Below are 136,391 nucleotides of genomic sequence, written 5' to 3' on the forward strand. Positions count from 1 at the left end.
TCCGTCAGTCAGTCACACGTCACACGTCACACGTCACACTTTTGCCCTGCTCATATCTCCACAACTGTTGCCCCCATCCATGCCAAATTTGGCACACACACTCCTTACCTGCCAAACTACAACCTCCAAGGACCCCCGAGCTCCAGGGACCCCCAGGTCCCTGGGGGACCCCCAGGTGTAAAAAAATCACACCCGTGTGAAGTGGAGCTGTGTGTGTGTGTGTGTGTGTGTGTGTGTGTGTGTGTGTGTGTGTGTGTGTGTGTGTGTGGATCATGTGTACCGCTTTTTGTGACATTTGAAGAAAATATGTAGGAAAAGGAGCAAAAAGTGTGTTTTGGAGAAAATTCAAGATGGCGGAAAATCTATCATGGCGCAAATGGGCGTGGCCTATATGGGGAGATGCGTCATGACCCAAGGAATCCAGGGAAAAAATATTTTTAATTTTCCGACCTACGGTTCAAGAGTTACAGGCCAAAACGTAAAGTGGGGTGTTATAGCGCCACCATGAGGCCAAATGACACAATTATTTTTTATTTAATCCTTGAAATCATTATGAACCTCCTCTCCAAGTCTTGAAACTGTAGCCCCTGTGGTTTGCGAGAGACAAATAATTGAATGTGAGTTTTTGCGATTCCCATTCTAAGTCAATGGGGAAAATTAATTCACTAATAAATTAATATCAATTAAACTATAGAACCTTTCTCTTAGAAAAGTAATAGCCCACGATTCCCGAGTAAGCCGGTCGATTTGACATATGGCGCGAGTGTTTGGTGGCAAAACTGTGGGACTAGTGGCGTGCCGAAGTTTAGGAAGTTCAGGCTACATACACACAGACACACACACAGACAGACAGACAGACACACACACACACACACACACACACAGACCCACACAGCCACGTATAGGGAGCCTGTGTTTCACACAGCTCCAAAAATGACCACATGTGCAAGAATGACCAAATGACCACCCCAACGGGGCTGCTCACGGGGAATTCCCGGGGACCACCCACTCCTGGTGCTCCACAACGGATGCAAAAGTGGTGACGCCCCCAGTGGAGGACCCCCTCCACTGCAGCTCACATAAAATGCCGTAACTCGGGCTAGGAGCGTCCGGGAGAGCCGGGGCCGGTACCTATTCGTCCGCCAAGGCAACGCGGAGACCCCACCCCTCATTTCTCACATGGCCCTCTTGTAGCGCCACCATGAGGCCCATTCTTGCAAAACACATTTTTGGACACTGCTCCTAAAACTTTTGCCCTAAAATCACGCAAATCGGTACACAGTATGTCTACACTCATCCCATCAACATGAATCTGTCCCATATAGCGCCACCTTCAGGCCGATTTTTAAAAACACATTTTTGGACACTGCTCCTACAGATTTTGCCCTAAAATCACGAAAATCACTACACAGTATGTCTACACTCATGTCATCAACATGGATCAGGAAGATTTTGGAAATAAGCCCTATTTGTGGAGATAAGCGACCAACGGTCGTTTATCTCCCGATTAGGGAGTCTTACTGGTATAGGCTACTCATCGTGCGGCTGAGTTTCATATTGAAAATATTCGATCTACAAGCTCACAACAGGTCACTTTGTATTGTGTAGCCTACTAGTATTATTACTTGCACAAGTACTGCAATCGGCTGGGTATGCAGATGTCCCACTTTTCTGAAGACCGTAGCCCTGAAACGGCTGGGATTCTGGGAATGAATGTATGAATGTATGTATGTATGTATGTATGTATGTATGTATGTACTGTATGTATGTATGTATGTATGTATGTATGTATGTATGTATGTATATGTATGTAGGTATGTATGAAGGTACAGTATGTAGGTACAATATGTATGTATGTCAATCCAGACTAAAAAAAAATCAAACCTCGGTTCGAAGTGAGCGGGGAATTTGTATTCTGTGTTCTAGATCTATACATTCTGTGATCTATACTTTCTATGTGCTTAAGTTCTAGTTCTGAATGAATGAATGATTTTGTCTGGAGAGCCAAATTGTCATGTGAAGCTTGGCCAATCCTCAATTCTTCATTCTGGACATGCACGGGACATGTACGGGACATGTACGGGACAGACATGCATTCCCGTGCATTCAGGTGCACGGGACAGGTACGGGACAGACAAAGCCACACCTTGGAAGCGGCTTTCACCGCTTCAAAAAGTCCTGCATAGAGTTCAATTGGGGAGTGGGAATGTACAGTATGTATGTACAGTACTGTAAGAGCGTTCTTGGTAATGTCTTCATTAACATCCAATGAGGCCAGCAGCGCACACCTCGTGGCGTGCTCTGCTTGCGCACAAGTAGGCCATGCGTGGCCTGCTTGTACGTGAGGCGTACCTCGACAGAGTGCAGTTCTAGTTCTTCCTCTTTTCAGTAGCTACACCGGTAGCTCTGGTCCAGAGCGTTAGCGAGGTCAGCAGGCTCAGATACAGGACCAGGAATTCTACTGCCCAACGAGGGCTCGACTTCAGTAAAAATAAACTAAACTACTTCGCTACTTAACAAAGGTAGTCTTGCGTTGTTGAAAGTCTATTCTCCGTGGTGGGAAACCTCTCAGCACCCCACCCATGGGTGGGGTGCTGAGAGGTTTCCCACCACGGAGAATAGACTTTCAACAACGCAAAACTGCCTTTGTTTAAGTGAGTAGCGAAGTAGTTTCGTTTATTTTTACTGAAGTCGAGTGCTCGTAGGACAGTGGAATTCCTGGTCCTGTATCTGTGCCTGCTTGCTGGCAGAGCGTTAGAGAGACCTCGCTAACGCTCTGGAACAGAGCTACACCAGCGGTTAACAACCTTTTGTATTATGTGTATATATATATCGTTATCACAATAAAAACAATTTCTTCAAGGTTTTTTACCATGACAAATTACATCATTTATTTTATGTTAATGTTATATTATCAATAAAATATTTGTATTTTGTCAATTGTTTGGGGTACCGCTAGCAATATCCTCACAGCCCACCAGGGAGTGGGCCTTGGGAATAGCTGATGTGCACTGCTGTAACAGTTCTCCCTTGTTCATGATCCCTCTGGTTCTCTCCAGACCGCGTGTGAAGGCAGAGGTTGCATTGCCACGCTCTCCCTGAGATGAGACGATATTCAAGCCCCATTTGGTCAGAATGGCTTCGTAGGGTAATTCAATAAGGCTTTGCTCTTTTCTGTCATCTGTTACCATGACGATAGCTCTGCTGGGGCCAATGAGAGGCCACGGAAGCCTCATTATTGAAATATTAGCTATAATAATAATGATAATGGTAATGGCACGCCTGAAAATGCCATGCTTGAGAAGATGGTGGTCCTGTAATGATGATGGTGATGATTATCATTGCTTTTTTGTTATGGTGACCCTCACCCCTGTACATAATGTACACACGCACACGCGCAGCGCGCACACACACACACACACACACACACACACACACACACACACACACACACACACACACACACACAATTTCCACTTATGTCGCACCTGTCCCCAATGTTGACTCATTGATGTCATTTAGTGTGCTCTTCCACTCCTACTCCTCCACTATACTAAGATTAACCTTCATCATAGCACTATGTCAGTATGTCCTCAGCGCTTGCGTGCGCGCAAGTATGTGTGTGTGTGTGTGTGTGTGTGTGTGTGTGTGTGTGTGTGTGTGTGTGTGTGTGTGTGTGTGTGTGTGTGTGTGTGTGTGTGTGTGTGTTTGTTGCCAGATCCAACTTATGAAGTCCAATGGCCCAATCAAATTAACAGCTCTTTAAATTATTGATAAAGGCTGCTACATTTACTGTCTTATGTTACCTTTATTATCCTCATACTGAGTCTTCATCATTTTGCCAGGTCAGATATTTGCTTTGTAGTTTGGAAAAATACCTGACACTGTGGTTCCCCTGACACATCACTGTGACATCACAGGTGACATCACAGTGATGTCAGATACTCAGAGCAGGGATCTCCATATGTGGGCATAAAAGGGATTCTGTTAGGGATCTCCATATATGGGCATAAAAGGGATTGTATCCCAGATGATGCCCTGTTAGGAGAACCACACTAACAGAATCCATATATGGCCAAGACAGATGGTCGCTTTTCGCCCTAGGGGGTCTTACTGGTAACTAGAACTGCACTGTTGAGGTGCCAACTTGTGACATGTATGGCCTCCTTGTGTGCCATGAGGTGCGCTCACCACTGGTCTCACTGGCGATGCCAGTGACATCAGTTTACAGTTATACAGTTTAGGCATTTAGCAGACGCTTTTAATCCAAAGCGACTTACAATAAGCAGGTAATACATCACTATAATAAGCAAGATAATATGTCAGTAGATCAACAACAATATAACAAATGCATAGGAATATCAATCTAGAAAAGCAATAACACCATGCACCTAATCAGTAAAAAACGTGTATGGTCAATGAGTGTTACAGTAGTGCTATGGGTTTAGGTGGAGTCTGAAGAGGTGAGTCTTCAGTCCACGACATCACCACTGGCAGCACCAGAAATGCTGGTCCCTGAATGGGCTACGACGACATTCATATAGTAAATAGTAAATACACAGCCGAACGCAGTACTTGCGCGCTCTGCTTGCGCAAGTAATATAATAATAATAACTAGAAGCAGTGCTCTTCCGATCACAGGTCTCCACCAGGTCAGTTATGTTATTGTTATGTTAATGTCAGATGTGAAAAATGCATGCCTTTCGGCCTGGCGGAGACAATAATAACTAGAAAGGTGCAATTCTGGGAAATTGCAAGTGTGGTTGTACTGACGCGAGACGTGACGAATCCACTGGGGAAATGAAAATACCATTTACTGTATTATATATTGTGATGTCAAGTGAAGCATTATATAGTCCAGGACAGGCCTAGAATTTCATCGTTTTAGGGGCAAGACCAATTGGCCTTTGAAGATTTTTTGAGGGCACAAATGCCAAATGCTATAGGTCCATTGAAAGAATTAATTGAATTTAAGGGTGAAGGATGATTTTGCATGATCTGCAGTGAGAAAAAATCTCAGCCCTGCACAAATCAAACTTACTGCATTGGTCAGGGGACATCAACCCCTGGGCTTGTGATGGACATTTTCCTCAAAATATATTTTTGCCACGGACATAAAAAAGGAGTAATATTACCATGTATAAAATCCTAAATGTACTGTATAGTCCAGACATGATGGAGAACACATGCTGTGTTTTTTTAAAGAGGGAGAGTGGTTAGTCCTCATCCCTTTGAACTGAAGGAAAGCTGAGAGGGAAGGCGTAGATGGAGCAATTTATAACCCATTTTCAAAAATTGCTGTAAAAGCCAAGTGTATTATTGTTATTATTTCCATGGCCATCTCTGAACTTTTGTCTACTTTCTTACCTTCTTCACTTTCTACTTCTTCCTATAGGTGATGGCTTTGAACTTTTCATTCCATTATTCATTTGCTTAAAAAACCTGGGCTCTTTATTAGAGTGTTAATGTCAAAGGGCATTTGAGAAACGCAGGTCTTACTGTTAAGTTAAAATCAGATCATTCATTGGCATTTTTTTGGTATGGTTCTCTGCAATGGCGTTTCTGGTTGTACTGGCACCATTGGTAGTGGTTCTCAAAGTGGCAGTGGTTCTCAAATTCCAGGGGTCCTTGAGCGGGTATTAAGAGGATATTAAAGGAGTAGTTCACCCCCAAAATTACTTTTTTTCAATTGATTACTCATGCCATGGAGAGTAGAGTTCAATAATATTTTTTGGTTTTTGTCACGTGAGGCTGATTCCGTCCGTCCCCACGCACGCACGCACGCACGGACGGACGGACGGACGGACGGACGGACGGACGGACGCACGGACGGACGGAGGGGAAAACATACTCTCCCCCATGACTTCGGCTGGTGGAGACAATTAAAGCAGTTAATAGTGTAATAAGTGTTATAGTGTTATAGTGTAATGGGGTAAAAGTGTAATAGTGTAATAGTGTAATAGTGCAATAAGTGTAATAGTGTAAAAGCGCACTAAGTGTAATCGTGTATGTGTAATAGTGTAATAGTCTAAGAGGTGTACAAGTGTAATAGTGTAATAGCGCAATAAGTGTAATAGTGTAATAGAGCAATAAGTGTAATGGTGTAATAGTGAAATAAGTGCCTCATTCTACTATTCAGAGATATTTATGGAAAACATGAAGGTGCCTAATGCGTTGAAAACCGTATGGGAAAGGGATCTGAACCTAGATTTTGAAGAGGAGTGGGATGAAATCTGCAAAAAATCAACAAAAATGTCTAAAGATATCAGAATCAGATTGATTCAATTTAAAATGCATAACTGCTTCTATTGGACACCTTCACTATTTCACAGGCTTGGTCTTAAAGAGACAGCTGAATGCTGGAAGTGTAAAGATCCTTCATCGGTGCATGGGCACCCTAATTCACGCTCTATGTAATTGAGAGCTTTTGGAAGCGAATCCAGAACTGCATCTTAGAAATACAAGAGTTGATTTCCCATTCTGCCCTAGGCTTTACATAGGCTACTGGGTGACCTGTATTGTATTGTATTGTATTGTATTGTATTGTATTGTATTGTATTTTTTTTGTTTTATGGTTGCTGTGTACTTTGTTACGTTGTCAAAACTAGAAGCAGTGCTCTTCCGAGCACAGGTCTCCACCAGGTAGCCATTTTGTTCTAAAAATGTGTTTAGCAAAAGTTGACCTACTGGTGGTGCTATAACAGGCCAATGTGAAAAGGGTGGCATTTGTTATTTGACCTAGTGGGAATGTGTGTGCAAAGTTTCACACAAATTCCACACTGCATTTTGTTCAAAACAGACCAATCCTTCAAACCTTGGAAGGCTAGCCAATCAGGATGGAATATGAAAAAGAAAAGATATCCGTCTTGATCACATTACTATAGAGATCATGTGTAGCAAGTTGTGTGAAATTTGGATAAAATCTGAAGGAGTCATATAAAAAATGGTTTTATGTAAGTCAGCCTCCTGGTGGCGCTATTTAACTCATTCCCTGCCAGGCCCGATAGTCCCGAGATTATTCCAATGTCTTTCCCCGCCAGGCCCGATAGTCCCGAGAATTAAAAAAAAAAAAAAAAAAAAAACTTTTTTTTTTTCAAAAAAATTTTTTTTCAAAAAATTTTTTTGACCCCCAAAAATGGAGTAGGCATGATAGCAATCGCGAAATTGCATGTTTAACCCCCATAGCAACCCCATCTTTCAAGCATGGCAGCCATTTTGGCAGCCATCTTTGTTAAACATAGTGGCTGTTATCTCATGAATGCCTGAACGGATTTCCATTCGGATTTTTTTGTTTGAAAGCTGTGAGCAATGTGGACACACGTGGTGCATTATCTAGGCATGGGTGTGCATGATCCGTGCACACCCAATTACATGGAAGTCTATGGAGACGAATGGCAGGTGGGAGTACGGAGGTATGTTAAAATGGCGGTCAATGTGTTAATGAAAATTTGAGAAATGCAGGGCAAAGGTTTATCTTTAGCCTGTAGGGAGTGTGCATACAATGTTTTACAGTGATCGGTGGAGTGATAGAAAAAAACACAAATCAGGCTGGTGTAGCGCCACTATGAGGCCAATTTTACAAATTTTTAAGTGACATGTCTTCTTCGGCCTAGTGGGAATATCTTATGTGTGCAAAATTTGACGTAAATCGCACTCTGTGTTCATGATTTGAGGCATTTTGTTCAAAACGGAGCAGTTCTGCAAACTTTGGAAGGCAATCTTAGCCAATTAGGATGGAATATGAAAAATCAGAAATACCCATTTTGTTTAATGACTATCAGAGATACTGTGTACCGATTTGCGTGATTTTTGGACAATATGTGTAGCGGACGGTACTATCCAAAAATATGTTTTGCACAAATTAGCCTCCTGGTGGCGCTATAACAGGCCGATGTGAAAAATGTGGGGCAGAGGTTTGGCTCAGGGAGTGTGTGTGGCCAGGTTTGGCCCAGGGAGTGTGCGTGCCCAGTTTCGCTGCCATCATGGCAACGGCGCCGGAGATTAGCTGTACACAGACAGAAGAAGAGGACGGACACATGGACGGACACACGGACGGACACACGGACGGACGGACGGACAGACAGACAGACAGACAGACAGACAGGGTGCAAAACATAGTCTCCCATGCATGCCTTTCAGCTGGTGGAGACAACAAAATAAACACTAAGTCATAAAAAAGAAATAGTGAAATAATGGTTTAACTAGAAGCAGTGCTCTTCCGAGCACAGGTCTCCACCAGGCCACACAAATCGGCCTGTTATAGCGCCACCATGAGGCTGATTTAAAAAATGTGGGGCAGAGGTTCTGAATTAGCATCCAGGGAGTGTGTGTGCTCAGTTTGGCAGCGATCGGGCCAACGGCGCCGGAGAATAGCTGGTAACAACCAGGCCACACAAATCGGCCTGTTATAGCGCCACCATGAGGCTGATTTGAAAAATGTGGGGCAGAGGTTCTAGATTGGCATCCAGGGAGTGTGTGTGCTCAGTTTGGCAGCGATCGGGCCAACGGTGACTGAGATTAGCTGTTCACAAACTGCGAGGACGCACGGACGGACGCACGCACGGACGCACGGACGGACGGACGGACGGACGGACGGAGGGGAAAACATACTCTCCCTCAGCCTTCGGCTGGTGGAGACAATAAGTGTAATTGTAATAGGTCTAAAAGTGTAATAGTGTAATATCACGATGAGTGTAATAAGTGTGATAGTGTAATAGTGCAATAAGTGTAATAGTGTAATAAGTGTAATAGTGTAATAGCCCAATAAGTGTAATAGTGTAACTGCTGCCCCTTGTGACTAGTGGGTAGAGCTGCGAGGGCCTGGTCATTGCTGCTTTGCAGGTCAGGGTACTAAAGTATCGTTAGATTTTCAATAGGAATTCAATTTAAAAAAATCATTTTTCTCTCAATTTTCTAATTTTCTAGCTCCCCATAAAATCAAATATTGGTTCATTTTTCCAATTTTCTAGCTTGCAAAAAAATCAGGAAAATGCTTCAATTTTTTAAATGTGTGATTCATATTTGTCATTATTTGATTTGGAACCGACAAAGGAAAAACATCTTTAAAAAAGGTATTTTTCATTTTTTTACCACATTACGAATATCAAAAAATGGACCAATTTTTCCAATTTTCTAGCTTGCAAAAAAATCAGGAAAATGCTTAAATTTTTTAAATGTGTGATTCGTCTTTGTCATTATTTGATTTGGAACCGACAAAGGAAAAACATCTTGAAAAAGGTATTTCTTAATTTCTTACCCCATTACAACAATCAAAAAATGGGCCCATTTTTCCAATTTTCTAGCCCACAAAAAAATCAGGAAAATGCTTAAAATTTGCTCAATTTTTTGAATGTGTGATTCATATTTTGACATTATTTGATTTGGAACCGACAAACAAAAAATAGGCCCATTATTCAATTTTCAAGTCCAGGAAAGAAATCGTCATCATGAATGTCACGTGACCACGTGTCAAGTCACATGGTACACAACTTCAAAATAAAAGCTGTAGGCTAGTCTAACATCCAAGTAATAGGATCAACATGCAGGCAGGCAGGGGGTCCATGAGGGGTTTACAAGGGGGTCCATGGCTGGTTCCCAAAGTGTGGTTTGCGGACCCCCAGGGTTTCTATGGCTGGTTCACAACAGCCTGGTACACGTACAGCCATGGCTGGTTCCCAAAGTGTGGTTCGGGGACCTCTTGAGGTCCATGACGGATTTCCAAGGGGGTCCATGGCTGGTTAGCAATAAATGTGGTTCGGGGACCTCTGGGGGTCCCTGAGGGGTTTCCAAAGGGGTCCATGGCTGGTTAGCAATAAGTATAATTGCGACCGTAGGTCGCTATACTTACTATCACAGCCTGCACAAACTGTCCGTCTGTCTGTCTGTCTGTCCCTCTGTCTGTCACACCTCACACGTCACACTATTGCCCTGCTCATATCTCCGGGTCCCTGGGGGACCCCCAGATGTAAAAAATGACCAAATATGCAAAAATGACCAAATGACCACCCCAACGGGGCTGCTCACGGGGAATTCCCGGGGACCACCGACTCCTGCTGCTCCAGAACGGATGCCAAAGTGGTGGCGCCCCCAGTGGAGGACCCCCTCCACTGCAGCTCACATAAAATGCCGTAACTCGGGCTAGGAGCGTCCGGGAGAGCCGGGGCCGGTACCTATTCGTCCGCCAAGGCAACGCGGAGACCCCACCCCTCATTTCTCACATGGCCCTCTTCTAGCGCCACCATGAGGCCGATTCTTGTAAAACACATTTTTGGACACTGCTCCTACACATTGCCCACACAACTAGGAACCAATGGCAGTTACAGCCCTCTTTGTGTATACATGTGACCTACGGTCGCTTATCTCCCGATTAGGGAGTCTTACTGGTAGTGTAATAGGTGAAATAGTGTAATAGTGCATTACTTGTAATATTGAAATAGCATAAATGTTATTGCGACCGTTAGGTTGCAGTTACTATCAAAACCTCGACCAGCTGTGAGTCCGTCCGTCCGTCCGTCCGTCCGTCCGTCCGTCCGTCCGTCCGTCCGTCCGTCCGTCCGTCCGTCCGTCCGTCCGTCCGTCCGTCCGTCCGTCCGTCCGTCCGTCCGTCCGTCAGTCAGTCAGTCTGTCTGTCTGTCTGTCACACGTCACACTTTTGCCCTGCTCATATCTCCGCAACCGTTGCCCAGATCCATGCCAAATTTTGCACACATACTCCTTGCCTGCCAGACCACAACCTCCACCCATCAATTCACACATGACCCTCTTCTAGCGCCACCATGAGGCCGATTCTTGCAAAACAAATTTTTGGACACAGCTCCTAAATTTTTTGTCCTAAAATCACGCAAATCGGTACACAGTATGTCTACACTCATGTCATCAACATGGATCTGTCCCATATAGCGCCACCTTCAGGCCGATTTTTGAAAACACATTTTTGGACACTGCCCTTTACTATCAAAACCTCCACCAGCTGTCAGTCTGTCAGTCAGACTTTCAGTCACACTTTTTCCCTTCTCATAGTGATTTTGGCTGCCAAACCACTACCCCCATTTCTCCCTCTTCTAGCGCCACCATGAGGCCGCTTCTTGCAAAACAAATTTTTGGACACTGCTCCTACAAATTTTGCCCTAAAATCACGCAAAGCGGTACACAGTATGTCTACACTGTCCAAGATAGCGCCACCATCAGGGCGATTTTTCAAACACATTTTTGGACTCTGCAAAGCGTGATTTTAGGATGCCCTGATGGTGGCGCTATCTCGGACAGATCCATGCTGATGACATGAGTGTAGACATAATGTGTACCGCTTTACGTGATTTTAGGGCAGAATTTGTAGGAGCAGTGTCCAAAAAATTATGTGTTTTGCAAGAAGCGGCCTCATGGTGGCGCTAGAAGAGGGAGAAATGGGGTAGTGGTTTGGCAGCCAAAACCACTATGAGAAGGGCAAAAGTGTGACTGAAAGTCTGACTGACAGACTGACTGACAGACTGACAGCTGGTGGAGGTTTTGATAAGAATGCACTATTACACTATTTCACCTATTACACTACCAGTAAGACTCCCTAATCGGGAGATAAGCGACCGTTGGTCGCTTATCTCCACAAAAAGGCCAAAAGTTTGTTTTACCAAAATCGTCCTGATGGTGGCGCTGGATTGGACAGATGCGTTTTGATTACATGACTGTGCGATTTGTGTGATTTTAGGGCAAAATCTGTAGGAGCAGTGTCCAAAAATGTGTTTAAAAAAATCGGCCTGAAGGTGGCGCTAAATGGGACAGATCCATGTTGATGAGATGAGTGTAGACATACTGTGTACCGATTTGCGTGATTTTAGGGCAAAATATGTAGGAGCAGTGTCTCTGTGTAGCGATTTGCGTGATTTTAGGGCAGAATTTGTAGGAGCAGTGTCCAAAAAATTATGTGTTTTGCAAGAAGCGGCCTCATGGTGGCGCTAGAAGAGGGAGAAATGGGGTAGTGGTTTGGCAGCCAAAACCACTATGAGAAGGGCAAAAGTGTGACTGAAAGTCTGACTGACAGACTGACTGACAGACTGACAGCTGGTGGAGGTTTTGATAAGAATGCACTATTACACTATTTCACCTATTACACTACCAGTAAGACTCCCTAATCGGGAGATAAGCGACCGTTGGTCGCTTATCTCCACAAAAAGGCCAAAAGTTTGTTTTACCAAAATCGTCCTGATGGTGGCGCTGGATTGGACAGATGCGTTTTGATTACATGACTGTGCGATTTGTGTGATTTTAGGGCAAAATCTGTAGGAGCAGTGTCCAAAAATGTGTTTAAAAAAATCGGCCTGAAGGTGGCGCTAAATGGGACAGATCCATGTTGATGAGATGAGTGTAGACATACTGTGTACCGATTTGCGTGATTTTAGGGCAAAATATGTAGGAGCAGTGTCTCTGTGTAGCGATTTGCGTGATTTTAGGGCAAAATCTGTAGGAGCAGTGTCCAAAAATGTGTTTTAAAAAATAGGCCTGAAGGTGGCGCTATATGGGACAGATCCATGTTGATGAGATGAGTGTAGACATACTGTGTAGCGATTTGCGTGATTTTAGGGCAAAGATTGTAGGAGCAGTGTCCAAAAATGTGTTTTGCAGAATCGGCCTCATGGTGGCGCTAGAAGAGGGCCATATGAGAAATGAGAGGTGGGGTCTCCGCGCCGCCGAGGCGGACGAATAGGTACCGGCCCCGGCTCTCCCGGTCGCTCCTAGCCCGAGTTAAGGCATTTTATGTGAGCTGCAGTGGAGGGGGTCCTCCCCTGGGGGCGCCACCACTTTTGCATCCGTTCTGGAGCACCAGGAGTCGGTGGTCCCCGGGAATTCCCCGTGAGCAGCCCCGTTGGGGTGGCCTTTTTTGCACATTTGGTCATTTTTTACACCTGGGGGTCCCCCAGGGACCTGGGGGTCCCTGGAGCTCCGGGGGTCCTTCGAGGTTGTAGTTTGGCAGGCAAGGAGTTTGTATGGAAATTTTGGCATGGATCGGGGCAACGGTGGCGGAGATATGAGTAGGGGGAAAGTGTGACGTGTGACGAGTGACGTGACGGAGGGAAGGACAGGCTGACGGCTGGTGGAGGTTTGGATAGTAGAGAGTGTAAAAGTAACTGCGACCTACTACGGTCGCAATTAAACACACTTATTGCTAACCAGCCATGGACCCCCTTGGAAACCCCTCAGGGACCCCCAGAGGTCCCCGAACCACACTTTGAGAACCAGCCATGGACCCCCTTGGAAATCCGTCATGGACCTCCAGAGGTCCCCGAACCACACTTTGGGAACCAGCCATGGCTGTACGTGTACCAGGCTGTTGTGAACCAGCCATAGAAACCCTGGGGGTCCCCAAACCACACTTTGGGAACCAGCCATGGACCCCCTTGTAAACCCCTCATGGACCCCCTGCCTGCCTGCATGTTGATCCTATTACTTGTTGGATGTTAGACTAGCCTACAGCTTTTATTTTGAAGTTGTGTACCATGTGACTTGACACGTGGTCACGTGACATTCATGATGACGATTTCTTTCCTGGACTTGAAAATTGAATAATGGGCCTATTTTTTGTTTGTCGGTTCCAAATCAAATAATGTCAAAATATGAATCACACATTCAAAAAATTGAGCAAATTTTAAGCATTTTCCTGATTTTTTTGTGGGCTAGAAAATTGGAAAAATGGGCCCATTTTTTGATTGTTGTAATGGGGTAAGAAATTAAGAAATACCTTTTTCAAGATGTTTTTCCTTTGTCGGTTCCAAATCAAATAATGACAAAGACGAATCACACATTTAAAAAATTTAAGCATTTTCCTGATTTTTTTGCAAGCTAGAAAATTGGAAAAATTGGTCCATTTTTTGATATTCGTAATGTGGTAAAAAAATGAAAAATACCTTTTTTAAAGATGTTTTTCCTTTGTCGGTTCCAAATCAAATAATGACAAATATGAATCACACATTTAAAAAATTGAAGCATTTTCCTGATTTTTTTGCAAGCTAGAAAATTGGAAAAATGAACCAATATTTGATTTTATGGGGAGCTAGAAAATTAGAAAATTGAGAGAAAAATGATTTTTTTAAATTGAATTCCTATTGAAAATCTAACGATACTTTAGTACCCTGACCTACGGTGGACTTTTCATGTGGTTCTATTTGTACACTGTCATGGTTAAGGGGAGACCTTGAAATGTGAAAGTTTTAAACACTGCTCAAGCATAGCGGTAAGAGCAGACGTCATCTCCCCTGTCACGTGACGTCTCAGCTGTGCTTCAGCCTGTACATCCGCCTGTATGGGAGCAGAGTGTTTACAAATCACTAGACACACACCGACACAGACAGGCAGCAGAATGGGGGAGTCCTGCAGCAACGCAAAAGGTACCTACACACCCTCACCGAAGCTCCACGCTATTTCATGGATATGATTGTGAACAGCCCCAATAATGTCCTGCCGTGGCTGTGCCGCTCTCCAGCAGCGATGTGACGGAAGTATAGGCCTTCTATGCGGTGCATGGGTTCAGTCAGTGCACACTACATACAGCTTTGCTAACGCTAGCTTGTCAGCCTCCCAGGGAAGTGATCATGGACATTGTCCTCCTCCTCCTGCCATCTTATGAAACAATTCAGTAGGAAATGCTGTTTCTTTGCTACGGCTCAAACACAGCCTCACAAGTTTCTTTAAATAACTTCTGTTTTCGGGACAGCTATAGGACAGGTTGGAGTGAATGGTTGTTTTTGCGTTGTGTCAGGCTGTCTGTCTGTTCTAAATGGACACCCCTGCGGATTACTCCCGTCTATTTTACATAAAACTGACATTATTCGTGTCCTCTCAACTCATAAATGAGTAACTTAGTGTAAACATATATATGCCCTTTCATATGCTAGGATGTGAAGTGTCAAAAATTTCATTGTCGAACATTGTATCTGGTTTGCCAAAGGCACCGTGCAGGCAGTGTTTTTCTTTTCTTTTTCTTTTTTTTACTGTTGTGGACAGGTCCCATGACGGCTGCCTGTGTGCAGAACTGTGCACTCAAGCCTTTCATCTTCTTGCAACGAGGCATTTTCATGACACAGTTGTGTGTAATGAGAAACTCCGTTTGGTTACACATTTAACCAAATTGAGCTGTTGCATGGGTCCATTTGGTTACATTTGAAACCAAAGGGAGTTTACGCATGGATGAATTAACTGTCAAACACTGAGAATTTCTGTAGGTGTTCATAATGGCAACAGTCCGCCATTCCGAAACACCGCTATTCCGAAGCAGGGTTAGGGTTAGGGGTAGGGGTAGGGTTAGGGTTAGTTAGGGTTAGGGTAAGGGTTAGGGTTAGGGTTAGGGGTAGGGTTAGGGTTAGAAGTCAACGTTCGGAATAGCGGTGTTTCGGAATGGCGGGGTGTAACCGTTCATAATGAGACCCACCAAAATACTGCACACACACACACCTGTAGTGACTGGCCTGTTGAGAAATAGACTCGAGAAGATTACCATGCTCAGACTGTTTGTGATCACCATTTATTGTACTTAGGCGAGCCTTTATGTATTTATATACTGTAGTAGGCCTACTGTATATATAAAGGAACCTGCTACCTTACTTCCTTTTTATGTAGATGTTTCCTTTCGTGATGAGCATACGAAATCTGTTTTTAGTCCAGGTGATGGACAGAAGTTTGTACATGCTAAAATGCAAGGAAATTGATCCCAATACTTTGTTTGCTAGTCTAGCATTAATATGTACTGTATAACCCATTTAAACATCAATGCAGTCAGTGGTAGAGACAGGCTGCTCTTAGGATTCTTGTCAGGTTAAAGTTCTGAGCCTCCTGGGTCATGTGACTGAAGTCAGCTAGGCGGTAATTGCGTGCTGAAGTCGAGGCATGTGAGTTTGTTTAGCAGGGGTGTCTCTCTCTCTGTCTGGCTCTGCTGGTCTCTCACTCTGTCTATCACACTATATCTCTCTAGCTTTCTGCCATCACCTAACTGCCAATACCCACTTATTTCATTGGCACTGGCTGAATATCCCATACAATCTTAAGTGCATGTTGGAACACAATACTCTCAATATTATTGTTTTTATTTTGATGTAGCCTATCTATTTATTTTCAAATTTGCGCCAATCTCTTATCTAGACTAGCAATCTTTGAGATGGAACAACAGTCTGTCATTGCTAATGATGTTCGGTCATTCTCAGTAACTACTGTTGGCAGTTTTGTGATCTGATCACTCGGGGTACTTCAATTAAAATCAATTTTAATTGAAGTCAATTTTAATAATCTGGATTTATTCTCAGTATAGTTTAGCCATTGTGCTTTAAGGTCTGTGTCCTACTGTATGAGGGGATTCATAGCAAGTCGATGTGTTTTTTTATGGCAGTTGACCCCTCTCAAGTCATATGGCTGCTATTTTGTACCATGGTTGATCTATGACGAATGTCTGGCTGCCTCTGTCCGTTGAAATACGTCTATTGTGTGGTTAGCCAGCAGTGCTGTGCTGACTGTTCTGTTTCACATTCACAGTCCTAAAGTTGTTCCTACAGCTGCAGTGATTTGAGAGGGGAACTTAGAGTGCCTCCAGGACTCTCAGCTGATCCACTGCTCTTGAATAATCTCTGCCATCAAAGAATCTCTCCCCACGGCCCAGATGAAGCGGAACATAGCATAAAACTCTGTAAAGTAGTAATCCACTGATCTGTTACCATTTGTGGCCCCTGTCGACGCTGGGTTTCTGTTCCCATTGGAGTCCCAAAACGAAACATTAAGTAGGGATCTGAGTGTGTATCGCACGTTTAACAAGACCCAAGTCAAGTTTCGCTTTGCATGTTTCACTGTAACTTTTTTTTATCCATTTGGTTTAAGCTCTTGTCGATAAAGTTCACAGTAAAGGAAGTTACATCATGTACACTACTGTTGCATATTGAGGTGTCTCCTTAGGAAGAAATCGAGGTGCTAGGCTGTGTGATGTAAATTGACTATACATTTTTGTATGCTTGCATCTAAGTATTAGTATTGGTCCTCCTCAATAAGCCATAACATAATAGCTATTATGAAAAATGTGCTAGACCTAGGCTATTAGTGCCCTGGAGTTGTGCATGTTGACAGGTAAATCTCAGCAACATAACTTGTACCTTGCCTACAGTATGGATGAGAGCTTGATGCAACGTTATTTGTCTATTGATTTATTTATGCATTTCATTATGTATTGATTTGATTATTTCATGAAAGATTCATGCTTTGAATTATTGAGGTGTCTCCAGGTAATATCTAGTAAATTATGCAGTAGTTAATTTGCCCTGATTATTATGTTGCAAAGTTTGGAAGTTGTTGCAGCATTATAGGAGGCTCCATTCCCAGACAGAACTAATGAATGCAGCGGAAGGCTGAGGGAAGATTTGCTTCAGGCGATAAACTGCAAACATGGCCAGCCCTGGTCTTATATACAGCACAGGAAGCATCAGGCCCTTGCACACCATGTGCAAGGGCCTGGGACATTCCTCTTCATAACTGGTAGTGAGTGATTTGGGAGGGTCAAGCCCTCCTTAAGCTGGTCTGAATGACCTTTTCTATTGTGTTTACTGGTACTCAGAGTTCGCAGTCTGCTGGAACTCTTTCACGCCTCAAAAATGCACAGTGATGATGAGTGCTCCTAGTGTGACTGATGATGTAAAATAAAATTTGCATTGTGGTCTAACTTAATTTAAAACAGTTGGAGCACAGTGGCATGTTTTTCACCTACCTTCAACATCAGAAGCCACGGACGCATGTATTGATATTGTGATATAAGAAATTGTCTGTTACCGCCTGCCGTCTCAATCAAATTTTGAGACCTTAAAGCAAAAGTATAAATGAATAAACTAGAAGGGTGTCCAAATGTTTTTTAGTTAATATCCTGCTTAAGTTGTTATATTTACTGTTTGAACAGGGGTGACAGAACTTTAGCATACAGCTGTAGCTTCACAGGAAATGTTTGGTTTTCCATGAGCAACAAGAAAGGAAAGTTATCATCATTGAAACAGTATTGAGCGAGCCTACCTACTTAAAGCCCCCAGGCCCCCCACTCCCATTCATATACAGTAATTAAAGATTATTACTCATAATTATTTAAGGGGATAAGGTTTTTAAAGTAGCCTTGCTCAAAAGCCCATAGACTTAAGGAACGCATATACGTCTTGGAGAAGAACTGATGTTCCCTATGAAAACAGGACCATACATTATGCATTTAAAATTATTTCCGTTTTCATGGCGTGTGTGCATGGCTGATTTATCGAGCGGTGCTACGTTAGTACGGCTAATAGGTTTAAGAGATGCCTTTGTTGTGTTATTTTCATAATTAATAAACTGTGGGGGAGGAGGAGGGTGCATAATGCTGAGTGGAAGCGTGCTGCGCTATTCTGCAAGGCCCTGTGTATTAGTCTAACCGCATTCAGAACCATTTGGAATGATCCCAAGCCTGGATAAAGAATGGGATGGGAGACAAATACTGTATTGGTTAACCTAGATTGCAACACTGCCGAGTGTTTGCTGGAAAAGTGTATTAGCTTTGTCAATCACAATGACTGATTTTCAAGGCATAGAGGAGTTAGCCAACAGTTTACCTGGCAAGACATGTTCTTTTGTATTTCCTAGCTGGCTGACTCTTGTAGCATTATCAGCATTGCCCATTGTCATTTTAGCTGATTCTATATTTGACTAGTGTGACCTGTTACCTACAGCTGTGCCGTATTGATAGGCCAAACATTTTGCTTGTGTATAAGATTAAAATCTGGGAGACAGAAGTATCTGATTCTTCTGATTCTGATGAAACCTGCAGTAGCATGACCTCTAGAGGCTGCTAATGGGGGTTTCTGTATTAATAATCATGCCATGATTTAGGTGTTATAACTTATATGTAACTACAGTGCAGTGTATTAACCCTAAAATGTGTTTTGAGTTTGTAAATTACTAATCTATTCGCACTTCCCACTTTTGAGTTTGTTCTCATTAGTAATGGCTGTCATCCTCCAGCATCAATACACAGACTGGTTTACACAGAACAAGGAACGCAAAGTTCTGATTTGAGTACTATGTTCCTCATTCTGAAGATGTTTCTATTTTTTCTCTCCTACTTGCAGACTAAACCTCGTCTTCCACAGAGTTTTGGCTGAGGAGAAACATTAGGCTGTGACGGTAAGTACTAAGAAGGAGAAGGACTATATGTACTTATATATATGAATTATTTTAATATACACAGGAGACAACCTGGCTTGATATTACAATGGAGAAACCTGACCACTGTTGCATAAAGAACCAGACTAATGTGATCCTCGTGCCAGGCCATGTAGTAGAAGTCCTATTAGCCTATCAGGATGAAATATACTGTATGCCTCCAATGCTTGGTCCGTCTTGATGACATGACTATAGAGATATTGTGTATTGTGTACCGATTTGTGTGATGTTCGGGCAAAATCTGTAGGACTAAATATCAGCAAATGTGTTTTGCAAAAATTGGCCTGCTGGTGAGGTGACGCTATAACAGGCCGATGTGAAAAATGGGCCACTGGTTCTACTCTGGCCTCCAAGGAGTATGTGTGCACAGTTTCACGCCGATCGGTCCAACGTTGCCAGAGATTAACTGTCTCACACACACACACACACACACACACACACACACACACACACACACACACACACACACACACACACGCAAAAGGACGCTCAGATGGACAGGGGCCTGGCAGAGACGGCAATCAATTTCCAAATAAATAGCAATTTACACCAAATGTAAATTAATAAAACTCACAGATTAGTTTGGAAAGTGAAGCAATCATATGGTGGAAAGCTCTGAAGGGAAACGTCCTCCTTCTGCTTGTGCATGGCAGTAGCATCCTCGGATCCTGGTCCCTTTTTCTCAGGTTGACCACGTATAAGCCCTAATTATTGTACAGTGTTGTTGAGTGGCGAAAATAGCTGATCTATAAGCTCACATCCCAACATCATGGCCAAAATAGGGATGCCAGGTTGAAAGTTTGTGTAATTTTTCTCTCGTCCTCTCATGTCCCACCAGGTTTGGCCGGGTCGCGGTCATGCAGCACCCCAACTTCGAGACCCGCCACCCGCTCCTGACAGACGAGCAGCAAGACATGGGTTTCGACCCGCTCAGCAACTTGAACAAGACTCGCAGCCGTACGTACAGCCCCTCTTGACCTCTTACACACAACGGCAGAATTACTTTATTGGACAATATAGATGGAGACTCAATAGATCAGTGTAATGAAATATTGTGCAGAATTACAAAATGGCAGAAGTAGATATTGGTTCACATATAGTACAGAGGTAATGAGGCCAGACATTTAGTACAGAACGATAGTATGATTCTATTAGACAGTAACATTACATACATTCAGCTCTTAGCTTTTTTTACAGTCAGACTGTCACAAATTATATCCAGGGTGTACAGCAGTGATATTCAACTGGCGGCCCTCGGGCCAAATTCCAGCCCCAGCGGAGCCTTCTTGTGGCCCCTGGAACATATTCCATATTCCAATGTAACTTTAAAAGGCATGAATGCATGTATGAAGCAGGTCACAATAAGTTACCATTGTTGTCAGTGGTGTGTTCTAGATTCTTTCGGAGGATATACGATAATGCCGACATGCCTGTGGTCGTGGTTATGCTTGTGCGTTTACAATGGATGAAATGGAGAGGGCTAAGCTTTTTTTTTTTTTTTTTTTTTCAAAACATTCTGCACGTCATACTACAGTTACAGTACGTATATAGCGTAACGCGGTAGAACACACCACTGATTGTTGTGTCCTATATATATAGCACATAAAACAAGCGGTTAACCACAAACACGGTCTTGTGGCCCCCGACTTCAAGTACTTTAGGCAGTAATGCCTTATCTAGTTGAATACCCCTGGTGTACATTACTTGCAGGGAGCCAAAGGGAGATGTTCCTGCTACCTGCACTGTACATCTCCATGCAAATTAGCAAATGGCGCAGCACTATTCCATGTGCCTGGAGTCATCCGACAGCAGTTGTGCGCAGGGCACCAAAATAGGCAGCAGCAGCCTTGGGTGGGTGCTTGTTTCCATTGTGATCCGGGCTGCTGATTTCCTAGAAGAAAATGTTACAGCTGTGCATGTGTTACACAGTAGCTGTGGTATCAGATGAGCCTATGGCTCCAATTTTAGAAAGTGATTGACATTAGGAGAAACCATCAAAACCAACAACAACACGATGCAGGATTTTTCAAAGTCAATTGTTTTTATTACACTATATACAGTATACAAGTAATAAAAGCAGGAGCTGTAGGCCTTCGGTCCTGTCTCTTTTGGGGGGAGGGTCACCTTACAGAAAAATCCAGGGTTAAGATCCATTAACAAACTGCAAGATCAGTCATTATTTCCACAGATACCACCAGCATCAAAAGCAGAGTAAAGTTCACTTCGGTCTCTTGTGCACGAGAGGGTTACTTCCCTTTCTAATGGGGGCCCAGTTGGTTACTGCGTATGAGCACTTATCAGAGGTCTGTGTGCATCTCTGCGTCCAGGAAGAACTGAAGTCTCTCTTTCCTTCTCCCTTAAATGGGGAGAGATAGATCAAGCCCGGCAGCTCCAATAGGAGACTGCATGGGAGTCATACGTTCATATCCTGCTAGTGCTGTTGTTAATGCTGTGCTGCCCTTCTCACTGACTATACACTGGCATTCTATGAACTGCAACTCAAAATAGCAAAGAAAATCATGCACACAGAATCTGTAAAATATCAAAAGGAATATCACAAGGCCAACTGCAAACACAATTAGTCTGTCTGCATGACACATGGAGCTAATACTGGGTGTCTGTTTTTTTCATCCAGACAACTTGAAGGACACCAGGAACGGAAGAACCATTTTTTTTACTTGCCCTTACGATTATATCTCTGTTCTAAGTCAATAATGTATTGCGATCTGCTATGGAAACAGAACTGTTCTTTGAAATGCAATCTCTCTTCCCTCTTTAGAAACACTTCTGAGTCGGTAGTAATTATAGAGTACCAACAAACAGATAGCCAATTACCATTGACAGCCTTTTTAAGGAGGCGCCATATTGGATGGGCCTAATATGAAATGCTGTGTAATGTAATTAAAATGCTTAACATCAAAACCTTCCTTTGAGCAAAACATGCTATTAACATACCATCATTATTTATCTGTTTGTTGACAGTAGGATCAGCTACTTAAATAGTAGGAGGAGTACATCCCAAAAAGGTGATTGCTAAGGTCTGCATACACACTTACACAAAGCTGGGTCAGTTGGCTCTCTCTTAGTATCTTCTCCATACTGACATGTTGTTATACTGTTGTTACTATTTGCACTTCCCGGGCAGGATCATTCCATCCAACTCATCCCATAGAGATTTACAAAAATATTTACATCAAATATTTTAAGCCTAGAATCAAGCCATCCTATATAAATATTTTAGGAAACTAAAGGAAAAATTCATGGACGAATGGACTATTTTAGTAAACCACGCTCACTGCTATGCCCTGGCCTATAGTACACCATTTAAGGTTACACAATTCTACAACGATATTCATTTCTAACGATACGGTACAAATTTAAAGGAGAATTTTGGCCCAGAAGACGTACTTATTTGGTCCCCCAAAAGACGATCCTAGGTGTTATTTTTTCAAAACAAGCCATATATTCCATTTTGGCTCGATGTGTTCTACCCGAGCAGGGCTTCAGACAGGAGCGATCGGATGAATTCTTAATCCACTTATTTTTCTCCCTCTATAGTCCTTATTTTCTGCTACATGCCTGCGGCACATAATGCCATGGGTCAGTATGCATTGTTTATTTCCACCCAGCTCCGCCGTTATTGCCATAAAGCCGCTGAAATCTTGTGTCTCATCGAGTATCTTGCGCTACTTCCGTTCTCAATGCAAGTCAATGGGCCCCCGGAAGTACTGCAAGAGATTCCTCACATTTATAGGTAGATGAAGTGTGTAGTGACCACATATCCTTTTGTTAAAAAACACTTTTCCCCATTTGTGTAAGTCACTCTTGGACAGACTGAAATACGATAGACGCTTGTTGCAGCTTGAAGAATAGATTGTCCACTCCAGGTTTGTTTAGGTTTCAAAATTAAAGTTGTTTTATTCTTCTTTTTACAGGGATTACAGGGATTTAAACTGGCAAAAATGTAAAGAAAAACTTCCTATATAAGAAATATAAATATTTAAATCTCCCGCACAGCATGCGACTAAGGTCTAAAGACTGTTGCCTCTCAGTCTGTCATGCCCACTGTGTGACGCACCTCTCCTTATAAGGAAGGCCTGCAGAGGGGTTGAGCACAGCCATTAATGCACACACCACAATAGAGGGCCAATAAATAAATAAATAATATGAACTTAGAAATTGGCTCCTACAAAGTGTAATGAGTGCGTTTTTGAACCTCTGTGCTCTGCCTTTGGAAAAGTGTCCCTGTGGGCTACAGGAACATAACGGTTTTGAGAATGACAGACAGATAATGGGAGAAATAGTGCTAGATAACTTTAAGCACCACATATCGATCTGAGATAATCAATCACAGTCTGACTCCTTTGGCCATGAACTGTGATTGGTCTACGTTTGAGGGGACAGACAGACAGACTGACTGACAGACAGAAATAAATACAATTTTGTGCACTTTTGCACATTTTATGGATATCAAATGGATTTAAATGTACATACCGTGATCATGAAAGTATCTTGGATGACTGTATTACAGTTATACCACCCCCGGCCCAAACAGCATAAATTGTTCAGGGTCGTACAAAATAAACTAGAAAAACCACTGCAGCTTGAAAAATAATTTAAAATCAGTGTAACCAGCAGTACAAATGTCACAAGTGTTGAGAATTGTTTTAAAGTCTTACATTGCTTTCTTTAACCACTGTAGATTCAAGATTCAAGAGGGTTGTCACTCACTAGTACAAGTACAAGCAATGGAATGTTTGTGTGGCTATGCTAACAATACGTTTTAAGAATGACAAATAAAGACTCAGTGGCTCTCTGCTTGGCGAAATACTATCGTCATGTCCAGGGGGTGTACATCAAGCTGCCTCACGCTACAGAATCGGGAGATAGGTTTCTGCCCTATGGGCCTCATAGCTCAGCAAGGCGTACTTACAGTGTAGTGCAAGTATACAATTTCATGTTTTGTGATAAAGGCCACTTGAATTATTGTCACTGAATGACATGGCACATGCTCTTAGGAAGTGTAATAATGACTGGCAGAACAGAGGTGAGTGAAAACGAGAACAGGGAGAACAGGCTGGATGGCATGAGAGTGAAACGAAGAGAGAAGGCGTCAAATGTAGAAGACCATAAGTGCGAGTCATGAATGCATCTGATGATGGCTGCAGGCCTTGTACGCGTGTGTTTGTGTGCATGTGTGCATTGTTCAGCCGATGAATATTAATGCTGAGAGTCCCAGCAGACTGTTCCACTCCTGTAGCTAATGTTGACAGACAGCTCTACGAGTAGAGTGGATGTTCACCTGCAGGCCAAATTAGACTTATTCACCAGCTACAGCAACGAACATGGAGCTTCTACGTCTATCTTTCTATCTCTATCTGTCTGTACCCCCCCCCCCCCCCCCCCACCCAGACTACAAGTCAGGAATGAGGGACCCCTATAAATATTAATAGATCAATGATTTTGTGTGTGTTCGGGAATGTGGGCTTTAGGGATGGGACAATAAGCGATATTATCGTTTATCGTGATAAAAAACACACACGATAATCGTATTGTGGAGATTTAATTTACCGTGATATCGTCCTCCATCATGCACTAGGATCAATTCACCTTTTATTTGTTGGGCTGCATATCCGGTACCATTTAAACCCTCTATTGGTAAAACGTACTTATAATATACGTACTTGATACAGTCTTTTTTTCATTCTCTATCAAATCTCTTTTCCAAAAAATAGCCGATCTACAATGCATTGTGAGCTTCTAGATCGGCTATTTTTTGGCAAATGTTCCACCCCAGGATAATGGATGTTGGGGATATTTTGAGTATTGCGATAATATCGTAAATCACGATTTCTTTTGTCACAATGATTGTGATATGAAACTTTCATATCGTCCCATCCTAGTGGGACGATACACATTCATGCTTGTGTGTCTTGCAGGAGGAGGCTCTCTTGATAGCAGCACTTACTCCCAGTCTGAGTCCACTTTCCTGTCCTATAGGTAAGAGCTTCATTACAATTCACCGGATAACAATGAGAGGCAGAACTCATTCAAATCAGACTGAGATGATCGCTCTTCTCCCCTCTCTTCCTCTTCTCTCGTCCTCTCCACACTCTCTCCTCCTCTATTATCTACTTTCCACCTCTCTTGATCTCTGGCAGGAAAGAATGGGATGACTTGTTCCTCCACAGTAATTACCTGGCCCATATCCGGCAGGCAGGCCTCAATGGTCGACTAAGGAGCAGCCGCTTCCGCAGTGTGTGCTGGAAGGTACAGTAACTGTCAAGCAGATCAGGCGTCTTTATCAGGTTTGATTAGAAGGGCTTTGGGTTGTTTCTCCTTCTCATGAGAAAGATTGACGAACACACACACACACACACACACACACACACACACACACACACACACACACACACACACTTGTTTTGTCCACCACTGTAGCCAGTGATGTAACAGTCATGAAACTGTTACCTGCTGCTTTATCAAACCGTATAAGCAATAGGACTGGCCCCAAATATACCAGTGTTTTGGTTCACCAGGTTGCTCTTTACACATAATGTAGTCAATATTCAGATGCTTTCATTGCACAGCCACATCATGTGTGCATATAGAGTAGTGTATTCCACTCCCATGTTAATCTTCCACTGGCAGCGGGTGTGGGTGTTATGGTTATTGTTGTTTTTGAAAGATGTGATTGACTGTAGACTGTAGAGACACAACTTACTGTAGTTCATTAAGTGAGTGCTGGCTTCTGCAGGGAGATAATATTCTCACTGCAAATAACCTTGCCTTGATGTACTTTTATTATACTTAGTAACTTAGAATGAAGATTCAGATATTTGTTTGGAAAATGCTCAGAATATCCAACACTTGAAAAAGAAAATCTATATCCAGGATAGCCCTAATAAGTAAGTGGAGTGACCTCTAAAAGGGAAAGTGTCTCTGTGGTTTCTAGCCAGTGCTGTGCTTGTGTTTTTCTACCAGCTGTACTTGGAAGCTCTCCCGGAGGACAAGAGTCAGTGGATCAATAAGACCAAGGAACTGCGGTCTCATTACGAGAAGATTAAAGAGACTGTGAGTGAGCCTGTTGCATCACATTCTAACTCCTCGCGTTCTGGTGCACAATAAAATCCCAGGGATAATTTATCGCAGAAGAAGAGTTAAAAAGGACCAAATGCTCCCTCGGGTCCATTTGGTTCCATTTGTACACTCTTCTGAGCTAAATTGACACTAATGATTTTACTGGGTAACATGAATCTGTGGTAAGGCTAGTTTATATGTGCAGCACATTTCAACAAGAAGGCAGTTCAAAGCGCTTTACATAAAACATTCAGCATTAAGACATCAAGGCTTGACCCATGGTAGAGAGTGATGGCTCCATATCAGGGGACTTCAACGTTTTCAGGCCAAGGGCCCCTTAGTTGAGAGAGAGATGAAGCAGGGACCCCCCACAACCTTTTCAGAGATTCAATAGTTGTTTGACATCACCATAAGTGTATTTTGGATTCATGTCAATTTGTGTTTTCAGATATTTAACCACTTGAACCGTCAATACAAATAAACTTGACCTTTCACTCTGTACTTAGTGTGCTCCTTTTCCCCTCTACACCAAACCTCTTTGCCGAAAATAGCCGCTCATAGATGAGCTTATAGATCTGCTACTTTCGGCTAAAGTGCTCAGAACATGGATGCTAGGGTTTAAGTGGTTAATATTAAGAAGGAGAAAACGTTTCTATCACTCAAAGATATTTAGAACCCCCTGTAGTAACTCTGAGGACCCCCTAGGGGTCCCGGACCCCCTGTTGAAGACCCCTACTCTATATTGTTTAGTGATTGCTCTGTGTGTGATTATTTTCTTTTCTTTCATTTGTCCCCCTCGCAGCACATCACAAACCCTCGCAAAGCTGCAGGTCAGCAGGATCTGGTGGTCAACAACCCACTCTCCCAAGATGAAGGGGTAAGCGTGTGTGCTTAACTCAGCGGGTGCCCACGAGGTGTCTACACGCCAATCTCTTTGATGTCTCTGGAGGCCCACGACACGTTGACGTGTTTACTGTATTTACAGTATTAACTTTAAATCTCACCGTTTGGTTGGGGCTGCGCCTGGATGTAGCCCATTAGCCGCTAGTCGCTTCGAGTCGACGCTGAGAGCATCGCACGGCCGTTTTTCTCCGTATACTCCAATGCATTTCCCCATCTTTAACGCCCTTTATCTCTGATGTTGGTTTTATGGCTAAAACTGTGGCGTGGTGCGGCAAAATGTCCAAATTTTGATCGGCAATGAACAGCTATGATCAACACTGGCCCATACAGTAAGTTACACAATAACATCCTCTCTGCGCTCATGTGACCAAGTGACGTCATGACGCATGCATTGACGCAGCAGGGCCGGATTCAATACAATGGTGGTGGGCCTGGGCAGCAAGAGGGGATAAATGGGGCAATCCAGTGGCACCCGATGTGTTAATAGAGTGATGTCGTCGTTTCAGCTACGTAAAGCTCTCGCCGCTTCCTGCTAGTTTCAAATGTTTTATTAGCCATTTCCTCCAACCGCCCCTTGCCCTTTAAGTCGCACAATAAAAATATACCAAGCAATGCTGTGTGTGTGTGTGTGTGTGTGTGTGTGTGTGTGTGTGTGTGTGTGTGTGTGTGTGTGTGTGTGTGTGTGTGTGTGTGTGTGTGTGTGTGTGTGTGTGTGTGTGTGTGTGTGTGTGTGTGTGTGTGTGTGTGTGTGTGTGTGTGTGTGTGTGTGTGTGTGTGTGCAATCACTTTGAAAACGGATGGGCGGATTTTCACAAAACCTGTTGGGAATGATTAACGAGCTGCCCTAATGAAATTAATAACATTTGGGTCTCTATGTTCAAGATCACAAGCAATGATCATAAATAATTAATAAAATAATAATACATCAAACTTATAGAATGCTTTTCTTGTTACTGCAAGATGCTTTACATGAACAGAACAAATAACACATTTATTATAGCTAAATAAATACCGGACACAAAAGAAGACTAAAAACCTGAAAAAGAATATTATTAATAATTAATAATAATGGAACAGTAAAACAAAGGAAATAGGATTAGTCGGAGAAGGCAAGACTGAAGAGGTGGGTTTTGAGGGCTGTTTTAAAAGAAGAGTGGGTGGGGGGCTACACTGAATCTGACATGGTTTGCCCTCGAGTTCCACAGAGAGGGGGTGGCAACTGAAAAAAGCCCTTCACCCCAGGTTCAGTGCTTAGTCCTGGGGAATTCTATCAAGGTCAAGTCAAGAATGGCAGAGTGGATTGAAAAGCTCACCCCCCTTTTCTCAACCCGTTTGGGTCGAGAAAGGAAAAAAGGTCAAGGTCAAAACTAATGACTAACGTAATCGGTCATAGATCGGGAACAGAGAGACCCAGAACAATAGACGATGGTCCAGGCAGGGTGTGTGTGTGTGTGTGTGTGTGTGTGTGTGTGTGTGTGTGTGTGTGTGTGTGTGTGTGTGTGTGTGTGTGTGTGTGTGTGTGTGTGTGTGTGTGTGTGTGTGTGTGTGTGTGTGTGTGTGTGTGTGTGTGTGTGTGTGTGTGTGTGTGTGTGTGTGTGTGTGTGTGTGTGTGTGTGTGTGCCCTCTATCTGGTTTTGGCTCAGTGTCCCTCTGTCTGGTTTTTGTCATGGCTCCTTACCCCTCTCTCTGTCTCCTTCATCCAGAGTCTGTGGAACAAGTTCTTCCAGGACAAAGAGCTGAGGAGCATGATCAAACAGGATGTGATGCGAACGTGAGTCTCAACATCATCCATTGTTTTAGAGTTGTTTCCCCCCTCTACTATTGATGAATGCAAATGTTATTCCCCTCATCCATCTTTCCCTTTCGTCCTATCATCATATTGTGTGTGTGCGTGTGCGTGTGCATGTGTGTGTAGGTTCCCAGAGATGCGTTACTTCCAGGAGGAGGACGTGAGGACCAAGTTGACAGACATCCTGTTCTGTTACGCCAGAGAGAATGAACAGCTGCTGTATAAACAGGTATCCTCATCATCATCGTCATGATCATCATCATCAGCCACCATACTGGAGCAGCTTCAGGCAACCCTCCTCTCTCTCCGCCCGTATTGCTTTCTCATTGTCTCCCTCTCTCGGCCATTCTGGCATTATCACCCACTCTTATTCTCTCTGTCTATCACTCTGTTTCTCTCTTTTTCTCTGTCTCTGTGTCTATCTCTCTCTCTCTTCCTCATCCTCCTCTCACACAAAGGCCAAAATGTCTTCATTTTTTATGTCCTTACATTATGAAGTAATTATTCGTTGTGACTAATTTTCTTTGGATTTCCTTTGACAGTTTTCCTTTTTTTATATTTTTATTTTTTAATATGTAAATGATTTACTTTCAAAATGTATTTACAAGGTAGTAATTTGTCTTTCAACAACCAGTAAATCAGTAACTCTAGTAAATCAATTTTCTTTAAAGGTGACATGCAAATTAAGAATATAATGCCAATCTGAGGAGAGGAATGATTTGTCAAGCTGATTATTAATGGTTCCACTAACAGGTGCCAGGACAAAATGGAAGGCTATCCAATAGGTCCAGTGACTTTAGTGCAAATGAGAAGTGACACTTGGCTGGCTAGTGGCTGAGGGGGTCTAAATGGAAGCTGTCATGGAGGATTATAGAGCTTGTACATCACTGTTAAATACACACTGACCATGCTGGACCATATGTTTTGTCTTTCTCACCTTCCCTCGCTTTTGTCTTTAACCCCCTCTGTTTCTTCTCTCTCTCTCGCTCTCCCTCTCTTCTTCCTCCTCTCTCACACTTTCTCTATTTTTAATCTCATTCCCCTTCTGTCTCTCACAATCTTCATCTCTCTCTCTCTCTCTCTCTCTCTCTCTCTCTCTCGTTCTCATCCACTTCTCTACCTCTGTTCTCTTGCTTTGTTGTGTTCTCTGTCTCCCATCATCGGCATTTCTATTCCTCATTTTCTCTCTTTCTGTGTTTCTCTCTCTCTCTCTCTCTCTCTCTCCCTAGGGAATGCACGAGTTGCTGGCTCCCATAGTGTTTGTACTTCACTGTGACCACCAGGCCTTTCAGCACGCCAGCGAGACGGCCAACCCCAGGTCAGCCCTCCCACCCCACCACCAACTAACCAACCATCCAAATCCCTCATTTTGTGATAAGTTAAGATAAGCTTCATTCATCCTTGAGGGTAGAGTTGATTCTCTCATTAGCCAACGTAGATACCACAGCGAGAAGAAAGTCAAGAAACTCTTGAATAAATCCTCAATAAATTGAGCTTAAACAAATAAACTCCCTAGAGATGCAGCACAGTGTATATTTATACAAAGCAATCATGATAAAGCACATAGACTACCTGTACATTACGGAAAGATTGCGTGTACTGTGTACATGACTGAGATGTGCAGTTGTATAAATTATAGAAATTATTCATCATAACAAATGTTTTGGAAGTTAACAGAGCACACAATCTTTACATTTTCCGTACATATACTATAACAGTATTTATGATCTCCATGTGCATTCTTCAGCCTCCTGCAAAAGCGTTAAAGAATAAGGCAATTATTAAGGATATACTGTTTATTAGTCTTTTTGACTTTCTTTTGTTCTCTCTGTATTTCTTTTTCTCTCAATCTCTCTCTCCATCTCTGTGTCAACATGATGTGCATTTCTTTCTCTTTCATCCCACAGTGAGGAGATGAGATCTCTGTTGAATCCAGAGTTCCATGAACACGATGCTTAGTGAGTAAACTCTTTGAATGGACACAACTCGTTTAACTGTGTTATCAGTCATTTTATTACTGCAATGATTCTGTCTCTCCATCTTTCTCATGCCACCTCATTCTTTCACTCTCTCTAGCCATCCTTTTTTGTCAGTTTATTTTCTCTCTCTTCTTTCTCCTTTGCTCTCTTATTCTCTTCATTTTCTCTGTCTCATTCTGTGCACTCTCTAATTGGCAGTCTTTATCTCTCTCCAACTCTATCCCTTCTTTAGTGCCATGTTCTCCCAGCTGATGGAGACAGCAGAGCCCTGGTTCTCTTGCTATGAGAGAGAAGTCAGAAAGGTTGGTCCTAATCACATGCACCCTAGCATCTCTATTCCGTGTCCAACATTCTGTGAAAACAACATAATAATAATGATCTACAAGCTCACAATATGTTGCAGCGCGTGTGTACTGTTTTCAAAGTTGTACTGCTGTATAAACATTTCTCTTTGCTGCATGAGATAAAAACAATTGGATTGTAGGAACTTTGTGGCATGACAGAGCATTCTGGGTAATGTGGTCCACAGGGGAAGGAGGAGATGCTGACCACTATCCCGTTCGCCCGGCCTCAGGACTCGGGGCCCTCCGTTGCCATAGTGAGCAAAGTCAACCGTATCCAGGACCAGCTAGTGAAGAAGCACGACATAGAGCTGTACATGCACCTTAACCGACTAGAGATCGCTCCTCAGATCTACGGCATGTCAGTACACACTGTGTGTGTGTGTGTGTGTGTGTGTGTGTGTGTGTGTGTGTGTGTGTGTGTGTGTGTGTGTGTGTGTGTGTGTGTGTGTGTGTGTGTGTGTGTGTGTGTGTGTGTGTGTGTGTGTGTGTGTGTGTGTGTGTGTGTGTGTGTTAGTCTATGCCTCAGGCCTTGACATATTTCAGTGTATGTGCAATTAGCAACACGATAACACTTCCTGTAGTCTGTTGCTGTGTTAAAACAGGATCTTCAGATCATATGTTGGTAACAAGTTACATATAGTGGTACAGTAGATCAGTGGTTCTCAACATTTACAGGCTGCCACCCCCAAAACAAATCATATTTTAACTTAGGACGCCCCCACCCCACCCTTGGAGCACTAAGAGTTGAAGCTTAACATTTTGTATAACACGGTTCTATTGTGAAAATAGCAGATCTACGATACATGCTCACAACGCCTCACAACGCGAGGCCTTGTGAGCATGTAGATCGGCTATTTTCTCAATTTCTGCAATTTGGCCAATGTTTAATTTGTCATTTTAGAGGTATTATAAAGTCCTTAAATTGTCACTTTAGAAATGTGCAGAAACCCTCTATACACTTAAACTTCATGTTGGTTTGTTTACTGTTGAGAATGAAAACAATGTTGCACATTAAGTTAATCATCTGGGGACAGATGGCTCATCTATGTAAAATTTCTGAACGTTGGGTGACCATATATTTGTGTGTGTGTGTGTGTGCGTGTCTGTGTCTGTGTGTCCGTCCAGTCGGTGGGTGCGTCTGCTGTATGGTCGTGAGTTCCTCCTACAGGACCTGTTGGTGGTGTGGGATGCTCTGTTTGCAGACAGCATCACTCTAGACCTGGTGGACTACACCTTCGTGGCCATGCTGCTCTACATCCGTGACGCATGTACGTACAGTACAGTGCAGTATGCCCTTGTTAACGCTTTCTGTCTTCACCTGGGGTCTGATAAATTAATTAGCATATTGTCGTTGTCGGGTGGAAACTGGAAACCTTGTATGTCCAAAACCGTTCATTTTGTATTTATCATTTAAAAAATGAACTAAACTAGTGAAAACAGCCGATCTACCGCGAGGCCGTGTGCTTGTAGATCGGCTGTTTTCACTAGTTGTTTTCACTAGTTGTTTCACTACTTTTTTCACTACGAAAAAAAATATTTGAAACTTGGAGATACAAGGTTTCTGCCCGACAGTGACGATATCAACTCCTCTGAACAGTTTCAGGGTTACAGCGAATTTCATTCTTATTAATCTAATCTTATCTAATATAATCTGGAGCCCCCTCATTGCAGCTGCAGAGTTAATTAATCAATCAAATGTGATCATTTAGCTGTTGCGTACAACGTCAAACTCGTTTCGAACACTGTTTTTCAGAGGTATAGCAAATCTCATTCTTATTAATCTATTAATTCTTATCTAATCTAATCTAATCTGGAGCGGCTGCCGAGTTCATTAATCTAATAACGTAATGTAATAATGTAACTATTTTTATCAGACCGCTGACAATGTTGTCAGATGGGGGAGGGGGTTTTCTTGGTGAACTGTGTAGTTTGAGCCATTCATCAATCAAATAAATGGTTTTATTATTTACATAATTGAAATGCAACGCACATTTCCCTCTAATATGCAGCGCGAGTGCCTGTAGTTGTTTAGACCCTGAGAAGACATTCAGATCAACCTACAGAATGATCAGCCATTTCAGTGAATGTCTACGCAAAGCAGGTGGGCATAGTCCTGAACGAACTGGGGAAAGGAAGGGAAAAATGTTTTTTTTTTCCCTAGTCATATGAAATGGGGTTCTGTGGCCTACTACAGTATATCAAACTGGTAATCTGATTTCAGACTCTGCGCTGAGCTTGAGTCTGACATTGTCCCATTGACAAGAGATTTCAAAGGGGAGGGGATTTGAAATGTGAAATTCCCAATCACATGAGATCTGGTGGGAGGGGTTGTGTTTGACTTGTGTGTACACAAAAACATTCCCCCCCCTCCCCTCTATGACAGGCATCAAACAGGTCGTTGTCTTTGATGCTAACAAGGTGTGCAAAACCCCCTTTGAAGTTCAAAGGGAGCAATTAAGAGCTTTGGCTGATCTCCCACTCCCTCCACTGTTTCTGTTGATTTTCAAAAGTTAGACCCACCCCTCCTCCAAGGCTCCGACTCTCATTGGCTTGATTCTGCCTAAACCAGAGAAACTTTAGCGTCATATGACAACACCAGACCAAGAGAACCAGTCCGCTCAGAGAGTGGGCGGGTCTATGGGCTGGAGCCAGGCAATCAAACTGGGGGTCCTTGAAATTAAAAAGGTTTAGAACCACTGGTCTAAATGAGGACTCACACTGATGAGTATTTACCTTTTGGAGGTAATGTACTGTATCTGTCTGTGTCTTGCAGTGATAGCTAGTAATTTCCAGACGTGCCTGGGCCTGCTAATGCACTACCCTCCTGTGGGGGATATCCACGCTCTGCTACACAAAGCTCTGTTTCTCCGAGATCCTAAGGTAAGCCGCACCACCGCGCTTTGTCTCTCATTTAGCTAACCATGCGTTGGTTCACTCTTTGCTATAGGTTTTGTTTAATCACTCACTTTTTGACTGCAATTATTCCACACTCTCATGATGTCTCATTTAGGGCTGTCACAATTATTACATAATCGTTTAATCGCAATTATTTGAGGGAATCGCAATTATTTTGCATAATCGTCATAATCGTTTCCATGTTAAAATGTTAATATAGTTTCAAACACTTTCAAAAAGTACTGGAAATAGCAGATCTACAAGCTCAACGCGTCGTGATGCAACGTGTTGTGAGCTTGTAGATCAGATATTTCCACTAGCAATGTTCTTTTTTAAGTATAAAATCGTCAAATATGTCAGTAATTTCTTTGTATATTTGTAATGTGTCACGATTGCCATGTGCAACTTCAAAGCCTAAAAGCCAAACAGAAATGTAATTGTCAACGACAAATACATAATTAAATCGTTAATCGCTATTATTTTGGTGACAATTAATCGTCATATAAAATGTCATAATGGTGACAGCCCTAGTCTCATTCTCACTCTCTCATATGAACTGATTCACTCCCTCACTTGCATTCTTTGTCACTCACGTTCTCTCCCATGCTGTATCCCTCCGTCATGTGCCCTAACTCCAAAGTAAGGCCCACACACATACACATCCCCTCTGTGCATGTGTGCGTTTGTGTGTTGGTTGACCCTGACATACTTCTCCACATGCACACACACCATCAGTCATGGAGAGGGCGACAGGAGATGGAATCTCCTGTCGCCCTCGCCATGGCCACTGACGCATGCAGTCACCACCACACAATCTATGACAGGGGTCTTCAATGTTATCAGGCCAAGGACCCCTTAGTTGAGTGAGAGAGATGAAGCAGGGAGGGACCCCCACAACCTTTGTATAGATTCCATATAGTTTCATCGTTTGACAGCACAATCATCAGTGTATTTTGGATTCATGTCAATTTGTCTTTTCAGGTAGTTAACCACTTGAACCGTCAAACTTGACCTTTCACTCTGTACTAAAATAGCCGATCTACAAGCTCACAACGCCTCGCGCTGCGAGGCATTGTGAGCTTGTAGATCTGCTATTTTTGGCTAAAGTTCTCAGGATATGGACACTAGGGTTCAAGTGCATGCATATAAAAAAGGAGAAAAAAAGTTTCTATCACACAAAGATTTGGAGGACCCTCTGTAGTAACTCTGAGGACCCCCTAGGGGTCCCGGACCCCCTGTTGAAGACCCCTGATCTATGGCATGGCACAGAGGGAAGGGTGATGGAATGTGGCAGAAACACACACTCAGGTTGCCACCTCGTAGGCCCCGGCTCATGGATACTGTAGATACCCAGTCGGAAATACAAATGAACGCTTGTTTGTTTACATGGTTGTCAGCTCAGGCATACATAAATGGCCACCCCACCACCCCCTCCTTGTCTGCCGTGCATCAGATGTGACTATCAATTTGGATGATGCTTGTGTTTTCCCACAATAATCCTGTAAAAATGTTTAGCAGTGCAGTTCAAGTGATTTATTATTCTTTCCTGTTCTATCTAGAACAATCCTCGGCCCGTCAACTACCAGTTCCAACAGAATCTGGACTACTACAAGACCAGAGGGGCTGACCTGGTGAACAAGACCCGGTAATAGTCCTACATAGCTCTAACCCACTTTAATTTAAAATCTTTTGAAAACGGCAGACCTACGAACTCACAACGCGCTGAGTTGCGTTGTCAGCTTGCAGATTGGCTATTTTCAAAATAATATACCGGTACTGTAGAAACGTTTTTGTGGTTAACCATCTTATCTCCATCTCACAAAGAGATAAAATCTGGAAAAGTACTGTTGTCGAGAGTGTCTAACTGGGAAGTACAGTGCCACATGTTGTCCAGCCTACCAGAACATCCTGTGGGCCTTTACTTCCTGTGCTTATAGTTAGACACTTTCTGCAGTAGTTCTTGTCCTGTCTACACAGCTCTCAATATCTTCGTTGTCGGGTGAAAACCTCGTATCTCCCCAGTTTCAAATTTGTATGTTCTTTCGCAAAGTAAAGCCCTGCCTCATCATACAAGGCCGTCGCACAAAAGTAGTGAAAACAGCAGATCTGCAAGCACACGACGCCTCGCGGTGCGAGGCGTTGTGTGCTTGTATATTGGCTGTTTTCACTTGTTAAATGATAAATGCAAAACGAATTGTTTTGGACATAACGATATGCGCTCTTTCTCTCAATCTCCCTCTATTTCTCCGTCATGTTGTCTCTTCTTATCTCGATCTTTTTCTTACATTTACCTTCTCTGTCTCTCACCTTCCCTCCAGTGCTAGTGCCAAAACAGCTCCTCTGAACATCAACAAGGTGTCAAGCAGCCTGCTGAACTTCGGCAGGAAGCTCATAGCCCCGGCCATCGCGGGCGGCTCCGGCGGCGTCTCGCCAATCAACAGCGAGGCGCCCCACGGCTCCTCCACCCCGGGGCCCGTCACCGCCGTCCCGCCTCCGCGCCCGCTGTCCGAAGCCCCGTCGACCAACGCCCCTCTGCAGACACAGAGTCACCCCCAGTCACCGCACTACCGCCTGCTCAAATCTGAGAGTATGCCCGTTCACCTCAGTAAAGGTAGGCAGGGTGATGCAGCAACACTGATGCAGCAACACTCAAACAGGTGTTTAATGAGTAGAGTTTGATGAGCCATACCAATTATTTGCCATTTTTGCGCAGTACTACTTTTGAACAGTTAAGTTGTTCAATTAATTTTTTAATAAAATTAAATAAAAAATGTGTATGAATGAAGTATTCTATTTTTCACTTTTTACATTTTTTTGTTTTTGTTTTTTGGGCTTTTTATGCCTTTATTTGATAGGATAGTAGACTGACAGGAAACGGGGAGAGAGATGGGGAATGACATGTGGCAAAGGTCGTCCGGATCAGGAATCGAACCGGCGACGCCAGCAGGCATCATAGCCTAGTATGTGGTATGCGCCTTGACCACTAGGCCAGCGGGCGCCCCTTTAATTTATTTTTTTTACAAAATATCAGTCAATACATCTATCGTTTGGGGCTCTCCGAAATCGGCATCGGACCAAAACCTCTGTCATCAGTCGGGCTCTACTCCTGAGAGCATTGTAAACACTGACTGATAGTCTGATACTGATGCAGTTAGTTTAACCACTTGGACCCTAGCGTCCCTGTTCTGGCCATGTCATAGGCAGCTTTAAGTGGTCCATTTCACTCTCCTTTGTTATAATACACATACATGCATTCTTATTTGATTATACTTTACCTACTAATTGACTGTAGCTACAGTAACTATTGACCAATTCCCTCAGTGCTGGGACTGTACTTAACTAACTGGTGAATTAACTGCACGTAGATATTTAATAACCTTTTTTCTGTCTGGATGTAGGCAAATTTGGCTTTTTTATATGTATGTATGTGTATGTATTGTATGTATGTATGTGTGAGTGCATGTGTGTAGGGTTGGGATCATTTAAGGATTTTAACGATTCCGGTTCCTTAACAAATCTTAGTTCCCTTTAACGATTCCTATATTTTAATCATTTCATTACTTGATTCACCTCATTAGAAATATTGATATGTCATTTTAGAGGTACTAAAAAGTCCTTAAATTGTCACTTTAGAAATGTGCCAATACCCCTCTAATCTATACACTTAAACTTTATGTTGGTTTGTTTGTTTGTGGGAACCACTGGTATAGCAGAATTGAAGTCCACATACCAATGACAGTGTGAGGGGAAAATATCCAAATGTGATGGAACCCATTCCAGTTCTTCAATGTCGGATACAGCTCCTCCGGATCCCAACCCTGTATGTGTGTGTGCGTGCGCGCGCGTGTGTGTGTGTGTGTGTGTCTGTGTGTGTGTGTGTGTGTGTGTGTGTGTGTGTGTGTGCGCGTGTGTGTGTGCGCGTGCATCCGTGTGTGTGTGTGCGTGGCCTCAGCCTGATTCTCCTGTCTGTTAGATGTAGTTTCAGAAGGATTGGCTCAGGTCTCTCTCCCAGTCCAGACTTACACTGACACACAAGGTAACTGCTGCCATGGCAACCACTTGTGTGTGTGTGTGCTGTGTGTGATCGTTGGCATGCCTAACTGATAAGTGTGTGTGTTTTAATTCACTGTTTCTCAACGTACGGTCCGGGGCCGTTTTTTTCTTCAGATTAATCGATTAACAACTTAAACCCTATTTCATACTTTGTACCACAACGGTGTCCTGCAAAGTTTTTACTAATTTGACAGTTTTTGAATGTTTAGCTCATGACATGCCCAAAATAGGGATTGACTATTAATTGATTATTTCATTTTTATTCATTATTAGCACATTTTTTATGATTGATTAAATCAATTCGTTTAACTATTGCACCCTTCAATGCTAGACAATATAAAACATCTTTTTGTCTATAATGAGTTTTTTCACCACTAGGGGGAAGTATTATAGACTCCATATATTGCATGTTATACTGACATTTGGCCAGCAGATGGCAGGCCAAATACATACATAAAACTGCCAAGATGAGATGAGGAAAGACTTCATTAATGCTCAACTTGAACAAAGCCAGGTGTTTTGTTTATTACTGTTTCTTTTCAGTTGGCAAACTGTTATCGGTCCTAAATCTACCAGCTTCTACATTCCTATACTCTGATACACTTTTTAAAAATAATGTTTATTCAGACATTTTTATTCAGAAAGTAACATGACAGTGTTATCTACCCGTCTGTCTTTCTGTATCTACAGTATACACACATATGACTTATGACATATGACTGATAAGTAAAAGGAAAAACCAGAATAATTGAGAAGCAGAATGCATCTTCTTCCATACAAGTGGACTGCATGACACAATTAATAAATGAACACCCTGTCATGCTCTTTGGCTCTGTGTATGAAAATGTTGAGCAGTCCCTGTTGACCTCCATTTTGGATCAAGATGGCAAAAGGAAAAAGTCCTCTGACAAAGGGTTTGTTATAGGCTGGCACAAATGGAAGGAGCCCAAAATAAGTAGCCCTTTCCCACTTGAAAGCCTCGCCATATCCACCCTCACAGACTCAGTGCTCTCATATCTCATCTATCTATAAATTGCGAGAAGTCTCTGTGTGTCTGTAATCCGCGTATCTCGAGAACCGTTCGTCCCACCGGCTTCAGATTTGGCACGCGCGTTCCCCGCCACGGCACGGAGTGCAGTGCCGGGTCTCGACCCGACCCGACGCGTGGTTTTCCCGAACCGGCGCGAAACGTTCGGAATCTCCTTATGCGGGGTTGATTGTTGACATCAGGCTGTTCCGGAGGAAATCGGCGAAAGCTCTGACTCATTGTGACATCACTTCATAAAAGGCTCTGACATCACGTACGCCACATGAGTCAACAAAAAATCTCTGTGAGTGTGTGTGTATGTATGTATGTAATCCGCGTATCTCGAGAACCGTTCGTCCCACGGGCACGCGCGTTCTCCATATATGGGCATAAAATGAATGCCCCCATATATGGGCATAAAATGGATTGCAGACAGACAGATACAGATATCTCCATATATGGACATAAATGGACAGAGGCAAACAGATGGTCAAAGATCTCCATATATGGGCATAAAATGGACGCAGACAGACAGATACAGATATCTCCATATATGGGCATAAATGGACACAGGCAAACAGATGTTCAAAACGGGTCCTATGACAACAGGTATAATGAGGTTTGCATTAAAGGGGGAACCGGCACTGTGTCTGCAACACAGTTGGAGGCACAGACAGATACTCCATATATGGGCAAAAAATGGACGCAGATAGACAGATATCTCCATATCTGGGCATAAAATGGACCCAGAACTATAACTGCAGTGATCTCCATATATGGACATAAAATGGACGCCGACAGACAGACAGACAGACAGATACAGATATCTCCATATATGGGCATAAATGGACACAGGCAGACAGATGGTCAAAACGGGTCCTAAAGGGCGGGGCATTCATTCCCTATTTACATTGTTCCGAGTTGGCCAGGTCGCCGACTAGACGCCAGCTTCTAGTCATTAAAATACAACATTAGGAAATATTGTGTGCTCCAGTACAGTCACAGTTAGAATAGTGTTCCTTGTCTCCACTAGAGTTACTGACTAAATCTATGCCAAGGCCTGTTGAAACTGTTCTGGCGGCCTTAAGACCCTTTATGTTGGTTTTTCCTTTAATTTGTCAACTCATCTAGACAGTGTATTGCTGCATTGTACCTTTCCTAAACGGAGACTGATAGTAATGTTGTATTTGCATAGAGAGAAAAGATCAGTACAGTAGTTATGTTTGCCTGAGACAGTATGTCATCTCACTCCATCTGTACATCGGTCTTCCTCCGTCTCAGTTCATCTCTTTTTTTTTCTTCTTCAATGTCTCTCTCTCTCTCTCTTTCGCTCTCTCTTTCACTCCATCTCCCACTCTCTCTCCTTCCTTGCTCTCTCCTCCAGGCCAAACTTCCAGGACACTAAGCTCCTCCCCCAGCACAGAGAGCATGTGCCACGCCCCGGCCTCCCCGCCCCTCCCTCTGTCCAGGGGAAGTGACGTCAGCAGCACGTCGTCTCCGCCTCTTTCTGCCACCAAGAAGGAGTCCTTCTTCGCCATCAGCCGCTCGCGCTCCCACAGCAAGTCCATGGGCAAGAAAGAGAGCGTGAGTTGGTGTGCTTGTCCTCTGTGGTGGTGTTCTTGTCTGTCTTTGACCTGTCTCGCTACCGTGGTCTCTGTCCCTGTCCTGTGTCACTGTAATTGTATATGACACACTCGCAAGCATGTAGATCGGCTATTTTTAGCCAAGAGATGGTTAAAGTACAGTTGCAACTCAGGTCCATTGTGTGGTTAATTCCTCATCTTTTTTATTTTATTATTATTATTTTTTTAAATATTTGTTTTTGGGCTTTCATGCCTTTATTGATAGGACAGTAGACTGACGGGAAATGGGGGGAGAGATGGGGAGTGACACGCGGCAAAGGTTGTCCGGATCGGGAATCGAACCGGCGACGCCGCTAGGCCTATGTGGCAATGCCTAAGTGGTATGCGCCTGGACCAGTAGGGCAGGGGGCGGCCCCTCATCTATTTCTTCTTGTCTCCCTGTTTGCCCTTTATTTTCCTTCCCTCCTCTCATCGACCACCACCCCTCCCCCATTCCACTCTGACTCTCCGTGTGTGTGTGTGTGTGTGTGTGTGTGTGTGTGTGTGTGTGTGTGTGTGTGTGTGTGTGTGTGTGTGTGTGTGTGTGTGTGTGTGTGTGTGCTCATCAGGATGAGGACCTGGAGGCCCAGGTGTCCTTCCTGCAGGGTCAGATCAACGACCTGGAGGCCATGAGTAAATACTGTGCCAAGATGATGAACACACATATCTGTGAGTCGCCTGCTGACTGTAGACCTCTGCACACGCTCACATGACAGCGCACGCAACTGCAACCCTCAGATTTGAATTGATCAGGGTTCCCACTAGGGGTGCAACGGTTCACGGTATAAAACCGAACCGTACGGTACGCCCTGCATGGTTCAATACGCCTTTATGAACCGCGGACTTTCGGTTTTGCAATTAATTAATTTCTTACAGCTGGACAGCCACTGTGCATCGTGCACAAGACAATCTCCACTAAACCCCGCTCCGCGAGTAAACACGCACTAATGTCCAATCACCGTAGCCCTCCTACTCTGTAACAAGAGCGACATTCACACTCGCAGCAGAGCAGAGCAGTTGAGTCCTCACAGAGATGGAAAAACAAAACAAAGTCAGTCTTGGTAGTCGCTAAACTGTGCAGTGCGGAGCGCACGCACTGTAGGCTAGTTGTTGTAACATGGAGAACAAGTCCAGGAGAAATCTGCTTGTTGTTGTTAGTCCCATACATCATTACAGACTGTTTTTAGACTGGCCATAGCAGGCAGCGTTAGCAAGCAACAAAGCCAAACGTAGCGTAGCCCCCAGCCAGTGTCAGACACAGGCTTGTCTCAGTGGCTGCATAGTGGAGGGACAACGCATGGTGTGCTGCCATGTCTGATTATTATAAGCCACGTTGAGCTTGTTTTTATGTAAAGTTGCTTGTATGCTAAATAATGGTGGATGCGGTGGTGAGCTTGTAGATCGGCTCGGCCACTTTCAAATAGCCGACGTATATAGGTTTAAAGACCTCACGTGGCCTATATTCACTTATTTAAGCCTTGTTTTCATAGACCTGGTTGCTTATTCCTCTCGCAAAATCTGGCAACACAGTGAACACACTCAGTCACACCCGTCTATTTTGGTTATAGTAATGACTGAAAACTTACAGAGGCTATTTGCTCAAGCTTGAAGCCTACTATAGTATCTCTTGTTGTGTGCAAAACAATTTGTTCATAACTAAAGCACCTTGTAACTGAAGACGATGGCCAATAGGCCTATTGATGATAATGATAATAGAAAAGAAAATCTTTTTTCCCCCTTTTTATTTTTATTTTATATTGTTATTTTTTTTAACCCACGTTAAGGCTAAGAGGCACTGTTATAATTCAATTTGCTTAGAAGCAAAATAAAAAGAGATTTTTGGAAAGTCAAACTTCTTGTTTTTTTTTTATGGAAAACACGTACCGAACCGTACCGAAACCGTGACCCCAAAACCGAGGTACGAACCGAACCGTGGACTACACGAACCGTGGCACCCCTAGTTCCCACGGTCATGAAATTCCTGGAAATATTTTGAAATTAGAAAAATATTTTTCCAGTACTGGAAAAGTTTTGGAATTTATCAAGGGTCCTGGAAGGTCCTGGAAAAAATAGCTATGCATTGTCTTTGGTTATTGATTTTGTTAATACCTCTGAAATGACAAATTTAACATGGGCCAAATTGTCAAATATATAGAGGCATAAATTGTGAAAATAGCCGATCTACATGCTCACAACGCCTCGCAACGCAAGGCGTTGTGAGCATGTAGATCTGCTATTTTCACAATAGAACCGTGTTATACAAAATTCCTCAACTCTTGGTGCTCCCTAGTTAAAACATGATTATTTCGAGGGTCACGGCCTGAAAAGGTTGAGAACCACTGGCATTCAATACCTGTCTTTGGGCATTGCGCATAGGAGTAAGCAACCTGTTATTGAGCTGAATTATTGTTATATAGTCCTGGAAATTGGGTTAAATATTCTGGAAATGTTTTGGAAATTAATTGGTAAAAATGTGTGGGAACCCTGATTGATACAGTGGACTATATTAGAAGAAGAAAGAATTAGTATGAATGTCTGTCTGTTTGCATCAGTGCAATCTGGCAAGCCGTCGTCAAAGAAAGGCGGACGCCCACACGGTCTGTCTCTCTTCCTTTGAAGCGTGGCGACTCTGAGGCTGTCTGGAGAGATTAGCATCAGTGTGACCTGTAGCTGTATGTCTGTCTCACATCAGTGTGACCTGTAGCTGTATGTATCTGTCTCACATCAGTGTGACCTGTAGCTGTATGTATCTGTCTCACATCAGTGTGACCTGTAGCTGTATGTATCTGTCTCACAGGTAGATTAGCATCAGTGTGACCTGTAGCTGTATGTCTGTATCTCTCTGTCTCACATAGTGTGACCTGTAGCTGTATCTCTCTGTCTCACATCAGTGTGACCTGTAGCTGTATGTATCTGTCTCACATCAGTGTGACCTGTAGCTGTATGTATCTGTCTCACAGGTAGATTAGCATCAGTGTGACCTGTAGCTGTATGTCTGTATCTCTCTGTCTCACATAGTGTGACCTGTAGCTGTATCTCTCTGTCTCACATCAGTGTGACCTGTAGCTGTATGTATCTGTCTCACAGGTAGATTAGCATCAGTGTGACCTGTAGCTGTATGTCTGTATCTCTCTGTCTCACATAGTGTGACCTGTAGCTGTATGTCTCTGTCTCACATAGTGTGACCTGTAGCTGTATCTCTCTGTCTCACATAGTGTGACCTGTAGCTGTATGTCTCTGTCTCACATAGTGTGACCTGTAGCTGTATGTCTCTGTCTCACATAGTGTGACCTGTAGCTGTATGTCTCTGTCTCACATAGTGTGACCTGTAGCTGTATGTCTCTGTCTCACATAGTGTGACCTGTAGCTGTATCTCTCTGTCTCACATAGTGTGACCTGTAGCTGTATGTCTCTGTCTCACATAGTGTGACCTGTAGCTGTATCTCTCTGTCTCACATAGTGTGACCTGTAGCTGTATCTCTCTGTCTCACATAGTGTGACCTGTAGCTGTATGTCTGTATCTCTCTGTCTCACATAGTGTGACCTGTAGCTGTATCTCTCTGTCTCACATCAGTGTGACCTGTAGCTGTATGTCTCTGTCTCACAGGTAAGATCCAGGAAGTTATTCTACAAGAAAACCTGGAGAAAGAGGACGAGGTTCTGGTGTCGCTGGCAGGTCTTAAACAGGTGTGTGTGTGTGTGTGTGTGTGTGTGTGTTACTATACCTTTGAGGACCAATATTGAATATAGGTATTTTTAAAGCAAACATTTGTAACTCAAATTCTGCTTCCTGGGGGTCCCTGGAACTAAACATTTTGAGATGGGGGTCCGTGGCCAAATATATGTATATTTTGGGGGTCCTTGACATGAAAAAGTCTGAGAACCACTGACATAGAAACATAGTGTAGTTTTTTTCTAAAAACCTTGGAAGGATTTAGAAGACACTTACAGAAGTAGTCTACTTGCCAGCCCATAGAGCCCCATTGTGAACCCGGACATATTGGTTACACCAAAGTTTTATGTTAGAAATGTTGAGTACTAAGGGTCCCCAGCATGTAGAAACTGCCGGATGCTAACTTGCATATGTTGGGCAATTTGCATAATTAGCTTTAATTAGCATAATCACCTATATGGATAATATGTCAAAAACTGATTGGCCGATTTGAACAATATTGGAGTGGTTTTGGGGGTCATTGAGGATGCTGAATCCATTTCTGACATTTTCTAAATTCATAATGGCCGTTTTAAACCGGAAATGGCCATATACCAACTTAAATTGGGATGATTTTGATACTTTTTTGAAATTTTGATTATGAATTAAATTATAAATGTGGTTATTTATATGCTTATACATATTCTGCATTTCAAAAGCCAAACATAGACAATCCACACACTAATTATTAGAACAATGACTGCCACAATAGCCTACCAAAAATAGTCACTTCATCATTTGGAAAATCAACAAAAATGTATCAAAATCCTCCCACTTTAAGTTGGTATATGGCCAAATTGGCCATTTCCAGGTTTAAAACGGCCATTTTGACTTCGGCCAATCAGTTTTTGACATATTATCCATTATTATAGGTGATTATGCTAATTAAAGCTAATTATGCAAGTTATGAAAATTGCCCAACATATGCAAGTTAGCATCCGGCAGTTTCTACATGCTGGGGACCCTTACTCAACATTTCTAACATAAAACCTTGGTGTACTCAATATGCCAGGGTTCACATTCTGTCAAGTGGACTAAAGCGGGTCAAAATATTTGTATAGGCCTAATAATTTGTATAGGCCTAAATGGGTTAACCTAAACGACATGGCTCGTCCCGCCCAGATCAAGGACATCCTGAAGGGCTCGCTGCGCTTCAACCAGAGCCAGCTGGAGGCGGAGGAGAACGAGGAGATCACCATCGCAGACGACCACTACACCTCCACGGCCGCCGCCATGCAGCAGCAGCAGCAGCAGCAGCTGCAGCAGCAGCAGCAGCAGCAGCAGCAGCAGCAGCAGGCCAGCAGCCAGCCGCAGCCCGCCACAGCCCACCACAGCCCGCATCAGGGCCGCCACGCGGACCAGGACGGCATCAGCGGAAGCGCCGACGAGAAGGAAGAGGACGAACAGGTGCAGACAACACAACAGTAGCAGGTTAATTAATAAGGCTAGCGGCGCTGGCTAAGAAGCATTGCCGGTGGACAGTGACTGTGTACATTTCACTTTGGTACTGTTACTTAAATGTTTTTTTTTAGGGTTTTCTTTTTTGCAGTCTCATGACCTTCGCTCTGCTACAATTCTAGGAAGGGATCATTGGGAGTGGGACCCAAATGTAAAAAAAAAGAAGAAAAAAAAAGCATCACATTTTCAGCTTCTAGATGGGCTATTCACATTTTTTTAGAGATTCTTCGTCTTACTATGAAATAAGAACAACAAAGTATGAAGAGCAAAATGGCGGCCATATGAATATGGTCAATGGCTCAATCTGGCCACAATATCACGACATCTGGGGTTGTCAGTTGGATTTAAGACCAGTGTTGCAGAAATATATCTTCAAATAACAAAGAAGTGTCTCCCTAAGACCCATTGTTCTGTTCTGTTTTGTCTCTCTAGGTGGCGTCATCCCTGGGTTCAGAGGGCAAGAACTGGGACGACTACATCCTGGTGTCCCAGGACGGAGACCTGCAGGCCGAGGGAGGGGCAGGAGGAAGAGGAGCAGACGGGGGTGGGCCGGGCTCAGAGCGCACCCCTCCCATCCGCCACAGGGGGCGCAGCCTGGTGCGGATGGAGCCGGAGGGCTCCGCGGGGCCCTTCCACGACCCACTGATGGCCGCCGGAACCTCGGGCTCCTCCAGCCCGGACGAGGGCTCCACCCACAGCAAAGACTCTGACTTCACCATCGTCAACCCCAACGACCTGTGAACTGGACCCCAGCTCTCTGATCCCATGGCTAATTACTGTACACCCCCCCGCCTCTCTTTCTCTCTCTCTCTCTCTTTTCTTCCTCCTCAACACCTAATCATACGTTGAGGATGTAAAACGGGGGAACCTGACCTGAGATCAGCGAGGGGCTGAATGTGAATATGAAATGTTGCACATGTGAACTGAGACACTGAGACAGTCAGTTTAGTCACCTATACCTTATAATCTCTTTAATTGGCCATGTCTGACACTTTAAATCCTGTATAACCCCATGCTGTGTATGCTGTCCTCTCCCTATGCCTGTCCTCCTGTCCTTGGACTATGTGGCACCCTCTGCTTTACAGAGGGCGCCATTGGAGACAACGCATTATTGCTCTCCAAGAGTTTGGACTTTCTATTGCATTTATCAATTGATCAGGGGCTTCCTGAGCTCAATGTACTCATGTGTAATAACCATGCTTCTCCTGACGGGGGAGCTCTTGCCATACCTCTCTGTGTTTAATGTGTCTGTGTGTCCTCTCCAGGATGCATGCATTACCTCCATCTTCTGTCTGATATTCAAACTAAAGCCTAATTTATTCTTTTTTTTTTTTGCGATTCTCTGTCTCTTGCCCATAAATATTTTAAGCGGAAAAAACACAGCACATTTTAAAAGTAGGTTCAGAATGTTGTCCATTGCCGCTGTCTTAATACTGTGTTGGTGGTCTAGGGCGAGTTCCTCCTAAATCCTCTGAAAAACCAGTGCCTCAAACCATGCTGTCCTCTCAACCAAGATGAAACCTAAATCTAAACCCTTTGTCTGTCTGTTTAGTTTTTTAAGAGAATATTTTAACCCATAGATTTCCTGCGCAAGAATGATTAAATTATGTATTAAGGTCGTCTTGTTTTTGTTTTTCTTTCTTTTTTATTTGACAAAATTGATTCCATGGTAACGTTTTTATGTGGTGGTAGCTGAGGGTTTACTTCCTTCTGTTTTTGTTTCTCATGTCATTCAGTTCCTGCTTCCTGTGGTAGCTCTGTCTAAAGCAGTGCTCACAAAGAATGTCTCTCTAGTCAACCATCCAATGTAAGTAACAATAGACAAATAAAAAGAACATTGGATCTTCATCCTATGGAATAGTCACTGTCTGTTTGGGGATGATTGTGTGTGTGTGGGGGGGGGGGGGGGGAGGTGTGATAGAATAGGTTAATTAGATTTGGTAGGTTAAAGTTAGGACAGTGACTAATGCCTAAGATTTGTGTTAGCAAAAAAAGCATTCAATGGAAGTATATATGTGTTAGGGAATAAACATAACATGGGGTTTAAGTGGAACACGAAAGAAAGTGGTTTTGAGTTTTGTGTACTGTCAAACTTCTACCCCTACTCGGAGAGCAAAACAGAAGTAGACATTTCCAGTGGCATCAGTGTGGAAAATGACTTAGAAGAATGGTTAGAGTTAGAGACATTTTCTTTATTTCCCATTTGGCTGATAATGAAATATAATTCTTTGATGAACTAAAATCTGACAACCCTAGGTTACAACACAAATACCGGTACACTGAAATGGAATGTGTTCTTTCAGGATAAATAAGTTACGTAAAATACTTTCATATTCTGCAGGGAAAGGATAGAATCACATATTAAAATATACAGATTTAGTTTTTGCACACAATGTAAGCATTGCTCCAAGTATTTTCCTAAGGCAAAGGTAAGGAATTCTGAATTTGATCGTGGTCTTGATTAAAACTGATTTCCAGCCGGGGATTTGTTCAGAAAGACAGAAAAATACGGAACGTATCGGACTCTGCAGTCATCTACGTCTCTCTACGTTTAGCCAACACTGTTACCCAGGAAAAGAATCCGTAGCTTAACCAACATGCTGGATTAAACCATTCATGTGGCAACAGTGTGTGCAAGTACAGTACAATATCGTCACTGTCGGGCAGAAACCTTGTATCTCCCAAGTTTCAAATTTATACATTTTTTCGCAAAGCAAAGTCCTGCTCCTGTACATCATACAAGGCCATTGCACAAAAGTATTGAAAACAGCAGATCTACACAGGCGTTGTGTGCTTGTAGATCGGCTGTTTTCACTAGTTTAAATCATTTTTAAAATGATAAATACAAAACAAACGGTTTTGGATATACAAGGTTTCCACTCGACAACGACGATATGGTTTTCAGTGCTTCGCTTAAAGACACTTCAGTAGGATACAGTACAGTACTGAGTGTGCACAAATGGAGCTGTAAGGGTCCATTTGGTTCCGTTTGTGCACTCTGAACAGTGCTGTCTTCACAGGGCCTACAGTCTCCTGATTATGACGGGAGGGCACAAGCAGAGGAACATGTAGAGGCCAGGATGGAGGCTGAAGAGAAGACCCAAAGTAGCTGTGAGTCAGGACACAGGAGGATGTTATCTTGCACACAAGTGAGGGCGAACTATGTTGAAAGACCCCAAACCCAGTGATGATGGATCACCACAGGAAATTAGGAGTCCCCCTGTGTGATTTTTGTCTCCGCCAGGCCGAATGGCGTAGGCCAAGACTAGCATTGGTCCATAGCGTTCGGAGTTCTCCTTAACAGATTTTGACCAGAACTCATAAATATCAGTAGGCCTACACATTTTCTACGTTTGCGGGCCCTGTGTAAGCAACCCGGCCAGGCGGAGACCTGTGCTCCAAGGAACATACTTTTCTAGTTTTATATAAATGTATTTTTTTTCCTCCCAATTTTTGCCACTTAACTACTGCGCACACATTTCTGTTATGTTGCCACTGCTACGCCTCACCTGCCAGTGAGGAGCCCCCATGAGTAGAGAGGTGCTACAGTAGTAGCACCTCTGGCTAAACCAGCAAGGTGGATTTTAACCCCCAGACTCCATGGCAGGGGACGGGTACTTTACCCCTGTGCCACCCGAGTGCCCATCCAATTGACAACATATCAGACCTGTTTCTTTTATAAAAGTTAAAAAGAACCTATAAAACATGGCATCTTGGACTTCCCCATTCCTCATTTTTCAGCCTCATTTGGCACTTGTTTCAAGTGCACCAGGATGTTATAACACTTTAATTAGATACCATATGGCAATTCCAGATCTCAATGGAGAAGTATGACAGAGAAGCATAAATTCTGTTATAAAAATAAATGAGGAAATCGGTCCTTTTCAAATCCCTCCACTTATCTACATTCTTCAGTTCAGTTGTACCTGGTATAGCCGATATAGTACAATTATTTATGATTTCCAATAAAGAATATATTGCCATGAATTCCAATAGAAATTCCCACAAATATCTTCAGAAAGTGCATTTCGAACCAGCAGGCAAAAGGACTTGAAACGGACTAGGATCAAACTGCATTTTAGCATATCCTCATGCATCACTGAGCTTTCTTTGCTTGGCAGATTTAGCAGCTCCAGTTTGAACACAGTAAACATCATTCAAGTCTCAGCAGACTTTACACATCCTTTGACTATGGTTTGAGTTGCTCCAGGCAGTGCTATGGGTGAAAAATAACGGCAATCCAGTACGGCTAGGCAATTAACCAAACTTTTTTTTTTTTTGGGGGGGGGGGGGGGGGGGATGCATAGCATCGTTGTGAGCTTTCAGATCGACGATTTAAAATGATTTTTTTTCCCCATCATAATCAAGGCAAAAGTTTGAAATAATCCATATTGATTTGAAGTCATATTGCCCAGCCCTACAATCCAGAATGGGAAATAAGAATTGCACATTAAGAAGACAATCAGAACATTTGCTACACACACACACACACACACACACACACACACACACACCTGTCATCGTTGATGTCTTTCTGCACTCATGTCCCCAGTTTTGACACTCTTCTCTGTCACTCACAGCGTAACAGTGACAGTGAGTGTGCAGGTGGATGGAGGCTGGGCTGAGGAGCGCGGGTGGAGGGCGGCTGCGTTTTGAAGCCTTTCCCATTCAACAGCCTCCTTTCCATCGTCATAAAAACAAGACGGCTTCTAATAACTGCCTTGCTCCCATGTGGAACTCCACCAGTCAGTCTATGACATATGACTCAAGGTTTCAGCATGATCTGACCGCTATTCTCTTCCATTATAAAATGAAAGTTAAATATTTAAAAAATAATAATACATATGTGACATATCATGGCAGCCTGCACAAAAACATTGGCTTACAGACTTCCAGCAAGCAATGTGCCCATCACTACTACCATGTATAGCCTCGTAACTCAGGACACAGAACTCTGCCATCCATGGTGAAATCATAATATATTTAGGGTGTGCGTCACAGCAGAGTCTTCCATCAATCCCACAGCGATCTGCTTGTGTATTAGCTGCCACGACAGGGTTATTCACTCGCAACACGAGCCACTGATCTACAGGTAGTTCCCCTGGCGTACGCTGGGGAGGGCGGGATGGTCATGCCAGTCTCTGGGTGGTACAGTAGCTATGCCGAAGGCCGCCCTCCTCCTCCTCCTCCTCCTCCAGTGGTGTCAGGTTTGTCCGGACCGGCTGTGGGTTCCAGACTGCATCGGGAGTGGGAGCGGCTGCTACTCCCTGATCCTCCTGCGGCGGCGTGGCCCTGGCGCTCCTTGGTGAGGTTGCTGGTCAGAGCAGCGTAGTGCACCTGCTTCATGTTCTCCTGCACCTCGGCCTTGGCGTGCTGCAGAAGATCAGCCTGGCCCTGCAAGCATCAAACACATCATTTTCTTTGACGATGGCTGGCCAGATTGCTGACATACTGTAGAAACATAGGTTTTTCAAAAAACCTTAGAAGGATTCAAAAGACACTTATAGAATCGGGTCAAAATTCTAATTTTCACGATTTTTCAAAAATAGCAGATCTACAAGCTCGCAGCGCGGCACCTGTGAGCTTGTATGTCTGCTATTTTTCAATAGTTGAAGCATAAAATAATGATAGACAAAATGTGTGCCCGTTCTAAATGGGTTAACCTGGAGGCTGCAAATCGATTAGTTTGATTAACCACTTAAGCCCTATTTTATATGCTGTCATACAAGTCAAGTAGAGCGTAGTGTTTAGAGAGGTTGTGGAATAGTTATTACCAGTAAGACTCCCTAATCGGAGATAAGCGACCGTCACGTCGCATACACAAACTTTAGAAGGCAATCGTAGCCAATCAGGAGGGAATATGGGAAATGTGACAGATCCATGTTGATTAGAGAAACTGTGTACCGCTTTGAGTGATTTTAGGCCAAAATCTGTAGGAAAAGTGTCCAGAAATATGTTTTGAAAAATCTGCCTGATGGTGGCGCTAGAAGAGGGCCATGTGAGAAATGAGTGGGTGGAGGTTGTGGTTTGCCAGCCAAGGAGTGTGTGTGCAAAGTATGGCATGGATAGGGGCAATGGTGCCGGAGATAAGAGTAGGGCAAAAGTGTGATGTGACGTGACATGACATGACAGACAGACTGACAGACTGACTGACTGACTGACGGACAGCCGGTGGAGCTTTTCATAGAAACTTGTGACCTAACAACATTCCAGCAAAAGATTATATCATAAAGTACTTCTGTTTAATTGAAAAACTACACAGTATGACTTTAAGTGTCTCGCTCAGGGACACTTTGAGACGAGGATCGAACCAGTGACCTCGTTCTGATTACCAGACGGCCTCTCTACCCACTCAGCAATGGCCACCCATGAATACTATCGTATCAAAGAATATAATAGAATGAGAAATGACACTAAATGTTAATTATATGCAGTAGCGCGTTTCTTTTTCTTCTTTTTCACAACAGATAAAAGGCTTTAAAAAATAGGATTGAGGGGGATGGAGCAGGGTAGTGGAGGAATGAAGGAGAGGAGAATATGACTCGTGGAGGGGTAGTGGAGTGAGGAGAAAAGGCTGCATGATGGATGACATGAAGCTAAGGAGAGGAGAGGGGAGAGGAGAGGGAAGAGGCAGACAGGAGAAAGATGAAGAACTAGCTAGTGACGAAATAGCCCGGTTGTGTGGGCACCCTCAGGGACAGGGTGTGTGTGTGTGTGTGTGTGTGTGTGTGTGTGTGTGTGTGTGTGTGTGTGTGTGTGTGTGTGTGTGTGTGTGTGTGTGTGTGTGTGTGTGTGTGTGTGCGTGTGCGTGCGTGTGCGCGCGCGCGTGCGTAGTGCGTACGTGCACGCACTGACCTTGAGGATGGTGATATTCCAGCTGAAGCGTTCCAGCGCTCGGCTGACCTTTCGACCTTTGAGTCCCTCCTTCTCAGCCAGGCTCTGCAGCTTCTCATGGAATTCCATAGCTAGAGTAGGACACACACACACACACACACACACACACACACACACACACACACACACACACACACACACACACACACACACACACAGGGCAAGGGAGGTTGGTGCTTTATGACACAACATAAGACATACACTGTAAGGCTGACATAATTACAAAAATGTTTCCTTCTCAATATAGCCTACTGTACAACAAGCCCAAAACAGAAAACGCATTTCTCCTACTTAAAAGTGTGTTCCATCTAGCAAGCCAACACCTGTTGTTTGTTACACATGAAAAGAATCAGTTAAAACAAGTGAAGTCACAGGTGTACTGCTGCTTTGGTCTGCATAATTCATCATTGTGATTTATGTGGACATTGAAACCTTTTTTCCTGGAAAAACCTTATGTTTCACAGGCTTAGCCACAGCCACCCCCATTTCCCCTGTGCCTTGATCCTCAGAGCTGCTTCACCTGTGAAGCTCACCTGTGCCTGCTCTCTCTAATTGCCTCCTAGAGTCTATATTTACTCCACGCTTTTCAGTGCTCGTTTATCAGTGGTTCAGGAGCGTCGTTGTTTACTGAGAAATGTGTGTATTTGTTGTGTTTTTGCAAGTAAAGTCTGCTTTACGTTTAATTCCTGTTTCCCTGTTTGTGTTCTGCTTGTGGGTCCTGCCTAGGGTTGAGTTCCTTTCATTATAAAGTGAGGGCAAATGCTTTTATGTTCTCCTTTTGTTGGGAATTTAGTTGACCCTCCATGCGAGTCTCCCTCATTACACCAGTCAGTACCACATGACAAGTTCTAAAGTTGATGACACAGAATATATAGTCCTGGACATACTGTATGAGTATCAGTATGTTTTTACACAGATGAAATGCAAATGTTTTTTACTAGTGGGGCAGATAAATGTCAGTCCTAATCATATTCATCATAACACTTTGTAAGCAAGGCAATGTGCATGTCCAGGCACAGAGATTGAAAAAACAATAGGTAACAGTGCTCGGGAACAGGGTTCTAATGGACGCATAGGAGCGTGGTTTGGACGTGGTTTTGGAAAGTTATTTCATTTTCAGAACAGAAGCGCCCGTTAAGTTGCTTGCCATGCATATTTAATCACAAAGTAAATATTGCCACATAGAAATTCAGGTGTCCGAGGAAAGTCGTGATCATTATGGTGCTTCAGCAGAGTGGTACCATGCAGTCTCAGGTTATAGAAGAGATCAAGTTCCAAGATAGTACAAGCCAGAGCAGATCAATCCAATCATTGCCCGACAGAGTCTAATTAGTTTGACTATCGCTGTCACTTATAATGCTGTACAATGCCTGTGTTCATCACAGTATTCTGGACAACAGTTATATGACATCTGGATCAGAGCTATATATTTATTATTGTTACCTGGCATCCCTATTTTGGGCATGTCGTTTCATCCATTCCACTCTCCTTTTCAACTCTCCTTCACCTTTGCCAAGATTTTTTATAAATGGCAATAATGTATATATCCTAGGGCTTAAGTGGTAAACAAAACTTTCAGGAATGCTTTCAGGTTTTGGACTTTACGTAGACAATGTTGACAACAAGAAAAACGGAATATACGCCAGTGTATATCTTTTCAATGTTAATCTAACTCAGTGTTTCTCAAAACTTTTCAGGCCGGACCTCCAAAATAATCCCATTTTAACTGGGGACACCTTGACAAGCACTAAGAGTTGAGGCATTACATTTTGTAGATATCACAGTTCTATTGTGAAAATAGCAGATGTGAGCATGTAGATCGGCTATTTTCACAACTTCTGCCTCTAATATTTGACAATTTGGTCAATGTTTAATTTGTCATTTTAGAGGTAATAAATTGTCACTTTAGAAATGTACAGATACCCTCTATACACCTAAACCTCGTTGGTTTGCTTACTGTTGAGTGAGAAAACAACATTGCACATGAACTTAATCATCTGGGGACCCCCCAAAATAATTTGGGGACCCCTCTGGGGGGAGGTTGAGAACCACTGATCTAACTGGTAATGTAATCTTTGGATGGTTAGGACAGAGCAGGAAGAGAGAGAGAGAGAGAGAGAGAGAGAGAGAGAGAGAGAGAACATGAGTGCACAAATACACACAGAGAGAGGAAAGAAATACCACGCTTGGGGGATGAAACAAACAGAGGTGAATGATAAACAGATGATGGATAAACAGAGGGAAACAGTGTCATGTATGCCAGGCCGAGGGCTAGCGTTGTGCGTTGAGTTGTGAGTGTCGCGTGTCTGGCTTCAGCTGGTCGCCCCAGGCCACTGTCCTACTGTTACCATGGAAACCCTGAAGTGGGTTAACACAGGGATACACATTAATGGGAACCATCAACATTGACCACCACACACGCACGCACGCACGCACGCACGCACGCACGCACGCACGCACGCACGCACGCACGCACACACACACACACACACACACACACACACACACACACACACACACACACACACACACACACACACACACACACACACACACACACACACGGACACACGGATGGACAAATACTGTAGTGTAAACTCATCTTAACACCATTAACCCTGGGCAAGACATGGATATTTCTAAAAGAAAAATATATATTTTTAAATAGCTGATGATAAGTGGTCTTGTTCTTGGAATACGGCCTTGGAAATGAGGGTCAAGATTGGATCATTCATTGAGGAAATTGAGAAAGACACAGTCAGGAAAAAACAATTTCATGGGCAATTATTTGCTTTATTTAGACAGGAGAGTGCAGAGAGAAAGGAAGATGAGGGTAGAGAGAGAAAGACATGCTGCAATACAAGGCTCTGTCTGGAATCGAACCGGAGACCTTGCTGTACTGTACCATATGGTCAGCTCTGCAACCGTGACAACACAATAAATACATAAAAACAAACCCTCTCACCTGCACACACTCACTTAATCACTACTGCTGCATGTACACACACACACACACACACACACACACGTTGGATAATAACCATTACCACTGTTGCTAGGCGACTTCAAACCTCGATGCCTGTGTGTGTGTGTGTGTGTGTGTGTGTGTGTGTATGTGTGTGTGTGTGTGTGTGTGTGTGTGTGCGTGCGTGCGTGCGTGCGTGCGTGCGTGCGTGCGTGCGTGCGTGCGTGCGTGCGTGTGTGTGCGTGCGTGCGTGTGCGCGTGTGTGCACGAGAAGTGATTTGCTATTTCCCTGTCAAACCAAGCGAATCTGATGGGGGGAAAATTATCTTTGAGCCAAGACTGGCACAGAGTGCATGCATACACATGCATGGATGCAAACATGTACGTGTGCACACACACATTGTAACCCAGAGGCCGCAACAACTAACAGTACCTCTGAATCCGTTTTTGATGGACATGCCACTCATAAAATCCCAAAAGTCAAATTAGCCTTTATGATATTAAAGGATAAACAATTACCTCAAGAACAGATATACAATCAATGTAATATCACTTATATGCCTACCGGTATATTTCATTTGTCTGACCAGTCGAAACACTTTTAAACCCATTTTCAGTCCATTTTTTGTTCGTAGCTAATGCACTCTGACTTTGCAGGGCAGTATAGAGGGAGGAATAGGAGTTACACTGTGTCTTTGTGAACGCAGAAAAAGCATATGATAGGGTGCCGAGAGAGGAAGTGTGGTATTGCATATGAGAAAGTCAGGAGTGGCAGAGAAGTAAGTCAGAATGATGCAGGATATGTACGAGGACAGCGTGACCGTGGTGAGGAGTGCGGTGAGGAGTGACAGACACATTCAAGTTGGGGATGGCTTGCATCAAGGATCGGCACTGAGACCTTTGTTTTTTTCATTAGTCATAGACAGGTTGACAGATGGAGTCAGGCAGGAGGCACAATGGACTAGGATGTTCGCGGACGTTGATGCAGACATTGTTATATGTATTGAGACGAGAGAACAGGTTGAAGAGAGCCTGGAAAGGTGGATGGATGCACTCGAGAGAAGAGGAAGGAAAGTCAGCCGGAGAAACCTAAATGAGAGAGAGGACAGTGGAACAGTGCAGGATGCAAGGAAGGAAGAATAGAAGTGGAGAAGGTGAAGGAGTTTAAATACCTGGGGTCAACTATCTAAAGTAATGGGGAGTGCGGAAGAGAGGTGAGAAGGAGAGTGCAGGCAGGGCGGAACAGATGAAGTGACAGGAGATGTTTTGGACGTGTGAAAAGGAGGGATGAAAATGGATCTGCCAGGTAAGAGGAGAGGAAGGCCAAAGAGGAGGTTTATGGATGCGGTGAGAGACTACGTGCAAGTGGCAGGAATCACCACGGAAGACACGGAAAACAGAACCAGATGGGAACTGATGATCTACTGTGGCGACCCCGATGGGATTTAGCCGAAAGAAAAAGAAGAACAAGATGGCAAGTACTTGCCATGTTAATAGGACACAGAATTGTAGATGTTTTTGATGTGCTTTCTTCATGTGACGTGTGTCAAATATAATTGGAGTTCCGTGTCTGGCATGCCCGGTCTAAAATCAGTAGAAATAAATGCGAACGACAGGGGTGGCAGTTGCCCAAATGATGCCCCTGGAGCTGTTGATCTCGAGAAATGCATAATTTCCTAGTTTGATTCTGATCTTTATCCTGGAGCATTTCTAGGAACGCCTGCACAGAGCTTGAGAAGGCCGCTCACGTAACAGTGAGCACGACCACAGACTGTCAATGGCCAGCCGATTGAGACCTTTGACGTACATGTTGTCCCTGAGCCGGCCTTGGATCAGATCCAGTGCCTTCTGGCCTTTCACTTTGCCTTCTCTAGTCTCCCTCTCAGTTTTCTTTTATCCAATCTCCACCGACAGAGAATCTACACAGAGTGGACCTTTTGTTTCTGTTGATCAAACGTCAACAGTGGCAAGTGAGTTCATCATTACTCGTTCATCTATGGGGTACGAGAAAATTGTCAAAAACCCTGTCATTATAAACTAAATCTTTCAAAATGTTTAAAAAAAATTCCAAGAATAAAGATGAATAAAAAAAGCACATCTACAAGCACAAATCACATTACGATGCTTGTTAATGGGTTAATACTGTGCCATCTGCTGTAGGGAGGGTATTGAGAGATCCGTCCAGTCTGGGTGGGTGATGCAGACCCTACATCACTGAAGTGTACGACCACGTGAAACTATTCTCCATCATGCAGTGACACCCCCTTCCCCTTCCTACTGTACTGTATATCCCAGACTTAAGGCCCATTCCCACTGGGCCAGATAACAGATAAATAAATCTCTTTCTCCAGATATTTTTCCATTCAAAGTGCATAATATAGATACAGATAAATAAATAAAAATGCCACAGATAAAAGTATCTGTGGCAAATATCTGTGGTAGATAATTTTTTTTATCTGTATCTATCATCCACTTTGAATGGAAAAATATCTGGAGAAAGCGATTTTTGTATCTGTTATGGGAATGGGCCTTAAGAGTCTGGTGTATCTGACTCGGTTACGACCTGGTTGTGATCAAGATGCTTGTTATCGATATCCTATTAGTACTGCACAGCAGCACCTTTGTTTACAGGGTTGGCTCATTAGGCTCTGACACGCACGCACGCACGCACGCACGCACGCACGCACGCACGCGCGCGCACACACACACACACACACACACACACACACACACACACGAGAAATCTATCTTAAAGGGATATTTCACTTGATCTGATCAGGCTTTTATGAACACCCTGAACAGGTTTTTATTTGCTTGATTCAATATTTAGATATTTGATGTAAATGTTACCAGGCCCTCCAGGCCCAGGGCCTCTCCCCACACACACCCATTGTAACTTCAAACTTCATTTTAACCATGATAGATTCATTAAAAACACCCATTATCTTTTTCTGGTGACTCATTTTACCCTCCTAATACGTGAGCAGGCCGTGTTTTTTCAATAACATTTCATTTATTTTTTATAATTATTTTTTGTATTAAATTGTTTCCATTTTCCCAAATAATTATTACAAAATAAATGAAAAAAGTTATGGAAAAAACACGGCCTGCTCACGTATTAGGAGGGTAGTATGAGTCACCAAAGTGAAAGTGGAATATCCCTTAATTAATTTACACATGTGCATTGACCATTGGTACAGTCCATTATATAAAGGGAATGAGGAAGCCAATTTTTCACGTTTCCCAAATTTAAGCTGCACATAATTTGGGTGTGCACATCCCTAGGAATGGACTAGTAGTATATAAGTGATTAAAAAAAAGTCTTTGGAATGGGTAGAAAGCTGAGAAACTGTTTGGCAACAACTCTATATAATCACTATGAATCAGAATTGATGTGTTTTTGGGGTGACATCCGTCATTTACACAAATAAAGAGCCACATCTGGGCCTCAGAATCCATGGTCTGAGTTGTTAATGTAATAAAAATGTCCTCATGTGATTCACAGACTTCAGGCCTCCATTACAGGGTTAAAGGTGTAACTGCAGCACCACCACTTTCCATTGTATACATTTGTATACCCTACTGTATATAAAGTTTAAACACATACTGTATGCATGCATGCACAGACACAAACACACACACACAGTCAACACAGGATCTCTGTGGAGTGGTGGCCTCGTGACAATGTCATACAAAGTTCAGTGCTTTGGTATGCATGCTAGTTATTAATCACTTGAACCACCAGGACAGCCCAAAGCCACAAAACTGTCACGGTGGCCATAGATAACTACAGAGTTCCACAAATTGTACATTTGCCCACACAATTATGTTATTTTTTCCGATCTAGCCCAGCAGGGGAATCCAGCAGGCCACTGGTGAAACTCCCAAATGTCAGTCACATGAAGTCCCAGTGATTAGACGTCAGCCAGGCTGATGACGACAGCGAGCGGGGCTGAACCTCTAATCAGATGACCCGGTATTAATCAGATGACACAGGATGCCCCCTGAGAGCCAAACTGCAGAGACAGGGATGCCCCCTGACGCTCTTCCCTGCCAAAGACGGAGATTAGTCATTGTACCCAGTAGAACAGGGATCTTCAACAGGGGGTCCGGGACCCCTAGGGGGTCCTCAGAGTTACCACAGGGGGTCCTCCAAATCTTGGTGAGATAGAAACATTTTTCTCCTTTTTTATATTAACCACTAGCGTCCATATTCAGAGAACTTATAGCAGATCTACAAGCTCTGTGAGCTTGTTTCGGCAAAGAGGTTTGGTTTGGAGGAGTAAAAGAGCATACTAAGTACAGAGTGAAAGGTCAAGTTTATTAAGTATTGATGGTTCAAGTGGTTAAATATCTGAAAAAACACAAATTGACATGAATCCAAAATACACTGATGATTGTGCCGTCAAACGAACAAACTATGGTATCTATGGGTTGTGGGGGGTCCCTGCTTCATCTCTCTCTCGACTAAGGGGTCCTTGGCCTGAAAACGTTGAAGACCCCTGCAGTAGAAAACACTGATCTTCGATCAGTTTTATTTGTCTTACTCGCTGTTGCTAGGGCTTGGAGTGTAGAGATCGGTGGCAGGAGGACCTGTGCCAAACTAAACTGCAGATGGCCAAAAGGAAAAACACCCAGTAAATAAAGGGCTCTGATATGGTGGAATGACACGCGTGCGGAGGACTGGGTTATGAAAGAACATCTGATGGTGGAGAGGATAATGAGTACCTCATCCACTACAGCTCTGGTGAAGAGACTGTGTGGGAGTTGACGGCAGTGGACTAGGGATATGGCCATAGCCTGATTCTTCAAATTATATCCACATCACAGCCCACGCAGCAGCACACAATAGTCTCTCACGCACATGGCATTTCACTCCTCATCCCGCCTATCAGGGCAGAGCAAGATCACTGACCAGTTCCCCGCAATCTTATTGAGTGGTTAAATGTTGAGAAAACCAAAGAACTGATCATTGATTGTAGAAAGCCCCCGAGGATGGCCTCCGTTTCCAATCCATGGAGAGGCAGTAGACCGTGCAAATGTTAAACTCTTTGAACCGTCTCCAATAATTCCCACAAATTTCAGAACACAGAGTGTATCTGGTCTTCATTGAATATTGCATAGTGGTTTCAGTTCAGCAGCGGCAACTGCTGGCAGAGACAATGTACGGCTGACGGCTTCACTGCTTCACTGCATATCTTTGTGTGTGTGTGTGTGTGTGTGTGTGTGTGTGTGTGTGTGTGTGTGTGTGTGTGTGTGTGTGTGTGTGTGTGTGTGTGTGTGTGTGTGCTGGGTCGTCTAAACCTATTTTAATCATTTTTGACTAAGCCTATTTTATTTGGTGAGTTTGCTTCACTGTCTGAGGTAAGGCATGTTGTGTTTGAGAGAATTGTCCTATGTCATAACATGCTGCTTCCTTCAACAGACATACATCCATACGAACATACAACAGACATATCGTACATGGGGCACGTGCATTATGAGGCGCAGCTCTCCCTACAAAATATGGTGGCCGCATGACTCATAGCTTCAATGAACAGCAGAGGCCAATGAGGTGTCTACCTTTATATATCTATGGCCCAAAATGCGCCACAAACTGATGGAAAAACACATTTTGTACCGTTTCTCGTCTGTCCTCTCCCCAGGTACCACCTTCCTTCCCCCTCTGTGCATGAGCTGTAGACTGAGTTGATTGAACTCATCAGGGCTTGGCTGTTAAAAGCCTGGGGAAGAGGGCAGACCGTGCACACAGGGCCAGCAAGCCGCTCAGCAGACAGAAGCTGCATGACTTGTGGGTGATTAATCCTCTTTTCAAGGGAAAGTGTTTGTGTTGCATATGTCTTTGGAACAAACAAGGTAGGTTACTCAAATGTGGAGTTGTGCATTTACTCAAATGTGGAGTTGTTCATACACCGGAATTCTGTCTTATTTATAACTTTTGCTATTTGCCGCATAGCAAAGTACAGATCAGGAATGCACTTAAAACTATGTATAAGTATACCCTATATTATATGGTGTAAGTGGTTAAGTGCATTCCTGATTTGCCCAGTAAGAAATTGCCCCAGGGGATGAATATGACTTAAACAGTAACTATATGTGCTGTATGAGCCCATGCTCAAAAGCACACGCACGCACGCACGCACGCACGCACGCACGCACGCACGCACGCACGCACGCACGCACGCACGCACGCACGCACGCACGCACGCACGCACGCACGCACGCACGCACGCACACACACACACACACACACACACACACACACACACACACAGTATACACACACCTGTCATCTGTATGTGTAGGATTCTGTTGTAGACTTCATCAGAAAGTTCCATTATAGCTTTGCTGGCAAGGACCATCTATAGAGAGAGAGAGAGAGAAACTCATTAGCATAATGCAGACTTCTTATTTTATCCATTGGTTTAACCAGGGTAAATTACGCTGAGATTTACATCTCGTTTACAAGTGGGCCCTGAGGGCTGTGAGGAGGCCTTTTCAGCAACACCCTGCTTCACACTCATACAGACACTGAGCAGTGAGCAGCTTCACACTCATACAGTACAGACACTGAGCAGTGAGCAGCTTCACACTCATACAGACACTGAGCAGTGAGCAGCTTCACACTCATACAGTACAGACACTGAGCAGTGAGCAGCTTCACACTCATACAGACACTGAGCAGTGAGCAGCTTCACACTCATACAGTACAGACACTGAGCAGTGAGCAGCTTCACACTCATACAGTACAGACACTGAGCAGTGAGCAGCTTCACACTCACACAGACACTGAGCAGTGAGCAGCTTCACACTCACACAGACACTGAGCAGTGAGCAGCTTCACACTCATACAGTACAGACACTGAGCAGTGAGCAGCTTCACACTCATACAGTACAGACACTGAGCAGTGAGCAGCTTCACACTCATACAGACACTGAGCAGTGAGCAGCTTCACTGAAGCGGTTGTTGGTAGGGATGGGACGATATGATCATTTCATATCACGATTATTGTGACAAAAGAAATCGTGATTTACGATATTATCGTGATAATCAAAATCCATTATCCTGGGGCGGAACATTTGCCAAAATATAGCAGATCTACAACGCGTTGTGAGCTTGTAGATCGGCTATTTTTTGGCAAAGACATTTGATAGGGAGTAAAAAAAAAGACTGTATCAAGTATGTATATTATAAGTACTTTTTACCAATTATAGAGGGTTTAAGTGGTACCGGATATGCAGCTCTGCAAAATAAAAGGTGAATTGATCCCAGTGCAAAATGGAGGACGATATGCTTTGCTCAAGGGCAACTGTTGGTCATTCATTTCCACACCCAGACTTTTCCTGCTGTTTTAGGACATCAAACTGGGAAGGTTTTGGCCACAAACACACTCCTCTAACATTCAGATCACCACTGCATAGTAGTGCTAGTGCTTTATGCAATTTTAATATTGGATATACATAATTACGGCCAATGGGGAGGACAGTTTATGGCCATTTTGCTAAATAACCGTAACATATTACTGCAAACACTGTTGCTGTACAAACATGTTTTCCACAATCTGCTTCCTGTCTCCACTAGAAGAACCAGATATATGCTTTATAAATGAATAGAATGATAAAAAAAAACTGCTGAAAATCAAAGATTAAACAACCATTTAAAGACAAATCAGTTAATACAAATGCCCATACAAACAGAAACGAAAGGGATCTAAAAATAACACAAGCATGCACCCAGAACCACACAGAACTTCAAATATATACGCACACATCGCACACACTCACACCATCAATGACATTAGTTGCTTCTGCCTGATTAAGTCTGCACATCCTCGTGCAAAGCCGGCTGGGACGTGACCTCTCTTTGTGAAAATGCTGTTTGACAAATGAGGATTAACAACTGCACACCACAAACACACATAACATATACAGTGCTCTCTCTCCATCTCTCTCTCTCTCTCTCTCTCTCACACACACACACACACACACACACACACACGCACACACACACACACACACACACACACACACACACACACACACAGACACACACACACACACACACACACACACACACACACACACACACAGTGATTTCTTTGCTTTTCCCTCAGGCATCAGGGTTGGGGTGTGGAATACGTTTAGCCAAATTTCATTCAAATGTATGCTAATAATATTCAGCACGAGGGCGGACTTCCTCTGTCTACTCTGATCCCAGACACATCACACATCTACCATGCACGTGTGAACACACACACACACACACACACACACACACACACACACACACACACACACACACACACACACACACACACACACACACGCACATGCACATTTAACGTAATGTGCTAACAATGAAAAACAACTATGGTTAAATGAAACTGTCTCGTTGTGTTCTCTCTGGGGTCTTAATCATAACTTAATTGGAGAAGACAGAGCTGGGATTCTCTTCACTACCAGCTGGTTCTGCCTGTCCCACAAATAAACCTAAACGTGTCTCATTCACGCCACTGTACGTGCAATAAAAGGTCAGGTACTGTAAGTTAATGTGGGCCAGCAATGTTTGGAATCCAGTCATTAAAGGATTTTGATAGTATGACCTCCAATTCAGGAAGAATTGTAGTTATATTGCTACTACGAGGCTGATTTGAAAAAGGTATGGTGGCATCTTTTCGTCAAGCTAATAGGCGTGTGCGTGCAAACTTTTACAGCAATGAAAGAGTGTCTGCATTATTAGTTGCATTTTGTATGAAACTGGCCACTCCTGCAAACGTTGAATTGTATGAAGTTTGAACGAAATCTCTATGAGTAATGACAGACAGACTGACAGTCGTGGAGCTTTTCATAGTAACTGCGACCTGATGGTCGCAAAAACTGTCCTCTTGGTGGCGCTATACCACAACAATGTGAATACATTTGAATGGAAGTTCTTCCTTGGCCTACTGGGAGTGTGCGTTCAAAGTTTCTCACTGATGGGCCCAGCAATGCTTGTTATTGGCATTATGTGCAAACGTGCCCCTCCGGCCAACTTTGAAAGCCAATCATAGTCAAACAAAACAGAATTCTAAAAATCTGACAGATACATCTTGATCAAAAGACTACAGAGATAATGTGTACCAATTTGGTTGAGGTTTGGACAAATACATAGTCTCGGCCACACTTTCCGCCTGGCGGAGACAATAATAGAATGTTGAATACAAATTGCTTTACACTATGTCAAAAAGTTGTGTGAGGCAGGATTACATATTATTTGATGTCGATGACTACTGTTCCTGTCTCACACTGCGTTATGCACATGCACAGGTACTTTGATGCTGATGTAATTACATGATGTGATGTCTTGTTTTTGTCACACAGTATTATTACAGAGCCTCCCAGTAAAGTCTCCCACAGAAGACTGTGGCGCCTTGGAGATTTTATGGAGTAATTAGGACTCATTAAACACACACACACACACACACACACACACACACACACACACACACACACACACACACACACACACACACACACACACACACACACACACACACACACACACACACACACACACACACACACACACACTCACTCACCCCCTGGATCCATTCCCATTCCCGTGACGATATGAATGAAGTGCCTATTTACATCACCATCCGAGAGTACTGAGCCAAGTAAAGTCTTTGGGGGATGTCTAATATGTGTGACACGAAATGTAGCAAAGTTTCAACAAATATAATTTGGGAAAATATTGCTCTGGCCTGGCCAGACGCGGCCAGCTAGGAGAAACGATGTATTACAACAGGCGAGCTACCACCAGACCACGGAGCTGTTGGCTATCCAGGATATACCACTATAGCCTCTATCGAAATCACTTACCCTGGCCAGCCACAATCAATAAAAACCAACCCCAGAGGAAGTAAGGAAGTGTGTGTGTGTGTGTGTGTGTGTGTGTGTGTGTGTGTGTGTGTGTGTGTGTGTGTGTGTGTGCGTGCGTGCGTGCGTGCGTGCGTGCGTGCGTGCGCGCGTGGTTGAGTGTGTGAGAGAGAGGTAGAGGAAGGGAGATTGGAGGAAGGAAGGAAGGAATGAGTGATAGGTGAAGAGAAAGAAAAACAAATAGAGCCAGTGGGAGAATCTGATGAATGGACAGAATGAAATGGAGAGGAGAAACAGCAAGGATATTAATAAAATGAAATAAAAGAAGAGGAATGGGACATCTTCACCGCCCTCCGATCATTATGACGCGGAGCACGTACTGTAGCAGCCACCCCAACAAACGGCCCGCCGCCGCTGACCTATCGATTGGCTGATTTAATTGACTGCCTGGACCAATCGACCAACGCCGACCGGCCCGTTCCTTCGGCGCTCACCGTTTCGTAGGTTGTGACCACCTTCCGCAGGACGTCGGGCAGAGGCCCCTGGGGCTCCATGGTGGGGTAGTGGTCGCGAAGCTCGAACAGGATCAAGGGGGCCCCGTCTGGGCCCGTCACGCGTGAGCCCAGGGCCAGCACACACTGCATGAGGTTGGCCACCGCAGACACACCGCAGAGCTCCCTGAACACCTCCACCGAGTTCTGCACAGAGGAAGACCAACAGAGAGCAACATTTTATTATTGAGTTACTTTTGTCTTTTTCTCCCCATCTCTCTCTCTCTGTCTCTGTCCCCGTCTCTCTCTTTCTGTCTCCATCTGTCTCTCTCTCTTCTATTTCATTCATCTGAGTTGATTTCAATTCCTGGCTGATATTGGCTTATTGGCATCACAGTGAAATCAATAGACATGTTGCTGAAACAATAACAATGGATTTAATTAGTGTAGCACACAATACAATACTCTACCACGACATAAAGGCAAGGAAACATTATAAAAATGTCTCTCGCTTTCTCTCTCTCTCACACACACACACAAACTAAGGCTGGGCGATATTAGGAAAACCTTCGATATTCGATAACGTTGTTGAATACCTCGATATAGATATTACTCACGATATTAGTAAAAACATTTGCATTATTTAGTTTTGAATGTTTTTGAATACTTTTATTTGGATCTACAATAACATACCAGAGCCAAACATTTTTGAAGAGGGTTTCAAATGATGGCTAAACCAGACACTGTACTGTATGTATGCAGTACTGTATGTTTAACAAACAGAATATTATGAAATGCAATGATTATACTCTTTGGAAGAAAATGTTAGTCCACTCAAGGATAGACAAAGCATCGCCTCTTCCAGATAGAGGCTGCCGATCACTGCAGAGACTGAGCGCAGTACTTGGCAAGTCTTTTTGCAGAAATCTGCTGCAGTCCTCTGAGTTGCAGTCCACAGAGCACAAGCCTGTGGACATGCCCCAGACTTCCAAACACGAGCACAATGAATTGGCAGTTATAACCAAGTGACTTGATACACTCTACCATGGGCTGATACTGTATTTCATAAGTTTGGATATGAAGCAAGTGTCCATATACAAATCAAAAGAACAACCTTTTTCAAAGATGACAACTGAATTTACTTGTTTCATTAATGAAAATAATATCTGGAGCATTTGGAATATTACAGAACATAGTGTCATCTATAGAATTGTATTCAAACCAGTGCAAATACATTCTAGATGTTATGTCCTGTACTTCTCTGATGTCACTAGAGATTAGATCCACCAGCCGATCATGCCTGACAATGTACAGTCCTCTGTAAAAGCTACAGCCGTTGACGATGTGGGCTATTGTCTCTTTATTACTTGGGGTTAGATGTGGATGGAGGATGCAGTGTGGTTCATGTTGAGATTGGTACCAGGTTGCCACACACACACACACACACACACACACACACACACACACACACACACACACACACACACACACACACACACACACACACACACACACACACACACACACACACACACACACACAAAGGTAATCTAAAGCTAGCCATACACCAACACCATTTGTCTTATTCCCTGGACTATTGATTTATGGTCCTGCTGTTCGCTCAGTCTCCCCGGCAGTTGAGACAGCCTGGGCTGAAAAAGAACAAGCCAAGATAGATGGAAGCTTTCCAAGAATCGTTAACCCACAACAACTACTGTACATATAACAGCCCTATATCCAGGCTGTTCCAATTATTGTTATTATTATCCTCAATGATTTATCAAGGATTAGTATTACCCTATTATTTGTAGGGGGTCATTTTAAATGTAAATCTTGTATCTCTTAATTCCTTAATAGCTTATGGATGGATGATTTAATTTTGTCATTGATCACTAGTAGTGGCAGAACAGGTACTTACATAAATAATCAATAAAAGTCAATACATTGTGTGTAACCTTAAGCCATGCGTAACACTATGCCATCCCTACGGTATATCATGTTCACACCAGTTCCAGAACAACTCATGTAACACAGAGTTTTGTCATTCACTGCACACAGAGCTGAAGTGGAGCGTATCTGTTTTCAATACGCTTGCATGTTAATTGACCACAGGGGGGCAGGTCATTATTACAGCTGAAAATCGGCAATCGGCAATGTTCGCTAATCGCTAGTATATAAGTATACACACACACACACACACACACACACACACACACACACACACACACACACACACACACACACACACACACTTTTGGGTCAAAAATGCATAATACATCCCATATGTTTATTTCGGCAAGCGATGCCGTCATGCGACCGCATAGAAAATGTCCTCACCTGCATGTTCTCCCTCAGGTCAGTCGCCTCTCTCAGTGGAGAGGCAGCCATCTTGAAGACGTCATCCACCACTCGGACCCCCAAGTCCCTAAGAGCCGTGTACGCTCTCCCTTTCCTGGCCTTCCGTACGGACAGGCCTCTCTTGTGCGGCTTCCCCCCTCCTCTGCGGTTGGTCAGGGCAACGTGGACAAACAGCCGGGCAAAGGGCAGGTCGTCCCCCGTCAGAGACTGGAGTGGTACGTGCCGGTACCCAGGCTGGAGACACTCCACTGGGATGGTGTACTGACCTGTGGTGCGGTGGTGGAAAAAGTAATCAAATGTTTTACTTAAGTAAAAGTATGAATACGGCAATTCAGAAATACTCCCTTTCAAGTAGAAGTCTGGAATTAAAAATTTACTTGAGTTAAGTGCAAAAGTATTTGTATCAAAACGTACTTAAATTACCAAAAGTAATGTCCCGTTTCAAGTTTTCAAATTTATAACAATCTTTTGAAAATGGATGAAATGTAGTATGTACTGTATATAGGGCTGAAGTGGGTAATGTCTGTTTTGCAATAATAATCAAAAGCTACAAAGTAACTAGAAACTAAAGTTTACAAATAACTGTAGTAGAGTAAAAGTACAATATTTTCCTCTGGAATGTAGTGGAGTAGAAGTAAAAGTACTGAAAACTGGAAAAACTAAAGTAAAGTGCAAATACCTCCAAATTGTACTTAAGTAAACTAGAAGCTCGGCCGCCCAATGATGAACTTAATTACTTTACACTACTGCTGTGGTGGAGGAGGTACAGGTTCAACATTTTAGTGTAGGCACCTGACCACTAAGTATGATATTAGAGATCTGTCAGTTTGAGTTTTGTTTGAAATAATCTGTCATAGTTTTATGCAGACTTTGACTACAATGATTCCCTTCATTCTTCCCACTATCCTACTAGTACTTTTTCCTCTTTCGATGGCTCCTTTTCGAGTTTCAAGAACACATGAACTTAAAAGTACAGGAAACAATCAAGATACGAGGCGATCAAGAAATACATCTAATCTGTGTGGAGTTTGCATGTTCTCCCCATGTCTCCTAGGGTAGATACCCTCACAAAAACATGCAGTAATCCTGGTCTCTATAAAAAGCCTCCCCCTGGCCAGCCGGGGCGCCTGATGGAGGGGAGTGGAACTGGTTGGAATAACGTGTTCCTTCCACGCGCTACGTCCAACCGGGGAAGCTCCCCCTGTCAGGTGATAAGAAGCGGCCTGCTCACTCCTCGTGCATTGAAGGAAGCATGAGCTCAGTTCGGGGCCCTCCCCAGGTTGGCAGAGGGAGAGTAGAGCCCAGGATCACAGCTTAGGCAATTGGCACCGGGTGAAAAAATGGGTTACAAAAATCGTGGGATAAAAATTTAGAGTAAAAAAAAAAAAAAAAAAATACATCTAATCGCCCACGGTGGCAAAAACATGTCGGTCTACTGATACCTGCCAACAAGAGCTGCCCGGGAAAACTAAATTACGCCTTTTAACTCATTTGATGCCCACGATGCGGCAACTTGTCAAACTCTTTGATGTCTTCCTGTGCCCTCGACTTGTTTAATGCGTCGCAGGGGGTCTTACAGTAAACTGTAGCTTACTGTACGAGGCACCCGCCTGTGATGAGAAACACTGCAATTCCCGAAATGCAACGGGGTATCACATGACCGGGAGGTCCGGTTTCCTCATAGACAGCAGTGTTATGCTGCACAAAAGTGCATTTATCTCGTAATCTAACTTTTAAATCACGTTCATGCAGTGTTGTTTTTGGCGGGCATTTTAGATTTAGTCTTAGTCTTAGTCTTTTTGACGAAATGCTTATTAGTTTTAGTCAGATTTTAGTCATTTATATCCTTGATAGTTTTAGTCTAGTTTTAGTCGACTAGAACTCAAAAGGTTTTAGTCAAGTTTTAGTCGACGAACCCACACAAAGGTTTTAGTCCAGTTTTAGTCAATAGTTTTAGTCAAAAAGAAAAATGTGTCTTTAAATAAATACATTAAGTATTTAATAGACATTGGAAATAATCAAAGTTGACAGGTTCAATTGAATTCATGATTCAAGCAATATGTACCGGTATATGGGCTAATAACAAGTGTATATTACACCTGCCCCATCCTATTTATATGCACAGTTCACACAGGAGGCAATATCATAATAATATAATATAAGAATACTATGCATCTTTTTTGGTATGGTATCACTGAACTGGCCACTTGCACTTTCACACTACAGAGTACACACACACACACACACACACACACACACACACACACACGCACACACACACACACACACACACACACACACACACACACACACACACACACACACACACACACACACACACGGTACTGAGAACCGTCCCCGAGTTCCAAGGATTTACAAGTGACGTCACGGTCATACGCATCGTCGGCGGCCGCTAACCGGAAACAAACAACCACTACGTCACTAACGTAGCCTTTGGGAATAATAGCTCCGCATACAGCGACCTCCACATCCATGATCCAGCGAAAACAAAGTTTGCATCAACAGTTTGCAACAAACAATCCAATTAATTTACGTTTGCTTAAAAGCCAACATTAGCCTGAAGCTTAGCACCAGATGTTATAGAAAACGTTGCGATAGTATTAGTAGGAAATCGACCACGGATGGGACAGTTGTCAACTTGTCAATAAGCAAATCGACTCAAGGCAAAGGAGTAAGGACTATCATTTTGTTAAAAGGACCGTCAGTTTACCGGATTGGAATTGCAGCCGCTCCGTCGTAAGTAAGCCTGCATTATTTCCTGGATTGTAAAATAGATCCATATCGTGTCTTCTTTTCCGACGACCAAATCTATTAATTAATGTTGACGGCGCTGCTGCATGACGCAGACCCACAGTAGGTCTTTCCTCAATCAGATGATTAGCTTTCATATCCCAATAGAAATGTAATAGCATTTCCAGCAGTAATGTGTGCAACTAACTTCTGAAAAGTTGACGACAACAAACAACACGTGTGTAATCATGCCGACATCCCAGCCAATCACAGAGCCTGTTGCTATATGCGTCCTAGAACGTTCCATATGATTGGCCACTACTCCTCCATTGAAACAACTACAATAATATTGTCTGGCTTTCATGCATGTTTATTTAACGTCGTCCGAAGACCAGATGTTCGTCTCGTCTTCGTTACGTCAACGAAAACACACATTCGTCTCGTCATATTTTCGTCAGACATATGTTTAGCTCGTTACGTTAACGTCACGTCATCGTCATGAAAAAAAGGGGCGTCAACGAAATCATTTTCGTCATCGTCTCGTCAACAAAAACAACACTGCGTTCATGTTTAAAACGCGGCCATCTCTACCGGCCGTTACAAATTAAGCACTGATGCCAGTGATTGTTATTTTTCTGTTCTGAGTGAAAGAGTCACTGTTAGAAAAGCACTGTATTTGAAAACACAAAATATTAGAAGACGCTCAATAGTGGGCTCGATAAAAGCCCGGATCAATAAGCAGGATCGATAAGGTGCTCATTATCAGTAAAAAGTAACGAGCTCCATCCCTACCTCTGTGACCACTGAACCCCCCAGGTACTGACCTATGAACTCGTCTCCTATGAAGTCGTCGTCTAGCACTACAAATCGGACCATGGCCAGCTCTGGCATCTTGATCTGGAACTCAAAGCTCTCGTCAAAGATGGGGTTGTCTCCGTTCTGGATGACCGTCCGGGTGCGGCGCTCGGCGCAGTCGGCCGGGATGCCGTGGATCTCCACGTAGACGTAGGGGTCCACCACGTCGCCTTTGACCCCCGAACCTCGGGGTCTGGGAAGGTTCTGACCACTGATCACCTGGGAGGAGGTGGATACATTCACACGTGGCCCATTTGGTTATTCCCTCGTACCTTCAATATTCAATATATTATATGGGACAATATGAACATTTCATATCACGATTATTGTGACAAAAGAAATCGCGATTTACGATATTATCACGCTAATCGAAATCCATTATCCTGGGGCAGAACATTTGCCAAAAAATAGCTGATCTACAAGCTCGGACGCGGCGCGTTGTGAGCTTGTAGATCTGCAATTTTTTGGCAAAGACATTTGATAGAGATTAAAAAAAACGGTATCAAGTACGTATATTATAAGAACCTTTTACCAATTCTAGGGCGTTTAAGTGGTACCAGATATGCAGCTTGGCAAATAAAAGGTGAATTGATCCCAGAGCATGACGGAGGACGATATCACGATAAATTAAATCTCCACGATACGATTATCGTGAGTGTTTTTTATCACAATAAAATCGCTTATCGTCCCATCCCTAATTGGTATCTTTCTTTCATACATTTGTTTGTTCGTTCAACATTCATTCAATAATTCGTCTCTTTCCTTCTTACTTTAATTTATCCCTTCATTCGTTCGTATATCGTCTCTGTCGGGTGGAAACCTAATATGTCCAAAACTGTTACTTTACAGCAGTGTTTCTCAAACTTTTACATTTCAAGGTCTCCAGTTAACTCTGACAGCATACAAATGGAACCAAATGGACCCTAACGGGTCCATTTGGTTCCATTTGTATGCTGCTAGAGTTACAGACTTGTATGGGTCAATTTAGATCCACAAGCATGTTTCGTGCTTGTGGATCTGCTACTTTTGATGTTTTGTGTTTTGCAAAAAGTTAGAATATGGAGAATGGAGATAGGATGTTTCTGCTCGACAACGTTAAAGCTCCAAGTTAGCTCCAAGTGCCTTAAAGTTAAAGCTCCAAACAGCCCAAAACAAACTAATTAGGGTTGTGCTTGGTCTCCCTCCTCTGACCCACCTTACCGATCATCACCACGAAAGCGTGGGATGGCTCAAAGTAGCTGACAGAGTACAGCATCTTGCAATGGGCCTGGTGTACAAGATACACTACACCTCCAAGATTCCCATGTACCTGACAAACTATCACAACACCAGAGGCAGCTCCACTAATCATCATCAACATAGATTTAACACTAAACAAGGCTCTAACTCGTTCTCCTGCTACACCATCAACATGTGGAACGCCCTTCCTCAAGCCCTAAAGGAGAGCAAATCCCTAGCCTCCTTCAAAATTGGTATGAAAAGTCACCTTCAGACAGCTGCTACCCGTGACTTGTAAATAGATTAAGCCCCCATGCTCCCCCCCCCCCCTTTTTTTTCTTTTTTCTGCCTTTGTATTTGATGTTATGCTTTTGATATTATCCTAGATAAAGTACTATGTTCTATCCGTCTGTCTTTCAATATTATATGAGATACTTAAAGTGTGGTTCCTGTGGAAAAAAGCCTCGGCTTTCTAGGATCTCCTTTTAGTTGACCTTGTACCAGTGATTTGTACTGTCATGAAACTGTACTTTTTCTATTGCAAACTTCTAATAAATTCTTCAATCAATCAATCAATCAAAACAGCGATATTCATCACTCATTCCCATTCAGGGCTTGACATTAACTTTTTGAGGCAATTGTCCTTTGGACAAGTAAATTTCCCATGCACTTGTCCGGGCACAAAAGTCACTTCAGAAATATCAAGTCAATGTCATGTAATGTAATGAGCTTGTCCGGAAGGATTTATTACTTGTCCCGGACAACAGGACAAGCCTTAATGTCAAGCCCTGCCTTTCATTCACTCCTTCAATCATTCAGTTCCATAATGACATAATGACCTTGACATGGAGGAGCTGTGGTGAGACACCGGGGACGGTGTCTTTGGTGTCGGCACTGAAATAGGACACCTCCTGCCGCATGATGGCCGGCCGCAGGACAAACCCACAGTTGCCGTTCTGCCGGAACCAGGCCTGGTTGAGGTCCATCATCAGCCCGGCGGTCTGGTAGTTCATGGCCACGATCTGGACGCCGCACTTCCACAGGTCCAGGGGGTTCATGTTGCTGGAGTCCACGCGCATGGGGTTGGGGTAGACCCGCGTCAGGAAACGCTTGTTGTGGTTCACAAAGTCGCCAGGGTTGTCGCCGGCCAGGCGCACAGCCAGGGACTCGTGCAAGGAGCAGAGCTCACTGGGCTTCTGGCTCCTGAAAGACGTCTGGAAGTCTACGAAGCGCACGGAGTGGCAGAGGGCCACCAGGTCAGAGAGCTCCTTGAGGAGGACGAAGCGTCCGGGGGGAGGAGGGGGGTTGAGGCACGGAGCCACGGCCACGGGAGGGCCGCTCTTCTGCCCCGACTCCTTCTCGCTTCCTCCGGCGCCGGTTCCAGGCCCCGCCCCACCACTGGTTTTCATCCACTGGCGCGTCTCGGCCCCTTCGTCCTCCTCGCTCACCTCCCCCCCGTCGCCGTCCCACCCCGGCCCCAGCTTCTTCCCTTTCAGCAGGATGCGGCCCCGCAGGGCGTGCGGCGACGGGAGGTACCACTCCCCCTCGGCGGGGACGTCCGTGTACAGCCTGTCCCCCAGTATCCTCACCAGGTGCTGCAGCAGCACGGCCTGCTGGTCCAGCGAGCAGTGGTTCTCCAAGCACAGGACGAGCGGATACTCTGACGCCGCGAAGGCAAACCGCCCGATGGCCTCCAGCACGCAGCGGAGGACCAGGGGCGGGGAGAGGGTCTGTCCCACGCAGACCACGGGCTCCTCGTCGGGCCCGTCCCAGACGTCCAGCTCCACGCAGCGGCAGCCCATCTTGAGGGCTCGGATGTAGCCGCTGACGTCGGAGGGGCCTCGGAACTGGTCCTCGATGAGGTACGTGTTGTGGGAGGAGTTGACGAAGTAGTGCGACAGCGGCTGGTGCATGTCGTGGCACACGGCGGCGTGCTCGCCGTCGAACAGGTGGCACTCGGGCGAGGTGAGGTACCGGGTGAAGCCGTCCAGGGACAGGCAGCCCTGCTGGCGGCCCTCCTCCGACGGCTCGTGGGATTGGATGAGCTCCAGGCTAGTCTCCTCACTCGCCTGAACAGGGAGGGGAGGGGAGCGGAAGGGAGGGGAGGGGAGGGGAGGGGAGGGGAGGGGAGGGGAGGGGAGGGGAGGGGAGTGGAAGGGAGAGGATACAGAAAAAGAAATAAATTGGAAGCAATAGAGTGTTACACCTGATTTACACTTAGGTCCGTGTCTCGCACCGAAAATAGCTGCGATGTGTGTCTGCAGATGTGCTTTTTTCTGGTGCAAGACACAATAAATCAGGTTGTACAAATTGGTTTCCTTCCCTCAAAATATTTCCAAATGCAACATGGTTTGTCTAGGTTGACCTACATAAAGACAGAATCTCTTGTGCAAAAGTCTCAAAGAACAGAAAGATGTCTGTGTTCATACATCTTTGAGTTTTAATCCATGCCCTTTCAGTACACAGCCTGTACTGGTTTGTAGAGAACAGTCTGATTAAATGTTAGACAGTTAAACAGCCAGTTAAGCATTTGTCCATGGTAGGCTATACTGTATTTGTCTGTTGTTGAGACATTTGTTTACTCTTGGTGAGTTATACCATATTGTAATGTGTTCACAATGAAGTCTTCAAAGATGCCACCTGTATCCTGACTAGACCTCCCATACAAGAATGCATTTCCTAACCACCAAGAGTTTCAATATACTGTATCACTCTAGCAGTAGGACACTTTGGTGGAGGTTTGGGTTGTGTGTGTGAGATACCTTGCCATGATGTAACTCCCAAAGTGGGCGAGATATCAGATATAGTAACTCTATTGATTAGAAATTGATCATTCTAAATATGCTCCTCGTGGACAATGACATACAGTACCTGTACATTTGAACTGGAAACAGATCTCAAAGTTTAGCTCATAAACAAATGCCAAAAAAGCTGATTATGCCACTCAGCTTGTTTTTTTTCCTTCTTCTTTTAAATAAAATATCCATCTTCCTGTTGATTTTACTATTTGAAGATCCAGATCGGAATTTCCGACATTAATAAAAACTGCTAAATCAACAGGAAGATTTAATTTCTTTTTATGCAGATCTGAGTTTTGTGATGTTAAACATGGGCAGAATCAGTGTTGTTTGTATTCATTCATGTGCTTAACGAGGGACTTTGAGAGCTGTTTCACTGCACAACGTAAGTCAATGAGGAGCATATCGTCACTGTCGGGCAGAAACCTCGTATCGCCAAGGTTCCAATGTGTATGTTTCTTTCGTAAAGTAAAGCGTTGCTTCACCATACAAGACTGTAGCATAAAACCAGTGAAAATAACAAATCTACAAGCACACAACGCCTCACACCGCGAGGCCGTGTGTGCGGGTAGATCGACATTTTTTAAATATACAAAATTAACGGTTTTGGACATACAAGGTTTCAATTGAGCAACTATTTTTGATCTCTCACCCACCTCTGGAGTTATATAATGGCAAGGTAATTACACTATCCAAACCTCTGCCAAAGCCCTATATATACTGTACTTTGTTGTACAGCAAATAGTGAAAATAACTGATCTACACGCTCAAAACACATTGCACTGGGACATGATGTGAGCATATAGATCTGTTCCCCACATCAAATTGAACCCTTGCTTGTGTGTCATGTTGCGTTCAATACTTTTCCAACCCTCAGTAGTATGAATATTATGTGGCATGTGTTTGTGTGAGATGCATGGGTGGGTACATTAGAGTGACAAATGTCCGAGGAAGTTGGGTGGAGGAAGTGTGTTGGAATAAAAGATAACAAATGACTAAGCATATGGTCCCAGTGAATATGTATGTATGCATGTGTTACTGTATGTGGATGTGGATGTGTGTGTGTGTGTGTGTGTGTGTGTGTGTGTGTGTGTGTGTGTGTGTGTGTGTGTGTGTGTGTGTGTGTGTGTGCATAATGCAGATGCATGTGTGGGTACATTAAACTGACATCGGAGCGAGAGGCCGAGGGAAATGATGTGGATGGGAACATAATGACAGATACTATAAATAAAGGATGACAGTCAATTTGTGTGAATAAGTATCTGTTTCCATGTGCAGTACTGTATGTGCCTGCAATGCAATCTGCGTGTGTGTGTGTGTGTGTGTGTGTGTGTGTGTGTGTGTGTGTGTGTGTGTGTGTGTGTGTGTGTTTGTGTGTGTGTGTGTGTGTGTGTGTGTGTGTGTGTGTGCGTGCATGCGTGTGTGTGTGTGTGTGTGCGTGTCAGATAGAGTTTGTTATAGTTTCACGGGTTCTGTCTTCTGTAAGAGCTGTTATGCTGTCCTGTTAGGAAGGATCCTCTGTTTGTTATTAATAAATACTTTAAGGTGAACTGTTCTGCGTCAGTCCTCCTGCTTTTGGGTCCTACTCGTCACCATTCCTGACTTGTGTGTGTGTGTGCACATTAAAATCCTGTGTCAAAATGGACAGATCCATTTGCGTCCACTTGAACTGTTAACCTCTTAAGCCCAATTCATTGATTCGTATGACGTTGTTGCATCTAGAACAGCTAAACTGTGAAGAAGGCCAAATAACCGGGATGTTTCTTAATCCATGGGCCATACGAGATGTCTGTATCTGAAAGGTGGCAACGGCATTTCTGTATCTGTAGATTATATTTTGGTATGATAAACCTTTCTGAAATTGGTGTTATCAGCCGCTAGAGTCGGTGTCCCATTAACTTTACATTACAGGAAAATAAAACAAAAAATTAATCTGCTTTAAGTAGCATAATGAGGGGTCAAACTATGGGCTTTTCATGATTCTGAATCCATTGCAAGCAAAACGGCCCCCACAAAATGTGTGAAAAGTAATGACTGTGTGAAAAGTGATGACTAATCACTTGTTTTCATCACTAAACCATAGTCTTGTGGGGCAGTTTTTAGCCCAAGGAACGTTTTTCGTGCAAAACAAATGCTTGCAATGGATTCAGAATCATGGAAAACCCCTAGTTTGACACCTCATATGCTACTTAAAGTAGTACTTAAAATGCATAGTAACCTTTGCCACCTTTCGGATACCGACATCTCTTATGGCCCATGGACTATCTGTGTGTGATGCATGGGCGGGTGTTAGTTACCCACTTGAGCCACGCCCTGCTCGGCCTCCAGGAACCTCATCAGGTCTTTGGTGTCCAGGAACTCCTTGTTGCTTGAAAACTGCACCAGCAGGAAATAGATCTCTGGCCGCGTGCAAAAGTCGTGGAAGACCTCCACAAACTCCTGCTTGGTCACTCGCTCCTTCCCCCCGGCTCTCTCTCTCTTGTTTTCGTTATGGTCCTTGGCCCCGTACCCGCCGTCGGGTGCGGCGGCGACCCCCCCGCCCCCTACCCCTACCCCAGACCCACACGTCCTCTCCCGCGTCCGCTGGAGCTCTCGGAACCTGTGCTCCACCTTGGCCGTGCTCACGCCGCGGTTCACGCTCCGTATGAACCCCACGGCCGAGCGCAGGCTGATCCCCTCCTCCACGTCTCCCCCCGTCTCGGCCGTGGTGGAGAACAGCTGCTCCAGCCAGTTGAGGCGAAGGCTGTCCTGACTGCTGGCGATCATGTCCAGGGCGTGTTTCCCATACTGCATCAGGTACCTGGAGCCAGGGGAGAGAGGATTGGACAGGGTCCCTTCAAGTCACACGCTTAGGGGTGCAACAGTTAACTAACTCATAGACTAACTCATGGATCCCGAGTTTCATGAGTTATTCCCATTGTTAGAGGCTGCCACGGACCGAGTTTACAGAGTTGGGGACTAAATTGCATTAAAAAAAATAGTTTTTGAAAAAAAAAAAGTTTGCCTTCCTACTATCTACTAGGCATGATCGCGAAAATGCATGTTTGACCCCCAGACCAACTCCATCTTTCATTTCATTTACATTTGAAGAAAACATGATGGCTGCTATCTCATGAATGCCTGAATGGATTTCCAAGCGGATTTTCTTTTTGAAAGCTGTGAACAGCGTGCACACATGTGGTGCATGATCTGTGCATGGCCGTGCACGTGCAACAAAATCGTGGCAGTTCAGCAGTAAGTCACCATTTTTTAAATGGCATCCATTGTGTTAATCAAACTAATCGATTTAATCGATTATAAAGAAAGAATCAATAATCGATAATGATAGATCCCTATTTTGGGCATGTCATTATAGTTTTAAAACAACTGTGAAAATAGCCGATCTACAGGCTCACAACGCATCGCAACCTAAAAAGTGGGCCCAGTATGCCATACCTGAGTCCAGTCACCCAGATGTTGGCAATCTCAGCGGAGTTGGCGACCAGGTCCAAGCTGTCATAGGTGTCCCCGTAGATGATGGAGAAGGCACAGTCTGCTGAGATCTGATCATACACCCCGCTGGTACGGAAGGTGTCCGTGTTACGGCCTGTCCGCACCTGGAAGGAACAACCACCAGAGTGTCCTTTTAGGGAACATCAAAAATGTTATCTTAACTATCTTGTCTATCAGGAAACTGCACTTTGACCAAACAGGCAAATCAAATGCCTCTCTGGACACACTGACCTCTCGAATGGAGTGGAGAGAGATGCGGGCTTTGTCGGACTCCTTCTTTGATGGTTCCCAGCACAGACTCTGCAGTCCTGCATCCAGAAGGTAGTAACGCTGATATACGCGCGAGTTAGAGCGCACCTTCCGCAGCTCAGTCCCTTCAACCTGAATGAAGATAATAAAGCAGTTCAAGCCCAGCTACTGTTTCATTGCAAGTGTTACAAGTGGGCTTCGGTTTGTAAATGAAAGGACTAATTCAGCCGAAGAGCACCAGAAAGGTAATTTTGAGGTAATCATTTGCGTTATCGCCATTGAGCGCATGCGCAGTTGATCAGGATTTAAAATATTCTTGCAGAGAAGGCAAACACTTTTAAAATATGATTTTGGATAGAAATGTAACAACTGCACACTTCAAAACAACATGGATATATGTATTTATGTAAGATAATCGTTTAAGAATTGGATTTTAGACAGCAGGATTCAGTGGAAATTCCTCAGAAATCTGCTAGTCTTTGTTGACTCAAGGTGAGGTACCTGAATGCTTGTTAAAAAACCTAATAAACAAATGTTTAAAAAAAAAAAAAAATCTGCTAGTGGATAGAATATAGGCTTGCTCCAGGATTAAAATTGGTTAAGTGTCAACCTGTTTCAAATACCATGTGTGTCCCCAGGGTTGCTTTATTGAATGTCTGAGAAAAGCAAGGCCTGTGCTTTATAATAGTACTACTAGAGGGTATTTACCGATCTTAGAGAGGAAATCATTTTTCTGCACAGAGAAGCAGGCAGGGTTTAAGTGTCTCGCTCAGGGACACTGCAAAATAAAGCCGGGAGGAGCTGAGGACCTTCTGACGGCCACACGACTTACTGAGCCACGGCCGCTGACTTCTATTATTACCAGTAAGACTCCCTAATCGGGAGATAAGCGACCGTTGGTCGCTTATCTCCACAAATAGGCCAAAAGTTTGTTTTACCAATTATCAAGACATACGGGCAGTTGACAGTTTGCCATGGTTACTCATTGAAGTTGAATCTCCATATATGGAGATAACCTACGCATCACACTAAGTCTGACCTCACCAGCCCATATTTGGGCATGAGCAACTTATGTCTCCATATATGGAGATATGATGACATCACACAGTCCTCAGCCGATGATGTGGCGTGATGTCATACAATACACAAACGAGCCCTACAGTATAAAGGGGCAATTCTTGCCAGGAAAGAAGCATTTCTTCGACTCAGACCTTATCGCCAGGGTTGGCTTATAGCAGCTGTCGGTAGATAATGCCGGTCTTATATACTCATTGAAGTTGAATCTCCATATATGGAGATAACCTACGCATCACACTAAGTCTGACCTCACCAGCCCATATTTGGGCATGAGCAACTTATGTCTCCATATATGGAGATATGATGACATCACACAGTCCTCAGCCGATGATGTGGCGTGATGTCATACAATACACAACAGTATAAAGGGGCAATTCTTGCCATCAGTGTGATGTCATACTGATGCGGAGATATGAGCAGGGCAAAGGTGTGACGTGTGACGTGTGACGTGTGACCGACCGACCGACCGACCGACCGACCGACCGACGGACGGCCGGTGGAGGTTTTGATACTAAACTGCGACCTACGGTCGCAATTACCACTACTTCTACAACTACTTGGCAGCTGCACAGCCACAGAAAGGAAGGCGCTCCAGCTCCAAGTCCGCCGAGAGGATCATCCCTCCCTGGCCGACCTGTACAGCTCCCGCTGTCTCAGTTAGGCCAACAGAATCCTCAAAGACCTATCCCACCCCGGGCACTGTCCCTTTAATCTGCTGCCCTCGGGCAGACATTTTAGATCAATGAAGGCGCGAACAAAAAGGCTCAAAGACAGTTTCTATCCCAGAGCCATAGCGGCGCTTAATACGCACTAGTATTATATTAGGGTAGAGTGTACAAGAGACATTGGACACTTTACTGGGATATTGGACACTTTATGCTTTGTATTACTTTGTGATCTTTGCTATTTATTTATACATTCATATTAGCTTAACTTATTGTCTTGTCTAACGCACTTTAGGGGTTTGCTCCAATTTTGTTGTTCTTAAACTTGTTTTTATGCAACAATGACAATAAAGTTGTATGTAACTAAGCGGACATAGAAAACGGACAATTATAAAAATGCATTGAGTCCAATAAAGGGGTTACAGTTAGGGATGGGCCGATATGAAAATTTCATATCACGAATAGTGACAAAAGAAATCGTGATTTACGATATTATCGCAATAATTTGCCAAAAAATTGCTGATCTACAAGCTCGCAACGCGACGCGTTGTGAGCTTGTAGATCGGCTACTTTTTGGCAAAGACATTTGATAGAGAGTAAACAAAAAGACTGTATCAAGTACGCATATTATTATTACCTTTTACCAATTATAGAGGGTTTAAATGGTACCAGATATGCAGCTTGGCAAATAAAAGGTGAAATGATCCCAGTGCATGACGGAGGACGATATCACGATAAATTAAATCTCCACGATACGATCGTTTTTTATCACGATAAACGACAATATGGCGTATGGTCCGGTCCCATCCCTATAGTTACAGTATGAGCATGCACACCATGGAGTGGATGCAGTCAGCTGCACTGCTGATCTTCCTCTCGGACAAACTGCTGCTGAAGGACACCGTCTTCTTCCTCTCCCGACCAGCACGGGAACCATCCTGATGGAGGAGAAGCAGGGCGGTCACAATTATTACATAATCGTCTAATCGCAATTATTTGACATACCGTAATCGCAAATATTTTGTCATAATCGTGAATGCTGAAAAATGTTCATACATTTACAAAGATTTTCAGAGATAGTGGAAATAGCAGATCGACAAGCTCACAGTTGTGAGCTTGTCGATCGGCTATTTCTACTATCAATGTTATTTATTAAGTAGAAAGTTGTCAAATATGTCAGTAATTTCTTTGCATATTTAGGTTATGTGTCATATCTGCCATGTGCAACTTCAAAGCCTAAAAGCCGAACAGAAATGTAATTATCAACGACAAAAAAACACAATTAAATCGCTAATCGCAATTATTTGAGAGACAATTAATCGCCATGTAAAATGTATTTCATATCGTGAGAAGAAAGAAGGGAAAGAAAGATAAAGGTCAGGAGAAAAGAAGGGATGTAAAAGAAGAATGGGAGACAGACAGGGACAGGGAGATCAGTCGTTTCACCCTTGAAGATTACTTGTTGTATTATGTGGGATTACTCTTGCTTGGGTGGAACAATCAAACCGGTGTACAGAGTAAGAGAGGTTGTGGGATTAACAAGCACAATGATTTATGTAATATCAAACGCAGATTACATACTTACTCATCATGGCTTACTAACAAACAACCTTTTGCCTGCCCTTGACCCTCTTGCATTATGCCATTAATCAAACCAGGCCAGAGCGAGACGACACTGCCTCGCCCAATCAGGTTATCTGAGCGCCCCATCACTGCTCGTCATGTACTGGCCAATCAGATGTCAAGCAAGGACAGAATGTTATGGAGGCGGTCGGATAAGAACAAAAAACACAGCGGGTGGAGTTATTCAATTACCGGTACAAAGGAGTCGAGATAAAATGGCACCCGAGACTTAATTGAAGGCTATAATCTGATGTGGGAGTGGCCTTAAACTTAATTGTGGTCGATTAAATTCCAAATGGATTGATCCGGGATGTGAACAACAACACACACAACACACTGACTACGTGTTCTGTTTCTCTATTACACTCGAATACATTTCAATGTATGAATTTTTCCCCCTGTAAGAAATGTGTTGTTCACCATTCTGAACAAGTTACTGGGCAGAGCATATAAAGTATTTGAGCAGATAGATATAAGCAAACAATAGGTTTGTGTATAATGTGTTGTGTTTTTCTTTCTTTTTTTTTCTTAACAGTGGCAAATGTAGGCTATATACAATGCCTTGTGAATGTAAGGCAGCTATGTGGCAGTAGCATCAATCATATACAGCACAGTAAAATATATTATTTTGAGTTTGTTTTGTTTTTACTGCCCAAAATTGGACTGGAGCAGGAGTGATGTCATATTATTTGCTCTTTTTTTATTTATTTACCTCCCAGTCTCACAACAAAGATCTGTCAAATCAGCCCTAATCAGTGACTGATTGTTACCCACTGGCAGACCAGCAGTAACTGATTTAGATGAGACACAGACATGAATATCAAACACACATCGGCTGCTTTACAAGAAACCAAACCCAGTTACATGTAAGGTGGAGATACATCTGCTGGGAAACAAAAACTGACATGAAAGAGGGAGAAAGACATGAAGAAATGAAAAGAAAGAAGGCGCACATCAAAACACTGAGAAAGAGAAAGCAAGATAGATGAAGAGAGTAAAATAAGCAAGAGATTGAAGAGAAAGAATGAGGAGAGTGAGAGAGAGTGCTGTGTAAAAGAGAGAGCAAGAGACGTGCACGGGGGAGTGTTTCATCTGGAGAATGTGAATGAATAGCATGAAAGAGAGGAGGCACATCAAGCGAGATGAAAGGAGCCTCTCTGTAAGATGGTTTCGACGTCCAGTCATCACCGAGCCCTCTGCAACCACCTTGTTAGAACGGAATAATCCAGAGCAGGGACGTGCTGGCCATTGGGAAAAGCGGGACAACTCCCGAACGGCTGGTTCATTCCCGGCCGGCCCAGGTCGGCCATTAGGAAGAAAATACAAATAAAATGTCGGCCTTCGTTCCATTTTGGGGGCTGGGCGGCCAACAAAGTAAATCGTCACTGTTGGGCAGAAACCTCGTATCTCCAAGTTTCAAATTTGTAAATTTTTTTCTAGCACACAACGCCTCGCAGTGTGTTTGTAGATCGGCTGTTTTCACTAGTTTAAATAATTTTTTAAATGATAAATACAAAACAAACGGTTTTGGACATACAAGGTTTCCACCCGACAACGACGAAATATAACTCATGTAATTGGCCCACTGGCTTGTCACTTGTCATGATCTGAAATGGCAAATCTTTGAGTAGCAGCAGCGCTATAGAGAGATCTCTCTCTATAGCGCGCAATGAGGGCCTCTCCAACTCTTTTTCCCGGGCTGAATCAGGGGCCCAATATGTCCCTGATCCAGAGTTCATTTAGGAAAGGGAGTATTTTTTGGTCCTCGCAGGGGGTTGGGGGATGATCTTTACTGACCTTTCACCCAGCAGATGGCTTGCTCAAATGGCTTAGATGAGGAGGAACGATGGTAGAATTATACCCTTACGCTATTATGTTCTTCACCTTTTGCATTGTTATGTTCTGACATTTTGAGACATGACATGACATTATAAGAGTCAAGATGCCATGGCACAGGCCTGGTATCTGTTGTTTTGGGTACAGCCTGTTCCTAATGACACAAACAGATTCTCTCTTATCATGAGTAAAACTATAGTCCGATCCCCTCTGTTCGAGGCAGAACAACGTTACAACAGAACTGTGTGTCTAATGTACTCCACGCTGTGGGTGCTGGGGGTGTGTTTCTCCCTCCGCGTCATCAGCGCCCACACCCTAGGTGGGGTCGGCGATAGGGCCTTTCTGTGTGGAGTTTGCATGTTCTCCCCGTGTCTCCTAGGGTTGATACCCCCACAAAAACATGCAGTAATCCTGGTCTCAATAATGCCTCCCCCTGGCCAGCCGGGGCACTTGATGGAGGGGAAAGGAACTGGTTGGAATAACGTGTTCCTTCCACGCGCTACATCCATCCCGGGGAAATCCCCCGGATTTCCCCGGGAAAAGAAACAACTTGGACTCCTCATGCATAGAAGGAAGCATGAGGTCAGTCCGTTGTCTCCCCAGGCGCGGCAGAGGGAGAGCAGAGCCCAGGATTACATAGGCAATTGGCACTGGGTGAAAATGGGTTGCAAAATCGTGGGATAAAAATTATAGAAAAAAATAATAATGTACTCCTCTCCATGACAGGGCTGGTGTGATGGGGGGAGGGAGCGTGAGGGGACGACGGCCCTTCAAACGGACCATCTCGCCCCCTTAGTCAAGACTGGCAGACTGGCAGTTAAAAAAAAACTTCTGGTACTTTTTAATTAATATTTTTGAGCGTTTCGACATCAAGCCTTCCTCAGCGCATTAAGAAAGTGGTCAGCCGCGTTGTGTGTACCGGGAGAGACTGATAGACAGACAGACAATGACAGACATGACAATGGCTTCAGCTGCTGTCGATAGAAATACAGTACATATTTTTGTCGCCCAGCGCCGGCTCTGCTCCATGATATCATGGCATTAAAGCACAATCATCACCACCTTGCAACATGTGTTTCTTACTACTCTTGCCTCATCACTTTACTGATTGATCCAGAATTCTACAACAACACACAGGGGGATTAAGCATCTTGCTCAGGGATACTTTGACACGTACAAAGTGACACGTACAAAGTGACACGTACAAAGTGCGTAAGCTGGATGAGCTGAGGATAAAACAGGCGACCTTACGATACCCAGACAACCTCTCTAGCCCACTCATCTAACAACCTCCCCAAAAACATTAACTAGTTAGTGGACGACTTTGTTTTTTTTACAACAAGGGTTCATATTTTAGATTGCAATTAGAGCAAAGATAAGATGAGTTCTAATGTTTTAGCGATTTTAATTACTTTGATTTCAGTGCATGGGGGCATGCGTGCAAGTGCCGAAATGTGTCGTTTTAAAATAAGCTGTTGATTTCGTTATTACTATTTACAGTAACACTACTTGCCCCCATAAGTCACATCTGCCCATGAAAGATTGTGGTGCATCTTGGGAATGGGCTTATTGTATCTAAAAATACATATTTAGCCACCTGCACGCATGACCCCTAAGCCCCTACCACTGAATTCAATGTCATTAAAATCACTAAAACGATAGAAAGAAGTAAATTAAAACGTTTTAACACTCATCTTGTCTTTTCTCTAATTACAATCTAAAATATGAACCCTTGTTGTAAAAAAACAAAGTTTTCCTTTAATGAACAATCCAGATCCTTTCATTTTTTAGCCTTATTTACCCCGGGGTAGGTATGCTGAGCACGATCTCTTCCTCAGCAACACCCTACTTCACATTCACACAGACACACAACCATTAAAAGCTGGGAGCTGCCCAGTACAACCACAGCCTTATATTCAGTGGTGGGAAAAGTACTCAAATGTTTTACTTAAGTAAAAGTATCACTACTACAATGTAGAAATACCCTGTTACAAGTAAATGTCTGGGGGGAAAACCTGCTCTTTTATTCACTAATATTTTGTGAGAATGCGCAATAAGCCAATCAAATTAATTTACTGTACTTACTGTACATTCTATTCCTAACTTCCTTGCACTAAATGAGGAAGTGACTACACGAAAATGTATATTATATATAAATCTGTTTGTTACGTCAACATTGTTCATGTCATGTGTACCGGTATATGTTTGTTTATGCTTATTTGTTGAAATGGCAAAAACGCAAAGATTAGAGCTGCCCTCTGGCGAGAGGGCAGACTTGACTGTCCCCGTCTAGCAGCCCTCTAGACCGGGGACAGGTGGGAGACATACCATAGCCTCTTCCTGGCCGGGGAGAAATGGTGATAGCGCAGCATTTCTGAAACTATCACGCCTTCGTGCTACACTGTGTGTGTGTGTGTGTGTGTGTGTGTGTGTGTGTGTGTGTGTGTGTGTGCGTGTGTGTGTGTGTGTGTGTGTGTGTGTGTGTGTGTGTGTGTGTGTGTGTGTGTGTGTGTGTGTGTGTGTCTCTGTGGTTTCAGTGGGGCTGGAGGAGGAGACGTACAGACATACAGTACAGGCTACAGCACATACTTTAATGTTGCACGCCGTCTCAAACTGTTTTCAGAGAGACCACTTAACTATTATCATATCGTATCGTATTATCATTTCGGGCCGTGTCGTAGGATCTTTAAGTACAGTACTTAAGTAAATGTACTTACAGTAGTTACTTTACACCACTGCTTATATTGTTGTTGGCCACTGAGCAGTTGGGGGTCCAGTGCCTTGCTCCAGTGCCTTGCACTTCAGCGATGTTGGGGTGTTGATCAAACACACTCCTCTAACCTTTAGGACACCGCTGCCTATAAGGTACTGTATGTGCTTTATATATACATATAATAGATCTATCCTATATTAAATGTGGCAAATGGGAGTGCTGGCCGGCAGACCACGACCACGTCAGTGTGAATGAATAGCATTCCACCATCAACAAACTTGATCGATACACTCATATTGGCAAGCCACTATGACATAACCATAAACAAACCCGATACACCCACATACAGTAAGGCAGGTAGTAGGCAAACTGCATATTGAGATTCAGTTGTCCAGAGCCACAGATCCGACCACTATGCCATATGACCATGTGCATATGGGACCGACGACTTCAAACTCGACTTGCACATAGGTAAGGACTCAAGTGTGGTACCCGCTGTCGAGACTTTCCTATGTCCAGTTGACCAGAAGCACCAATCCAACAGATATGTCCCAGTGATGCTACTAGCCCTGCGTCCCTGACGCATATTTTTAATAAAGGACGCATTAAACTAAGCATCACTGCATCCCCAGGACGCCTACAACTCTATCCTTCCTGCTATCAGTCATTTCACTGCACCAGCTGAGCTGCATGTGGTGGAGTCTCCACAGCTGTGCGCTCTGGCATTATTGATGAGATGATTGAGATTGTCTTGTAAATCCATGCGTCCTTTATTAACTACATACAAGTACCGGTACCTATTTGCCACTATTTGTTTAAATTAAAGTCCTTTTTTGATGTTTTCACCGTTGACACATAATGCGTGTGTCGTTGCGGGACCCATAACTTAATTCTGGGACACATTTGAATGACCACCTGTGGGTCCCCGGACCCATTACACTGAAAACCTAGCAACATCACATTGTCCATATGGGAATACTGATGACACGCATCAGGGATGATCATCATGAGCATAAAAGGGACACAGGTAGACAGACAGATAAATAGTTCTCCATATACCGGTATGGGTACAAAAGGGACAAGTCAGATGGGTACAACAGGTAATCTGACAAAGCTCCCGTCCCGACACGGTGGTGCGACGTACAGTAGGTGTGAGGGCCGCGTAGCAGATGAACCTTTAGTATAGTATATTTGTGTGTGTGTGTGTGTGTGTGTGTGTGTGTGTGTGTGTGTGTGTGTGTGTGCGTGCGTGCGTGCGTGCGTGTGATGAAACATCAATATGGCTATTGATATGGTTATCCTTAGCAGCCATCTGTTGTGGTTCTGCAGCGTACATCCCAAGTGGCAATGAGTCAAGGAATCAGTAATGAAGGCTTTAGGGAGATGTTGTAAAAGCTTAGTCAACTCAACAACCTCTCTCTGTGTTTTCGTTCTCTTTAAGAAGAAAGAGACAGGGAGGAGCAACCGTCTCCTCTATGCCCTCCACCGTGACAGACGCAATGACCGAGAACAAGGCACCGAGCCAGCATCACCTACTAAGCATGCAAATACACACACACACACACACACACACACACACACACACACACACACACACACACACACACACTCACTCACTCACTCACACACGCACGCTCGCTCGCTCGCTCGCACGCACGCACGCACGCACGCACGCACGCACGCACGCACGCTCACACACACACACACACACACACACACACACACACACACACACACACACACACACACACACACACACACACACACACACACAGACTGTCATTGAAAATCAATGTTGCCAGTGCCACCAATCTATATCTGTGTGCGGGCATTTATCAGCAGCCATCTCTCTGTGGACATATCAATGTAATTATGTGGTTGGCCACATCATTACACAGCTAGCAACACCACGTGGATTTGTTTCCATACTCATTCATGATATTCAGGCATGATGTGACTATAGCGGAACAGATATTGTACCATGTCTCTGTGTTATAGGTACCTCCCTTTGCGTCTGACATGTGTTGAGCGGCCAGGCGGTGTGTGCAGGCCACAGGCTGTGGACTGTACCAGGGGATTTCAGCGGGACAAGGACTTCTCAATGTGACCCCTCGAATAAAGGGGATTCAATTATTTCCTCTGTAGAGACACTCCATCCGGCTGCTCCATATGTTCAACTCAATTAGTCGACAACATCAATACCTTATACAAAGGGGGGAGGGGGAGGGGGGGAGGGGGGGCAGAGTTCAAACATTCGACAACGAAGCTCTGACGTCAACTGAGACCCTGAGCGAGTTATCCTGGCAACGCAAGGCCTGAGGGACTGTGTGTGCAGAGTCATCAGTGGACCCAATTCCACATTAAAAATGCAACCACATAATTTTTATGTATAGGTACACATGCATGTACAGAGACAAGACAGACACAGCTAGAAGAGTACATATATATATTATAAGATATAGATATAGATAGATAGATACATGTATAAATATATAGATATAATATACAGTACATTATATATATCTATACATATATATATATATATACACACACACACACACACACACACACACACACACACACACACACACACACACACACACACACTGGACTGGACTGACTAAGTACTCAAATGGTGTGGGGATTCGACAGGTATGGTGAATTTGCTAAACCAAGCTTAGGCTGGGGTTGCCAAATCAATTGACTAATTTGGGCCCGGCCAGACTCAATACCGGGCCCTGCACTCCCTCGGCTTGTCTGCGACATGTGTGCTGAATTTGAAGGTGGTCAGTCGAACGGCTCTCTCGATATGCGGATTACAGAAGTGCATAATACGTATGCGTACGTATATACAGTACGTGTGTACAGAGATTCGCATTTGTTGTAAGATAAGATATATATATTTATATACTGTATATGCATAGTATATACTGTCACATACACACATACTTTCTCTCTCCCATCTCTCACTCTTAAAGGTGATACACCATGAAATTTCACTTTTCCTATTTTAAAACCTTTTTTGGGGGTCCCACTAGCACCTTCTATCCTCACAAAGTCCCATTTCTGACCGTTGTGTCTTTCTCTGCATTTTGGGAAGGCGAAGGTTAAAAGCAGCCCACGGGTTCTCAAAACAGGCTATCCAGATTTGCTGCCGTCGATGACGTCATCGACGGCCGTTTTTGAAAAAAAAAAAAAATCAGGAGTGGTAATTTAGCCTCAAACCTTTTGAAAAACGTTTTTGGGACATAAACAATATGACAAATACTTTTTAAATGCATGGTGTATCACCTTTAAATAGACAAACCACCTTATCCCTTCAATGCCTTCTTCACTCCATCATGAGTCAGAACTTGTTTGTTTCTTATGTACACGTGCGCGTGCCGCACGCACACCAGAAGCCAACCATGCGTTGGGAACCACTAAGGCCTTCAAAACAGGAAGCAGCTTGTCAGTCAGCCAGTCACAGAGTACTTCCTGTTGCTCCTGAGGCAGCAGGAAGAGCTGAGTGAGATGACAACACAGAGGGACAGAGGAAAGGGCAAAATATTTGTATTCTTTTTGTACAAAAATGGCCCAAATGTTTCTTTTTAGACCCTCAAAACAAATCCATTTTGAGACTACAAAATGCATCAAACACAATACTTGACTTATAGGAGGATGTACTAAGGAGCAGAACAGAAGTTCAACATTTCCAAACTGAATTTTCCTTCTGGAAGCCTTTTGTTTGTGTGCCAATTTCTGTATTCTTACAGAAGGTTCAAGACTTCAATGACTCATGAAGACCCATGAAGCCCATCTAAAGCCCATTTCATGATTAATCATTTCCAAAACATTGCACTGGTGGGTCTTCAAGCTACTCCATTACATTTAAATTATATAACTAGTGTATTAACTGTAAAGTTTTGTAATCATCTTTTTTTATGCAAAAATATATCATTAAGAATGGTGATTTCATGGATGGTGAACATGTCATTTGTCTGTTTCTTTTTGTTCCTACAGAGACTGTGCAGAACATTCTTATAGCATTCTTTTTTCTTCTTCTTAGAGAGCTGAGAGAGAGGCAGTGTCGGAGAGAGAGAGAGAGCGAGAGAGAGAGAGAGAGAGAGAGAGAGAGAGAGAGAGAGAGAGAGAGAGAGAGAGAGATTAATGGAATTCCTGTTGGGGTACACATGGTGACCCCAACAACATGACCCCAATAACAGGTATATCAGTTTAAAAAAAATAACAGTTTGAGGAGTTTGACTTTGAACTGTGAGAATTACACAAGAGAAGAATAAACTACAAAAATGTGGTACCAATGTAAATTACTTATTATTACAGTATTCTTTGGTAACCTCTGATGGAGGACAAGATTCTGATTGAATTACACAGATGGGTGGACAGATGCAGGCGGGAAAAAAAGGTGGCAGAGGGAGAGTGAACGAGCACTTAAGAGAGTCTGCGAGAGAGGAGAGTGGATTGAGGGATCAAGAGCGAGATATGAGAGGGAAGAGATGTCCTGTCAAAATAAAGCAGAAATGCGCCCCAGAATATCTTAAAAACCAAAGGGGAAATGACAACGACACAAGCGGATGTCTCACAGTGGCACAGAAAATAGCTAATACAGGGGTATGCAACCTTAGGCACGAGTGCCAACATTGGCACAGTGGAGGATGATCACTGGCACACTGACAGAAGTGAGAGAGAGGATTCTTCTTTTGAATTAAATATTTAAAAAAAAGAAAATTAAGTCCACTCACATCTATATAGAAATTACATCCTGCACATAATTCTACAATCATTCAAACTCCTAACTGTGACTGGGGACAGTGGGGAGGGAGTCTAATGATCCTTATTTCCTGATGTGAAAGCAAATATTTCCAAAGAAAAATAAAGGTTATTTAATGTGGACAATCAAAATCATTTGGAAATATGACAATTTGATGTGGTGTCATAATTACAAGTAATGTTGCTATGGTGCACAGACTATCAAAATGAAAACATGGCACTTCATGTCAAAAAGGTTGCTGACCCCTGAGCTACTGTACTATGTACTGTAGCTACCAGCATAAATAGGTATCATGAGCAAGCAATCTGTGTATGTTTGGCAGTTCCCAAACAGTGTGTTGAGGCACACTGGTGTTCCATCACAAGTCCATGGCTTGGGATTTGGTGACAACCACACATTGCGATACTTTTAATATACAGTACAACTATACAAACAGTTATTAATTGTTGTTTTAACTTACTGTATCAGTTCTTTGTGTGCACTAATTTCCCAATACAGAGGTATTGGGAAGAAATTATGAAAATAGCCAATGTTTGGCTATGAATATTTGACATTTTGACTTGATTTGGTGTGCTTTGGGTACAAAAAGTTAGGTTAGGGCTGTACCCAAATCATAGTCTTCCTAATAGAATGTGATTTGTCAGTGCATTGCGATGGTTTGATTATTTGGTGGAGTCATGTCTTTGTTGAACCAATAAGCAGGGGCATGTTTTTCACCAATGACAGTGACGCAAACGCGGTGGTGACTAATGCTGAAGAAAGAATAGCACTGTAACACAGTGCTATTAACAGGTGTTTGACCATTCAACTGGCAGAATGGTACAGTAGTTGAGTGAAAGCTCTGACTGATGACTCATTGACTTATAGGGGACAGCCCTAGTATGCTTATTATGCATATACCATGCATGCATACTAATTGGAAAACTCCCAAGTCAGCAGAATAAGAGAATGTAGGTCATTTGTAACTTTAACGCACCAATTAAGGACAAAGGAGGGGAAAAAGCAGAGCGGGGCAGAATCGAGTAGGTCGACATGTAGAGAGGTTTAGATGGAGATATATTATAAGAGAGAGTGACTGCGGACTGGAGAATGCGGAGGCATGTTTAAATGGTAGGGAGGAACTGACCTATAGATGTTGTTCAGTATGTTGAGTAGATGCATTGAAAGCATTTGAAAATATGTTTTGGAGAACACAAGTGGCCAAAATACTTAAAGGGATATTCCACTTTCAACAGGGAGCAGTGGTAGGGCCTCTCTCCACCCATTGTAACTTCAAACTCCATTTTAACCATGATTGATTCATTAAAAACACCCATTATTTTTTCTGGTGACTCATACTACCCTCCTAATACGTGAGCAGGCTGTGTTTTTTCGATAACTTTTTTCATTTATTTTTAATAATTATTTGGGAAAATGGAAAAAATGAAATACAAAAAAATAATTATTAAAAATAAATGAAAAAAGTTATCGAAACAACACGGCCTGCTCGTCACCAGAAAAGATAATGGGTATTTTTAATGAATCTATCATGGTTAAAATTAAGTTTGAAGTTATAATGGGTGTGTGTGGGGAGAAGCCCTGGGCCTGGAGGGCCTGGTAACATTTACATCAAATATCTAAATATTCAATCAAGTTAATTAAAAACTGTTCAGGGTATTCATAAGCCCGATTAGATGATAAAATTACCAAAAGTTTTTTTTAAAGTGAAATATCCCTTTAAGTACCGTATTATTCCAAATTTACCACGACTCTGATTATAATATAAGAAAAACGTTTTATTATAAAATTATCATAGAAAAACTCCTACAGAGATAACATTCTTCTGTATTTTATTGTATTAACCACCAAAGTCAAATGCTATTTAATAACAACATTGTGTTTCTGGGTTGCTGCTATAGCACCACCCATAGGATGGAGTGCCGACTGGAGACACCATATTTCTTGGCGCTTTAAAGCAGTGGTTCTCAACCTGTGGGTCGGGACCCCAGTGGGGACCCCAAATAATTTTGGATGGGTCCACAGATGATTAACTTTAATGTACAACATTGTTTTCTTTTTCTTTTTTATGAGTCAATGTTTATTAGGTTTTTTTACATTTGAGACACAGGAGTAGCTAAACACACCCTTGAGTTAAACACAAGAGAAACAAATGAAACTAAACTAAAATAACATAGGATAAAATGCAATATAATAAAATGACAAAAAAACAAAAACAAAGATAAGACAATGCCATATGACTAATGCTCACTATTAGGATGGTACTATTTCTGTGTCTCAGGGAAGATGTCTTTCACAATGTGGATTTCAAGCAACTTTAACCTTTCTCTTCCTGGAATATTAGCGGTGCTAACATTGTAGCCATGACTGTTTCATCAGTGACATTTGTTTGTGTAATCGCAATCTCTATGATGAATGACTGTCATTGGCAGGTAGACTTTCGAGCTTTCCACAGCCTGTCTCTGTTTCTGTGTGTGTGTGTGTGTGCGTGCGTGCGTGTGTGTACGTGTGTGTGTGTGTGTGTGTGTGAGAGAGAGAGAGAGAGAGAGAGAGAGAGAGAGAGAGAGAGAGATAGAGAGAGAGAGAGAGCATGAGTGCGTGTGTGCGTGACTGTGTGTGTTTGCGTTATACAGGACAGGAAATCACCACTAAATGAGAAACAGGAAGTGTTCACCCACTCCTCTCTACTACAGCATGTGTAAACGTGTGATGTGACAATGAAGTGGAGTTTCAGTTTGTGAGCGCTCTCAGCTGTATGAGGAAACCATTTTCAGCAACACACTTGGCAATCATCAACACCAAATGAACCGTCTGATTACAAAACCACTGACCTAGTGATGGAACAGAGATGCAGATGCTCTGCGAACTTTGAAGCTACCGGTATATTGCACACTCGTACGGATGTGATCACACATCTTGCACGTACAGACACACACATGTAACAGAAACAGAAAGAAGGTTGACTTTAAAAGGTCATCATGCTAGAGAAGATGACCAGAATTTTGGCTGATAAACCTCACAGATGCATCCTTTTGCTGAGGCAGACTGAGCTCAAACTGCAGACGGCTGGAACAATGCACCACACTGAGACTGTTGACTATTGTGTTTCACATGCCTCCACAGCAACCTTGGTCAGACACAAAGCTCAAATAATGTTCACCAATAAAGGCACGCTTACTCAGACAAGCATGCATGCACTTCAACACACACACACACACACACACACACACACACACACACACACACCACACACACACGCGCGCGCACACACACACAGCCTACACACAGACACAAACATCCTGTACACACCTGCTTCTTCACCACATATGGCGATCCCATAGCAACAGAAGGGATCAGAAGGCATTGCGTGCACGTGTGTGTGTGTGTGTGTGTGTGTGTGTGTGTGTGTGTGTGAGGGCGTGTGAATTTATGTGTGTGTGCATTTGTGTGTATGTAGTGTACTGTATATAATTATTTATACCATGCCAGGTGTGCTCTCCATCCATCTTTGCCCTGTGTCGCTTTATCAGCAGGCGTAAAATAATGGGATTCTTTTGTCAGAGTGGAGATATTCTGCCTCTGTGTGAGCTGTGAGCCTCTGTCAAAGTGCTTCAACATGATTTAAAGCTGGATAAAGATGTCAGTGTGAGGCGCTACACTGTGTCTGAGGCTCTTAGTTGACCCAATAGATCTTATTTATACTTGGTTGCATGCCGGTGTTGTGTGCCGAAAATATCCAATCTAAAAGCTCACAGCGCATCGTGATGCGTCATGTTGTGAGCTTGTAGATCGCCTATATTAATCTATATAAATCAGACATAACCTCATCCCCTGCTGTGTGTGCCAAGTCCCCCTGACTAACATAGCCAGGCTCAAACACACAACAACACACTGACACACATGCATTCACGTAAACACACGTGGACGTGTGTGTATATACGTAGACCCTCATACACACTCATGTGCCTATTTAGACAGACCACATACTTGTACATCAACATCAGCAGATAAGTAAGCACACACGCCACAACAAGAAGTTTAAGCTAAAGCAGTTATTCATGCATACATAATACAGTATGTGGAAAAACACTCACAAATACTGTACAAAGTGAGATAAACACATGCCCATACATGTGTCATGTCATGACAGAGAAGAATAACTTCAATCTGCACAAAGCTTAACAGGGACCTGAACAGAGAGTTGAAACCTCAGATTAATGGTCTGAGAGTCTGCCGTCTGAGCTATCCTACTGTGTCAACAAAAAATGAATTTAATCTCAGAATTTGCTCTCTCTTGCCCTCCGTCTGGTCAGACTCTTTATTACTCACTCAACCTGGGGGCGTGTGTGCGCACAAGCACAAACACGCATGCACGCACACACACACACACACACACACACACACACACACACACACACACACACACACACACACACACACACACACACACACACGCTCGCGCACACAAAGCACATACTGTACCTGGATGCACAATCAGAGTCATTGTGGAGCGTGTGTGTGTGTGTGTGTGTCTGCGTGCGTAAGTGCGCGGGCGCGCGCGTGTTTGTGTTCGTGTCCTCACAAGTTGTTGATCTCCATCAAGGTGAACTTGAGACAGACACAAGTCAGTGCAAGGGTGGTGGGAGACCATACGCACACACAACAAATAGGAGGGCAAAAGGACATCCACAAGAAATACTATGGAATGCTAAGAAAGGTAGCCTCAGACGAACATCCCATGGGACATGACAAAACATCTCAACACAAGTCCCAAATCCCCTGGCTAACGTTAAACTGGTCTGGAATGTCATGTTTCCTGTTTATCTGCCTACATTATGCTGCCTGGAGGATTCTCCCATTGTCAGGAATCCTGACATTAGCTACAGTTTGTCTAGCTCCAGCACAGCACCGACTTCAGTAAGATAGATACTGTCGGCAGGTGGACCCTTATGGTTTTGCTTCCTAGGAGATAATAAATAAACTCTGTTATTATGTGCTTTGTAAAACAGCAGCTACAAAGTGGCTGAAAAAGAAATAAACACTTGACTGATAATGCAGTAAAAACAGAATCCAATATCCAGTACAAGAAAGGAGCACAAATCTCCACCAGGAGGCATTCCCTAATAATAGCTTCTTGAATATGGCCTACAATACACCAGTAAGACGCCCTCAGACATCACTGATGTCATGGGAACAAATCCCTTTTATTGCCATATATGGAGATCCCTGTGATGCCAGGGGAACCAAATCCCTTTTATGCCCATATATGGAGATATGGAGATCCCTGTGATGCCAGGGGAACCAAATCACTTTTATGCCCAAATATGGAGATCCCTGATATCATCAATATTAAGCCCATGTCTGTGAATGCCAATATATAATCACTATGTCAGGGGAACCATATCCCTTTTATTGCCATACTGTATATGGAGATCCCTGTGATGCCATGCCAAGAACCACATCCCTTTGGCCAGGTGGCCAAGACATGGCGCGACTCCGAGGTCGCTTGTCGCCCTGAGGGGTCTTACTGGTAGTTAACTGCGACCTACGGTCGCAATGAGTTACCTACCCACCAGGTAGTGCCACTTGAACATGTTGAATGATCAAGTAAACAAGTTGTAACTCACAGTACTAGCTCATCTTGGCCATCTAGGTTGAAATTTCTCAGTAGAAGTTGTGGTTTGGTGGTTTGTCAGTTTCAAATAGGACATATTGTAAAACAAGGGCGATGACTATTCGGAGGCTTTAGTTACTGTGCACATCTGCGGTTGTCTAGTGTCCGGCCCATAGCCTGAAGGGATGGTTGTAGGGCTGTCACGATATGACATTTTACATGACGATTAATTGTTACTCAAATAATTGGCGATTAACGATTTAATTGTGTTTTCGTCGTTGATAATTACATTTCTGTTTGGCTTTTAGGCTTTCAAGTTGTACATGGTAGATATGACACATAACCTAAATATACAAAGAAATTACTGACATATTTGACAACTTACTACTTAAAAAATAACTTTGATATTGGAAATAGCTGATCTACAAGCTCACAACGCGTCGCGATGCAACGCGTTGTGAGCTTGTAGATCTGCTATTTCCACTATTTTGGACATTTTTCAACATTCACGAGTATGACGATTATGACAAAATAATTGCGATAAGGTCAAATAATCACGATTAGACGATTATGTAATAATTGTGACAGCCCTACAGATTAGACTATTCAAGAATTACCAAAGGGCAAAAGAAACGGATCAGCCTACTAGTTTGCTGCAGACAAACACATAGACAGACAGTCATGACCAATCACAAGATTTCCAACTGCCGGAGATAGAAATAGGAATGATAGCCTACATACAGTATAGTATCATACAAAATTAACCCAATAATAAACAACATGAAAACTGGAAATTATAGCAAAGCATTCCAACTGGCAACTACCAACCCATCAAGGCGGATTGGAATGTGTGGTTCATTAATCAATCCCCATTTCCATTATTAAATAGCCCCAACATTGTGGGGTGTGCCGCTATATGACCGGCTAGTACATCGACCACATGATTGTAATGTCCCCAGGCCCGCGTCAATACTGGCCGGAGATCTGTGTTGCGCATTGTCCCTCACATCTCTAACTCTCTAACCCAATTGTGGAGAGTCCTAGTCTCGAAAAACAAAAAGTGCTGAATCAATTGTACTTGGAAAACGTGGCTTTAACTATAATGGCATGCCCTTATGCAATAAGGTTGAAAATGGTTAAAATATGGACACATCAGTCGCATAATTTTCGGTTGACCAACCATTGTGGTCCCTTAAGAGTTTCCAGCTAACTAAGGGGCGGTGAGTGATGTTTCAGTTACCGGTAAGTTGCGTGCGCGCAGAACAAGATGACACCAGGCAGTATCATCACACGACAAGTTTCGAAGTTTAATACACAAATAGAGAATATATATACATAACAATATTGGACACATGGTGTGACCAGAAGATATGAGACAAGGACAAGAAAATAATGGATAGAATAGAACATGCATCTCATATCATTGTGCACAAGGCGTCAGTCTATCTGACAAAGTAGTTGATGGTCATCGTATCAAGGTTATTCAATTAATGCTTATGCAGATGAGTGATTCACCGCATGCAGTACTAGGTCAAGCAGATAAAGGTCATAATTCATAACAACAGTGTCGAAAAAGTTAATTAATGCCTGATATCCTTTGTTCTATCTTCCACAGACCAATACGAGTCAAACAGACAGATGAAACGGGTTGATGTTCCTTTATCTTAGTGTAGTCTCCCAGTCATATGAGTTCTTCACAAAATGAGTTCTGGTGATTGCCCCCTAGAGTGTTTTGATACTGTCATTCACTGTTGTATTTTTACTCTATGCTATATTGTCTGTATGTATATTTATACATTTCTCAGGGTGCTCTATATGGTTTTCCATCTATATATTGTCGTTGTTTTTGAGCGGTGCTAACCGCTCCTATAGACCGCTTTTTTACCAAAACTATGATGTCACAAATGATGATGACATGAGTTCACTAGACCAATGAAACACTTCGATTCTGTTGATCTGTCCATGATGTCATAGTCACGGAGGCACCCGATTGGTTAACCCTGATTTAGAACGTGTTTAGGCCGCGTAAAATACGTCATAACGCGTTTAGGCCGCGTAAAATACGTCATAACGCGTTTAGGCCGCGTAAAATACGTCATAAAAAATTATTGAGCGGTGCTAACCTTGAATTTCAAAATTGTATTAGATGAATATCACTTATAAGCGATAAAATAACCACACTTTTAGACAGACTGTGGAAGATCTTACAGGTTATAAATGATAGGCAGCTAATACAAGTTTAAAATACAAATGAACAGACTTTGAAAAACTAAAATATTCATCTTCTGGCCTCTTCTTGCCTCTCTGGAGGCCTCTCTGGAGGTAAATAAGGTCACTTATCATTACACTATGACACTCTTACAAGCTACAATCCATAGCTTGGTCAACTAACTGATGAGAAATGACAATAAAGACGTATATAGTCTGAGCAGACCTCTAGACTGACATCATACAAAACAAAAACAATATTGCCATGCATGCCTATCAACACTAATTCGCGCAGGAATTAGTTTGCACCGCTCACTTCGCACGGGTGCGATTTTTTAATATTTACAAATGAATAATGAAATGAACATGTATAATAAGTCACTTGGGCACACAAGCAGGTTTATAGTCACTTCACTTGCCAGTGATGAGCAAAATTACCCACCCCACCCATGTTGATGGGGAGATTGAGGACACCTCCTTGAGATGACTCCACCTTTGTTCCCAGCCCCTACAAAAGTGATGTTTTTTCCGTCATTCTGTTAAACCCTGATGAAGACTGGCAACAGTCGAAGCGTTGGTTCAATAAATGATTTGCATCATGGCTGAAGAGCTGTGCAGCCTCTTTCTTCTCATTCAGTGTTATCTGCGTGGTCAGCACCTCACTAACTTAGGTGTGCGCTCCTCCTTATGTACTTTCTTGATATATTGGCATGACCACTGATATATCGCTTTGTAATGACACTCAGTACAAGCCATGGTTAACACTAAGACGCTAGACAGACACACAACTTTCTTCAAGAAATAGGAAGACAGACAGAAAGAGGGAAACAAAGCAGTTAAAGAGGCTTCTTAACTATTATTTGTCTAAGTGAGAGGCGGAAATGGGGAGGTTATTCAATGTTGTACATGGGTGGACATAAAAAGGTGTGTGTGACAGACAGTGTGGGGGGTAGGTAAAGGAACCATGGCATAACTGACAAAGAGAGAAATAGAAAGTAGTGTGGTGAAGAGCAAGGCGTCAACTCCAACGGCTCATAAACTCATAAACAGCAATGTTGCGACACAGGCTGCCCCAGGAAATTGACCAACTGGTCAACTTCCTGTCTTACCATGTGGGGGTTGCCAGTCAGACACAGTCACACAGATGATTTCATAAAGTCCTGTTTGGGCAGGAAGACGCCCCAGACACACGCAACAACCAGCAGCCAACTACAGATGGTTCACACTCTCTCTTGCACAGGACTGATATAAAGATTACATCAAGGAAACGTCGTCTAGCCACTCCAACCACAGACTACTGTACTAATGTCTTTGTAGTCTCAGATCCACTGGCATATTTAAACAATCTTTCCAGATAAACTAAAAATAATATGCTTGAGAAATATACTGATAGATACAACTTATAATATCAATACTGGCACAGGTCACTTTACAGGACCTATGTGCTGAGCCTGTGCTCTGAGAAAGAACCTTGAGCACAGAACATGCAAGCACCTTACTAATTACTAGGAGTCTAGGATGGTCAAATTTCTATTCTTTCTTATCTATGTCTGTTTATTATTAATTAATTAATTAATAATAACAATAATAATAATAACTAATTAACATAGGCCGCCTATACCTGTAAAGAAAATCTAACAATAGATAAACCTAAGTAGGCCTATGGAGGTTTCCATTTGCCATGACATGTGTTTGTAAAAACTGCAAGCTAATTACAACGGCATAGGCCTACCTGTTGATAAGGATCTGAAACTATGAATGGAGGTTCTTCACCAGCTCAGCATCCCAAGTAAGCTACTACTCAAATCATATATTCATTATTGTATACCCACCACCACCACATTTGCCCCTCGGCGTAGGACTTGAAACTCAGAAAACTAAATTAATAGACTACAGAATGCACTGTAGGGGGGAAAGCCCATGATAGTACCGTAGGCTGCCGTTATAAGGCCTGTATATACCTTGATCAGACTGCTCCTCCGAGGGATAGGCTTCGAGGCGGCATCCGGACCGGGGCTGTTGGGGGTTGGCGACCCAGGGCTCGCATCACTCTGGATCTTCCTGACGCTCTCTGACATGCTACAGTCTCCGTTCAGCACCGCCGTCTCTTCCTCCCGGTGCGCCTCCAGACCCAGTCCGTTCCCCGGCGATGCCTTCCACTCCCCTGCTACCAGTGGAGCCCCTTTCTCTCCAAATTCAGCCATGAGACGCTGACTTGGATCTCACCTGTTTAAACCCGCTTCCCCTCTGCATGTAAAAGATGCGAACAGACTAAATGTAGACCTATGATACAAGATCGAGACAGCTGCTGCACCCCGATCCAACCGTGGCTGTTGACAGAGAAATCACTAGGCTATGTGATTGTGCGCCAAGAGGAAAAGTAACTTCTCTCTCTCTCTCTCTCTCTCTCTCTCTCTCTCTCTCTCTCTCTCTCTCTCTCTCTCTCTCTCTCTCTCTCTCTCTCTCTCTCTCTCTCTCTCTCTCTCTCTCTCCTTCCGTTTCTTTTCCTCTATTCGACAGCTGCCGTCTAGCTTCTATACTTGCTGCTGCTGCTGGTGATGCTACTGTAGCTGAAAGCGTGCACACTAGACGTCAGGAAACGTAGTAGCCTACACGGACGTGCCTAACCTGACAAGTGCGCACCGTTATGTAGTTGTTGCTGCTGCTGCTGCTTTAATAGCACATGTAACGGTGACGGGGAAGTGCCAGCCTGCCAGCCATGCTGCTTCACAGCTTGACAGCAGTTGCATGTGATGATAGAAACTATAGCGAATGATAGATCATTAAGAATGTTATCCCTGTTCTCTGAATAATACTCACTCACTCAATATTCGCTTATGGGAGAGCGCCCCCTGGGGGCGAATATTGAGTTGGTAATATGATAGAAGAACTATGTTTCCTTCTCGTCGTCGTTCAGTTCAGCGTATTATGCGTATAAAGTGTAAATACTAGAATTGACAGAGTCAATTTTGACAAGTGTGCCTGCAGCTCGCTAAATGCGCGACCTTGTGCAGCGGTTTGGACTGTGAGACCATCCGCCAAGTCGTCTGTGTTTCGTTTTGAGAGGGTCGGTCCCCCTGAAAAACGCGTTCTGGCACGAAACGGTTACGTTTTGCGCGTTTGTGACGCCCCCTATGGGTCGAAGTGGAAATGCTTTTGGGGATCTGTTGAGTATGCCACCCGCGACCTGTGGTTGAAATTCAGTGTTGACTCGACCTTTTGTTTGTGAGTTAGGGCAATTTTTTGCCAAACGGGCCCCTCCCGCTAACTTTGGAAGCGCGTTACGAACGAACGGTATGGACTATCGAAATATCCTTTGACTTAAATTGACTATGTTTATCGCATGGCTTCATAGATCATGTGTACCGGTTTTTAAGACATTTGAAGAAAATATGTAGCAGGAGCAAAAAGTGTGTTTTGGAGAAATTTCAAGATGGCGGAAAATCTATCCCTACGCAAATGGGCGTGGCCTATATCGGGAGATGCGTCTGGACCCAAGGAATCCAGGGAAAAAATAAATTTAATTTTCCGACCTACGGTTCAACAGTTACAGGCCAAAACGTAAACTGGGCTGTTATAGCGCCACCATGAGGCCAAATGACACTATTATTTTTTATTTAATCCTTGAAATCATTATGAACCTCCTCTCCAAGTCTTGAAACTGTAGCCCCTATGGTTGGCGAGAGAAAAATAATTGAATGTGATTTTTTGCGATTCCCATTATAAGTCAATGGGAAAAATTAATTCACTAATAAATTAATATCAATTAAACTATAGAACCTTTCTCTTAGCAAGTTACTAGCACACGATTCCCGAGTAAGCCGGTCGATTTGACATATGGCGCGAGTGTGTGGTGCAAAAACTGTGGGAGGAGTAGCGTGCCAAACTTTTGGGGCGAAACCATGTGTGTCCGGCTTAAATATGAGCGAGAACAATAAGTGTCCCCATGCTATGCATAGGCACACTTAATAAATAGCAGACACATTCCCAAGCAACCGCCTTAATTACATTGTGTCAGACAGTCTCCCCCGTCTGTGACGGTGCTTCTTCAGCCATACGCCTAAATTAGGCTATATTCTGTCGTACGGCCGTGCCCCGTGCCGAAAATAGCTGCAGATCTACATAATCTATACAAGCTCACAAAGCATACTATAGTAAAACTAACTATAAATCATGCTATAGGTCTATATGGAGGACGTTATTGCACTCTTTTTGTGGAGAGTGCAGCGAAAGCGCCATCATCTGTCAAACCACAATTTTACAGCTGAGTGCTTTTGTATTTCCGTTCCCCAAATCCAAGTGCACACACGGGCAACAGTGCATTTTCCATCACCAACTTTACTGGCTGTTTTGAAAAGAAAAATCAGCAAAAAATGTTGACAAATGAGTCTCAGCTGGCTGTAGTTTAATAAATGGGCACACAATTGCGATAATACCAGTACAGCCTAGAACTCCAGATTAATTTTTGCATGCATAACCTACAGTAGCTCCATCCTAGACAAATTAATCTTGAGTGTTAAGATTTGTGTGCCTTTAAAGACATCTTCTTTAAACCTATAATTGCCATCATAAAAGCCACAATGGTCCACTGTTCTGAAATTCAATTGAGATGAAAGTCATGGATTAATATAGTTTATAGGCCTATCACAGTTGGTTAAATTGCTTTTGCAAGGGTTTCAGGGACGCATTTCTGTGAGTTTTATTCAAGGATAAATGCCAAAGATACAGTAGCTGTGCCTCAAGGGTAAATGCCAAACAAAATAAATGGTTCAGTGTTTGTCTTATTGAATGCAATTACTTTTTACAAAAAAAAAGACACTATAGCAATTTTGACTGTGGTTGATTATTTTGATTCAAACCTAATAAGGTGCTTAAGAGGAATCGAAATCGCAAGCGTTTATGATTTGAGACATCTTGTTCAAAGGATGGAATGTGAAATATCGGACAGATCAGTCTTGATCACATGACTATAGAGATACTGTGTACTGATTTGCTGATTTTTGGAACAAATCTGAAGGAGTAATATCACCGGCCTCCTGGTGGCACTATAAAAAGCAGATCTGAAAAATCTTTCCTTGGCCTCTAGGGAGTGTGCATAAAAAGATTTACTCTGATAGGTGGAGTTATTGGTAAAAAACACAAATCGGCCTGTTATAGCGCCACCATGAGGCTGATTAGAACATTTTTAAGTGGGATTTCTTCCTCGGCCTATTGGGAATTTGCGTGCAAAATTTCACGGAAATCGCACTCTGTGTTCATGATTTGAGGCATTTTGTTCAAAAGGGAGCACTCTTGCAAACTTTGGAAGCCAATCTAGCCAATCAGGATAGAATATGAAAAATCTGAAAGACCCGTTTCGTTTAAAGGGACTACACCATGAATTTTCATTTTTCCAATTTTTATGTATTTTCTTGGTGTCCCACCAGCAACTTCTGTCCTCACAAAGTCCTATTTCTGACCATTGTGTCTTTCTCAGTTTATGGGCAGATCTATGTTAGCATGTCTCAGAACGGTCCTGATTGTGAAATGTCAGATTTGTGATGTCACAAGGCCTGAGAAGGAGGCAGGAGGAGCTGGGAGAGGGTTGGGGAGGGGTGGGCAGGCCTGAGAAGGAGGCAGGAGGAGCTGGGAGAGGGTTGGGGAGGGGTGGGCAGGCCTGCTGAGCAGGAGGTGGGGAGGAGTGTGGGGCCAAAACTGGCTCAATAGCGCAGTCCTCCCACTCAGGACAAGGTGGTACTGCAGCTGAAAATGCTCTGAAAGCCAGGCAGAAATGACAGGGGCTCTGTATTCAGGAGTGGTAATTTAGCCTCAAACCTTTTCAAAAACGTTTTTGGGACACAAACAGTGTTATATAAATTATTTTTAAATGCATGGTGTAGGACCTTTAATGACTAGAGATACTTTTGGACAAAATTTGTAGGCGTACTGTCCAAAAATGTGTTTTGTACAAATCTGCCTCCTGGTGGTGCTATAACAGGCCCATGCTCTGGCACCCAGGGAGTGTGCGTGCACAGTTTCGCTGCCATCGTGCCAACGGTGCCAGAGATTAGCTGTTCACAAACAGACGGAAGGACACACACACACACACACACACACACACACACACACACACACACACACACACACACACACACACACACACACACACACACACACACACACACCATAACAGTTCTGTAACTGAGAGTGTTCAAATGGATTTGGTTCCATTTGAACACTCAGAGTTAAAGGGACTACACCATGAATTTTCATTTTTCCAATTTTTATGTATTTTCTTAGTGTCCCACCAGCAACTTCTATCCTCACAAAGTCCTATTTCTGACCATTGTGTCTTTCTCAGTTTATGGGCAGATCTATGTTAGCATGTCTCAGAACGGTCCTGATTGTGAAAGGTCAGATTTGTGATGTCACAAGGCCTGAGAAGGAGGCAGGAGGAGCTGGGAGAGGGTTGGGGAGGGGTGGGCAGGCCTGAGAAGGAGGCAGGAGGAGCTGGGAGAGGGTTGGGGAGGGGTGGGCAGGCCTGCTGAGCAGGAGGTGGGGAGGAGTGTGGGGCCAAAACTGGCTCAATAGCGCAGTCCTCCCACTCAGGACAAGGTGGTACTGCAGCTGAAAATGCTCTGAAAGCCAGGCAGAAATGACAGGGGCTCTTTATTCAGGAGTGTTAATTTAGCCTCAAACCTTTTCAAAAACGTTTTTGGGACACAAACAGTGTTATATAAATTATTTTTAAATGCATGGTGTAGGACCTTTAAGGGGTCCTTGCAAATAAATCATTTGAGAACTACTGTACTAGTGGATTCCTAATTTGTCATAGTAAATCATACATATTCTGAAGAAAACCTGGAGACTTGTTCAGTAACTGGGCGTTATAATCAAAATAAGAACATAATGTGTAAAAAAGAAAGTCTAAAATGTGCCACGGACAAGACCAAGTCTTTGCCACAGACACATTTGTACGGACGTACTGATGACCCCTGGGAACTGTCAGAGGGATGGTGTGCCACTGCTGAAGCTGCCAGGATGCATGACCTGCCTTGGCTTGGATCAAGACTATAGATGTATTTGACCAAGTCTGACTTTTATTCTCATATATGCACATGTCGAAATTGATTAAATACAAATACATATATGATAGTCATGATCCAAGGCTATGTTGATGTCAACTATTATGGCTGAGTCAGTCAGTCAGTTGCAGATTTGGTGATGAAAATCACATTGGCAATTATCATTCGTGGAACTGAATAGCTGCATGCTATCGAGGGACGAAGATGGCATTTGATTTGAGCCATGATGGCTCTGCCCACACAGTAGCATCTGAGTAATCTTCTTCATAAAAGAATTAGTCAGTCTATTTATTTATCACGTTTTAAACACACTTACAAAGTGATTCACATAACAGAAAGAGAAGAGAAGAGAAGAGAAGAGAAGAGAAGAGAAGAGGAGAGGAGAGGAGAGGAGAGGAGAGGAGAGGAGAGAAGAGAAGAGAAGAGAAGAGAAGAGAAGAGAAGAGAAGAGGCACTATCAATTAAGGGTGCCTATGTAACGTTAAAGAGAGAAATTACCATCAAATTCACATCTGATAGATATAATCCATGCTATTATTCAACATGCTGTCCAGTACCATAGAGCAATGATTATCAATTTATTTAAAGGATCCCCAGTTTGATATGCATTTGGCAATGGACCCCCCTTTAATATGAGTTCAAGTGTGGGACCCCAGTCTACACTGTCAAATCCTCAGATTCATTTCCATGCCCTCAGATCCTACAAGTCAACTCCATCAATTATGTGCAACTGGAGAGATACTGGAGTGATATCAAACCTTGCGTGAAGGCCCTGAGCACAGTTTGCTGATTTGTGTACAAAATAGACATTTCTGAAATATGGGCTTGCCCTTCCTACCATCTAGTGGCTATCTTCAGAAACAGCAGAGCAGAACACGGTCTAGGTCTAGAGACACTGTGAGTAAGGCTGCTAGGCCTATATGTCTTATTTTATTTCCCTGAACCGATTATTTGACAAAGGTCGCAATCATTCAGAGAGTTTATTCACCCACCTGGCTCTCACTGTCGACTTCAATGCTTTCCATCAGTCTCTCAGTTCCATTTTGCCTCTCAGTAGAAGAACGTGACGTATCTGACCTTTCTCTAGATATCCTTCCTTGACTTACATCCATACTAAATGCAAGGCAAGGTACTGTATAGCAGTATCTAGAATGGCAGTGAGTAGTTCAGCAAAGTAAGGACTGACTGACTTGAGTCTACAAAGGAAAAAAGAAAAAACATTATTTGAATACTTGACACAGTGACAATGAGAGGCATGCCAGATTGACACCCCCCACCTACACACCTCGATCCTCACTTCAACTATAACTAGTAAGACGCCTCAGGGCGACATGCGACGAGGTCGCGCCAATTCTTGGCCATCTGGCCAGTGATGTTTATCGGACCAGTTACCCATATATGGAGATCCATGTACTGTATATAGTACATCCCTTTTATGCCCATACATGAAGATCCCTGTCTGAACCAGTCACATATATATGGGCTCTCGTCCTCCATATATGGGCATTCCCATATGAAGTCCTGTTAAATATGAGCCTAATATTGATGACATCAGGGATCTCCATATATGGGCATAAAAGGGGTTCTGTTAAGGTGGTTCCCATGACATCACAACATACAATATATTTTATGCCCATACATGGAGATCCCTAACTAGCCACACAGATATGGGCCATGTCTTGGCCATCTGGCCAGTGATATATATATCGATGACATCAGGGATCTTCATATATGGGCATAAAAGGGATTCTGGGGGAATACCCATACATGGACTTTTACATAGGTTATGACATAACCATTATGTCACCTGTGGTCACAGTGATGTGTCAAGGGAACCAACCCATAGAGCATAGACTGTAAAAATGTGTACACACACGGAGACAAGCTGTGACATTTCTCATGGTAAACTGCGACCTTTGATCGCAATTAATAAAAAGAGCACAGGTCTCCACCAGGCCGTGCGTCCTGGTGGTGCTACTGTATAATAGGCCAATGTAAAAAGGGTGGCATATGTTCTTCACCTTAGATCTTTCATGGCAATCGGCCGCTGCATGCATGATTTCAAGCATTGTGTTCCAAAAATGTGTTTTGCTAAAGTCTACCTGCTGGGGGGCGCTATAACAGGACAATGTTAAAAAGGTAGCATTTGTTCCTTGACCTAGTGGGAATATGTATGGCAAATGTCGCGGTAATCGCAAGCTGCGTTGATGATTTGAGGCATTTTGTTCAAAAACGGAGCAATCCTGCAAACTTTGGAAGCTAATATTAGCCAATCAGGATGGAATATGAAATATCAGACGGATCGGACTTGATCACATGACTATAGAGATACTGTGTACCGATTTGCATGATTTTTGGATAAAATCTCAAGAAGTAATATCCAAAAATGTGTTTTACATAAGTCGGCCCAAAGGTGGCGCTATAAAAGGCTGATGTGAAAAATGCAGGGCAAAGGTTTATCCTTAGCCTCTAGGGAGTGCGCTTACAAAGTTTGAAACTGATCGGTGGAGTTATAGGTAAAACCACAAATCGGGCTGTTATAGCGCCACCATGAGGCTGATTAAAAAAAAATAAGTGGCATTTCTTCCTCGGCCTAGTGGGAACGTGTGTGCGCGATTTCATGATAATTGCACTTTGCGTTTGTGATTTGAGGCATTTTGTTCAAAACGGTTCAATCCCACAAACTTTGGAAGCCAATCTTAGCCAATCAGGATGGAATATGCAAAATCGGACAGATCCGTGTCGATCACATGACTGTCGAGATATTGCCTACCGATTTGTAGGATTTTTGGACAAAATCTGTAAGAGTAGTGCACAGAAATGTGTTTAGCAAACATCGGCCACTAGTTTGCGCTAGAAAAGGCCCATTTGAAAAATTTAGGGCAGAGGTTCTAGATTGGCATCCAGGGAATGTGTGTGCTCACTTTGGCAGCGACCGGGCCAACGGCGACTGAGATTTGGCGCTCACAAACTGTGAGGACGCACGGACAGACGGACGGACGGACGGACGGACGGACGGAGAGGAAAACATACTCTCCCCCATGCCTTCGGCTGGTGGAGACAATAAGAATTATATAGGCTATAAGTGATTATGATCAATTATATATAATAACTAGAAGCAGTGCTCTTCCGAGCACAGGTCTCCACCAGGCCGTGCGTACTGGTGGTGTTACTGTATAATAGGCCAATGTAAAAAGGGTGGCATATGTTCCTCACCTTAGATCTTTCATGGCAATCGGACGCTGCATGCATGATTTGAAGCATTGTGTTCCAAAAATGTGTTTTGCTAAAGTCTACCTAATGGTGGCGCTATAACAGGCCAATGTGAAAAAGGTAGCATTTGTTCCTTGACCTAGTGGGAATATGTGTGGCAAATTTCACGGTAATCGCAAGCTGCGTTGATGATTTGAGGCATTTTGTTCAAAAGCGGAGCAATCCTGCAAAATTTGGAAGCTAATATTAGCCAATCAGGATGGAATATGAAATATCAGACTGATCGGACTTGATCACATGACTATAGAGATACTGTGTACCGATTTGCGTGATTTTTGCATAAAATCTCAAGGAGTAATATCCAAAAATGTGTTTTACATATGTCGGCCCAAAGGTGGCGCTATAAAAGGCTGATGTGAAAAATGCAGGGCAAAGGTTTATCCTTAGCCTCTAGGGAGTGCGCTTACAAAGTTTGAAACTGATCGGTGGAGTTATAGGTAAAACCACAAATCGGGCTGTTATAGCGCCACCATGAGGCTGATTAAAAAAAATTAAGTGGCATTTCTTCCTCGGCCTAGTGGGAACGTGTGTGCGCGATTTCATGATAATTGCACTTTGCGTTTGTGATTTGAGGCATTTTGTTCAAAACGGCTCAATCCCACAAACTTTGGAAGCCAATCTTAGCCAATCAGGATGGAATATGCAAAATCGGACAGATCCGTGTCGATCACATGACTGTCGAGATATTGCCTACCGATTTGTAGGATTTTTGGACAAAATCTGTAAGAGTAGTGCACAGAAATGTGTTTAGCGAACATCGGCCACTAGTTGGCGCTAGAAAAGGCCCATTTGAAAAATTTAGGGCAGAGGTTCTAGATTGGCATCCAGGGAATGTGTGTGCTCACTTTGGCAGCGACCGGGCCAATGGCGACTGAGATTTGGCGCTCACAAACTGCGAGGACGCACGGACGCACGGACGGACGCACGGACGGACGCACGGACGGACACACGGACGGAGGGGAAAACATACTCTCCCTCAGCCTTCGGCTGGTGGAGACAATAATAAAAGATGCTCTTGTCTAGTGTTTACTACAGACGCTTATTGTCTCCACCAGCCGAAGGCATGGGGGAGAGTATGTTTTCCCCTCCGTCCGTCCGTCCGTGCGTGCGTCCGTCCGTCCGTCCGTCCGTGCGTCCTCGCAGTTTGTGAGCACCTAATCTCAGTCGCCGTTGGCCCGATCGCTGCCAAAGTGAGCACACACATTCCCTGGATGCCAATCTAGAACCTCTGCCCTAAATTTTTTAAATGGGCCTTTTCTAGCGCCACCTAGTGGCCGATGTTCGCAAAACACATTTCTGTGCACTACTCTTACAGATTTTGTCCAAAAATCATACAAATCGGTAGGCAGTATCTCGACCGTCATGTGATCGACACGGATCTGTCCGATTTTGCATATTCCATCCTGATTGGCTAAGATTGGCTTCCAAAGTTTGTAGGATCGAGCCGTTTTGAACAAAATGCCTCAAATCACAAACGCAAAGTGCGATTATTATGAAATCGCGCACACACGTTCCCACTAGGCCGAGGAAGAAATGCCACTTATTTTTTTTTAAATCAGCCTCATGGTGGCGCTATAACAGGCCGATTTGTGGTTTTACCTATAACTCCACCGATCAGTTTCAAACTTTGCAAGCACACTCCCTAGAAGCTAAGGATAAACCTTTGCCCTGCATTTTTCACATAAGCCTTTTATAGCGCCACCTTTGGGCCGACTTATGTAAAACACATTTTTGGACATTACTCCTTGAGATTTTATCCAAAAATCACGCAAATCGGTACACAGTATCTCTATAGTCATGTGATCAAGTCCGATCTGTCTGATATTTCATATGCCATCCTGATTGGCTAATATTAGCTTCCAAAGTTTGCCTGGTGGAGACCTGTGCTCGGAAGAGCACTGCTTCTAGTTGGTTTATGTGCTGCAGACAGTGGTGGAAAGTAGCCTAATTAAGTACTAAGACTTAAATACAATTTGAGGTATTTGTACTTTAGGCTACTTGAGTATTTCCAATTTCCAATAGGATACTTTTACTTCTACTCCAGTACATTTTGGATCCAAATAGTGTAATTTATTTGAACACTTCTTAAGTTCTTACTACTTACTTTGTAGATTTTGATTATTATTACAAAACATTCATAATAACCCACGTGAGCCATACATTTTGGCCATTTGAAAATAGCTTAATACTTTACGCACATTTTGAATGCTTTTGTACCTTTTCTCGTATTGATACTTTTACTTCAGTAAAAAATGTGAGTAGGCCTACTTTTTCAACCTGCCTAAAAGTTTCCCAGAGTTGCTTGCTGTGCAGGTGCAGAGAGCGTCATCATTATGGGCGTGGCTCTGAGCCATCCATCGCCATCCAGTTCAGTTCAGTTCAGTTCACTGACACTCACTTCACTTCAGGTCAGAGGAGGCCGAGCCGTGTTGCAGACGTCTTCTTTCCAATTTATTGTTTTAATCACGTTCGATTTTAAAATAAGAATGGTGAGTAACATAGTTTTAATACTATTACACTGACCACAGCATGCACGTCACGTTCGGTCGATTTATCGATGATAGATGACGATCGGTCGATTATTTTAAGTCATTTAGACATGCTGGAAAGCATCTGCAGTGTCACTTTAGATTTTAACCACTTTAACCATTATTTTATACTTTGGCTGTTGAAAAATAGCAGATATACAAGCTCGTAGCGCTATGAGCTTGTACATCTGCTATTTTTTTAAAAATCTTTTTTTTGGGGGGGGGGGGGGGGGGGGGGGGTCCCTGGAACAACATATTTTGAGATGGGGGTTCCGCGGTCAAATACATGTAATTCTAGCCTAGGGATCCTTGACATGAAAAGGTTAGGTTAGAGCACCACTGATATTGAAACATATTTTTTAGAAAGCCATTAGGATTTAGAAGACATTTGCAGAATTGGCCTCAGGCCTTGATTATTTGGCACATTTTGCTCGGAGTTCAGAAAATGATTGAGTTAGCTCGAATTTTGAGCTTACTGTAGTTGCATAAGATGCTGTAAAGTTATAAAACATCTGCTGGGCCATGCTTTATACTGTATCAAGGTGAATTTAGAAGATTGTACCCTTTGTTTGTTTGGTCAGATCAGGGCTAGCTTCCAATCTAGTGCTACGGGTCTGATTTATGTTTCGTTCGTACGAAGGTGTCGCTCGCCAAAAGTGTCAGATCTACAAGCGCAGAACGCCTGGCACTCGGAGGCGTCGTTTGCCTGTAGATCTGCATTTCTTTGGCGGGCGACACCGCTGGACGATGGATTATAAATCGGGCCAAAAACGCGGGGGAAATGGGGAAATGAGACGTGCATGTCACTTTTATTGTATTTAGCATTTTAATGTTGTTGGGATAATGGGAAATGCAACTCTAATGCATCTTATTTGACTGATTTGTCATTATATTTTGTGAACACGGCTGGAACAGGTCCCAAAGGCCAGAAATCAGACGATTAACTCGATTTTCCAACCTGATGTTGTGGTCTTATAGTGGTGGGAAAAGTACTCAATGTTCAAGTATCAATCCTGCAATGTAGAAATACTCTTTTACAAGTGAAAGTCCGGAAATCAAAATGGAATTGAGGAAAAGTACAAAAGTATTGGGATAAAAACGTACTTAAAGTACCAAAGTAAAAGTACTCGGTTTGTGTGCTTTGTAATAATAATCAAAATCTACAAAGTACAAGTACTGATAATTAGAAAAATACTCCAGTAAAGTAAAGGTACCTCAAAACTGGGCCCTAATAGTTATAATAGACATCCTTGCCCATAGTTTCTCATCTCAGGGTTTTGTCTCAAAGTTGCATGCATATTTTGCTTCAGATGCATGGTAGGTTCAGTTCAGTTCTACTACATAAGAATGAATGAAGTGCAAGTTATATGGATACATAGATTAATTTTAAGTATTCACCATTAGTTGTAATGCTTGTTAACTTGTTGGCTGACAATATATGCCTTTGAATGTCATTTTTCTAATGGATGTCAGGTAAGCTACTGTCAAATCACACAAAGAATTTAAGTGCCACTCTTCTTTTTGACAACAGTCACTTGACTCACTTCCTTGTTCTTATTTTAACAACTTCCGAATCCAGGGTGGCTATAGAATTAAGAAGAATTCACCTTCACTGAAGATGTCAAATGGCTTCATTCTACCTGAGGGCAAGGTGACCCCCAACACCCTTTTTGTTGGAGGGATTCACATGCAGGTGAGTTGGATCTGATGTGTGTGGATGGTATGTTTACATTTGCGTTATGTAGATTAGAGATTCTCCGATTGTAATTTTGGGGCCGATCACCGATCAACTGGAATCGGTATCTGCCGATACCGATATTCCCGATCAAAGCGTCAAATCCATAAATCCATTAAAAAAAAATGTTACTGTAGCAGCAGTTATATTTTTAATGATTCTTCTTACAAAACATTGACAATTGACATTAATGTACATTAAGTATAAACATTAGGAGATTGCAGGCTGAGGTACAGTATACCAATCAAACTTGTAGGAGTTGATACTTAGACAGGGCAAACTTTTCTCAATTGATTCCTATGTATTTTTTCATGTAGAATCCATTTCTGCAATATAATTTTGTATTATTGCGCATAATTAATTAGATAATTAGCATATTTGTTATTATGCTAATTATCTAATTAATTATGTGCAATACAACAATATACTTTGCAGAAATGGATTCTACAGGAAGAATTACATAAGGACCAACTGAGAAAAGTTTGGTAAACCCCCAATTTTTGATGAATTTTTTTCCTGTTTTTTTCTGCCCATGTGTCAAATTATTTGTAACATGGGTGGAAATGACAGGACGAATCCTATTTAAAAATGATCAATATCAAACCTTTCTCTGTTGATTCCTATGTATTTTTTCCTGTAGAATCCATTTCTGCAATATACATTTTTGTATTGTGCATCATTCATGAGTTAATTAGCATATTTGACATATTAATCTCTAATGTAGATAAGCTTAAGATTTGATCTGGAAGGTAACAGCAGGGGTGGGCTCTTACTCAAGGGCACTTCAACTGGACAAACTGTATAGTTGTAGGGATTAAACATGTGATTTTGCTGTTCTCTAAAAGGCTTGCCATCGGTCCTAATGATGGGCTTTTCTTTTACTCTGTAGCAAATCTATTTGTTGAAAACAGCTGATCTACAAGCTGCACGACACCTCATACGTTTGTAGATCAGCCATTTTCACCAAATGTTCGCCAAAATGTTCGAGTAGGGATGCTTCATGATACTTGTTCATGTGGTTAACAAGAACAGTTTGACAGTTCAAACACAGGTTTTGCTGCCTTCAGTTAACCTGCTTATAATGTATTTTTGTTGTTAATTCATGGTATTTTCAGGCTGATGAACGTGACCTCCATGACGTCTTCAAAAAGTTTGGCCTGATCAGGGAGGTGAAACTTATCACTTTCAAGGGAGGGGTCTGCAAAGGGTGAGCATAAATGTTTACATGCGCCAAAGAATTGGGGCCAAATACTTGGCCATGCATGCAACAGAAAGGGGTGTGTGTGTGTGTGTGTGTGTGTGTGTGTGTGTGTGTGTGTGTGTGTGTGTGTGTGTGTGTGTGTGTGTGTGTGTGTGTGTGTGTGTGTGTGTGTGTGTGTGTGTGTGTGTGCTGTAATTTAATTCATTTGATTTTATCAGCACTGATCATCATGACACATTGTTGGTATTTTGACAACTAAGTGTTGGTCTCTTTTTCAAGATATGGGTTTGTGTATTTCGACGAAGATGTCAACATCCCTTTTATTATTGAGGTAAGCATGACTTAAAGTGTGACTCTGGAGGTACTGTTTGGTTTGTTTATACATATTTACAGTATGTTCTAACACCTCCTCTGTATGCTCTTTGCCACAGCAACCGGCTACTTTTGGAGGGAGGAAACTGAAGCTGGGCCCTGCCATCATGAAGGAGAAGACCTTTCGTATGTACACTACTGAAATCTTGATTTCCCAAAACGATTTGGCATTTTATTTATAAAGTTTGACACCAGAATTTGGCTTGCAAACCATATTATCTTTTTTTCTGGTGGCTTATTTGCGAGATTTGAGATCTAGGGACTCTGTGGGTTCCTTTTAGGGGGGTCTAAATGACCCATACAAGTCTGTTAGGGTTAATTTGGTTCCATTTGTACACTGTCAGAGTTAAGGGGAGACCTTGAAATGTGAAGTTTGAGAAAAACAGATCTAGTCTGTCCTAAGTAGGACTGGGACTTTAACTGATTCATTTTGATTGATTAATTACAGAAAAATAATGCGATTAAAACATTTCACACATTTTAATCACGCTTAGTTTTTGCACCACTGAACCTTAATTTTCAGGCATACTGATCATAGCGGTGCACCAAGAAGAGACAACAAACCCCAGTGCACGCAAATGGAAGAAACTGATCAGACCGCTTTGCTTGGCCCAGTGGATGGGAAATTTAGATTTAAAATTCATTGATTCCCTCTTTTACCTAAATGCGTATTACTTAAAAAATAAATAAATCAAGTCCTAGTTTTAAGACTTTATTATTCATAATTCCCCAACCACCTGGGGAAAAAATCTTTGTGTCAGTACATGACTTATTTCGTCTGGGTGAAAACGGTATCTCACCACAAAGGCCTATGCTTGCTTCCCGGCAGCAGTGCCTCAGGCTGGCTTGCTGGACGCTTCAACAAACACAATCGACTGTGTGTTCACGGGAGGAAAACCAATAGGGAATTGTGTCCTTGTCACACTGCACTAACTCCTACTGGTTGGTCAGGGTAACTATTGAGTGGGGAGGGGGGAACTGGGGAAGATAATGTGAATCTCTGCATGCAATATCCTCACTTTCAGGTGAAAGGAAGCGACTGGGGACTCCCATGTGTATCGGAGGAGACGTGGTTGTCTAGTCACAGTGCACATGGGGAACTGGCGGTGTCTAAAATAGGGAAGAAAATGAAAATAACAAACGGTTCAGAAATATAAAAGAAAGGAAGAGGACAAGGCATTGGTAATCAAGACAGAGTATTGTAGGGGCGCCTACTGGTCCATTGCCACATAGGCTTGGATGCCTTGCGGCGTTGCCGGTTCGATTCCTGATCCGGACGACCTTTGCCGTATGTCAATCCCCATCTCTCTCTCTCCCCCCCCCCCCCCCCCCCATTTCCTGTCAGTCTACTGTCCTATCAATAAAGGCAACAATCTTTAAAAAAAAAAAAAGACAGTATTGTATGCAGTATTTTGCAAATCTATGTATGTGTACCATATTGTATGCCAAACTACTGTATGTAAATCTGCAGTTATGGCCCCTGTTTTGGCCCCAGGTTCCATGCAATCACGTCAGTTTCGTCCATGGATGAGCCCACCCCAGTACGTCTACTGCAGCTGCTGCTGTCCTATGGGAGGGGGTGTGGCTCCAGCTTCACCTACGGGTCAGGTAATACACTCAGCATGCTCTACGTATGTAATTTATATGCTTCTGATTAATAATATTAGGAGAGAACCATAGAGGGGTGACTGGGCATGTCATTGTGGGTGACACACAGGGAATGTACAGTATGATTAATAAGCTAAACCTGCCTGTGTATGACAAACAATCTGTGCTATGGATTTGCACATACATTGATGAAACGGCTGGTCCTGGGCCCAGGAAGAACTGATTAACTTAACACAAGTTTGCCAAAAGGGTACATAACCTGTCACAATAATGCATATAACACTACAGTACTTTTCCAATCAAGATGATCAGGGGCACAGAACAAGCTGATTGACGTTACAGACTATTGGCCAAAAGGGGACGTTGCCAGGAGCACTGCAATAACTTGTAGACAAATTGCCACATTGATTTGTGCTAGGGCTGGAAGATTGTTAGAATTAGGGTTGTAACAGTTGATCAAACTAAATCTCTAAATCTACTAGTGAGACGCCTCAGGGCGACATGCAACCTCGCCCATCTGGCCAGTGATGTATATCGGACCAGTTACCCATATATGGAGACCCCTGGTACCCATATGTGGAGATCCATGTACTGTATATGGTACATCCCTTTTATGCCCATACATGGAGATCTCTGTCTAAACCAGCCACACACTTTTACATAGGTGATGTCACCTGTGATGTCATAGTGATGTGTCAGGGGAACTACAGTGTCAGGCGTGACCTACAGACAGATACGTGGACAAGATGTGCCGGTTTTCATAGTAAACTTGCGACCTATGGTCGCAATAATCGATTTAATTAATTATAAAAAAATAATCCATCTAATTATTAATTTGGCAAATATCTGTCTGACCATCTGCAGGCTGACATCACTGATACTTAACAGTTTTGCCACCATGGTAACCGTCTGCTGCATGCTGACATCACTGATACTAAACAATGTCTGTCCGCCGTCTGTCTGCAGTACTCTGACGTCATAGTACTGACATCACAGACTGGCCTGGACACGGAACACCATGTATGGGCAATTGGGCATACAACGACTCCTACATTCAATCCCTCAGATACTGGGCAGTGTGCAGCCCCCCCCCCCCCCCCCCCCCGGGCACAGGACTATTTAATACAATTATTGAAATTTCAAAATTGGGCTAAAGTGTTCCATAATCATGCTACTAGCCACACCTCTTAAACTTTCCATTGCCTGATTGCCCTTCAATAAATAAGCTCAGTTGCACTTTATGTAATTGACCGGAACATATTAAATTGCCATTATTCCTCTAGTTACAAATTGTCTAATTTTACAAACTGTTCTGGTTTGTTTCAGTGCTCCCAAGTGGAAAGTAGGGGCTAGCCTATCCGCACCAGTCAGTAACAGTGCATCTAAGAGATCCTAGATATTCAGAGTATATTATTGGTGGGTTCCTCAACTATAAAGCAGCCAAGTGATTTTTCTCTTGCCATTATGGCTGTGACCTCTAGTCCTCTGTGAAAGATGATGGATGGGGAGGTGGTCGCTGTGATCTCCCAACATCTGCTCATTTAAAACACTGCTTGATCTGTTGATGTTTCTCCTTTCTACAGTCCTACTCCTACTCCAGCCTTCCTGCGGTCATGATCCCACAGATGCCCATGAGCTATGCGCCGAGCTATGCTCAAAACGCCTACAATCTCCAGGTACACACACACACACAGAACCACACAGTTCTTGCAGAACCAAACTAAAGTATTCTAGGGCTGTCCTTCATATTGGTGTGGGGATATTATTGGTTTTCAAAGCATTGGGTGTAGATTGGACTAGACTGGAGCGGTGGTTCTCAACCTTTTCATGCCGCGACCCCCAAAATAATCATATTTCAACTGCATGTGAGATGAAGACCCTAGACCACTGGTTCTTATTAAATGGTCTTGGATATAAAATAAAAAAAAAGCTCCTTTTACACTGTTTTACAAATCGCGCATTAGGACTTGGCCATGTCATGAGATTTTATGTTCCATGGGAACCAAATTGAACCTTAAGGTTTGTGACTCTTGAGAGTATACAAATTGAACCAAATGGACCTGTGATTGGTTCCATTTATACACTCTCAGACTTATGGTGGTCTGGTCTGTGGTCCTAATGCATGCCAAACATGGGGGTCCTTGAAATGGAGAAGTTTGAGAAGCCCTGCCCTAGACTGGTTTACACACACCTGCTCCTCCACCCAGTGCCCCCCCTCCCTGTGCACATAATTATAAGCATGTCAAATGACTATGTATCAGTATTTATTTTTTAAATGTCTGACCTTTTCCGCCCTCCCTCTGTCCCCCACAGTACGTTTCACCTCAATGGCCAGGAGAACAGAGGACACGGCTCATCAATCAGGTAACTCCTCACTGTATAGGTAACGGTAGTAATCCCAAAAGTGATGCAAGTTTGGCCAGCAGCCAAGTGCAATTTTTGAGTTTTGTCTATGCGGTAGAATTGTGCACATCAGCTCTGATGTCACCCAAATCTGCTTGTATACATAATGATCCACCTGCTCAAATGAATTATTTCTCTGATATATACACTGTAGATCTGCAACCGCCCAGCATCCACATGGGCATAACTTATTCATTATTTCATACAGTGGAGGCTTACAGTACTCTGAAAAGCCCAAATTATTATAGAAATGCTTTCCCCACTGCAGCTGTGAAACTCCCCCCCACTCTCCATTTGTGAATGTTGGTGATTGAATGAAGAATCCAAAAACAAAGAACATAATTGATTAGTTGAAATGAAATAATTATCCAAGATTAATAACAGCAAAACTGTAAAAAAAATCTGTTATCAAAATTCACAGTATAATTCAAGTGTATTCAGTACTTAAAACAGCATTTACGGTCTATTGAAAGTTAACTCACATTTTTAATTTGTACACCAAATCATCAGCTGTCTTTAGCCTGCATTACCCCTGGCATGGCCACTAGATGGCATTGGTTGACCATGTGTACTGTCCTTGTGTTGCCTGGAGCAGAGCATCTCAAATGGGTTCATACTAGGACCTGCATTATTGCATTGACCATAAACTCTCAGCCAGACATCTGAACATGTACATAACATATTTAAATTATTCTTTCTCTATGCCCATGTCAGGTCAAATTTAAGTTCCAACCCTAACAGTTGATAAAATCTGAGCTGGAGACATGTTTGAATTGAAGTTTTTGTTTCATTGTTTAACCTCCCTAGTAAACCCCTAATTAAGCATAGTTATGAGTTACAATCAGTTAATCATGTTGAGTATCTTTTCAAATACATTTCTGTATGTTTAACCCCTCATTTTATGATGTTTTGCAGCAGAACTATGCAGACAGTGGAGTCCAGACTGTGCTGACTCTGCTGTAGTCCATAGACTACTGACCCCTCTCTCAGGTATTGATCCTACTGTTCAACTAGCACTCTTACTATGATGATGTTGGCTATCCCAGTAGTTCTCAAACCTTTTTATACATTTTAGGGACCCCATAACTCGGGAACCAATTGGACCCGTAAGGTTTTTTTTTACAGATCTGTTCCATACCGTAACCCGTGAAATTTGTCCTGAAATTTGGTTATTTCCAAGATTCCGACAGACCCGACCATTTTATGATTATTAAAGTGCGTGCCTTTGCCTTTCATTTGCAGAGGTCCACTCACTCACTGCAGTTAGGCGCTGCGTTGTCTCACTGTCAAGTCAGAGCAGAGGTGCAAACTTTATTGTGTAATGTAGGCTTATTATTGTCCAGTGCTGCTGGTTGCCATGGAATCTATAATATTGACATCGAAACAAAAGCCAGGGAGAAAGGAATGCTTTAGGCTATTTTCTATCAAGTCCAGAGGTAAGTCTTTTTGGTTTGTTTGTCATGATTATACGCTGGTGCTTTCTACTCAGCCTGGCAGCAGTCTGGCTTGCCTTGGAGTATGGTACGCACTAGGCTTTTTGTGTTTATAATCTGTTCCTAAACCAGCATAATCATCACACCAGTTACACAGCCATTCATGTCTCTGGCTCCTGACTCCTAGGTCAACCTAAAACATTACACAAGTTAAACAGCGCTTCAGTTCAGTTCATTCATTGCGTTTCTCTCCGTCTCCTGATCAGTGCATGCAGCTGCAGCAGCAGCACACGCCAGCGCAGACACATTGATTGATTTCTTTATTAACAGTTTGCCAAAAAAAGCACAAAGTACACACACAGTACGGGTCTTCTCGGACCCACTCGGGTAATACATCACATAATGACAGACAGCCGTGTGTTCCGAGGTAATCCGAGGAAATGCGACCAATTCCGACCCAGAGTGATTATGATAAAACACTGACTGAAACCTGTACGGGACTCTCGGGTCATTTTGGAATCGGAGGCCCCGTGAAGAGCTTTAGTACAGACCTTTTGTCTTAGTACAGACCTTTTGTCTGTAAATATTTGGTGTCAAAATTAACACCGCATGCGATAAAGCATAAATTAGGCTTAAACTTTAAAAAATACTTTTGGTAATTGTATCGTCTACTCAAGCTTTTGGGAGCACCCAGAACAATTTAAGTTGCTTGTTTCAGTATTTAAACATTTGATGTTAATTTTATCAGACACTCCCCCCTCACCCATTGTAACTTCAAACTCCATTTTAACCATGATAGATTGGTGCCATGGCATTAGTCCGAAGGTTCATTAGTCCGAAGGTTCATTAGTCCGAATTTGTTAAGAATACTATGCCAAACTCTAACCCTCAGTAACCCTAACTAAATTCGGACTAATGAACCTTCGGACTAATGAACCTTCGGACTTATGGGCAGTCCCCGATAGATTCTGGTGACTCATACTGTCCTCCTAATACGTGAAGATGCTGTGTTTTTTCCATTTACTTTTTTATTTTTAATATTTGATTGCATTATTTTTACACGTTTCTTTTTTTAATCCAAAATAATTATAAAAAAAGAATCCTCAAAGATTAGGAGGACAGTATGGGTCACCAAAACCAAGGACGGGTGTTTTCAATTAATCTAACATGGTTAAAATGGAGTTTGAGGTTTGTATAGGAAGGGGGCGTGTCTGATGAAATTAATATCAAATATCTAAATACTGAATCAACCAACTTAAAAACTGTCCTGGATGCTCCTAAAAGCCTGATTAGACGATAAAATGACCAAACGTCTTTTTTGAAAGTAAATTTTCCCTTAAGTGTACATGTGTGTATATGATGGATGGATGAGTAGGTAGGTAGGTAGAGAGGACAAATATGTTAAAGTGTTAAGCGTTTTGTGCTGTGACGTGGTGTTCTCTCTGTCATCGCTTGCTCTTCAACAGGGATGGCTTCCTTGAGTCGTGGATAGAGGAGTGGGTATCATATAACCGTGGCATTTTTGGATTTCCGGAGACCCCTCTTCTCTCTTCCTCCTCCTCCCTGGCTTTTGAGACCACGTCTCAACACATGCTGGGAGGGTGGTGTGTGCAGTGCACTTAACCAACATCTATCAACTGTCAAGGTTTGAAGCACTTTTAAAACCCATGGCCACAAGGGGGCAGGGTAGAGAGCTACAGGTGTTATGTCTCCCTGAGCATGCAGACTAATGGACAGGTCACTTTTTTTCTTCTTCTTTTCTTTGTGGCAAATTATCCCAAATGGGGAAAAGAGACTTTTAAAGCTCACTTTTGTATTTAAGTTGTAATTGACGTTTTAGTATTTATGTTGGAATTCTTTTAAATGTGGGGTTTTCCTGGGTTTTTCCTGTCCTCTGCGTGAGCTCTCTGTACTGTACATAGAATTATTAATTATATTAACTGTAGTGGTGATGCTGTGATGGCAGCTTAATCCTTTAGCCACCAGTGTCGAACTGATCTTAATGTTGGTCAACTTTATGCAATGCCAAATAGTATTTCACAATGCACTGATAGTGTTTTTTTGCAAATGGTGTTTCTCCTACCGAAAGAAGAATGTATTACCGAAAGAAGAATGTATTAGGTCACACTTGAGGAAAATCACTGTACCTTTTCACAATTAGCTGTTGGTTAATTTTATAGACATAATTTGCCCTAATGGACTAGTGTGGAGCTTTTGCCTCCACTTTCTTTGCCAATGAAGTAACAATATGTACTAGTTCAAATTTGATATTCACTTAAAAAAAACTATTTTTTTGTTTCTCATTTGTTTGTTTCCATATGTTCACTTTAAATAATTGAAATTTTGCACTTGCATTTTAGAATTTTGCACTTGCATTTTGATTTAATATTGTTTACAGTCACCATGGTTTTATAGTAAGCATTTTACTGTTTCTAAAAGGTGACATTGTTATATTTGTATTGAGTAAAAAAAAACTGTATTTTATAGGTCCAACAATGTAAATAGTTCAATTCATTTTTCATCCTAGCCGCAAGCAACTCTAAGATGCTGTTTTTGCTATCTGGCATCTAGCGTTGCAATACCTACCCTTGATAGCCCATTCATCCAAACAGAAAAGTCAGATCTGATTGTATTAAACGATGTTAAACTCACCAACATTGCAGCTGAACGGAAAGCTTGGATTATCCTCTTTGTATCTGCCAAGTGTTTGTTTCATAAAAGTCCAGCGGAGATATTTTATGAAGTACTTTATGTCAATACATTCCGTGCAGGTGATTATTAAGTAAGTGTCAAGAGTTCGTAAGCACTCTTTTTCAATAACGCAATTTATTGACAGAAAGTAGCTCATAACAGAAACATGGCTGGTAAAAAGAGGATAATTCAAGATTTCCACCGTTGGTAAGTTTTAATACAATCAGATCAGACTTTTCTGTTTGGATGAATGGACTGTCAAGGCAAGGGTTGGTATTGAAACTCTAGGTGCGAGATTGCATCTAAGAGTTGCTTGCGGCCAGCTTGGTCTGTTGTATATGGTGTGCAGGGTTCCTTTAAAGAGATATTCCACTTTAAAAAAACAAACACCCTGGACAGTTTTTAATTTGCCTGATTCAATATTTAGATTTGATATTCATTTTATCAGACACTCCCCATCCAGGGTCCATTCCTATACAAACCCATTGTAAGTTTGGGTTACAATGTATAGGCATGGGCCCTGGATGGGGAGTGTCTGATAAAATGAATATCAAATATCTAGATATTGAATCAAGCAACTTAAAATCTGCTCAGGGTGTTCACAAAGATTGATTAGATGAAAAAAAATAGCACGTTTTTATTTTTTAAAGTGGAATACCGGTATCCCTTTACTGGTCTAATGATTCTAATTGATATTTTGAGTAATTTGTAATTCATAGTATGACATGATGTTGTTCAGAGATTGATGTGTCGTCTCTCACTGTTGAAGTTGGGTGCACCTGTTTATTGTTGGAAGTTAAATAAAAAAATGTATGTTGATTTCAACCATGATTATTTGTGAATGAGGCGTTTTACTTTTCTTGTGGCTTATTATGTCTTAGGATATCCAGAGACACTGCTTTCACTGTAGTTTAAATGTAACCATTTTTAAAGGCAGACTGTTTGGGTCTATACAGGTAGGCTACGGGCATGCAGCATCTCCATAGATAGACACTTTGGTAATATCTGAGTAGGTTGTAAATTAATACCTGGCTCTTGTACTTCATTTCCATTTCTGCATCAATAAGAAACAAAAAACGAGGTCTGACCATCTGTGGCAAGGAATATCTGGCACCAATAAGTAGCATAGAAGTAACAAAATAATGTCTAGCCTACTTATGTGTGGGCTGTTGGTCACGAGGAAGGTTGACTAGTCTAGTCTTCCTTGGTAACAAGGCCTGCTGTCTCTTGTTCACCACATTTTGTTATTTTGTCATGGCAGGCCTGGTTGGTGTGATGGAATTCCCCCAGGTGCCCTGTCCCACCCACACCCACCCACCCGTCAGACGTTCTTTAATTATGGATGAGTTTGACATTTTACAATTAGAAATAAATAAGAAAACAGACGCAACCACAAACCTATAGTCAAAATGTGCGTAAGCCATTGGTTCTCAAAGTGAGGTCCTTGAGGGAGTTCCAGGGGGTCCCCAGCTAAATGATAGGAACAAAATGGACCCTTATGGATATGTAACTCGGAGTGTACAAATGACTGTTCCATTTGTACACTGAGTTAAATTGATATTGATTGTACAATATAAATGAGGGTCTCAGAGATAGAAATTCCATTAAATGGAAGTCTGTAGCCTATAAAATTTAAATGCATGTCAAACTGGGGGTCCTTGAAATTAAAATGTTTTAAAATCACTGCTATAGAGCTGTAAAAATGTTCTTTTATGGGGGTCCCTGGCATTATGTTTTAAAATAGGGGTCCGCGGGCTAGTAACTGTCAATTCGGGGGTCCTTGACATGAAAAGGTTTGAGAGCCACTGAAACTAAAAAGGGGAAGGCGTAGGAATACGAATCAGACAACTTGTCACGGTTTGATTGCCAGCAGCCTTGTTTCTCTCCACTCCTGCCTCTTGTTTCCAGGCAGTAGCGAGTGAGAGGAGAAGAGGGAGGAGAAAGAGAGAAGATGAGAGCACACTGGCTGAGAGAGCTAGAGTAGAGTAGAAGAGGGAGTGTTTCATCACGCTGACAGAGCCGCATGTTGCTTGTATAGACACAATATTTAGCAGAAAACATTTCCCTAAAGGGAGATCCCAGTTTCTCTCCCCCAATAGCCCAACGACATGACGCTTCTCCCGTGCGCTAAACCACCACGTCACGCGTGATGTCCAAACTCCAGAGGTTTGACAGGACCAGACATTAAAGAGGGTCGCATCACAGAGCAGAGCAGCTGATTCAAGACAAGTTTCCAGAATCCAGCGCACACTGGTGAGTTAAAGATTATTGTTATTATTTTCTTTCTTATGCGAAATATTGGCCGTTGAGATGGGAGTGACTTCAAGTGTGGTTGGAAATGTCGCCGGAAAACACGCAAAAAAGCCTGTTGAACATGATATCCTAATACATAGCCTACAACAAGCATCATGGTGATAGGCTGCGGCTACATTAATTTTGTGGCACTTTTTGTAATTTGTACACACAGAAACAGAATGTCCAATGTGCACCAGACGTTTGAAAATGTAGCCTAAAATAATTACAAATGAAAATGGACAAAAAGTTACAAGAATTTGACTAAAGTTGAATAGCCTAATCTGTTTACCGAGGAGGTAGAAGAACTATGTGAGAGTTTGGGTGAAAGGATTGACCCTTGGGTCAAGGTTCAGAGACTCAAATGCCCCACACACGCGAGTCTCGCGATGCGATCGACAACCTTCAGGTTTAGGTTTATTAAAGGCATGGATCGTTGATATCGTGTTATTATTTGCATTGGGTAGCCAGGTAGCCTCGGGTTAGGGCTACTGCAGTGGTTCTCAAACTTTTTCATGTCAAGGACCCCCCAATTGACACTTATTAGCCCGCGGACCCCCATTTGAAAAAATATGCCAGGTACCCACACCAGAGAAGATTTTCACAGCTCTAGTAGTGATTCTCAACCATTTTACTTTCAAGGACCCTCAGTGTGACATGCATTATGCTTAATGCTACGGACCCCCATTTCATGTTATTTCTATCTCTGAGCCCCCCCCCCTTTCCTTTTTTTTTTTTTTTTTTTTTTTTACAAATCTGTTTGGCAGAGAATAAAGAAAACATCATAAATTGAGAATAACAAAAAAGTAAAATGAGACCCCAATTTATATTGTAAAATAAATGTCAATTTAACGGGTCCATTTGGTTACATTTGTACACTCGTGAGTTAGCCTACATACCCAATAAGGGTCCCTTTGGTTCCTAACTATCATTTAGCTGGGGACCCCCTGGAACTCCCTCAGGGACCCCTGGGGCTGGGGGTCCCCGGACCCCACTTTGAGAACCAATGGTATACAGCCCGCTGTCAAGAGGTTGAAGTGAACAGAAGATATGCGTGACAGCCTATTAAATGTGCCAGGCGCAGATGGGAAGAGCGATGGAGAGGAGATGTGAGTGCAGGAGAGCGATCTGGTGCGTAAGCGCCCTGTCGCCTGTCGTATGAATCATTTCCCGTCCACTCAGGGGCGTCACAAGGAGGAGGAGGGGGGGGGGGGGGGGGGGGAGTGGGACTGAGTTACTAAAGCCCAAGGTGGAGGGGCCTTAATTATTTTAAACTTCAGCTATTGAAAAATAGCACATATAGGCCTACAAGCTCAAGCTGCGAGCTTATAGATCTGCTATTGTTGAAAAGTCGTGAAAATGTGTGCAAATCTTTGAATATAGGCCTATGTATTTTTCAAGCGAACATTTGTAACTCAAATTTTGCTTCTGGGGGGGTCCCTGGAACGAAATATTTTGAGATGGGGGGGTCTTTCCCTTTGAGCACCACTGACATAGAAACATAGGTTTTTCAAAAATCCTTAGAAGGATTTGAAACATTCAAAGATTTTTACGATTTTTCAAAAATAGCAGATCTACAAGCTCGCAGCGCGGCACTCGGTGCCGCGCTGTGAGCTTGTATATCTGCTATTTTTCAATAGTTAAAGCACATGGGCCCCACAGTGAATCCTTGTACCCAGGGCCCAGAATTTGGAGTGACACCCCTGCGTCCACTACTCATGACCTCCTCAGTAGCACGTGGCCATGTGGAAGAAGTCATGTTGAAATCAGATATAGGCTACATGGTAATTAATCACTAAATGACTACACGGTAAAAATCCTTTTACCTTATCCACCTGTAACTCGTACATTAAGCTAATTTCCCGACCAGACAGACACATGGATCCGTAAAAGCATCCCGCTCCTCTCTCCATAGACAGTAGGCTTTCCTTTGTTCATAGGATAAGTGCGCTGTTTATAGGGAAAGTGGGTTATGCGCGGAGCTGTGCGACAGAGCAATACATCAATGTCATCATTTGTTTTTTTACCCTCTCTCCTTGCAGACCCATTAGAACAGCGTTTGAGGTGAGCTACTTTGTTTCTTGGGGAGTAGGGGATCTCACCTCCCCTCCGAGCAACTTGACGCGCTCCCAGCGCGCTCTCTCCCGTCTCTCCATCCCTCACCCAGAACTCTATTTCCTCCCCTCTCGTCATCATCCACTTCTATATTTAGTGCCTATAATATTCTCATCCCGGTGCCCGTCTCCTTCTCTCCCTCTGCGGCAGATGAATTGCTTTCCCACCCAACAAAGGAAACAACAAACGAAAAGAGAGACGAGAGAGGGTGGAGAGAGAGAAAGGAGGAGTGGAGAGGAGAGGGGCAGAGCAGCGGCAACGCGCCGCAGACGGATTAGCCTCGTGTGTAATCCGCGCTTGGTTGCGCTGTCAGTCCAAAACTGTTCTTTACAAGAGCCTCTAATGAGAAACCTCCTCTTCTCCCAGTCTATCTGCCCTATGCTTCCCGTTGCCTTCCTTTAATCGCCTCCCACCCGCCTTAATGGATTTTGTGCTGTATGCTTCTAGGACCACCCCTATGTCTAGCCACTATCTTCTTCTTTGAGTGTTTGTTGAGAGCATGTCAAATATGCTGTTTGTAGGTTATAAGAAAAGGCATATGCATTTTCCACCAAAGGCCTCAAAAGCCCTTCCCTATTCCCTTCTATTCCCATTGCTCTTTTGAGGCGAGGCCTTGTTGAGAAGTGTATGCATTAAGTGCATAAGAGGGTGTGAGATCAGAGATGCTATCAAACAGTGTTGACGGGGCTTGTAGGCCGGTCACGTCAAGACCGAGGCCAGGGAAAATAGAGACTCTTTGAGGGAGGTCCTAATAATACCTCGCCCGAGGCGAAATTTGAGTTTGAAATCTTTCAAAAGTGTTGATAATGCATTATGCATGGGCAAGAAAAGCTGCGAGGGGATGTGATATTTGCAGAATCTTTGGTATTTAGAGAATTCGCCTTCGGACTGGAATGAACTTTTATAATAATGTTGTACAAATAAATACACACACACAGGCCTAGACTATACAGCTGTGTATACACAGGTACACATATACAATATATATGGACAGGCAGACAGACAGACAGACAGACAGACTCAAAGCATAGCCTTGGCACGGTTACATCCCGCCACTCCGACATGTCTCCATTCCGACACTAACCCTATCTCTAACCCTAACCCTAAACTTAACCCCTAATGGGAGTGTCGCCACTCCGACAATTAGAAGTCAATTTCGGAGTGGCGACATGTCGGAATGGAGAGAGACTCCCCCTTGGCACTGGGGTCAAGTACAACATCCACAGGTGGTGGTGGGAGTTTTGGTGGCAAACGTAGTGAAAAGGGGTCATATCTGGTTGCATGGCAGACTGACTGGGCTGCTGGCTGGCTGTTTGGTTTGCTGCATGTCTGGCTGACAACGTGGTAGCAGTTTATGGGAATAACATGCTCAGCAGGGGGGGCACCAGACAGTCATACCGGATGGAGGGAGAGACAGAGGAGGAATTGTGGGACACGGCAACAGGGTGTGGGGAGAAAAGCATGGAGTGTAGGAGGTAGGGATGGGACGATACGCAATATTATCATTTATCGTGATAAAAAACACTCACGATAATCGTATCGTGGAGATTTAATTTATCGTGATATCGTCCTTCGTCATGCACTGGGATCAATTCAGCTTTTATTTGCCAAGCTGCATATCTGGTACCATTTAAACCCTCTATAATTGGTAAAAGGTATAATTTATGTACTTGATAGTCTTTTTTTCACTCTTTATCAAATGTCTTTGCCTACAAGCTCACAACGCGTCGCAAACGCGACGCGTTGTGAGCTTGTAGATCTGCTTTTTTTCGGCAAATGTTCCGCCCCAGGATAATGGATTTTGATTATCGCAATAATATCGTAAATCGCGATTTCATTTGTCACAATAATCGTGATATGACATTTTCATATGGTCCCATCCCTAGTAGGAGGGACAGGGAATCAGAGGGAGGATGGAGGGAGGAGTGGGATTATTGAGGGAGGGAGGAGAGAGATGATGGAGAGCGTGAGGGAAAGAAAGATGAATGGAAGGAGGGAGAGGGAAAGGGAGGGGTGGGGGGGAAATGGAAAGAAGTACGGTAGGCAGAAAAGGGAGCGCTGGAGGGAATGAGGGGGGGGATAGGTTAGCGAGAGATTGATGGACAGAGAGGCGATGGGATGAAGAGATTGAGGAATGGAGAGATAAACTGGAAGAGTGGGTGGAGGAAGGATGGAGAGGGTAAGATGGAGTGAAAGACAAAGATAAGAGGTTGATCCTATAAGCAGAATGACATCGATATCAAGCCAGAGAAATGAAAATCCCACTGCGAGACGTGCATTAGAGTTTGCAGGGGAGGCCATAGCTTAACGGGTTGAGAGGCTGTCTGAGTGTCTGGGCATCAGAACCTGGTCCACCCAGTCTTTTTGTTGAGGTGTCCCTGAGAAAGACAATACTATTTATAATATAAGCCCTAACTGCTTAAAGCCTCGAACAGAGTCGGGTCCGCGGTGGATCGCGGTGTAGTGCGGTGTAGTCTTTTTGAGCGTTAACGTTGTAGTTTTATGACTCAAAAAGATTACACCGCACTACACCGCGGTGGAAGGCTCTGTTCGAGGCTTCACACCACCCACTGATCCTAATAGTTAGAATTTCATATGTAATGCACTTTTCCCAAACAGTGGGTCATGGGTCACGGACCAATTCTTATGGGTCACGACCCCCCCACGAATCCCATTTTCTTTACTTACATTTAAAAAAAGAATCATACATTTCAAAAGATGTTTTTTTTTTTATAATTCATTTTTTAAATAATTGTATACATAAAAACGTATATAAATAAAAAAGATTAGAAGAAATAAGAATTAGTGAAAATAGCCAATCTATAAGATAGCAACATGCTTGTAGATCTGCTATTTTCACTAGTTTGGGTCACAGGTAAACGTCTTAATCTCTCTTTTGGGTCTCGACCTGAACATTTTGAGAACCACTGACGTAATGACATATACCAGTATGTCCATATATGGGCATTCCAAGATATGATGTGAAAATGTAACGTGACATAAAATACACCTAAGTAGTGTGGACTAAATTATAAATGATGATGATGATGACGAGTAGGCTTACGATAGTTTGATGATTTTGAAGTACAGGGTCACACGACGGATACGCGGGGTTAGAGAGAGAGAGTGAGATAGAGATGGCACGAAAGAGATGCACTTTGAAGAGCGAAGCACCGTGAGAAGGGATGTGGTGGGGGGGTTTGGTGGGGGAGGTTGGTATAAGGACTCGGAGAGGGGGAGTGCGTCAGACGTAGAGGTATGTTCATTCAAGGAGCCAGCATCAATAGGAAGACATTAATATATCCATTATGTGGTGTGTCCTGGGGCAATGATGCTTGCTCGTGAGTTGTGACATATACTCTCTCTCTCTCTCTCTCTCTCTCTCTCTCTCTCTCTCTCTCTCTCTCTCTCTCTCTCTCTCTCTCTCTCTCTGTTTCTATCTCCTGCACTGCATCCCAACTTCTCTCTGTTTACTAGGACTGGGCGACATGAACAGACTCATATGGTACAATATTTTTGACCAAATGACTATCAATATTGTGGGGGTGGCAATTTGTGCTTTCACAAAGTGTTTTACACAATGAGAGTTTTAATTAATAATCAGCAGCACTGCCTAATATGTCATAACTAAGCGGGAGCATAATAGAATAGCTAGTGGGCTCAGTTCAGAAATGTTTTTTTTTTAACTAGGAAAATCCTTTCTTTTTTGTTGCCATATTAGGATATTAACCCATTAAGAACGGGTACACATTATTGTGTATTATTATTTTATGCTTTAACTATTGAAAAATAGCAGATATACAAGATCACAGCGCGGCAGCGAGTGCCGTGCTGCGAGCTTGTAGATCTACTATTTTTTGAAAAACCTCTGTTTCCATGTCATCAATCTGGCTACAGCCATCGTCAAAGAAAAGGTCCTTTTCACTCAAGATATCCATAATCCCAGAAGATTCATATCACAATATAAACATTATATTGATATATTGCCCAGCCCCATGTCGCTCCTTGTTTCTGTCCTCCTCATTACACACGGCATCAGAAAGAATAATGACTCCTACTAATTGTCCTACTAATGTCTTTTCAAAAGAAAAGAGAGGAAAACAATAAATTGACTGATTGTGCCATCTTCTCAAAGACATGTTTTTTGACACCTTTTAACCTTTCACAAAGCATGTATAATCCACTAGAGGCTGAAACTCTAATCACATGTGCACGGGTGAGTCTATTCTGCGTGCACACACACACACACACACACACATACACACACACACACACACACACACACACACACACACACACACACACACACAGCCTTAATGCAGCCTGTTAGGATCGTTAGTCAAGTTAATGTCCGTGCGCTCGGCCCATTGGGAGTTAGTGTGTCATTCTCCATGCTCCCTAAACAGAGAGAGTGATACAGATATGGAACCTCCATAGGGGGAGGCCACTGTCTCACACTCACACACATACACACACAAATACACACCTCACCGAGTGCCTTTAACCAGCCGTGGCTGACAGCCTGACAGGGACATTAAGTGTAACGCCGTCGATGGATTGGCGGAGATACTACACTGTCATATCAGATTAGCTTGATGCTCTCTGCCCAGCTCATCCCTCTCCTCTTCTCATCTTCTTGTCCTTTCCTCTCTGATCCATCCATCCATCCATCCGTCCATCATTTGATCCCAATTTTCTTTTCTCATTTTTCCCCACCGGTGGTCACCGGAGCATGTCTCGCCATGTCGGGGGCAAGCCTAAAAAAAGAAAAGCATCCCCACTTCCTAAAGCTACCGAGATGGTTGGTTGGTTGTCTGGTGAGATGCAGACCATCCAAAGGGAGGGGAGGACTAAATGCTTCAAGCTAGAGTTCTCAAATTCTGCCCGAACCCGACCCCACATTTAGAGTAGGGCCTAAAATGTAAGTAATAGGGGCCGGGCCTCGGGCTCAATGAGAAAAGATAATTTTGTATTATTTATATTACTTTTACTCTGTGATAGAGTTCTTCCCGAACCCAACACTACCCGACCTGACCCGACGTTTTCACATGACAGTTAGCATGCTGCAGAATATAGTCACGAGCGAGCCCACACTGTTTCATAGGAACAGTATTTCTAGTTCAAAATGTCATCTTTTCTCCTCTCCTCTCCTCTTCTCTCCTCTCCTCTCGTCTCGTCTCGTCTCGTCTCCTCTCCTCTCCTCCCCCTCCCCTCCCCCTCTCCTGTCTGTCATGTGCCGTTCTGCTTGTCAGACCAGGAAATCGCTCTCATTTCTGCCTTAATTCCCTATGATCAAACATGTCGCTCCCAATCTGCCCTTTTTGATAAGCAGCTTCCTGTATGAAAGCACACCGTTCAGGTAACGTCGGACGCAGCACACCATATTTTTAGAGTACCGGTATGTGTGTGTGCGCGCGCCTGTGAACGAGCACGTGTGCGGGAGTGAGTCAGAGAGAGGGGGGGGGGGGGGGGGGGGTCACCAGTGCATGTATGAGTGTGTGTGTATATGAGATGGAGAGAGACGGTATGCACAATATTCCCCATAGTTCTCACACTTCAATGGTGAGATCTAGGCTTGCGTGGAAGCCTATCACACACTCTGTTGGAAGTGCTAATGTCTTCTGTATATTTAGAAACTCTTTCAGTCCCATGTTTCTCACTCAAATCTCGCTTGGCTCCCTCCCTGCTCTGCATTTCGTCTACCTCTCTCTCTCTCTCTCTCTCTCTCTCTCTCTCTCTCTCTCTCTCTCTCTCTCTCTCTCTCTCTCTCTCTCTCTCTCTCACACACACACTTCTAATCTTTCTGTTATTCTGTTTCTCCTGCTGCTTTCATCTTCTCACTTCTCACATCTCTATGCTCAAGCCCGAAGCGCTGAAACTGTATTGTATTGTTTTTTGTTTTCCGATTTCTCTCCGTCTGCTGTGGTTTCGCGAATTCTCGTGAGATGGTAAATGGTTTTCGATGATTGGATGTTGTGCGTTACTTGCACAACAAATATGATCCCCACTGGGTGCAGTAATTAAGGTGCAGTGTTTTTGTTTGTTAAAATACCTTATAAATAGCTCTACATTTTGATAGTAATCATATTGCTATATAGAAAGGTTTCAAAGTTTCTCTAGCTATTTAGTAAACAGAAAATGAAATATGAAATTGACAAACCACCTGAAAATGTATTTTTCTGTTTATTAAAAAGCTTAGAGAGACAGAGACACCCCTGTTAGTGAGCAAACACACCTAGCAACAATAATTGTTTTCGTTAGAACAGAATTTTTGTTAAAAAGTTGAAGCTTTATATTCTGATATTTAGAACTTTAACTTTTTAAGAAAGAAAAAGAAAAAACATTTCTAACACATATCAACACTCACAATATTGAACTGAAAAGTCACAACTCCTACGCCCTGAGTTCGATTTACTTGAGACATGCAACTCACCCGTCTAGCCTCACTCTACAAATTGGTCTCAAGATGAACTCCTGAAGTCTTTCTGACTAGATTTTCCACCATTTCTTTTTCAAGTGAAAAACATATTTTCTGGAGCTCGGGTGGCGCAGTGCCACGGAGGTCGTCGGTTCGAATCCGCTGTGGTGCATCTGGCTTTGTAGAGTGTCTACCTACACCAACACAATCGGCCCGTCGGGGAGGGTGATAATTGTCACTGTATGTACATGATCCTACAGGCTTGTGCGCCACCTGTCAGCAGGGAGTGTTGGGGGGGCTCTGCACCACATTCTGGGCCCTGGATACTTTAACTATTAAAAAATTGCAGATATACAAGCTCACAGCGCGGCACCGAGTGCTGCTCTGCGATCTTGTAGATCTGCTATTTTTTGAAAAATCGTGACATTTTGTGCAAGTCTTTCAATATTTCAAATCCTTCTATGTTTCTATGTCAGTGGTGCTCAAGCCTTTTCATGTGAAGGACCCCCAAAATGATATGTATACTATTTGGCTCCGGACCCCCATCTCAAAATATTTAGTTCCAGGCACCCCCCAGAAGCTAAATTTGAGTTACAAATGTTCGCTTAAAAAATACCTCGGATTAAAAAAATATTTATTGGGTGCCCTGAGACAAAAAAGTTTGGGAACCCCTGGTCTAGAACCCCTGAATTGCCAATTCGTGGTCATACTGTATGGTTCCTTCATTTTCCTTCAAGTTTTGCCATCTCTTTCACTTTGTCATTGTCTG

General features: G+C 43.2%; 4 protein-coding genes across 6 annotated transcripts in view; 3 read left to right on the forward strand and 1 right to left on the reverse strand.

The window, feature by feature from the left end:
- satb1a (SATB homeobox 1a) overlaps window positions 1-3,107 on the forward strand; it is a gene marked incomplete at both ends in the record, with an annotated part of 35,897 nt that extends 32,790 nt beyond the window's left edge. Inside the window, one exon of the mRNA XM_080735540.1 lies at window positions 3,060-3,107. Coding sequence (XP_080591666.1) covers window positions 3,060-3,107 — 48 coding nt within the window. The remainder of the gene's footprint in view (window positions 1-3,059) is intronic.
- An 11,173-nt stretch (window positions 3,108-14,280) lies between these two features.
- Window positions 14,281-47,675, forward strand: tbc1d5 (TBC1 domain family, member 5). 3 transcript variants are annotated; one of them, XM_080735674.1, is made up of 23 exons: window positions 14,281-14,375; window positions 19,101-19,155; window positions 20,033-20,151; window positions 25,134-25,194; window positions 25,356-25,464; window positions 26,179-26,268; window positions 27,077-27,151; window positions 28,881-28,948; window positions 29,093-29,195; window positions 30,196-30,284; window positions 30,874-30,924; window positions 31,178-31,247; window positions 31,475-31,647; window positions 32,415-32,557; window positions 34,063-34,169; window positions 35,744-35,829; window positions 36,503-36,795; window positions 38,158-38,220; window positions 40,649-40,848; window positions 41,456-41,555; window positions 44,494-44,573; window positions 45,721-46,005; window positions 46,489-47,675. In XM_080735674.1, exons 3-23 carry the CDS (start codon window positions 20,052-20,054, stop codon window positions 46,795-46,797), a joined length of 2,655 nt encoding a protein of 884 aa, XP_080591800.1. In that variant the 5' UTR covers window positions 14,281-14,375; window positions 19,101-19,155; window positions 20,033-20,051; the 3' UTR covers window positions 46,798-47,675. The 3 variants fall into 3 exon arrangements, with proteins under 3 accessions (XP_080591800.1, XP_080591802.1, XP_080591801.1); XM_080735676.1 differs by having other exon boundaries at window positions 45,721-46,029; window positions 46,489-46,614; XM_080735675.1 differs by lacking the exon at window positions 38,158-38,220.
- A 3,538-nt stretch (window positions 47,676-51,213) lies between these two features.
- Window positions 51,214-102,693, reverse strand: LOC308293106 (inactive phospholipase C-like protein 2; the record flags this gene model as incomplete). The annotated part of the gene is made up of 12 exons (XM_080735541.1): window positions 51,214-51,450; window positions 52,912-53,021; window positions 62,202-62,277; window positions 66,268-66,471; window positions 68,602-68,888; window positions 72,198-72,447; window positions 74,286-75,515; window positions 78,546-79,044; window positions 79,680-79,840; window positions 79,968-80,117; window positions 82,564-82,665; window positions 102,451-102,693. 12 exons carry the CDS (start codon window positions 102,691-102,693, stop codon window positions 51,214-51,216), a joined length of 3,549 nt encoding a protein of 1,182 aa, XP_080591667.1.
- A 5,977-nt stretch (window positions 102,694-108,670) lies between these two features.
- dazl (deleted in azoospermia-like) lies at window positions 108,671-121,636 on the forward strand (the record flags this gene model as incomplete). The annotated part of the gene is made up of 9 exons (XM_080735542.1): window positions 108,671-108,682; window positions 114,934-115,047; window positions 116,205-116,296; window positions 116,570-116,621; window positions 116,722-116,788; window positions 118,158-118,270; window positions 119,854-119,946; window positions 120,584-120,634; window positions 121,589-121,636. 9 exons carry the CDS (start codon window positions 108,671-108,673, stop codon window positions 121,634-121,636), a joined length of 642 nt encoding a protein of 213 aa, XP_080591668.1.
- Between the last annotated feature and the right edge of the window lie 14,755 nt (window positions 121,637-136,391).

The sequence above is a fragment of the Nannobrachium achirus genome, assembly GCF_963921795.1.
Source record: "Nannobrachium achirus genome assembly, chromosome: 10".
Taxonomy (NCBI): domain Eukaryota; kingdom Metazoa; phylum Chordata; class Actinopteri; order Myctophiformes; family Myctophidae; genus Nannobrachium; species Nannobrachium achirus.

Excerpts from the sequence above, each read along its gene's own strand:
- tbc1d5 (XM_080735674.1), top strand. The coding sequence starts at position 20,052 with ATGCAGCACCCCAACTTCGAGACCCGCCACCCGCTCCTGACAGACGAG. Across the intron at positions 26,269-27,076 it reads ACGAGAAGATTAAAGAGACT|CACATCACAAACCCTCGCAA; the intron begins GTGAGTGAGCCT and ends TCCCCCTCGCAG. Across the intron at positions 44,574-45,720 it reads CGCTGGCAGGTCTTAAACAG|ATCAAGGACATCCTGAAGGG; the intron begins GTGTGTGTGTGT and ends CGTCCCGCCCAG.